This window comes from Schistocerca nitens, chromosome 2 (genome assembly GCF_023898315.1).
Source record: "Schistocerca nitens isolate TAMUIC-IGC-003100 chromosome 2, iqSchNite1.1, whole genome shotgun sequence".
Lineage (NCBI taxonomy): Eukaryota > Metazoa > Arthropoda > Insecta > Orthoptera > Acrididae > Schistocerca > Schistocerca nitens.
The window spans coordinates 737774491-737918669 of NC_064615.1; the positions used below are offsets into that span (position 1 = coordinate 737774491).

Here is a 144179-nt window from a genome sequence, read left to right on the forward strand (position 1 = left end):
CTCTCTCCCCCTATTTCTGTCTCTATCTCTCTCTCGCCACGTTATTTTTGTAACATCCAGCAGAGAACTAGAAATCTTTGCTAATGTCACCTGGTAGAGAACTCGATAAGCTATTACTTCATCCTTCTTTCCCGATGCATCGAAAACAAATACAGTCTGCTCATTGACACTGAGCATATATGGTGAGCCTATTAAATATACATGTATTGTTTCACAGGTGGCCAGCGATAAAAGTCATTTGCACAGACTTGTGTACGTTCTGTCGCTCTTACTGTAGGAGGACCATATCCCACAGAATGTCAATAATCACAAGAGAGGGTTTCTGTGTTGTTCTTTTGTAAGCAGCTTGATACATTGTTTTTCTGCTGTAACACATCGAAGCAGTGTATGACTACAGCTTTGTACATCGCCATACATTTTTTTTTTCCATCATGACTTTGAGGTGCCCTTAGCTAAAGACCACTGTATTGCCAGCTTGGGGACTGCAATATACAACTACAGAATGGATCGTATGTTTGACCCAGTGCAAGACCGTTGACATGTTTTGAACTCTAACAAACAGTACTTACAATGTGCTTCCCTGTATTCTCTACCAATCACAACCACGCCATTGCAGCTAACAAATACCTTACAGAACGGTTGCTACATGGTTTTGACAACATTCTGTTTTATGTCTATTGAGGTAATAGGAATACATAAAAGCTGACCGCTGTCTTTGGTGCTTTCCTCGAAAAGAGAACCATCAGCCTCTAAATTGACGTGGATCTGAGTTAAAGGATGATAGAAAATAGATGTAGTGATCGGTTGAGGGGGTTTGTAACGAGGTATGATTTAATGGTAGACTGATGATGCATTCTAGAGAGAGGGAGATGTTACTGCAGGTTATTTATCATGGATTTAACCATTTTTTGCTGTTGTTCTCTCGGGATGTATCCTTTGTTTGGTATAATCTGCATTCGACTCATATACAATTGCATCTTCTGTGTGTGATTTAGAGCACTATCTACCTGCTATCGTTAACAGCAAACCTCTCCATACCACAATCAGCAGAGAACTTCCAGCACATTTGTGGTGAATCATATCCACCAAACCGATGGGAAACCTATTTTGACACCCTCCTCTAGACAAATGAAGATGTACAAGAAGTACTCCACTCCCCTACCACATCTTGCACATAGCTCTAGTCTTGAGTTTCATAACTGTAATGATTCTAAGTTAGTAACCTGGGTTTGTGAGGTACTGCAGTCATTTGCTCGGCATACATTGTGTGTGTGTGTGTGTGTGTGTGTGTGTGTGTGTGTGTGTGTGGAAGAGCCTGTTCTTTTCATGGGATTAATGCAGCATGACGTGTAATTTCACATGTTAAACACTGCTGCTATGCGTTTGTCTATTTCGTCATAATATGTCATAGTTTCATGCATTTTCTGTCGCTGACAATTATTTTATACGACTGGTGCGAGCGTATCATAATTTCTGAACCATAACGGTGAGAGCTACACACCTCCGGAAAGCTACAAAGTGTCATATATCACAAAGAATCTAGGTTTTTTTCCCCTTTGGTGTAGAAGGCCGTAGTTTTATCATCTAAAAGTTTCTCGCCCTGGTGATTCCGATAGAAAAATTGCAAGGTGAATGCATGTGAGGTGGTGGAAATACATTTCCTGCGTAGGGATATTAACAGCGTTGCATTCAACGCGACTAATATATCGAAAACCACACGGCTTTGACATTATATCATGTTTAAATGCAGAACGATGTATCCTTGGGAGTGTATGTTTATGTCCTACAATCATTCCTTTCTTTACAACATCTTTCTAGTTGGAATATAAACACTACAATACTACTGAATTAACAGCACAAGTGATTTACATAAAATGTTTTAAAATCCTTCCATCTGGAGCTTCATTATGCATAAACCATGAGTTTCTAGTTCTTCTTCACACCACAACACTCTCCAATGTATTGGGCTTATATCTGCTATACACCAGTAAAGGGTGCTAACCGCCTCAGCACGCATGCATCTAGAGAGACCGTGAGTAATTGGATGAGTGATGTGAGTAAGATTGGTATAGAACAGTCTTTCCAGGACGGTAGTTATAGTGTTGAAATGAGAATACCAGTCTATATCACTGGCGTCGATTGGTTGTGCAAGTCTGGAACACTTGTTATGCTCCTCCCGAATGCCAAATATTGAGGTGTGATTACATGGAACTTAGCTTAATCTGTTCCTTAACAGGACGTCGAATTTAGTGGGTATAGTGCACTCATATTTTTGGTCAGTTCCAAATTAAACTGGAGACAATGTCGCAGGGAGTGGTGGTTAAAGGAAGAGGAACAGTTACAAGATGCATAGAGTGACCATTTAGAGTTTCGTCAGTATCCACAAATGCCAGAATTCTTTGTGACTCCCATCCACATAGCTAGAAACAGCCAATCGTAATAAAATCTTGTCGAATTTAAATGTGTTTCAGCTAAGGAAAGTAGTTTTTGCACCTCCTCTCTGTTGATGGCTATTTCCTACACAAACAACAACAAGAAACAATATTTTCGTTATGTGGTGTATGTAGTATAACAGGGTTCCCATTGTGTCTACATGTATATAGCCCTGGCAGTGTAATGGAAAGGGGTGGTTTAGCAATGATACAGAAATTAAGAATCGTGCTGCAATGTCATTGGCTGATAGCATAACAAGATTGGTGCGATGGGATGTTTTGTTGACGTGACCAGTCGTCGAGAGTGGTGATAGCTGACGTAAAGTAACCTTCATTTCGTACCTGTATGACCAGGAATTTTCGCCCCAAAGAAGCAATATTTTGCAGAAAATTCTAAAATTTCAGCACTTTTGATCAAATTGGTACAATCCGAGGGGTCACATACTTTTGGCTTCCAAGTTTCGTCTACCTTTCCAGGTCACCTTACTACCACCTTCTGCTGCTTTGCACTACGTTTTCTCCTGTTCCCCAGAGCTTGGGCAATGTACAGCCATTCCCTTTGAGCGTGGCTTGCTAACATCGATTGGGGATGGTCATATGCCAACGCTCTTTAGCTCAACAAAACAACATAATAATGTTAATACCGAAGCCTTATATTAGCTGTGAGACATTAGCGAATAATTTAATAAAAGATGTACTGAGAATGGATTTGTTGCTCCCCCGAAGGATAATAACATTGCTCGAAACAGATTGATTTTGAGTTTTATATAAATCCGTTTTAATCATTTTTTACAGAAACACAGTGTATGCGAGTAAAGTTTTAAACTTCAGACACTTATTTTGAAGATTATTGGTGTTATTATTTGTTGTAAAAGTAACTTATTAGTGGATTTTCATTCATCTCAATCTTTCTTTTGTGGTATTGATTCAAGTGGTCTGTTATTCGTGAGTGTGATTACGTCTCAGCAGTATGTTTACGGGTGCGGCGTGCTATTGCAGCCGTAACGATTCTTAAGTTCTGACAAAGTGGTTCGTGCGCTGTTATTAGTTATTAAATTTACTATTTTCAACGGTATCTCGTGCTGTTTCTGGTGAAATAACGGCTTAATAAACTTTCTCCCACTGTGTTTTATAGAGTTGTTTTTCCATTGAAGTAATTTATTGAATATAGCACGGTAGTTTTCAGTTGACGTCTCTTATTGTGTGTAGTGAAATATTTCAGTAAAACTTCCGTTCACGGTATTTAATTTCGATGAGTGTGTCAATGGTCGCTTGAATTTTTGGTTTTAGATAAGAAATTATGTGAAGTTTTTGTGGTATTGGTATTACCTGTGGTTTAGTACTATTAATAAAAGTAGTTGCTTTCTTAGTTGAGAGCGAAATTCTAGATCACTACTGTTAGTTCTCTAAACAGTTCTGCTGTTGTAATTGAATTTAGGTAACGTAGACGTTTGGTTTTTTTCAGTAACTGTTAACATTTTACCATCAATAAGAAGTGTAGGTTTTGTCGTAGGTTTGTGAGTGGTGGGTTATGGTGTGAGATTTGTTCAAATTATTTTTACTGGGGGGGAATGCACTGGGGAAGCCAGTGATCATTCTAGCGAGATTCTCTCCTGGAAATTCAGAATTTGTAGCAGAAACAAATTGATAGATGAGCAGGAGCGTAAGATCTGTGCTCTTCAGGTGCAGTTACAAAAGGCAAAGGATGAACTAGACAGGTTGGGAGGGTGAAGGGAACTGGGGAACGGGAATAGGCAGTTGGTAAGAAGACAACTAGAAGAAGGAGATATTCAGACGGTTGTACTTTGAATATAACTAACTGATTTGACCAACTGTCAGTGTGTAGTGGAGAGGAGCCTCTTGTAGCAGTAGGTGTAGGGAACATGCAACAGTTCTCAGCAGTTATGGAGCCTAAGTCAGTTGCAAATTCTGCTGCTAGTTAGTTTGCATGGCACAGGAGAGGGCCAGCAGTTGGAGGAAGTGTTATAGAGTGAGCACCAGGTCACCAACATTGTGAAGCCTAGTGCAGGGTTGGCTCAAGGGAGTGTTAATATAGGAGAGTTATGTAAAATTTTACAGAAGAGGATCTGGTAGTGATTGTGGGTGTAGCTGGGAATAATCATGATAGGGATGGGGAATATGATGTAGGAGGTGATCTGGTAAAGATAGCTGCCTGGACTGATGACACTAATGTGCACGTCGTGAAACTGTTGCAACGCCACGATCGGTCTCATCTTCTTGATGCTGTTAGGCATGTTAACATGGGGTTGGAGAAGGCGCTGATGGCGGTGGGTATGACGCACATTCCAGTGGTGTCAGTTGAGTCTATCAACAGTGTAGATTTCTCTAGGCATGGCCTGCACCTCAATAGGTATGAGAAGGGGAGGCTGGCAAAGCTTTTAGGTGACAGTATAGTGGGTGGTGGTGGGATCACTCATGGGAAAATTCCTGCAGAAGTTCGTGTTAGAGCTGCACCTTTTTTAGATTGAAGGCAGCAAATATGTATTCCTGCTTAAAGGAGGTCCCTCTAACAAAGGAATCAAGTTCAAGGGAGGTCAGGTATCCAAATAGTCAAGGAATTAACGTATTTCATCAAAATATAAGAGGTATCATATACAAAGTTAGTGAACTGCTTATAGATGTTGACTCTGACATTATTCGTATATCGAAGCACCACTTAAATAATTTGAAAATTCAGAGGCTTCCTTTACCAGAATACAGGTAAGTTGGTTGTTTTTCAAGGAGTTCTTTGCAGAGAAGGGGAGTGGCCATCTACATAAAGAGCAGTATTCCATTTGAGTACATAGACATATCATGGCACTGCACTGAACAGGTATCTGAATGCTGTGCAGGCTCTGTTGAATTTAGTGAAACTAAACTTCTAATTGTTATTTATAGGTCCCTTGACTGTGATTTCAGAGAATTTCTGTTCAGGCTAGACAGGATTATTGGTTCACTTTATAGGAAGTACCAAAAAGTAGTGATATGTGGGCACTTAAATATTAATTTTGCATGTGATTGTGCAATAAAAAGAATAATGGGTGATCTCCTACATTCATATGATCTGATGCAGACTATTTTGTCGAACCAGGGTGCAGGGGCACAATAGAACATCCATAGACAATATTTTTATTCATTCTTCATTACTAGGTGGGCGTTCTGTTAATAAAAGTGTGAATGGTCTTTCAGACCACACTGCACAAATGTTAACACTAAAAGGTTTTTGTACTCAAACAAATGTTATATATAATTACAGATCATGTAGAAAAGAGAATCCAATGGCAATAGAGCGTTTTTTAAAACCTCCTTAAGGCACAAGAATGGCAGGATGTGTACAATGCCGATAACATAGATGACAAATATAAGGCTTTCCTTAACACATTTCTCATGCTCTTTGAAAGTTGCTTTCCATTAGAGCGTTCTAAACAGGGTACTAGCAGCAAAAGGCAGTCTGGCTCGCTGCCTAGTGGGATAAGGATATCATATAGAATAAATTGGGAATTATATCAAAATGTTAGAAGGAGCCACAATTGAGCTAGAGCAGCCCATTACAAACAGTATTGATGGTACTTAAAAATGTTATTAGGAAGGCAAAGAGTATATGGTATGCAAATAGAATAGCTTATTCATGATATGAAATTAAAACCATACAGACCATACAGTCAGTCATGTTAGAACTGTCTGGTCAGCGGATATGATATCAGTTCACTGGAAAAACATTCCTTTTACTGATAAGTCAAATATATGTATGGTATTTAACAATCACTCTCTTAGCATTGCTGGTGAATTAAATAAAAACTTAGTTTCTATATGGAACCATATAACACTTTTGGAAAACGCCTTTCCAAGACTAATGTCTGAAATACTCGTCTGTGATACTGACAAGGTGGAGACTGACTCAGTAATTAAATCACTGAAGACTACGGACTTAACCAATATGATGGAGCATCTAGAGGAATATTGAAGTACTGTGCTCCACATGTTAGACCTGTTCTTAGCCATATTTGTAATTTTTCCTTTACGAATGATCAGTTTCCTGAACGATTAAAGTACTCAGTAGTAAGGCTGCTTTATAAGAGGGGATAAAGGGGTAATGTAAACAATTTTAGACCTATTTCTATGCCATTGGTGTTTGTTAAAGTTATTGAAAAGGCTGTGAACTTAAGGATAATTGATCAAATGTATAGTTCGGTTTTAGTAGTGGTTTAACAACTGAAAATGCTATATTCTCTTTTTTCTATGAGGTACTGGATAGATTAAACAAATGGCTTCGAATGGTAGGTATCTTTTTTGATTTAACTAAGGTGTTTGATTGTGTTGATCACAAAATATTGCTCCAGAAGTCTGACCATTATGGAATTTGGGAGTAGCTCTCAACTGGTTCACCTCTTACATTACCAACAGACAGCAAAAGGTCAATGCCCATAGTGTTGAAAATGACTATGATGTGGGGTCTGAGTGTGGCATGGTTAAATGGGTGGGGGGGGGGGGTGCCCCCAGGGATCAGTGCTGGGCCATTCCTGTTCCTTATTGATATAAATGGTGTGTCCTCTAGTACTGCATGTGATTCTAAAATATTTCTGTTTGCTAATGATACTAGCTTGGTAATAAAGTATATTCTGCATAATGTTGACATTTTTCAAATAGTGCAGTTCATGATGTAAGTTCATGGCTTGTAGAAAATAAACTAAAGCCAAACAACAGTAAGACTCAGTTTTTACAGTTTCGAACACACAATTCAGCTAAATCCACAGTTTTAATTTCATTGATGGGCAAATGATTAGTGAAATTGATAAGTCCAAATTTCTAAGTGTTGAGATATACGGTTAACTGTCGTGGAAAGCCCATGTTCAGGATCTTGTTCAAAGGCTTCATGCTGCCATTTTTACTATTCGAATGGTGTCTGAAGTAAATTACTGTTGGGCATGAAAAGGAGTCTACTTTACTTATTTTCATTCCCTTATGTCGTTATGGTATTATATTTTCAGGTAACTCTTCCCATTCTCAAAGGATACTTTTGGCTCAGACAGGTGCGGTTTGGGCAATGAGTGGTGTAAGTTCCAAAACGTCTTGTCGACCCCTGTTCATTCCCAAGAATTAGCAGCTTTCACTCAGTTAATACTAGGCAGAAATCCAATCTGCATTTGGATCACACTTTCTTGACTCTTGTACAGATACATGTGCAGTATACTGCTACATCCGTTTTCAATTAGCTACAACAAGATTCAAAGATCTTAGTAGTAATCCAGGCGCTTTCAAATCTAAACTGAAAAGTTTCCTCGTGAGTCACTCCTACTGTTCTGTTGAGAAGTTCCTTAAAAATTTAAGCTGATTCCTGTGTTAGTATATTGATGGTTGTTTTTACACAAATGTACGGCTTGTCTTTTTTTGGGTTCAAAAATATTTTATTTTGTCTGTTATTACTTTTATGTTGTAATTTCATGTACTGACATGCTCCATTTACTTCTCAATTTGGTCCTATGGGGCTAGATGCGTAAAATATAAAAAAATAAAAAAGTGTAAAACAGTCACAAATTTTGGTATTACTTTGTGCAGACAGAGCGTTTATACCCACCAGCATGTGCTAAATAAGTATGTACAAGTCCCAATACATGCAAATAACATTCACATCCTACACACTGCCCACAGCATTACTGACACCAGACGAAATACTTCACCAACACTCGAAACGCAAGATGACAGGCGGAAGACCCTGAAATCTGCCCCACACGCTTATTTAAAGCTTCAGTCACATGATCACTCCTCGTTTCAGTGCAGATACTGTGATCCTGACCACCATTCGTAATTTTCGTAACAATTTCAGATCATTACTTATGATAAAACAAATGAATATCCTTACAGTCATTTTCCAATCTCTTGATAAACTCATTTATACATTATTTTAACAATTTTAAAACAATCTCAAACACATAAATCGTCAGGGAATTTCAAATATGTCAGGGAAATCGGAAAAACCCCGGAAAAGTCTCGTTTTTGCCTCAGTAGACGAAATGGTTTGTTTACTGAGATGTCATCCACCATCGCTGGCTAGCCGTAACTGAGTACATCTGCCGCTTCCCTACTCCATCATCCTTACTGCTTCTCCCCTTCCTACCATTCCCTCAGCTTGCAGCCAGTGCTGCCTTCACTTCTTGCCACTAACCTGGCAGCTGCCAACGAGAGGCCGGGAGGCATGAGGAGTGGTTTGTTAGGATCTGATTCTTAAAGATGGTTTGTACAGCGGCCAGGGACGGCGGTCATGTGTGCACAAGTTGTGTGTGATGTATGCTCTTGATTTCTGACAAAGGCTATGGCCGAAAATTTAGTTGTGAGAGTGTTATTATCTTTTCTATGAGCCTGTCTCCAGCTCAGCAATCATCTTTACAGTGAGTTGCTACCTACCCTCATTATTATTGATTCTCAGACTATTTTTCCAAGTTATCTGTTGCATGGATTGATCACTATGGTCTCTTTTCATCAACATATTGTCTATGAATAATTGGTCACACGAGTGGACTTCCACAACAGGCCAAAACTGCAGGCCATTTCTGCAGGTATCTCTTATGAATCGGCCCTGTCGATCTGAAGCCCACCGATTCCCACTAATGTGCAAGCCCTGCCCATCCTATCTCATCGAACTGCCTCCAGGCTGGGTCTGTTTTTTTGTGGCATGACGCGGTGGATTTTCGTGGTTTATCCAAGAATCCAGGACTGTGGTGCTCCTCGGCAGGCCAGAGGCCATGGGAGATGGATTTATGGCATTGTGACTGTTTCACTGCAAGTAAATTGCACAGTGTAGCGTTTTATAGACATTTTATTTATTGTAGTACAGTTTGGCACTTCGAAAATAATTGATATATTAGAGAGTATGGACGATAAGAAAATTGTGGCAGTCGCTGGCGGTTTATGCACTATGTATTCACATACTTCTCAAAAGAAAAATCACACATACCTGTAAAATAATAGACATAACACAGTGACTAATAACTGACAATACCGAACATAGTAGAACAAACATTTTTTTGGTGGTCACCTATAGTGTTGGTTTACGCAACTGTTCCCCACCTTATTCACTTTTATGAAGAAGCCTACTGTTTTCTGAGGCTGTTTCTGAAATCAGTGAAGGTATTTTAAATCTGTCTCGTGACTCCAAGGAAATGTGTATTTTTGTCATCAAATGTGTTTTGTTTTATTGAAGTAAAATAACAGCTGTGGTCTTAATGAAACATGCATAAGATATGGCTTGCTTTCTCTGTCTAAAAACAATTCATTACAAAAGATGTTGATGTTAGTATTTAAAATTTTAGCTCATATGGGGGAGAAATACGAAAATCCTTACATTTTTTGTCGACTTATGACTTAACTTACCGTTGATATCTCAAAATTTCTCAGGAAAAAATTCTGAAACTTGTCAGGAAATCAGAGAAATTTCAGGGAATGTCACTAGGGGAAACTCGTGGCAACCCTGATTAAGGAACGAAACTCATGTTGATAACCTCATTTGTGTGTCTGTGGAGGAGTTCATAGTTATGACATTATTTATGTAAATAAACTAAATTGTTTATAAATTTTATAGTTGTTTAATTAGAAAGATAATCTGTTCATTGTACTCCTCTTTCATCTGGTGTACTACGAGAGTGACTTTTGAATTGTATTCTGTTGTTACAACTTACTATAAACTATAATGGTAATAAAGTCAATAGCTTTCTAACTATTAAAGCCTCAAGCACGGATTTATGTTCAACGAGTTTGTCCCACAGCCACAGATCAAAAACTGTCATTCGTTTTTTCTCTGGCCTGCTTGTAACGAGGTTTACTGTATTCTCATTAAAATCATATTAGTGACCACATTTCAAGTCACAGGTCCCTCCATATTAGCTAGTCCCATGACCGTGTCACTGGAGCATACCCCTCTTCCTGCCTAGAAAAATCCCAATGACCACTAAGTCTTGTGGCTTGCTAGCTGCCATCACTTCAGCTCTGCTCGCCTGTTGCAGTCGTGTGACAGCTGACCTCCCCAACAAACATTCACACCAGCCCCCAGCCTACCTGTCAGATTTAGTCCGTCCTGTGGCACTAAGACCAGCTGTTTGTGACGTCATACCAAGAGCATCCCGGCCTGCCAAAAGTCCATAAATAGTATCCTGTTTATGGTAATCCATATGGGTCTTTTGCATCATTATAGTGGAAAGTAGCAGGAAGTGGGTAGTTGGATGACATGGAAAAGTGGTCAAAACTAGGTAGCTGAAAGTGTAGTAACCCTTGTTTCGCACCTACTTGATAGAGAAGTACTGACATTTTTGAATGTTCTACAGAGTATTGCCTCTTTGTGGCGAAAATTCCTAAACTTTAATCACTTGTTCAGTCCTACATGTACCAAACGAGGGTTACTATTCTTTCCTGCACCTAGTTTTGGCTACTTTTCCAGGCCACGCAGCTATCCACTTTCTGCTGCTTGGAACTATAACCATGCAAAAGACGCATATGGATTATCGTAAATTGGACACTATGTACTGATTTTGGGCTGGGTAAGATGATCTTCTAAGGAAGCAGAATGTGGGTAGTTGGGTGAGTTGGAACAGTAGCTGAAAGTACAGCAACCCTATATGACTGAAAAAGTGTTTAGAGTTTAGGAATTTTCACCACAAAGAAGCAATATTCTGTAGAAAATTCCAAAATTATAGCAGTTTACTATCGAATAGGTACGAAACAAAGGTTGTTATACTTTTGGTTACATAGTTTTGCCTGTTTTTACAGGTCGCCCAACTGCTCATTACACACATGCAAAATAAATGCATCTAGAACTTCATAAACAGGGAAACTCTTGGGATTTTTATTATGTTGGGAAATAAGGCAAGCAAATATTCACATAAAAAACTTTATTAATTACTACATATACATTTACACAAAGAATTGTTTGGTGTAGTTTTAATAACATTCAGCTTAATTTTTATCTTATAATTTAAATCTACTTTGGAATCTTCAATTGCTTTCTCCAGCCAGTAGTTTGAAGGTACAAAGAAGGTACTTTCCTAAATTCCAGTACATTCTGAGCTTTATCTTGTAAACTATCTCTTTTATGGCTTTAACAATTAACTCTGTTTGTTCCAACAGTTGTTCTATATGAGGGTATCTGATAACTTTTTTTGGCTCTTATTTCTTGCACAATACTGGTGTGCGTTACTAGCTCTTCTGCCATACATTCTTGTCGAATTTCCTAATAAAACTTTATGTTTAAAACTTTCGCAAACAAATGGCCATGAAATGTTGTTATGGCGGTGGTTTTAAGGTCTGCAAACCGTCACTCTGTTACACAGATGCAATGTATCCATCCTTTTTAGGGAGATTCAAGTGAGAATGGAGCTTTATAAAGAGGTTTTATGTGTATCTTTTAATGTAACAAACGTGCTCCAATCCATCCTTTTCGGCCAGGAGTCCAACATATGACCACTTACCAGTGCTGTCAACAGTAAATGCAAATATTTTATATTCCCCAGTGTTAGCCCGATTTCACCACTCACTGTGTTTAAAGCAATTTGTAAGCTTTGCCTGCACGTTTACAATAGTTTTTCTTTTTATGATTGTAGTTTATAATCTTCCTTTATGGCACTCATCTTTGCCATATGCACTACTTTTCGTTTTATAACTTCGATCTCTTCCATTTCAATTTTCTTTTTCATACACAGACAGTAATGACACTTAAAGCCATAGTTTGTTTCGTATGTTTCATGGGGAATGGTCTAAGTCTGTGTGCAACATTTAATCCTTTTCTTAGGACTTGCAGAATAACATTGTTTGTGGGAACCAGTCCTAATTCAGCCATATGAATACCAGACATTAATGAGGAGAACAATGTCCTCGATTGAGAGAAATATGTTTCTCATACTGTAATATAGCCCTTCTGATTAATATGTATATTGCTTACAGGAAAAAGCTCAGCTATGTACTGGAATTTGAGAACATGCCTTCTTTGTTCCTGTCAGTTTACTGGCTGGAGAAAGAAATAGAAGATTCCAATCTAATTTTAAATTATAAGATAAAAGTTAGGCTTGGTGTTATTAAAACTATACCAAACAAACATAAAGAAAGAATTATATTCTGTGTGTAAATTTATGAGTAGATATTAATAAAGTTTTTTATGAGAATATTTGCTTGTCGTATTGGCTAACATAATTAAAATCCCAATAATTTGTCTATTTACTATGTTGTAAACAAATGCATTTCAGATACATGTGGTAGGTAGTTGGATGACCTTGAAATATAAATGAATGCAAGGCAACCCTTTTATCATATCTATATGAGTATACTATAATTATTAATTATTGTGATTATTATTATTATTATTATTGTTATGTCCTCTGCATGCAATGTGATTATTTTAATTTACTGCAAAAATTCGAATTTGAAATGAAAATTTCCTGCTGATTTTGATTTTCCAGCTATGTTTCCAGATGAGGGATTTTAGTTAATTGGCCATATTAATTAATTGAGCAATTACTTTGATATAAAAAGAGTGGTCATCAGTGCAACACTGCCACATCTACGCCAGGGGTAGGGGTAGGGGTGGAGGGACAATCTGCCATCTTAAATAAAGTAACAATGCAGACTGCTTTAACATGCTACTGCTGTCATTCTGTAGCCTTATTATTAACTCTTCTACCCTTCAGTCCAGTGCAGTTTTTCTTTGCCATGCCTCTTCGAAGATATGGAACATATATTTGACAATATTGTCCATTTTGATAGAGTAATACTGCTAGATGTTTCATGCACCAAAATTCTGACGCCTTTCAATTTGACATCTCTATCTCAGTCTCAAGCATATGATTTCACCTAACCCCACACAAGTTTTATTGCATTCAAATGGCAGTGATGTAGTGGAGGACACAATATTCTGTGACCATATTCTTCAGTAATTTTATCAGTTTCATTAAGGGTATTACATGTTTTATACTATTTTGCGATTTTCAGCATCTCTGTCTCTTTCATTTTCTTATCAAATAACTCTTTGCCATACTTCTCTAGCCAATCCACTATGTCACTCTTCCTGCTGCTGCATGTAGGGTCTTTGTCTAATTGAACAGAGTGATATGGCGCATAATCGAATATTATAGAGGTATTATTATCTATGTCTGGAAGCAAAGAGTGTATGAACCACTCTTTAAATTTCGTTGCCGCTGTTTCCTCATTGTAGGCCTCAGATTTCTTTGATGTAGACTGCCAAAAAATCATTTAGAATAAACCTACCAATTGTCCCAAACTATATGCCTTTTCTAACTGGAGCTTTCATTGATCATATTGTGTCGTTAGTCCACACAGTCAGTATGGAACGACCTACATTTAACCACGTTTCATCCAACCAAACTATTTTGTGTGGTTTGTAACTCAAAAAACGGTATCTCTGAGCAACAATATCCTCCTGCTCAAGCAGAACTCTTCTTCCAGAAAACTTTTTCCATCGAAACCCTGTTCCTTTTAGCATCACTGAAAGGCTGGCTCTTCCTCTAAAAAATAATTCTGTACCTCGTTATGAGAGAGGGAGATTCTTACATTTGTGATATTCTTTCTGGATGTAATAGCCATACATATGTTGCCAAACTGTACCCTCTTGAAAATTACCCAGTTCAGTCTTTTAGCAACATGCACTCTGATTTCTCCTGGACTGAAAAGATCAGCAGTTGATTTCTGTATGTCTCCAGCACACTTCTCCCTTTTTTTCCACAGACGTCGTTCCAATTTTCAGAGCCCCAGCTACTCGTTCGACGACTTTTGACAAAAGTATAAGAAACCCACTGTTGTCCATTTCTTCCTCAAATAGAATTTTACGTTATATATTAGCTCACGAGATAGGCTGTTTAAGGTAGCGCCCCTGTCTACCCTCCTGTGGCCTGAAAAGAGGCCATATTACATGCGTGTGAAATTAACGAAACTTTACACCAAACTGTTAACAGGGTACTGAATTGTTAACTCACAGTCCATGACAAACGATAAGCATAGGAGAAACACTACGCAGGTACTGAAGAAGTATATCACAATGTGCGAGTTTGAGCTGTAGCAGTGGTTAGCAACTTAACATAGGATCATCACCATGCAACGTTTATGAATTCCAGGGTTCATACTGGTGTTAGAGTGTTGCCTCTACAGTAAGCATTCCCAATGCCAATACTATCATGGACATTCCTTGAGCTGGCTGACAGTTGAAAAATAAAAACATGGCGCCCCACAAGGCTCCAGTTTAGAACCTAAACTCTTTTTGATTTTTTACAAATGATCCAGATGAATTAGCTCATACCATAAATACATTAAAGCTGCAGATCTCATGAGTGTAATGATCATAGGAAGGTCTACTGAACATTTCTCTAGCAATATTGAGAAGTGTGCCTCAGACATTGATAAGTGGTTTTCTGCAAAAAATCTTGTAATAAATATACAAAGAACTGTCATAATGCACTTGCACACAATACAGAATAACTACCCAGTACTGTGAACTACAGATAAGTTTAGTAAAATCAGTGATCTCTGTCTAAACATGATGTCAAACACCAGCTGTCTAATCGTGTCCACCAAATACCCTCACATTCCCAACTACAACAAGGCATCTAATAAAATGCCACTAAATGCAAAAGAATATAGTTTATGATACTGCACCCACACGAGCCTATTACATCACACATTCAAAATTTTTGGAGAAGAAGAGGAACTCTTCCAAGACTAGCACAAACAACGCAGACAGTTTTGTTGTATAATTTCAAAACTATCAAATGATTCAGATGTTCATGAGCAGATCAGAATAGTAGTAGTAGTAGTAGTAGTAGTAGTAGTAGTAGTAGTAGTTGCTGTTGTTGTTGTTGTTTTACTGATCCAGAAATCACTTTCACAAGGATATTGTTTATGTCATAACATTAAAATTAAAAAAAACAAGAAAAATAACTTAATTAATGTATAAATGCATTTACATAATTGCAGTTCTAAATTGACAGGGATGAGACAAGTAGTTGGTCATGGCCGCAGCCTTAAAGTAGCAACCATCTTGTCATTTGCTTGAAGTAATTTAAGGAAACTGTAGAAAACCTAAATCACAATGGCTAAGTGAAGATTGAACCTCCACCCTCCCAAACACAAGGTCAATCTGTTTAAAGCAGCGCAGCCAAATTCAGTTTATCCTTAGTGTAGAATACTGTATTGCAAATAATGTCTCACTGCATACAGTGCACACCCAGTAAACACATAATTTTTTTTCATAATGTAATAATCCACACACCATCAGCTGACGTCAGGACCGTAGTCAAAACGTGTGGTTTCCACTTTATGTACCAGAACTTCCCATTTACTAACATGATTTTGAATTACCAGCATGTCACCTATGCTTTACTCATAAATCCGTTATACAAAAGAACAACATGAGATGCAGCAGATACCAAAAAATTAAGTGCTATATTAGCCAAAACTTTAAATATGTGTAAATTGTTGTGAACAAGCAGACTTTCTTGACTGTAGTTGACATGGGTTACTCAGATATTCCTCTACTGAAAAAGATGAAACATAAACAAAGCAAGAATTATTACATATAAACTGACATTAAAATGTGCGAGGGTACTTACATCTCAGTGTAAAAATACTTCATATCTGAAGTGGTGCATTGTTCACTAGTATTTATATTGCCACTTAATGCCTTGCAGACAATAATGCAAAAGCAATGTTATATTTCTTTCAACAAAACATTAAATATCGAGTTTCTAGGAAAATTATTTGCGTACATGTATGCTAGATGTGATTTATTTCGACAGCACAGACATGTGTGCAGAGTACTAGATAATAGATTTTAAGACTTGTGTTTCAAATGCTTCTCAGTTTCCTGCAGGATGTACACAATAAAAGTACAAAGTGCTCAAAATATACCTGCAGCAATTTACTTTCTGTTACCTTTTGCAGAAATAATAGCAGAAGAGCGTCTGTAAGTTTTTAGGTTACAGGAAGGAAGCAAGCTCTTCTAATGAGGTAATGCAGTCTCATACTGATCTGATAATTCCCTGCTTCTGTAACTGTTATAGTCCATGGTACGTTATTTATAATCTGAAAAAGTTAAATAACCCTTACATGCTTTGATCAGCCAAAATGTTTTGTAAACTTCAAAATGGCAAACGATGCAGAAAGCCAGATTAGAAGGTATAGGAATGTTGTAGGTAGCTGACTACAATCAAATCTCCAGGATGGAAACCAGAAAGTAGTTTTAAATGGTTCAAGTGGGGTATGGGATACATCTCCTCAATTTCAAAGAACTCCTGTCAGTTGTAATGCATCTCAATGCTCAGTTCTATGGCCATTGATGTTTTTGGTCTTTGTAAATAATCGACCATGTTGTGCAAGGCTCCCCTGTAAATTTACTTTATCTGTTGCCACTACCACCATTTCCATGAGTGGACCATCAGTAGATAGTTTTGAGGAAAGTATAATCAACACACTCTCTGAAGTGAATAATTAGTTCAATGCAAATGATCTTTCACTGTATTCAAATAAAATCAATATTTATCAGTTGAGCAAAAAGTAAAAATGAGAAATAAATAAATGTGACTTTGGGAAATCAACTAACAGAAAGATCCAATGTGTTAAATTCCTTGGAGTGCATATTAACAGTAAACTGAATTGGTCCACTCATATCCAACAGAACCTAAAAAGACTGAGCTCAGCTACATATGCTATCAGAATGTTCTGTTCCATTGAAGACTTAACTACTACGAAATCCACATACTTTAGTTATTCTCTCCCCATTATATGTTATGGAATTATCTTATGGGAGAATTCAGCGTTGGCAAAGAAAATTTTTGTGGACCAGAAAAGGCTATAGCAATTATGTTTAGAGTAGACCCCCACCCCCATCCTCTAGGATTTCTGGCCATAATCTTTTCAGAAAACTACAAATAATAACCGCTGCATCCCAGTACATATATTCACTTACTATATGTGTTACATAATCAAGAAAACTACTCATGACAGTAATAGAAACTGTCATAGATATATAGGAAAACGGAAATAAAATCTGTGTTATCAACTTAAGGACCTGACAATGGTGCTGTAAAGTATCAGAATGGGGTAACTCTCAACGAAAACCGAAATTCTGACTATAATGAAGTACCCAATACTATCTTGCAATTTTCACACAAAAAAGAACAAACATATGATATGCATTCTAACACTATAAATTCAATAAATTGATGTAATTATAATAGCTGGAAAGTAATAATGGTGAAATGTAATAAAAATGTGACGAAATTAGCAACTATTCAAAAACCTGCAATAAATGTAACAAAAGTTGAAACACGTACTTACAAAATTCATATACAGAAACCTGACTGTAATTATTGCTCATCTAAGTGAGAAGATGCAGGAATCATGTTAGTATCAAAATCAAATTTATACTTAAAAAGTTATCAGGGTTTTGAAGTCAAACATTATTGCAGAAAGGTATTCCATGTATTTTGGATTATGATAACACTATTATTTTGGCATGTTACCCAACTTAGAAAGATTGTGACAATTTATAAATCTATATTCTGTTACTTGTTTTAGAAAATCAATCAACTTTTAATTGTAAACTCAAAATTACTGTATAAAAAATTATTGCTCTCGTATTCAATTTATAAAACATATACAACAACCATTGGCAACAGTTTGGGGTGGCTAGTGTCGTCTCAGATTGTGTAGGGTCAATGTTATGTCATCTCTGTGGTGCAAAGAAAGAAGTTATTAAGTATATTTCTGTTTTGCCCACATTATTTACCAGTTTTGATTAACTTGACATACCAATAGCCCAATTTTTTTTAGGTGGAAACAATTTGTAGTGAAGAGATACAGTCTGAAATTATGAACTTCAAGAAACAACAAATTAAGTAACCAGTTTGATGGCCACCAATGGCGGTCGTTCAATTTAATGGACTGAGCTCGGATATGTTGAAAATTGTCAGGACAGTCTTGTTAATCATTTCGAAGTTTAGTGTATCAACACATCACAAATAGGAAATGCAAAATGAAATGGGCACCAAACTGAACATATGAATAATACTGGCAACTATAAGAACCAAAAGTGAAAAGCAAAATAATGGTCGAAGATGTAACAAACAGGGTGAATGCAAACTAATTACGTGAGACATCAAAATCGGAAACATCAAAACGATAAGTTCTTACAATTTTTTCCTTCTTCTGTGAAGTAGTGACAGACAGTGTATTAAGGCCATATGAACTGTGAGTCAATATTTTTCGTGTATTAGGCAAAATTGTTCTTGATGGCAAATTAGAAAGAGGAGGCTACTCAGTTTTTACACAATTATTACACCAAAATTTACTTCAATAGTTAACAAAATTTTTGGGAGGAGAAGTTGAGGAAATAAAATAAAGTCGATGCAATGACAAGAGATCAAAGTAAGAATTTAGGTAGTAGAACAGAGGAATCAAGAAACAAAATTCGCTTGTAAAATCGAATCAAGGGGGGGGGGCAGTGAGGAGGTATACTACGAACAATGAAGCGAAAAATATGAGGTTCCAGATTACAGACCTCAATAACTCGACCTGGAACTAAGAAAGGAACTTACAGCAGAACCAGAAAACAAAGGATCAGATGCACAGTTTAGTTTTATAGGTAATAATGTTTTAAACACAGAATTGGATCTTATAATTAATGTTAAAAGTACTTCTACTGGTGAAAATGTAGTTTTGTCAAAAGAGAACGAAAATGTTTATTTTGATGCAGATCGATCCGCTGCACAGCATGTTTGTCAACAAACTGTTAAATATCTAATGAACGAAATTGCAAATTGTAACGATGCTGCATCCAATAGCCTAATAGTAATGCAAATATTAATAAAAATAGTAGTACAAGTGTTGAAATAAATTGGAAATATCCCAAAATAAAAGTAAAATGAAAATCTCTAAGTAAACATAAAGTAGTTGAAATTTGTAGATAAACAGTCTTCGACAGAGGACACTGGGGAACCCATAGGGTTAACTCACACTGTAAAACGCAATTTAAAGATCTGTTGTCAACAATTCAGTATAACTGTTACAATTAGATCATTTATAAAAATTTGTTATGACAAGTGAATGCTAAGTTGACACATAACTATTGATTAAGCTACATTTTACTGTGAGTGATGATTAGAGTGAGGGGATTGAATGTCAGAATGCATACATAATATCTGAATGCTGTAACTGCTGGGAATTGTGTTTTATGTGAGTAACTTTATGTCTGGACTGGACTAATGTTTGAAATATGTTAAAGACGTTTTGTCATTTTTGAAAGTATTGAACCTGTGTTGTATGATAATGATTTGAGAATTGATTTACTATGGTCACATTGTTTTATACTATGGACATAGTAGTGGTGATTTATGAGCATTAGGATGATTTGATATTGTAGGATTATGTATATGCTGTCATGACATTATGTAGGGATTTCTCCACGATTTGAAGACATATTAATGAGATATATGGTATATTGCACTATTTTGGAGATGATAATTACAATTAGCTTGCTATGTGTTAGGGAATAATATTCTGTGTTGTGGTGGGTGGTAATCAGTTATATCATGGAGTCTACATTCATACCTGGAAATAAGATGAAGGTTTTTACTATGTTTATTGTTAGTCTGATAGAAATGTGAATGAACATATAAACAGCATTTAATGAGTTCATAATAGAACAAAACTTGAAGTGATGAAAGAAGTAGAACAGCTATTTTCCGAAAATGTCTGGGGTAAAATAATGTTGCTGACTAGTATTTCACACCAACTGACTAGTTCTTGTAACAAGTGGATTATTTAAAGAGAGTATTGCTGAATGGGATAATGGGGGGGAGGTGTTCTGTCTGTAATGAAACCAGTAAACTATTTTTGATATAGAAAAGATTTGAGGGATTGTGTTATCTGATAGTGTACCAAACAATTTTGTTGCCTTATAGTATTTTCTGAAGAAGTAATATATCAATGCTGTCTACAAGTATATTTCTGTAATGAGAATTTGGAACTGCTGATGGTTTATACTTACATTTTTTGTGATGTTGTTGCAAGTGATGTAACTTTGTTTGAGAAGATAATTTAGCAGTACAGGTTTTGGCATTTTATCTTGTTGTCAAGGTTACTGTTTACCATACACAAGATGTATGCATACACTTGAGGTCTCTACATATTCTGAAGTACTTTGAAATCTTAGTACTTGTTCCTGATTGCACAGAAACTTTATTTTGCAGCTGCCTACATTCAACAGATTATAGTTTACTTTATACAGGGTGTTACAAAAAGGTACGGCCAAACTTCCAGGAAACATTCCTCACACACAAATAAAGAAAATATGTTATGTGGACATGTATCTGGAAACACTTAATTTCCATGTTAGAGCTCATTTTAGTTTCATCAGTATGTACTGTACTTCCTCGATTCACCGCCAGTTGGCCCAATTGAAGGAAGGTAATGTTGACTTCGGTGCTTGTGTCGACATGCGACTCATTGCTCTACAGTACTAGCATCAAGCACATCAGTACGTAGCACCAACAGGTTAGTGTTCATCACGAACGTGGTTTTGTAGTCAGTACAATGTTTACAAATGCGGAGTTGGCAGATGTCCATTTGCTGTATGGATTAGCACGGGACAATAGCCGTGGCGCGGTACGTTTGTATCGAGACAGATTTCCAGAATGAAGATGTCCCAACAGGAAGACTTTTGAAGCAATTGATTGGCGTCTTAGGGAGCACGGAACATTCCAGCCTATGACTCGCGACTGGGGAAGACCTAGAACGACGATGACACCTGCAATGGACAAGGCAATTCTTCGTGCAGTTGACGATAACCCTAATGTCAGCGTCAGAGAAGTTGCAGCTGTACAAGGTAACGTTGACCACGTCACTGTATGGAGAGTGCTACGGGACAACCAGTTGTTTCCGTAGCATGTACAGTCTGTGCAGGCACTATCAGTAGCTGATTGGCCTCCACGGGTACACTTCTGCGAATGGTTCATCTAACAATGTGTCAATCCTCATTTCAGTGTGAATGTTCTCGTTACGGATGAGGCTTCATTCCAACATGATCAAATTGTAAATTTTCACAATCAACATGTGTGGGCTGACGAGAATCCGCACGTAATTGTGCAATCACGTCATCAACACAGATGTTCTGTGAACGTTTGGGCAGGCATTGTTGGTGATGTCTTGATTGGGCCCCATCTTCTTCCACCTACGTTCAATGGAGCACGTTATCATGATTTCATGTGGGATACTCTACCTGTGCTGCTAGAACATGTGCCTTTAAAAGTACGACACAACATGTGGTTCATGCGCGATGGAGCTCCTGCACATTTCAGTCAAAGTGTTCGTACACTTCTCAACAACAGATTCGGTGACCGATGGATTGGTAGAGGTGGACCTATTCCATGGCCTCCACGTTCTCCTGACCTCAACCCTCTTGAATTTCATTTATGGGGGCATTTGAAAGCTTTTGTCTAGGCAACCCCGGTACCAAATGTAGAGAGACTTCGTGCTCGTATTGTGGATGGCTGTGATACCATACGCCATTCTCCAGGGCTGCATCAGCGCATCAGGGATACCATGCCACAGAGGGTGGATGCATGTATCTTCGCTAACGGAGGACATTTTGAACATTTCCTGTAACGAAGTGTTTGAAGTCACGCTGGTACGTTCCGTTGCTGTGTGTTCCCATTCCATGATTAATGTGATTTGAAGAGAAGTAATAAAATGAGCTCTAACATGGAAAGTAAGCGTTTCCGGACAAATGTCCACATAACATATTTTCTTTCTTTGTGTGAGGAATGTTTCCTGAAAGTTTGGCCATACCTTTTTGTAACACCCTGTATATGCTGCTGGATTAATGAAAACATATAGGATGTTGTTATTTGTAATGAAAGTTCCATACACAGTATATTTATGCAGTGTATATACAAAACGACCTGAAGAATCTAATATACACTTTTTCAGCCAATATATTTGTTACCTGTAACCACATCTGCTGAGAAATCATAAGTAATTTTACCACCTTGATACTTAATATCGTACACCTATACTAGTTAATCATGAATTGAATGCTTTGATGAAATGAACGATACAGTTTTTCTTATTGTCACTACAGCTGCTGCTCAGATCATAGACATTATGCTACGAATACTACGAAAGCATAAAGCTAATTATGTACTGAGAAAATACACTTCTATCACATTTGATTTAAATTTGTGTGAAAAGATGTCTATGCTGAATGAAGAAGGATTGTAAAGTTATGCACCAAACAGAGTAACAAAAACATATATTATGGTACATGAACTTGAGTGATTGGTTTGGAAGGGGACAAGCGTTGTTATTTTTGGCCTTCCTGACTTTTTCCCATCTCAGTGCAAATAATGATCAACACATTTTACGAAACACACTGACTATATAGTCATAAAGCTAAAAAATATTTTACTCATTCTCAAACTTATTAGATGAAACGAAAAATATCCATGCTGAAACGAAATGCATATATCTGCAAATGAATAATTAACACATTCATATGAATCAAAGAGATTCTGTGAAAATTTCCCTTAGCAGTTCTCACCATTCCCACTAATTACAATATGAACAAATGACAGAAATTTGAAGCACTTTAAATTTGACTTGAAGAGATATATTGCTACATTCTTTGATCAATATCTCATGAAAGCAACACTTACATAGTTTAACCCAGATGAAAAGCACTTGATTCATACTTCAGTGCACATGTACACGCATTTAACTGTATACCCAAAAGGATTTATATCTGAAATGTTGATGAATTCGTTATAACACTATGAAAGATTGTACAAGAGAATTCCTGAATAAGCTGTAGAACTTACAAATATTTGAAGTTATTCACTGGCACTTACATGATATGAAGTACCACTTTTGAAGAATAATTGTAAGAATGAAACTGATTACATTTTGCCAAGAGAAATACAACTTATACATTTTTAGATTACAAAATGATAATTATAATTATAAATACTCGATTTTCGATATGATGGATTACGAGTGGAAGGTGTTACCACATAATGTACATACTAACTATGTATCTAAGTGAATTGTCAATAGATTTAGTTACCAGTTTATCTTGTGAGTTTGGGCACCACATGACCTGTATGAATTCCCATTGTTACAAAAAATACTCTGGGTATATATAATGTAGTTTTGTCATACAATTGTAGTAGTTGATAGCACAATTTACCTGACACTTCTAATTTTTGATTTATAAGATGCTCGAATTGTAAGATATACTATACCCTATACTCTAAAAACTTTCTGTAATTGTCATCTGAATGAGCAATTGGTGACAGAGACTGTGTAGTTTTAGAGATAAATATTAGACAAGATTTGAGAAGACTCCCTTCTGATGACAAGTTGAATATGAGTTCCCATTGTACTAATGAGTGCACGGAGAAGAGAAAGGACTTGGAGAAAAAGTATTTGTAAAATGAAGTAACCTTTAATAATTTATGTAACGATATTGCATATATACTTGTTAAAATAGTTTTTCGCTGATATGATTATGTGATATGCTTAGTTGATAGTACTTACCACTAACGTCCAACACAAACAGATGCAGACATCAAAATTATTTTATAACATACCCCTTGTTCTGGTAAGTGCATACTACAACAAAGTCTCACACATAATTTTTATGTGCATTACTTTGGGATGGTGTGTAAACCAGCAGAATACGACTCTTAAGAAAATTGCGATTCTGACCAAATACCACACGGAAATACCCAATATGTTGCGATATTTATGTGAAGTAATACATTCATATGTCAATGCATTGTAGCACTATAAATTCGGTATATTTGTATAATTAGAATAACTGGAACATAACATACTGAAATGGCTGCTGTCCAGAAAATGTAAACAAATCTTATAGCATGTACTTACAAAATTCATATACAGAAGCCTGTTATTTTCAACTTAATGTAAAAATTTAGGATTCATGTTAGTATCAAAATCAAATTTGTACTTAAAAAGTTCTTACAATTCCTAAATCAAGCATTGCCTTTGCATGATATTCATGTGTATTGGTGATGATAACTGTATTATTTCAGCATTTTATAGAAGTTGTAACTTGTTTTAAGAAACCTATCAACTTATAGTTGTAAACATCAAATAATAAATAAATTCATCAAATAATAAATGAGTTCATATTTCGATGGTTGAAACACATATAAGTACCATCAGAAACATCTGTGGGATGACTAGTACCATCCCAGATGACACTGTCTATGTGGTGGAAAGAAACAAGTTATTAAAGTTGTTAAGTACATTTCTGTTTTGACCACATCATTTACTAATTTTGATTAGCTTTAAGTGTCGCTCCTGACATACAAAGAGCCCAGACGTCCTTTCAGGTGGAGAAAATATACAATGAATCTCTATTTAAAGCTAAATTAAAGAATTATTTGTTAGATATGTCTATCTACACATTAGAAGAATTTTATGCATAAAACGGGAACTTATATTGAGAAATAGCTAAGTAAATGCCTATTTACATCTATGTGATTACTTTGCAATTATGAATTAAGTGCCTGGCAGAGGTCAAGCTATTTCTCTACCATTCCATTCGCTAACTTAAATCTTCCTGTGTCAGCTCTGATTTCTCTTATTTTATTATTATGATTATTTCTCCCTATTAAGGTGGGCGCTAACAACATATTTTAGCAATCAGAGGAGAAAGATAATGTTTGAAATTTCATGAGAAGATCCTGCCTGCAACGAAAAAGCCTTGTTTAAATGATTGCCACACCATTTCACATATCATATCTATGACGCTCTCTTCCCTACTTTGTGATAATACAAAACGAGCTGCCCTTCTTTGAACTTTTTCAGTGACCTCTGTCAGTCCCATTTCAGGCAGATCCCTCATACCATAGCAACACTCTGAAAGAAGGCAGACAAGTGTCATATCGCAATCTCTTCAGTAGGCCTGTTGCACCTTCTAAGTGTTTTGCACACACTGCACAATCTTTGGTTTACTTTCTTCACAGCATTATCTAAGATCGTTCCAGTTTAAGTTATTTGTAATTGTGATCCCTAAGTACTTAGTTGAATTTACAGCCTTCAGATTAGCGTGATTTATTCTTTAACTGAAATTTAGCAGATTCCTTTTAGTACTCATGTGGATGAGTTCACACTTTCCATTATTTAGAGTTAATTGCTACTTTTTGCACTATACAGATATCTTGTCTAAATCGTGTTGCAATTGGTTTTGATCATTTGATGACTTTACAAGATGGTAAATGATGGCATAATCTGCAGAGATCTAAGAGGGCTGCTAAGATTGTCTGCTTTATTGCATATGCAGATCAGGAATAGCAGATGGTATATAACACTTCCCTGTAGCATTCCACTTGCTGCTTCTGTTTTACTCGATGACTTTCCATCTGTTAGTGTGAACTGTGATCCTTCTGGCAGGAACCCACAAATCAAGTCTTACAACTGACATGATGATCCACAGACACACAATTTGATTAGACATCACTTATGAGGAATGGTACTAAAAGCCTTCTGTAAATCTAAAAATATGGAATCAATCTGATATACTCTGACGATTGCACTCATTACTTTGTGAGAATAGAGAGTTAGTTTTCTTGCACAAGAATGACATTTTCTGAATCCGTTTTGGCTGTCTGTCAGTAAACAGTTGTCTTTGTGGTCATTCATAGTGTCTGAGCAGTGTATACACTCCTGGAAATTGAAATAAGAACACCGTGAATTCATTGTCCCAGGAAGGGGAAACTTTATTGACACATTCCTGGGGTCAGATACATCACATGATCACACTGACAGAACCACAGGCACATGGACACAGGCAACAGAGCATGCACAATGTCGGCACTAGTACAGTGTATATCCACCTTTCGCAGCAATGCAGGCTGCTATTCTCCCATGGAGACGATCGTAGAGATGCTGGATGTAGTCCTGTGGAACGGCTTGCCATGCCATTTCCACCTGGCGCCTCAGTTGGACCAGCGTTCGTGCTGGACGTGCAGACCGCGTGAGACGACGCTTCATCCAGTCCCAAACATGCTCAATGGGGGACAGATCCGGAGATCTTGCTGGCCAGGGTAGTTGACTTACACCTTCTAGAGCACGTTGGGTGGCACGGGATACATGCGGACGTGCATTGTCCTGTTGGAACAGCAAGTTCCCTTGCCGGTCTAGGAATGGTAGAACGATGGGTTCGATGACGGTTTGGATGTACCGTGCACTATTCAGTGTCCCCTCGACGATCACCAGTGGTGTACGGCCAGTGTAGGAGATCGCTCCCCACACCATGATGCCGGGTGTTGGCCCTGTGTGCCTCGGTCGTATTCAGTCCTGATTGTGGCGCTCACCTGCACGGCGCCAAACACGCATACGACCATCATTGGCACCAAGGCAGAAGCGACTCTCATCGCTGAAGACGACACGTCTCCATTCGTCCCTCCATTCACGCCTGTCGCGACACCACTGGAGGCGGGCTGCACGATGTTGGGGCGTGAGCGGAAGACGGCCTAACGGTGTGCGGGACCGTAGCCCAGCTTCATGGAGACGGTTGCGAATGGTCCTCGCCGATACCCCAGGAGCAACAGTGTCCCTAATTTGCTGGGAAGTGGCGGTGCGGTCCCCTACGGCACTGCGTAGGATCCTACGGTCTTGGCGTGCATCCGTGCGTCGCTGCGGTCCGGTCCCAGGTCGACGGGCACGTGCACCTTCCGCCGACCACTGGCGACAACATCGATGTACTGTGGAGACCTCACGCCCCACGTGTTGAGCAATTCGGCGGTACGTCCACCCGGCCTCCCACATGCCCACTATACGCCCTCGCTCAAAGTCCGTCAGCTGCACATGCGGTTCACGTCCACGCTGTCGCGGCATGCTACCAGTGTTAAAGACTGCGATGGAGCTCCGTATGCCACGGCAAACTGGCTGACACTGACGGCAGCGGTGCACAAATGCTGCGCAGCTAGCGCCATTCGACGGCCAACACCGCGGTTCCTGGTGTGTCCGTTGTGCCGTGCGTGTGATCATTGCTTGTACAGCCCTCTCGCAGTGTCCGGAGCAAGTATGGTGGGTCTGACACACCGGTGTCAATATGTTCTTTTTTCCATTTCCAGGAGTGTATATTCCAAAATCCTGTTGCAAATTCACGTTAGTGGTATAGATCTGTAATCCACTGGATTATTCCTATTTCCTGTCTTGGGAGTTGGTGTGACTTTTGCAACTTTCCAGTTTTTAAGTATGGATATTCCAATGAGTGAGGAGGTGTGCATGATTGCCAAGTATGGAGCTATTATATCAGCATATTCTGAAAGGAATCCGACTGGAGTACAGTGTGGACCAGAGGCCTTGCCTTTATTAGGTGATTTAAGCTGCTTTACTACACTGAGGATATCTAGTTATAAGAAGAGTATGATAAATTATACAACTTTAATGGGTGAATTACTTTATCTCTTGTCAGATAATTGTCTGTTGTAGATGTACATCTTATTTTTTATGATGGACTAATTCAAACACTTATCGCTGCATATGGATTTACAGTAACTCTTTGTGGATATCTATTTTTGTTCTTTTTCCACATAACAACATAAAATTATAGTACTGTTATCTGCTTTTGTAAATAATAAAAGAAATCTGCCATTATGTGTACATCATCTAGCTGTTTTAAATTTCATATCAATAAAATGCTGTAAGGTAGAACATTTCTATATTTTTTTGTAAATACTTAACGACGTCTGAAGGTACTGTAATTTGTCTATAGTTCCTCATTTTTTTTTAAAAATACTGAGACTGGTATTGTAAAACATGACTGTTCCATAATTTTTTTACTTGTTCCACTCTCACATGACGTGTTCCTCGTTTGAGATCAATGGAACATGAAATAAATAAACAGGGATTTACGCACTGCAGCTATACACTCAGTGATTAGGGGCAAAACCCTTGAAAACGAATAAGCCTCATAATTCCTTCGAATATGGACTGAGGTGGTGTAATATGGAAGATGCGTACACATAAGTAGAAAGATAAATTCCATCTGCTACTAAAATACATCGAAATTCTTTTTAATTGTACATCCATATAGCTGAAAAAACTGTTTGCTTTTCATAATCATAGTCACTGCTGTGGTATGGTGTTTCCTATCTCAAAAGGACTTTGTAAGAGGCCATTCTAAAAGCTATGAAATATGTAACAAGCAGAACTTTATTTTGAAAACCAAAAATCCTTTTGTCTCATTTGTATCTTTTGTAAGTAATATTCTTCAGTAATGAAAGCTTAGATGGAGGTAGCTAACTTCTGTTTATGGATGAACACATACATTCATATAAGGACAGAAAACATAGGAACTCACATACAGCAAACTCGCACAGCATTGGGACAAAATGAACCTCAGGGAAATTGGAAAAGACTGTAGAATAAATTGCTGCAAATACTGTGTAATAAATTACTGCAGAGTATAAATTCAATAAATTACCCTTCTACATAGCCTAACCATAATATACCTAGATCTCAAAAAAAAATCTTTTTCCCAGTAGCTGGAAGAAAGCAGAGATCACACTCATCTATAAGAAGCTATCGGTAGGTGTAGTCATCCAAAAATCTATTGTCAAGTTTCATTGCTAACCATTGACTCCAATCCATTCAGCATGGGTGGCAGAAATGTCAATCTTGCAAAACCTAATTTACACTTTGCTTGCATGACATCGTGAGAAGTACAATCAGTTTGTTGCAGTATTTTTTAACATACAAAACACATTTGACTCTGTACCACACAACACTTATTAATGAAAGTACAACCGTATACAATATCAAACGAATTTTGTGACTGGCTAGAGGATTTGTGGATAGTAAGGGTGCAGCATGTTATCTCGGATGGAAAGTCACCTACTGGTGTAGAAATAATTTCAACTGAGACACCAGGGAATTGTGTTTTGACCCTTGCTTTCATATTGTGTAGTAATTATATGGAAAAAAAGCAGTAATATATGAAAAAGTTGTACAAATATTCAATCAGCTTTGAAAGCGATGCAAAGACTGGCAATTAGCTTTAACTCTTCAGAAATGTTAAGTTGTTCACTTAAAAATAATAATAATAATAAAATAAAAAAATAAATTCTAAGATTGCAATATCATTATGTCACAATTGTAAACAATTCACTAGTACAAATACCTAGGTCTATTAAATTGAAAGGATATAAAATGGAATGGTCAGATAGGATCAGCTGTAGGTCATTGGTAGGAATGGGTTGTAGGTTATTGGCAGGATTCTGGGAAAATGTAATCGGTCCATAAAAAAGATTGCTTCCAAAACTCACCCTAAAATATTTTTCAAGTGCATAGGTCCCATACCAAATACATATAACACAAGATATTAACTATGAATATACACAAAGATCAGCAGCATGTACTGTCACAGGTTTGTTTGACCAGATATTCTTCAGTGTAAACGATTAACTCAGGTTATTTTTTTGCTTTATCCATACTGAGACCTAGCATTCGTGTATTCATTTTATTTAGTCCTCAGTGTTGGCCCTGAATGAAGAGATTCATTGCTACCTGTATAACATGAGAGCTGGCTAACAAAAACTGAGACTGACTTTTTCCCATAGGTGTTTACTATTTCATTTTGTTGATTACATGATATTTTTCAGAGTACTCCCCTCCTACTTGAACGCACTTTTATAACGTCTCTCCCAGTCCTTGAACACTTGGTGCAGGCCATTCTTTGTCAGGTCCTTGCGAGTCATCTCACTTTTCTTGATCAGTGGTTTGGAGTTCTCAAATTGAACACCCTGAAGCTTTGCGTTTAGTGATAAAAATCACTGGGTGCAACATTGTGGCAGTACACAGGCTATGTTGAACTGAGCCAGACTTGATTAACGAGGTGAGGCCGCAACTTGAAGGCAGCACACAGTCAAGAAAGTTCCAGTCTTTTCCTTGCAATGTGCTTCCACAGTTTAACCAGTACTGACATGTGTTATGCTGCTGTAACAGTAGTGTGATGGGGAACTAAATACTAGTAAATCATTCCATGACAGTCAAAATATATGAGCACCATCACTTTCCCTGCAGGCTGAACAACTTTCGCCTTCATTTGTGTTAGAGAACATGACGATTTCCATATGGCGCTGGCTCGTTTTCCTTCAGAATCATACCGAAACAGACATGAGTCATCTCCATTGATAATCGAATCCAGAAACACATCCCCTCCTCAGCATAGGAATGCAGCACCTCATGGCCTATCTCCATTTGCACAGCATTTAGTTGGGAAATCAACGGACATGGCACCCAATGGGCATAAACACAGGTCATAGGGAGAGGATCATCCATAATCGTACAAACACTGCCGTACGACTTTGCGTAATATTACCCGCCGATCCTCAAGGGCAATCACAGGCAGTTGATGTTGATTTCAGTCACAGAAGAGACCGAAACACCAGGCCCATCTTGATTAACACAGACAAGTTGGCCTTCTTTGAAGTCCTTGACTCACCTAAACACTGTTGCTCGAGATAGTGCGTCCTCACTGCATGCCTGCTGCAGCTTGTCGTAGCAATGTGGTTGAAATGCACACAGAATTTTAATGTGCCATACTACACCTCTCACGTCACCTCCATTGTTTGGTATGTGAAATACACACATCAAAAAAGTTTTGCATCACTCAGGTTCCCAGAACACCCGAAGACAGACATTGACTGTGGGTATTGTATCACAGACACAGTCCCTTTGACTGTTCAGAGATGTCACTTAACCCACCCAAAGATATAAACAACCATGCATGAGCAGTGCCTATTAGACAGAGGGGATCCTACTGCCGATCAGTTCTAATCGTTCCACCAGGAATGAGGTATATGGCTCATGTTGTCTGAGTCCAACCATGCCCAGACGGTGAATACTGCAGTTCGATCGCGCCCCCATTGTTACTTGGTGCCAGGAAGAGCTCTCAACAAGAGAAGCGTACAGATGTCTCGGAGTGAACCAAAGTGATGTTGTTCGGACATGGAGGAGATACAGAGAGACAGGAACTATCGATGACATGCCTCGCTCAGGTCGCCCAAGGCCTACTACTGCAGTGGATGACCGCTACCTACGGACTATGACTCGAGGGAATCTTGACAGCAACGCCACCATGTTGAATAACGCTTTTCATGCAGCCACAGGACGTGGTGTTAAGACTCAAACAGTGTGCAATACACTGCACGATGTGCAACTTCACTCCCGACGTCCATGACGAGGTCCATCTTTGCAACCATGACACCATGCAGAGCGGTACAGATGGGCCCAACAACATGCCGAATGGACCGCACAGGATTGGCATCACGCTCTCTTCACCAACGAGTGTCGCATTCGCCTTCAACCAGATATCCGTCGGAGACGTGTTTGGAGGCAACCCAGTCAGGCTGAACGTCTTAGACGCACTGTCCAGCGAGTGCAGCATGGTGGAGGTTCCCTGCTGTTTAGGGCTGGCATCGTGAGCGACCGACGTACGCCGCTGGTGGTCATGGAAGGCGCCGTAATGGCTGTACGATACATGAATACCATCCTCCAACCGATAGTGCAACCACATCGGCAGCATATTGGCGAGACATTCGTCTTCGTGAACGACGATTCGCGTCCAAATCGTGCAGATCTTGTGAATGACTTCCTTCAGGATAACGACTTCTCTCGACTAGTGCGCCCAGAATGTTCTCCAAACATGAACCCTACCGACAATGCCTGGGATAGATTGAAAAGGGCTGTTTATGAACGACATGACCCACGAACCACTCTGAGGGATCTACGCCGAATCGCCGTTGAGGAGCGGAACAATCTGGACCAACAGTGCCTTGATGAACTTGTGAATAGTATGCCACAACGAATACAGACATGCATCAATGCAAGAGGACGTGCTACTGGGTTTTAGAGGTACCAGTGCGTACAGCCTACCTACCTCTGAAGGTCTCGCTGTATGGTGGTACAACATGCAATGTGTGGACATCATGAGGAATAAAAAGGGCAGAAATGATGTTTATGTTGATCTCTATTCCAGTTTTCTGTACAGGTTCCGGAACTCTCGGAACCGAGGTGATGCAAAACTTTTTTTGATATGTGTACTATGAGCGTCCATAAACTAGAGCATAACTACGAATCTACCGACACGAGAGTGCCGTTGCCTATGGGCATTATACACAAAAATCCACTCTTTTCTAATAGTCATAGTATGGATAGGAAACCGTCATGGAAGCTACAGCAAAAAATCAGTCTCGCTCTTTGTTGATCATCCCTCATACAGGGTGTTTCAAAAATGACCGGTATATTTGAAACGGCAATAAAAACTAAACGAGCAGCGATAGAAATACACCGTTTGTTGCAATATGCTTGGGACAGCAGTACATTTTCAGGCAGACAAACTTTCGAAATTACAGTAGTTACAATTTTCAACAACAGATGGCGCTGCGGTCTGGGAAACTCTATAGTACGATATTTTCCACATATCCACCATGCGTAGCAGTAATATGGCGTAGTCTCTGAATGAAATTACCCGAAACCTTTGACAACGTGTCTGGCGGAATGGCTTCACATGCAGATGAGATGTACTGCTTCAGCTGTTCAATTGTTTCTGGATTCTGGCGGTACACCTGGTCTTTCAAGTGTCCCCACAGAAAGAAGTCACAGGGGTTCATGTCTGACGAATAGGGAGGCCAATCCACGCTGCCTCCTGTATGTTTCGGATAGCCCAAAGCAATCACACGATCATCGAAATATTCATTCAGGAAATTAAAGACGTCGGCCGTGCGATGTGGCCGGGCACCATCTTGCATAAACCACGAGGTGTTCGCAGTGTCGTCCAAGGCAGTTTGTACCGCCACAAATTCACGAAGAATGTCCAGATAGCGTGATGCAGTAATCGTTTCGGATCTGAAAAATGGGCCAATGATTCCTTTGGACGAAATGGCGGCCCAGACCAGTACTTTTTGAGGATGCAGGGACGATGGGACTGCAACATGGGGCTTTTCGGTTCCCCATATGCGCCAGTTCTGTTTATTGACGAAGCCGTCCAGGTAAAAATAAGCTTCGTCAGTAAACCAAATGCTGCCCACATGCATATCGCAGTCATCAATCCTGTGCACTATATCGTTAGCGAATGTCTCTCGTGCAGCAATGGTAGCGGCCCTGAGGGGTTGCCGCGTTTGAATTTTGTATGGATAGAGGTGTAAACTCTGGCGCATGAGACGATACGTGGACGTTGGCGTCATTTGGACCGCAGCTGCAACACGGCGAACGGAAACATGAGGCCACTGTTGGATCACCTGCTGCACTAGCTGCGCGTTGCCCTCTGTGGTTGCCGTACGCGGTCGCCCTACCTTTCCAGCACGTTCATCCGTCACGTTCCCAGTCCGTTGAAATTTTTCAAACAGATCCTTTATTGTATCGCTTTTCGGTCCTTTGGTTACATTAAACCTCCGTTGAAAACTTCGTCTTGTTGCAACAACACTGTGTTCTAGGCGGTGGAATTCCAACACCAGAAAAATCCTCTGTTCTAAGGAATAAACCATGTTGTCTACAGCACACTTGCTTGTTGTGAACAACACACGCTTACAGCAGAAAGACGACGTACAGAATGGCACACCCACAGACTGCATTGTCTTCTATATCTTTCACATCACTTGCAGCGCCATCTGTTGTTGAAAATTGTAACTACTGTAATTTCGAAAGTTTGTCCGCTTGAAAATGTACTGTTGTCCCAAGCATATTGCAACAAACGGTGTATTTCTATCGCTGCTCGTTTAGTTTTTATTGCCGTTTCAAATATACCGGTCATTTTTGAAACACCCTGTACCTGCTGACGCTGCACTGAAAATTGTGCAACTAGAATGTTCATTGCAGCAAGTGAAAACTGTAGTTCATAGCGCCACTGCAGTTCAAATGTCATGTGAATAGTTTTAGAGGAAACTTAATTTTTCTCTGGAAAGCTATACAGACTACTAGCATTCAATTCAATACTTTTTTCCACACAGTACCTTTGATTTTCCAGAAATGACTTCATGACATAAGTTGCATGACTTTTCATTTCACGTCAGCTACCTTATTGTTACTCAATGAAGTGGAATGTCAGGAAAAGAGCAAGAAATTTTCGTTATACATGTGATATGTTCTCAGTTTTACACTCTTGTTCTGGTGGTAGGGTGAGAGTGTTTAATATTTCAGGAAAAACAACCACTTTTTTTTTACAATAGTGGATAACATTAGTTGAAATAATCTATGACTGAAGCTATGAACCTTCTTCAAAAAGCAGTGCTGGACAAAATTACTCAGATGCATAAACCTTATATTACAATTGGTGAGACTGAGAAGGTAATAAGCAAAATGAAAAATAAGAATTCGATTGGTGTGGATATGAAAAGTTATTCTTGAAGTTCCTCTCGCATATTTAATGACTCTATAAATAAAGATACTGTCCCTAATGGACTCAAAATGTAACTGTTAATCCACTGTTCAAAAAGGATGATAAAGCTGAGGTTTCCAAGTACTCATCAGTTTCATTGCTAGCAAGTCGTTCTAAAATCCTAGAGAAATTTATGTTCAAGAGAATCATGATCATCTTAATAAACATAATACCCTTAATGAAAAACTCTTGGATATCTGAAGTGTATTTCAATTGAACACTTCATTTTCTTGTCTACCAACTCCTCAAATCAACAAACAAAAAATGTCACCAGTTGGAATCTTTTGTGATCTGTCTAAAGCATTCGACTGTGTGGATCACAAAATTCTATTTACACAGCCTGAGCGCTATGACTTCTATGGTAAAGTAGGGATGTGGCGTGACACATATCTGGATGGCAGAAGGTAGTACTGAATAATTCTGAATGGCAACTGCTTGCTCTGGTTGGGGCACAATGAAATGTCAAGTACCACGGGGCTCAGTGCTCTTTATCAATGATATTCCGTGTGGTACGACACAAAAAGCACACTTCACCCTATTTTTAGACAACACAACCGTTATAGCAGAGAAGATACCAAACTGGATTCTAGAGAAGTCTGTGAGCATTAAATTCAAAGAAGCCCTAGACTGGTTCCCTTCAAATGATCGGTCCCTCAGTGTTAACAAGACTCAATTCAGTCAGTTTGAAACAGCAAGCAAAACTGAAAAATGTTGAAATAAATATGTGGTGACAAATAAATGTTGAGAGTTGAGTCCTACAAATTCCTGGACTTACACATTAAAAACACTATAAACTGGACAGTTGACATCATCGATCTATTTAAGGCCTGAATTCGCCACGATTTGTCATCAGCTCAGTTTCTTCTGTTTGTGACCTGGAACCAATCAGAGCCGCATACTTTGGATATTTCCACTCACTTATGACATATGGCATCATGCGCGGGAAATTAGTCATGGGCAGATAATGACTTTATTGCATGGAAGAGAGTCATCATAATTATGAGTTGAGTGCAACCTAGATGCTCTTGCAGTAATTTATTCAAACAACTGCGGATGCCATATCAATACATTTATTTAACTAACATGCTTTGTGAAGAATAACCATACAGTTTACAGAAAAGAGAATGAATATCATGATATGAAACAGGAAATAAATATGATCTTCACAAAGATATAAAAAAATCCAGTATGGTACAGAAAGGAGTATATTATTCAAGCATAAAAGTATACAGTAGACTCCCAGTTCATGTTAAATCAGTTATTGGAGATAAGACTAAATTAAAAAAAAAGAGCTAAGACTCATCTTTTTAATAGTTCTTTCTACTCTTTACAGAAATGTTTCGAAAACGTGTAAAAATTATTGAAATGTATTTAACTTTAAGCATTCCTATATAGGAACTGACAATGTGGTACTGGTACATCAATTGTTGACAGAATGCTTTTCATATGAATTAGAATGAAATCCTTATAGTTTATTTGTATAACCATCATTGCTACTATAATCTGTATTATTATTTGAACACTTGAACATCATGTATCTGTTTGCATATGATGTGGATTGTAGGCTTCATGACCATTTACATATGGATATTACTGTTATAATCTGACAGGTTCTATATCCAAGCGACACACTCGCATCAAAGATCCGTGGAACTCGAAAGTAAAGAAATAAAATACCGCTTGTATATACGCTGGAAATCTCGTTCTATAAGAAGTATTTTAGGTACTCTGCCCTCATTTATGGTTAAATTTTCCAGAAACCCAATGGATACACCAGCCAGTGAGAAGAACTTATAACTTGTCAATACAGATATACAAACTAAGTGGTGTTTTCAGTATGTATTATTTTTATACTTGTGATTCACACTGAAAGAACAGACATTTCTTTAGGGTGGGGTCGCAATATATACTGTATGTACCGGTGCTTATGTTTCGAAGAGTTATCTATTGTTGAAATCGTATAAAACTATGAAAAGTCATACAAAATATTTTTTCTATTAAAACAATAGATGAATATTAAACTGAACGATGAATTAAAATAGTTTCATAATATACTACATGATTACTTGAAGACCATTAATCCATGGATTTTAAAGTGAACTGTGCAGGCACTGATTAAGATGCTGTTGCCATGGCAACAGCAAAGATATACTGTCCGTGACCAAACAGCTGTGAACATTGTTTTGACATCTGGGAGAGAGGTAGAGAGGCGGCTGGAAATTAATTGGCGCCGTGTGCGTAGGAAGCAACCTATAATGATTGTGAGCCTTACACAGAGACCAGTAATACACAATCCGCGGTGAAACTCAGTTTGAATTCTCGGGGAACTAATAGACGAGATGGCCATTGTTTGTAATTTGTAACAAGCAGACAGTATAAAGATATCCAAAAATTAAGTTGTACATCTCTCTTCCGGAGTGATACAATGAAGAGTATTAACGATTGAGACTGTACAATAACCATACGCACGTAGAATGGTCAAACGAAGATTACAAGCGCAGAAACAGGCGACGCCATTGCCTGTGCAACCCACAAGACAGTTAAGAAAGGATTCATTAAGGGAACAGAACCATAACTTATCGTCGTTCGAGAAATACGTTGGTTTCTCTATTTCAGAACTGAAAACATGGGAACGTTTTGTAAAACTGTTGTTCAAACCCACAGACCCTTCGTCGCTTGGAGTTGTACGAGCACTCTTTGGTACATTTGCGATTTACAAATTGGTTCTTAGAATAATTTAAACATTACAGGCTCCTGCTCAGCATCATTTTACAGGGCTGCTGATGGTCTTAGATATACCAGAGGAAAGAGGTCTCGCAGATGCAGACATCCGTTGGGGGAATCCAGATGAGTGTCGTTTTCCCTTATTCAGCAACCTTCATCCTTTGCCACTGGAGTGGATGTGCATCGTTTACCTCATTATGTGGATTGGTAATCTGATTAAATTAAGTTTTTTTTCCTACTTATATGCTGTGTGTGTGAGTATTCCGAAGTCTCGTGTAAGGAAAGTGAACTGCTTAGGTAATTATTTTGCTTTGTACAGAGCAGACTTCTCAGGAAAATGAAACTAATGGCTAATTATTAACATTTTTTTGGTGGGGGGCACATCTAGTTGACCGGTCTGTAACCAGCGTTTTTCTCCCCGAAGGTTTCGTCTTAGGTTTCCTGTTGGTGTAGGCTTATTAGTCTGCAGTTTCTATTTCCACTCGGCTACCAAGAGAAATGGATTTTTTGTAACTACACTCCAGATTTTCAACGTTATATTGAAAGACAGTGCTGTAGCCGTTTTTTTTTTTTTTTTTTTTTTTTTTTACATTAGGTTAGAGCCTTGCACTGTAACGTGATGTATTTGTATACACAACCAGAAATGTTTTATTTTATATTTTTCTTATTTATTTCGTGTTTTGTCTGAATTTATGTATTATGTTGTGATTCATTTCATGACTTTGTAGCTTTGGCACACATTGTCTCATGAAATCTCAGAATAAACAAAAGAGAGTAAGGATGTTGATTACAGAATATTTGTTGGTAAAATCATACAGGTGGGTTATGAAAACCTCACAAATGGCAGCTTTCGGGCATTCCATTGCACAGGAGATATCATACTACACCGAAAAATATTGGTGGTTGTTTGGGAGTATTTTCTGAGCATTTCTATATAAGGAAGCCATGGTCTCCAGTGGCTTTTTGCACAATAATAATGTAACTATGATGTATTCATGTTGCTACCTCAGTCACCATTGTTTCTGCAAAAATACCATCAAAATAGTGAAAAAGCCCGTAACAGTTACAAAAGCATAAAACAGAGGTTAATGCAATAAACCTCAGATAAAACACAAACACTTTTATTACAGTGCATTGTGCTGCTCCTCCATTGTATGTAATGAATCCATAAAAAAGTTGCATACTAGCTCAATTTTCATTAAACGTATCCATACTACTATGTACCACTGTTAATGGACAACTAACATTGTTGAAAAAACTAACCAGATACAGGGAAAGACAGTAATAAATGCAACTTTGTGGGCAAAGAGTAAAGTGTACATTACTATTGTCATTATTGTGATTTAATGGCATAGATTTATTTCTAAATGAGACACACAGCTCACAGTTGTGAACCTGGCTGTCTTTCAGCAACTGTATACAGGGTGTTACAAAAAGGTACGGCCAAACTTTCAGGAAACATTCCTCACACACAAAGAAAGAAAATATGTTATGTGGACATGTGTCCGGAAATGCTTACTTTCCATGTTAGAGCTCATTTTATTACTTCTCTTCAAATCACATTAATCATGGAATGGAAACAACCAGCAACAGAACGTACCAGCGTGACTTCAAACACTTTGTTACAGGAAATGTTCAAAATGTCCTCCGTTAGTGCAGATACATGCATCCATCCTCTGTGGCATGGAATCCCTGCTGTGCTGATGCAGCCCTGGAGAATGGCGTATTGTATCACAGCCGTCCACAATACGAGCACGAAGAGTCTCTACATTTGGTACCGGGGTTGCGTAGACAAGAGCTTTCAAATGCCGCCATAAATGAAAGTCAAGAGGGTTGAGGTCAGGAGAGCGTGGAGGCCATGGACTTGGTCCGCCTCTACCAATCCATCGGTCACCGAATCTGTTGTTGAGAAGTGTACGAACACTTTGACTGAAATGTGCAGGAGCTCCATCGTGCATTAACCACATGTTGTATCGTACTTTTAAAGGCACATGTTCTAGCAGCACAGGTAGAGTATCCCGTATGAAATCATGATAACGTGCTCCATTGAGCGTAGGTGGAAAAGAACATGGGGCCCAATCCAGACATCACCAACAATCCCTGCCCAAACAATGAGTCGCATGTCAACACAAGCACCGAAGTGAACATTGCCTTCCTTCAATTGGGCCAACTGGCGGTGAATTGAGGAAGTACAGTACATACTGACGAAACTAAAATGAGCTCTAACATGGAAATGAAGCGTTTCCGGACACATGTCCACATAACATCTTTTCTTTATTTGTGTGTGAGGAATGTTTCCTGAAAGTTTGGCCGTACCTTTTTGTAACACCCTGTATAAGTTTCAATGGATAAACAACACAGCCAATTGGTTGTAAATCATTGTTTAATAGATTGACCTAGGTTTAGACTCCTCTAAGGATGTCTCCATGAAAATGAAATGTTAAAAGCTGTAAAGTTACACTGCGAGAAGGCAACGGTCAAAGTTTAGAGCAGACATGTTCAAGTCAGAAATTAAAAATGTTCTAGCCTTGGGCATGTATACTTTGCAAGGAACTACATCTGATGGACATCATTTAATGAAGACATTAGATGTGTCGAAACCTAGGTCAATGTGTTGAACAATTACTTGCAGATGGTTGGTGTGTTATTTGTCCATTGAAACACACAGCTCATACCGTCTATATTTGCACTGTTGCACAGATGTTTTCAGTTCATTACAAAGACAAATGGGGTCAAGAAATCAGATGAAACACAATTACTGTGAAATGAGCCTCTGAAGGCCATAGCTCCCACACATCCCTAAAAGTTTCTTGATGGAGTTCGAGTACAGCCTGTTTACTAATTATCATGATGCCTGGTTTAACGTGGTTGTAAAGTTATGTATATTAAAAACAAGGTGCTGGAAATGAACTGATATTGTTCTAAACACGGATTCCTTGTCCAGTGTTTAACGGTAAACCATACCATGATCCACAATGCCTCTATCACGCTGGAGTTGATTGAGCATCTTTGTGACACTTTTGTGCCTACTAAATCCAGCTTTAATAAAATTAGCTTTTCTTTGGATCTTACCTATCTGTACCAATCCTGTGTGGTATGAATCTTAGACTGGCGAGCAAGTACTGCACTAAAAGCATCTCCCCTTGGCAGATTTTTTATGTCATAGCACTGTTGTCATTAGCTGTGTATTTGTATCCTTTTTTTGCCACTAAATTAGGATCCTGTTATTTTTGTGGCCAATTCACAATGGCGGATCAAGCCAGTAAGACCTATTACTTATTCAGTAATGTAATAAAATATACAGGAAAGAATTGTGATTTCTGTAGGACATATAGAAGTTGGATAAGGATGCACTGAGTGCTTAAAACAAAAGTTCGTTTAGACATCTCATACAAGTCACTTCCAAAAGTAAGGGGGTTATGAGCAATGTAGTGTAGTGCGTGGCAGAATGCGGCAGGAAACAGGAGGAAGACAAATGTAAAAATTGGTAAGATGCTAACTTTGATAGTCATAGTGACTGTTTTCATCATATATATGTTCTAGCTTTTGGACATGTACAAAATATAAACTGTTTTCTATTATTTCCAGTACCTTTTGCAGCATAATGGATATGTGTGCATGCATTTTCATTGTGTCAACAAAGCTAAGTCTGCTAGTATATTAATTCTCAATCTGCTTGCTTACTGTCTCTGTGCATGTATAGTTGGGAATGTACAGCTGCTGCCAGTACAGAGTTCTGTATTCAACAATACAGGCTTGATGTCCATATGTAATAACTGCACAGTTTGCACAACAGTTTGTAGTGAGTAGTGCTAGAACACTGTAACAGTATTGATTAATGACACTGGTTCAACTATGCTGCTATGGGCTGCCTACCAGATTTCAGCCTACCTTACTTTCAGGAGTCTAGCAAAGTTGCTCCTAAACCCCCAGATTCCAACAGGTGTAGACAACATTGGATATATATGTTGTTGACCATATAATAAATGACCACATCACTGATAACTATGACAATAATAACAATAACATGGATGTGCAATGAATATCCAGATGGAAGAATGTAATCTGCAAACTTCTGATCTGGTGACTGGCTTATTTTATCTGTTGTGCTGTAATTTCACTGTCCATCACAATAACTGTAATTGATAGTTTATTGAGTATGGTAATTCGTATCCATTTCTTGGACACATACATGTTTAGCCTTCAGTGAAAGATGTAAATGTAAGACCAGTGCTTTGTAAGATCCCTGTTCTGTGGAAATCCAGTTTTCTTTCTCCAGGATCTTTGCACTTAGTTACGTAACCTAATCTGTAATGAATAAACAAAAGTACTCAATTTTTTCATCCAGTACAGTCCCCAGCAATCAGTTTATCCTTCTCAACCAAGCTCTACTGATTTTCCTAAACCTCATCACTCCTCTTCCTTCCCCTTCAACCCGTCTGCCGCAAGAAGGAGACACTGGCTCCGAAAGCCTGCACATTTTAATACCTTCTATATGCGTGTTATTCTGCCATCACTTGATGAGTAGATTTTCATGTTAACTGAATCTTCCATTGGTTCTTGGTAAAAGAGTAGATTTCCTATAAAGAGTAAATGTGAATTTGATTTTAAACAAATTTTTTTTATTGATATCAAGTTTTGTGTGCCTTATGGAGGAAACTCACTGATATGTTTCATGCTGCAGGTGTCCATTCTTCATTTCAGCTATAAACTGTTCTGTGAATTTACGGTTTAAACTAGCAAACTGAAAGACCCATTTTAATTTGTTGGTTGTTTATTGTGAATGTTAGCTCATGGGGGTAACACTGCTGCTTGTCCCCAAGTTAATTGCTACAAATTACAAAATGTGAAGTATTCTTCATTATTTGTATTTTACTGTAGGTATAGAAGAATTTGGAAGCTACCAGTGTGGTTGAAGAAAACTTGGCCTTGATAACTTGCACGGATTTTGATGTCACCTGGGATGAGTGGGTTGTAGATATCTATCTCTAATGTCACTCTTAAACATTATTTTCACTTTAATGTGTACTCCAGTCACTGCACAATAAAAACAGATTTTGCATCAAAACTCAACTGACCACTATGTTTTCATCCTAGGAGTGACAGTACTGTTTGTTAGTTCATTGTCAAGCACACAATTGTAGCAACCATTATGTAGTGTTACTGGCTTGTCCTACCCAGCCATTGAATGTTTTTTTTTTTTTTTTTTTTTTTTTTTAATAGACTTCAATTTGCAGAGGTTTAATTTCTTTGATTTTTTAAATCAATGTTATTGGTTAAATCCCAGAACATAATTGCAGAGGGAGGCTATATTACACTGATTCATCTGTGAACCGCACATGTTAAACAACTGTGCAACATAGTTCCTCCAAGTTTAGATTTTACATTAACATCAGATGTCATTCTCTTTCTGAATTTTGTTCATATCTTAAAAGATACCCTCATCACATACACTTAAAGAACAGTAAAATATAATCTAGAGGCTGAAACAACTTAATTTGGGTGATAAAACGGAATCTTCCACCATGAATTGGCAGAACCCATAACACTTCCAGGTGATAAAAGAAGTATTCAATACAGAAAGAGATCATCAGCTTACAAGTTACTGGATCAGTGAAGGTGGAGCAAGGCTGACTTGCACAAATTATAATCAAGTCAGTAAGTTATGGGATATTAGCATTCCACAAACCAACACAAGGCATAGCAATTATGTGTAACTAGAAGGTTTCCTAGTGATACTGTGAACAGTGATGTGAATACAGGGTGTACCAGGCAGACAGGGTGAATGAAGGTGCCATATGTAATGGTTCTTAACCAATGGCATTCTGAACATCAGCATGAGGTGTGATGCTCATACATCACTGTAAAAGTTCCACTAAAGCTCTCCATATTGTGGATCAGGACAGAAAGCATGGCTTGTGGTAATCCTTCCTATTACTGGGCAAGTGTCCTCTGAAGATTAGCAGTGATCTGTGGTGGCAGAACTAGGGCTCTGGCCCTACAAATTAGAGTACCACATACTAGTGTAATTGAATTTAAGTCTGATGTCCTCATGTTGCAGGAACAGAAAATCAGATGTTGTAATCCATCCAATGGAACACATGTCGATGCACAGCATGAGAAAGCTGCACATTCTGTTGCAGAATTTCATTCCTGTTATTCATCACAGTATTTTAAGGAAACATAAGTAGTGGCATTTATGCTGACATAATTTTATCCCAGGCAAGAAAACCATATTGGTCCGTTTCTGCAATCTTATACATATTGTAATGGGTTCTAGATGTGTCTAGACAAACATATGCAAAAATCACTCTTCAGGTCCAAATGTAACTCATATGTGAATTTGACTTTACCCCACAAACAATGATGAAGATACCACATTTCCCAAGTCATGCATTACTTTCGTGTGAGAGGAATGTATATAATAATCTTTTAAGTGAAGCTGAACATTACACGACCTACTATAAGGTGTCTTTGCAGGGCAGGTGATCGGCTGGTAGGACATTGTCAAGCACTAAAGGCAAATTAATAACTCTCATTTTGGATAGTAGTACAGAGTCAGCATTGTCTGTATTGCTGTTGAATGGGTCCTTCACCCTAAAACTTTCTCTACTGTGTCTCAAATACACGCAAAATTCATTGGCAGAATCATTATATCCAAGACCACTACCCACATGGATTTTTACAGGCACACTAAGCTCTGATATTGGCATGCCACTTACATTGTATGTTTCTGTGTCAACCTGCAGTGGTTTAATCCATGCACTGTTGCCACAAACAGGTTTTTGTGCCTCTAAAATATCCCTAAATGTACTGAGAAAAGTGTACACAACAGTAGAACCTCAAAATTTTATAACTTTTTAGTAGTACCTTTATTAATATGGACCAATTGGTGTGAAAAGGGAGATGTTTTATGTATAGGTGTTTGAAATGGGAAAAAAATTCACCCCATGGATCAGGAGAAATGCGAGGTGAAAGAGACCTGGGACATAATACTGATCTAATACCTGTGAGTCCAGCTACAAGGTCATTTTGCATATGATTCTACTGAATATAGTGATGAGTTGATAAAAAATTTTGTGTTGTCTACATAATTTCAAGTATCACATAAAACTTCATGATAGTATATGTTAAACAGAATTATGAGGTGTTCTCTGGAACAATGACATAGCTGAAATACATTGAGATAGGGGTATTGTGTCAAACATTTTAAATAGTTTTTTTTAAAATTTATTTCAAACTCTTGTACAGGGACTAAGTTACAGTCATGCAAAAGAACTATTGTGGTTTCAGAATATATGATATGATAGTGTAATTTGTAAGATTTGCTGACAGTTTTGGGTTTCAGTTGACATCCTATACAGAATGCCTGTTATTAGCATCCAGAAAGCAGAAACAAAATCTGGAGTTCAGATTGCAAATTTGGAAAGATTGAAGCCTTTGTACAGGGACTAAGTTACAGTCATGCAAAAGAACTATTGTGGTTTCAGAATATGTGATATGATAGTGTAATTTGTAAGATTTGCTGACAGTTTTGGGTTTCAGTTGACATCCTATACAGAATGCCTGTTATTAGCATCCAGAAAGCAGAAACAAAATCTGGAGTTCAGATTGCAAATTTGGAAAGATTGAAGCCTGAAGATTTTGAAACAAGAAGGAAGGAGGATTTTTTAATTATTACCCACAAATATAAAAATGAAGAAGGAATACTGTAGAAAGCTGTTGATAAAGAAACAAAGGAGGAAAGCAGAATATAAATAGAAGATGGAGTAAGAAATAATTTGAAAAAGAAAGAGTAAGCAAAAGGGGAGTTAACTGATGTAAATTGAGACACTAGTAGGTACGAAGAGCCAATTAAATATTAAAAGTTCAGTCTTTGTCTTTGGGGTTTAGAAGCACTGAGGCTGGAAAGAAGTTTCAAGGGGCCCACACATTGAAGTAAATATCTGTGCACTTTGTGTTACATGGTTTTCTGATATACACAATGTACAATGGTCATTCATTACAGGTTTACCCAATATTTTTTATTGTAGATTATTTATTTATATTCACAACATCTGAATATGCAAAAAAAGTGAAAGTCAATTAAAAATTTTAGTTAAAACTTACAGATTGGCTAGTTCTTTTTTGTTCTCACTAGCTCCCCTGTTTTCATAGCATTTGTTTTACTTTTTGCAGATTGGAATACCTTATACTGGAAGGGTGTGTGGAGCATGTTTTATAAGGGAGTGGCCTTTCACAAGTAAGAACCATGGGGTAAGAGAGCATGATTAAGTGTGTTATAGGCATAAGGATATTGCAGTGGTTTTCATAGAGGGTGGTAGGGGGCTGTGGGTACAATTGGCAGGGCTGATTTCATTCCAGACCATTATTTGAGGAAGTCCTCCAATTGTCATCCTGGTTTCTTAACCAGTTACAGTCCAGGGTGGTATTGTACACAATATTTTTGTGGAACATTATTTAACTAAGATGGAGCTGCTACAGACTTAGGTATTTGCTTGCACAGAAGTTCTTCTCAACAGTTTTGAGATTTGAAAGCACCCATGAGATTTATCTCTTCACCATCAATTTTTCTCTTGGGTTTGATAGTAACAAGGTCACATTATCTTCTTACCCAGAGTGAGTGCCTATTTAGTTTGATTGATTGACATGTTTGTTGATACATAATTATTCATTACCCAGATTCAGAAATTGGATGTGCTACTTCTGTACAACTCTGTGTATGGTATTAAACTGAGTGGCTAAAAATCATGGATAGATTGTCTCTTTTACAGTTATGGCTTCTATGATCCCTTAATGTCGTGGCTAGATGCAGCTTATAGCATGACACATCTGAGGGATCTGTTGTAGGCACTCCATCACAAATTTGTTGATTTTTAATGTGGGATGGAAGATGGTACAAGGTGGAGGGTCGTAGTATACTGTAGGCTATTTGGGATTACACAATAATTTGGGTTTCTGAGCTCAACAGAATATAATGGATTTTCAGTAGGCTATGGCAGAGATAATCTTTTCACGCACATAAGCCACAGCAAAGGACAACCTCAGATGTCTGAGAAACAGATATAGTGTCTCCTCCTCAGGGCCATACAGGGTGATCAATAATGGATGTACTGTTAGTCAGACTACCACTGATTTAAATGTGGCCATGAACCTATTTCACCTAAGACTGTATGGAGACAAAAATGTACTTTGAGGGTATCGGCAGCTGATGACAGACCTCTTTCTCTTTGCTGACACTTATCACAGAGTTCGGCAACTGGCATCGACCTGTGAACATCACCACGGTATCATGGGAGTGTGTTTGTGGGGTGTGTGATATGGCCCGTTGAATCTTGGCTTCAATTATATTGAGCTGAGGGACATGCGAGAGTATGGTGTGTGCCCCACAGAGCTATGGATCCTGTGTCAACAAGTTTGTTTCCATATAGGAGATGGCTGAATTATGACTGTGTTGTATTCACACATTTGTAATTAGGCATTATAGCTCAGCTGCAGGGAATTACTTCTGGTGGCCCACGTTAACTTCTCGCAATCCAACAAAAGTATGTCTGGTAGAGAAGTGTTGGTTGACTGTCTCTTATTTAATGTCTCTTAGATGTCGGGAAATACCTCCAGTGTTCTTTGTACAGTGGATGACGTTTTCTTTTGCTGTTGCCACTGGTAAAAAAAATCACATTTTTTTTAAAAAATTCCAGATTGATAAAATGTTTGCTGACCTAGTATGGATCTCACCAATTTTCAAAATATATCTTTTTTGAGTAGTTATTCATAGTTTGCTGTTTTATTGTTAGATCCCAAGCACATAGACTCATTATTGTGAGTACTGTATCTCTAGGAGATGTTCCAAAGGCACATATACTTCCTGGTACAATACTTGGCTGCACTTTTCCACAGCCATGACAGGTTTTTCAATTTTGGCTCTATGAGACCACGTACTACTAAGACAAGTAAACTCTTATGATATAATTTTATATGGTCGTAGAATCTTTACTCAACCCTAATAAGTTTGCTAAATATATCACCCTCCTCCTTGTTTGCACAATAAGTAATTTGAACCTTATATTCAGTCTAATTGAATATCCAGATAACTCACATTACTTTCTCTGCTTATATTTGATTATTTGATTTCTTTATTATGATCAAAGGACTGATTTCTAATTGACTCTTAGGTAAGAAAAGACAGATCACTGCTTACAGTAAAGCAGACACCTCAGGTTGCAGACAGGCACAATTAAAAGACATTTACATTTTGGGCCGAGATGCTGGAGTTGGTGGTCATGTGTACATGAATGTGCTTGCTTGTGTGTGTGAATGGTGTGTCTCTCTCTTTTACTGTTGGAGGCTGTGGCTGAAGGCTTTATGTAAGTGTGTTTGAATTGTGCCGGTCTGCAACTTGACATCCATTGTTTGACTTTTAGGTAAGTGATTTGGCTTCAGTGGAGCAAATGAAAATTTTGTTTATTCACATTGACCTGTAAACTTGTCCAAAACAGTTCTGATCGTATCTTCCAATTTCATACTTTCTGCTAGTGGGAGTAGATAATCAGCTTAAGCTATTGCACCAAGATCTTTGCCATCATGCTGGTTATGTAAGGACCAACAGGGTAGCATTGTGATTAACACACTGGACATGCATTCGGGAGGACAGTGGTTGAAACCCGCATCTGGCCATCCTGATTTAGGTTTTCTGTTATTTCCCTTTATCATTTAAGGCAAATGCCAGGATGGTTCCTTCTCTATCCTTTCCTAATTCGTGTTTGTGCTCTGCCTCTAATGACATCATTGTCAACAGGATGTTAAATACTAATCTCCTCCTCCCTCCTCCTTTAATGGAAGGATATAACCAATAATTCCATATTTTGTACCTAAAATATGTGCCTACATGCTGGCCCTCAAGGACAACCTAAAGTTGAAGTTTTCAAAACTGATACACCTGTGGTTATAATAGCCTTGACAACTATCATACAGCAACCATGGACTAGCCTGTAAATGTGAGGGCAGTGGAGATTATCAGAGATTGTCACAGACTCCTGGAAGATCATATCAGCCACAATTCAAAACATGTTTTTATAGGCTGCATACAAACAGTTCTGCTCCACATTTTGAACTTCTGTACGTTTATCAAATACAATGTGAGATTATGTGGGAGTCTGTCACTGAGAAGTTTTCTGGTATTTTACCCATTATTCCAAATAAGCAGAATGGTCCTAGTCTGGTTCTTTCCTTGATATAATGATTTCTGTGCAGTTTTACAAATATTAAGCAATGTGCCTCTCTGAAGACCAGTGTGAAGCTCGTTTAGCATGAGAGCTAACTTATTTCATAGTCCCTATTTAATGCGTAACATATTCTACTTTCTCCACTGCAAAAGATTTAACTGATAGGTGATACTTGTAATAATAGACTAAACTCTCCTTTATGTGATTTTACACATTAGTGTCCTCTTGACTGTAATCTTTCAGGAGAAAACACATTTAAATAACTCAGCAATGCCTCACTAGATTCTAATTATTGTCCCTTTTCACTGTAGAATGAACTGTTGGAGATTTTTTTCCAGTGATAATTTTGTGATGAATTCCCAACAGTATTTAGTTGACCCTTTACAGAAAAATTTACTTTTAATTAATGTTACCCTCCACAGACCCTCTTTGTATCTTATGTTTCAAGTCTCTATATAGTTAAAATCTGCAGCCTCTTTCTTCAGATGCAAAAACTTCAGTGACATTCAAAAACTTGTTGTAGAGAGTAATAGCAGTGAGCAGAGTGCAGCACCAGTCCTTCCAAACACTATACTTAGCAAAGTGACCAAATCATTAGGGTCCAACATTTATGGAGGGGGCTTCAAATCATCACCTGACAATCCAGCTATACATCATTACGGATCTCTCTAAATCACATAAGGCAAAAGCTGAAGTAATTCTATGGAAAAAGAGATGAATGATTTCCTCATCCACGTGCAATCCAAATTTGTGCCTAATATCTAGTGATATCATCACTGGCAAAATGTTGAATTCTTATCTTCCTTTCAAATGTCAAGGATGAAGGTGACTCAACAGATAGTTGGCTCTCATAATCCTCTTTATTTTAATTTGTAGTATGATGGTTACTCTGAAAATTTTGCTCTCTCTTTATTCATTTTGTATATTGTTAAGTCTATGATCTGTTCTCAGACAGTGAAGTGCTTCATAAATTTCAGCACTATTGTGTTCTCTTGAGGACTCATATTCTTCCACCTTTGCACTAATAAGTGGCTTCAAATCCTCAACAGCTCTTGTGTGGTCATGGTTGCTCAAGACTCTTCAAAGAATTCGGTATGCTGTTTGATTTGCTTAAGAACTATGTTTTTTCACATAACTAGTCAAGGTGAACTTCTGAAGATTCCATTTGTTTTGGTTTGAATCTATGAAGTCCATGTTGGTTATGTGGAATATTTACTTATTTTTGTCTAGATGGTACACTGAAAGAACCAAATACTTGAGTGAGTTTTTGAAATTCTTTAAGGATGGTATTCTCCAGACCATAAAAATTACCCCATACATATTACCATGGGTTGTAATTCACAGTATATCTGTAGCATTCCTATGCTGTTTGTGCTCCTTTAGTTGTACTAAATAGTCAACAACTTTGAGAGTTCACTTAGAAATAAGTGGGTATTGATTTGTTGAAGCTTGGAACTGGTTAGTGCCAGCAGTGTTTTGATACTGTAAGATGTGAGCAAGCTTCAGTAAAATATTGTGAGTGTCTGATTAAGGGAATTTGGTTTAAATTGCCTGCATCATTACAGTGGTAGAGCCCTCAGCCTTCTGGATAGTTATATACTGAGAAATATTAAAGTAAAATGGTTGATAGTGGACAGGCTTCCAAACTTCGTTTAGGCTTGCAGGGATCTGGCTGGGTGGACAGCATAGATCCATTACTCTTGATGATGTTATGGATATTCATAATAAAAAGAAGTAATAATAAAACTTCCAAAGGTTTGATTGGTGCATTGGTGAGTAAAAGCTCCCAGTCTCCCAAACAAGCAACTCTTGTAAACAAAAAAAAGCAATAGGACACACATGGGCTAAAATATATTTATTGTTGTGAGAAAAGAGGTCATTTGGAAAGGTATCCTATTCTACGGGCTTAGAGGTGACCACTGAAGCCATTAAACTGATGAAAAAGCTTCAGAATATATCTATTTCTAAATGCATAGGGGACTAGAGGAGATCACTGAAATCATTAAATTAACGAAAAAAAGCTTCAGAATTCAACCCTTTTAACCCATATGGGTTTAGCAAACCAGACAAGTACAGTCCTTAATTGTTATAACAAGTAATAAAGAAACATATAATAGCTGAGCTTATTACTAATTTAAAGTCCCCCACTGCATTTTTCTGTCTGGATTGAAGGCTACTCTCAGGAACTACTTTACAGATTTTGATATAGTTCATGGATAGATATACTGCGTAGTGGCACTACCCAGTATTCATGAAAAAGGTTTGTGTATATAACTTATCACCATGCCAGACAAATCGTCCAACTATAGATGCTTAGTGTTACCCACACAAACCCAGGGCAGGTCACTAGTGATTCCTGACCTTCTAAAATAGTGAGAGGATGGGGGCGCAGTGTCTGTAAGTACCTCCACAATTGACATAGTGCTGGACTAGCAGTCTGGAGTATATATTTGTCCCTGACTTTACTTTTAGAAACATGCTGTGACCAAAACATTGCAACAAACAGTCCAGTTCTGTTGATAATGTATCAACAGGAACCTGAATTCCACTCATTTTTTCAAACAGAGGTAATTCAGGGAGTGCATCAAAATGATGCCGTTCATTATGAAGGGCAGGCTGTTGAAATGAATGACAAACCTGACTAATAGAAACTTGTGTATTAGCTTCTTCATACTCACTATCATCGTTTCTATCAGCAGTACAGATTTCACTCTGCAGCTCACGTGAGTCATCGTCGTCTTCTGAAAAATCGCCAATGTTGTCTGAAAGATCATCAAGTTCTGAGCTATTGTTCAAGAGTTCTTCAATTTCTAAGTTAGACAAGCAATGTCTGTTAGCCACATTCACTATTTATATGTTTTTACGCATGGGAAGGACTCACACAATAGCACAGCACGGCAGCCAGCATAGAACAAAACAATCTTCAGCAATACTCTGAGCACACACACGCAGTTCACGTAACATTGGTACCATTCACGAGAGACTGGTGCACACTAGCCATCAACAATGCCCTTACGACAAGCCAAACAATTAGTCTCACCACTTACAAACATAAAACATGTGTTTAAATCACAAATAAATAAGTCGAAAGTGAAGAATGTATGACATACGTCCGACAGATTTTATGACTAAAACATAGTGAACATATCTAGTATGCTGCTGGCTCCAATGTGTTAAGGTGTGGTTATCCACTGTGTGCCGAAGGAGAGAAATGTAACAAAGCTAAAGGTGACAAAACATACATAGTCCTGAAGTCAGAAAGGTATACAAACTCCTGCAATCAACATTCATTTCATCAGCTCTAAAACTGCTGTTCCCAAAAGCATATGTATTTCCATAGAGGCAGTCCACATGTACAAGTTTTACCTTCTATGTGTGCAAGTGCACCTGTAAGATAGCTTCTCTCAAAGCACTTTTGGTTTATTAAATGAGCCTAGTAAACTCTGGCTGATTCACACAAATAATTATAGCAATATGTTAACACATAGTCAGTAGTTGGGGCAGCACACATTCCTCTCTGAAAAGGAATATCATAAGAAGAAACAAATATAGACAGAATAAAGCACTGACAAGAAAACTATCGGCAGACTCTTTAGCCTTTCCTGTCCAACATAAATTTTGTACCAAGACACAGAGATTTTAAAGATCATCCTCATAAACAAAGGATCCTGGAATCCAAAGGCATGTTAATGGATTCAGAATACAAACTGGGGAACTGAGCAATATAATGCAAGATGAAACTGGATATGGCTTAAACACTCATATTCCAATGCCTGCAACAACTGTACACCACCTGTGCAGACTCGTGTCTTTACAGACAGCATCCAAGGCACCCACTAAGAAGTTACTTTTGATATTTTAAGTTTTTCATCACACAGGATGTACCACACAGATCACATGAAAATGTCTACTTTGGAGATGATATATCTCATTCATAATTGACAGGCCTCAGTAATAATTTACTTCACGTGCACAATCATATTGATAATCTAGCTGGTTTGTGGATTTGGTTCACTGTTATATCAAATTCGTCTAGTTTGGACTGTTGGGCCATGTGTGGACATTCTGCACAACCAACACACCACCACTACATGTCAAAATGGATGGTGAATGTGAGTGGTTGTTTCATGCCTTGCAGATGAAGAAAATGAATGAGTGCACACTGTCATTGTAAACTAAATGTCACTATTTTCAGTACAAGAAACGCAGTGCAGTTTGGCAGGTGCAACAAGAGCCCTGTGTGCGAGATAGTGGTGTCGCCTTGCTTGTGCATAAATAAGGAATGCCTGTATTTTTTTAAGTCAAGCTCATACTTCCAGATGCATTCAACTGTCAGAAAAAAATTAGAATGTGCTAGAACTTTAACACACTTTGCAAATCACATTTTAACTACTTGCATATTTTTTGCTAATACGGGGGTATCTGCCTGGTTGTCTCCTGACCTGCTCTCCAGTTTTAGCTAACAATGAAACATGTGTAAAATGTATTCTAAGCTTCATGTACATGTGAAACAAGTTGTTGTCTCTGAATTGTGTGCATGCTATGGTCTCACTGTCAAACATACAGTACAAGAATGTGAGTGCAAGAGGACAGGTATTTTCACTTGTCATATGACAGTGTATATGATGATGTAATCTTTGCATCTCAGTGTTATGTTATTGTAGATAAAGTTGATTTTATTGCATGTAATTGACTTGAAGTAATAACTGCATGTATTTAACTGTGCTGTATTTTTAAATACCATGTATGCCATATGCTGAATAAACTTATCATTAGTAAACTAAAATTTGAGTCTCATCTTTTTAGTCCACAATTGTTACTTTTCGCCGCTTTTCTGAAAGTTGCGCCTGTCCCAACCTGTATTCAGAGTCACTTCCACTCCCCACCAGCTACATATCCTCTTTCTTTTTCCTATTTCCCATCTGTCATTTGTGTCGTTGAAGAACTTCCACGAGGTATGACAAAGGTATAGGTTCAACCATATGATGTATTTTGTACCTATGTCAGCCCTGTTCCAGTTTTTATTATTTCATCAACTGGTAAGTGGAACAAAGGAACCCTACTGGTTTTTGATGCTTCATTTATGACAGGAGAGAGGGTCATAAGATTATTAATACTACAAAAGACTGGGGACTGTGAAGACATAACTGGTGGAAGCATTGGAAGGTGGCTCACAGACTGGATATTTGGGGTGAGTTACACAAAATTTTACAGCGAGTATCCTTAGCTTATTTCCTGGTGAAATCAGCACATTCTCTCACTTTTAATCTGCTTGGAAATTTTCTTATTGAAGCATATCTGCAGGAAGTGGGCACAGTCTGATGAAGTCCTTCTTGGAATTATGCACTGCAAGAGCATTTTGTAGCATGGTTCATCATATATATTATCACTCCAGCATGTTGATGTTTCTTGTTTGACATGGTTTGCATGAAAGTGTGTGATTTGTTGCTAACATTGCTGATTTTTTACACATCAAATAAAGGTATGGAAACTTTGTAGAGTTCAGCAGTGCATTGGATGTCAGAATGACATAACAGTTTGTGCTCATAGTTAAATTATTACTATTTTAGTGTTTGATAAGGTGCTCATCTTAGATTTATTCCAAACAGTCTGTTAATATGGGGAAGTGACTGTGTGTGTTATATGCTTTATAGCACAATTTCAGACTTGTTTGTTACTACAGAAAGTGTTGAAGACCACCTTGAGTGACAACTGATACTGACAAGAGGGCAATGAAAATAGTGGCTTGTGGAAGTTTGGAGGGTGTGGTTGTGGAATTACAGGAATTATGGTGGTGAAGGACAGTGTTCATCTGCAGCATCATAAACCATGCAGAGGTGACCAGATTATATTTCAGTTACTCAGTTCCAATACACATGTAACATGCATTTTGTTAGAAATAACAGCAAATTCTTCGAAGCCAAATGAGGAAGTGCAGTGATGAGGTACTGGACTTGAGATGGGGATCATCTCAGCCTTTTTGATTTATTCACATAACTCTGTATGGACTTAATAAGTCTGAAGGATTCCATGGAGCAGTGTCGAAACTGAACCACTAGCTCTACCCCTAATTACTTCATTAACGCCGTCACTGGGGTTAAAAACTTTCACACATCAGGAGTGACCCAGTAACTATGAGGGCCATCGTAATGTGTCAGTCTTCAAGCTTTCTAGCCAGTATCTGTCTTACTAATGTTTTGTTTACCACCATAGACTCCCATATTATGCAATTGTCTATTTTGTTCCCTGGATCAATCAGATAGACACAAGATGCAGATAATAATCAGATCCTCAAAGGGCAGCTTATCATAACAATACTTTAAAGACAGAAATTGCTATATACAACTTGGTCTGAATAATTCAGGAAGGAAAGAATAGCTGTAGAAGGAAAAAAAAGAATATGCTTGTAGAGGTTTTTTTCTCCACTAGGATGGCAGTTTTCAACTTTTGGTGAGTTGGATACAGTCTACTTTTGACCTGCCGGGAGGCTCACCACTATTTGGTGTGTGTGTGTGTGTGTGTGTGTGTGTGTGTGTGCGCGCGCACGCACTTGGCTGCCACGGGGCCCAGCCTTTGTAGTGCTACTTCCTCATGCTATCCATTTCCCCTCTCTTGGGATTGAGTCATGTGCCTTCTTCAGAAAACCAAAGTTCTTGGTAAAACTGTGTATGGATTTGCCCTGTCCACACATCTTTCATTCTCTGTCCTTCCTTTTCTTACACTTCCTCCCATTTGGTGTTTGAGGTCTCTCTTTTTCCTTTTCTTCTTCTTCCTCCCTGTGCATTCCTGAAGGACAACTCATGTGTTTTAGATGCATGAAAAGTGACTGGGAAATCCCATACAAGTAGGGCTCGCACATACACACTGGTAAAGGCCAGACCCAGAGGGGGGTGACTGACTGAGCTGGTACCTTCCTCTATGTCGATTGGTCCCTCTGGTGTATGGGAGGTGTGACCTGAGGTGTGGACAGTCACCTAACGCAGGTGAGCCCCACCTGAGGTGGGTCCCCAGCAAGAAGGAGTGGGCCGTCAGAGATGCTAGCAATCATGGGAGATTTCTCCGTGATGAGTTCCCTGTCTCTAGAACATAAATGGGTTGAGATGAAAGAACCACTGGCTCTCGTAGCTGCACCTGGATACATCATGGTGTTACACACAGAAGATGGTCACAGTTTCATGACAGTTAAATCATTGGTTATTCAGAAGGGTGTAGATGCCATTGCTGGTCCTGTGAAGTCCTGCTCTCAGTTGCATCATGGGACCTTGCTTTTGGAGATGGATAGCGTTTTATAGACACAGAAACTGCTCAATGCAACACTTTTCCACACCTATTCTGACAAAGTAGAGACCCACCACACTCTTGAGTTCCGTGATTGATGGCCTGGCTGAGGTGGAAATAATAGCCCATCTCACTGACAAGGGAGTGACTGCAGTTTGCCATGTAATGAATTAGTGCCAAACCACATTTTATTCCTCACATTTGACCATGTGGTACTTCTACCAAAAACTAAGGCTGGCTATGAAGCTATTATTGTCAGATCATATATCTCGAATCCCAGACATTGCTATAAATGTCAGCACTACAACCATACCTGTGAATCTCATGAAAATGGAGACAAATGCATAACCTGTGGCAGGGACGCTCATGAGGGTGAGTTTCCATCTCCATCCCCTCACTGTATGAACTGCAAGGATGATTATGCTGCTTCCTCTTGTGACTGTCCAACCTACCCAGTGAGAGAGCCATTCTGGAGATCTGGGTGAAGGGGAAAAGGTTCCTATTCACATTGCTCGGAAAATGTTGGCACATGAAAAATTGCATTTTCGCGCATGGCTTTTGGGAGGACCAACATGTGAATGATAAGAGACACAGGAAGTGACAACAATATTACACATCTGAGAACCCGATGGTTGAGTTATAGGTGAGATAAAAATGAACTGATCATAAATAAGTAAATGAACCCAAAGCATCAAACCAGTTCAAAGAAAGGTGGTTTTATTTAACCTTAGAATAAAACTACCTTCTGTTGCAATTGATTGGCTGCTTTGGATTCATTTCCTGGTCTCTGACCATTGCTGTAGTGCAGCCATGTACAAAAATACTGACCATAAATATTTTTAATGGACTGAAGAATGAAAAGAAGGGAAGTTGGAAAGTTACCTGTATTTTTACTTCTGTATTAGGATTATACAGAGTGTCACTATTGTGATGGGGCACATTCTTTCAGTGTATATAGAAAAATCACAAGGCTAGAATGTAAAATTCATAATCGAAACATAGGCACACCCCAGTGAAATATAGCAAACCAAAATTGTTGCTAACAGCACAAAGTAACATCCCGTGTCAACCAATCACTAGCAGAGTTGGCAGGTCTGTTAAAAATATATTGAGGCACACAATTAAAGAGTGCTGATGAAGATAATGACTACAAGTATTTATCAATGTTTCAAACAGAAATCAAGTCAATGTTTACTGAAATAGTTTGTATTGAACCTAACATAGGATAGATTGAGAATTCTGGTAAAAAACATAACAATAAAATTTTTTATAGCAGCAGAAAACTGTAACATAATCTTTATTCATCTTAATATATTTGACCTGACAAGTTTAAAATATTTTTGTTCCTCAAGAAAATAAATTTGTTTCATCTCAAGCAGATAACATCTTTATTCTTCTTTCAAAGGTATATTTTAAAGCTAGAAAACAGTACTTAATATGAGTCAGATGTTGGGTATTAGGTCTACAGAGAACTATTTCAAAAACAATTTAGTCATCTCAGTGGCTGACATGCACACAGATGTATTATATCAGAGAAAGAGCCATTTTTTGTGTACACTAATTTATTTTATTCCTGCTTTTTAAGTGCAGTTTCACCTTCAAAAATCCTTTGTTTTTGAATGTGTGGGGTGATGCTGACTATGTGTTTTGTTTTATTTTCCTAACAATGCCAGAAACCGTTCAAATTATTCTTTAGATTTTCCAAGCTCAATTTTGAAATATTCTTCCTCAAATAATTTTAGCTCAAACAAAAGAAACGCAAGATCTGTTCAAACACAGTTTCTTCATACCAAGAACTTAATTCTAGACATTATGAGTCTTTTCATAAAAGGTGCTTAATTTATCTTTTCATTTGTTCAGAAGAAACTTCATTTGGTTGTCAGGAATGTGCTAAATTAGCCCTGTTCTTATGACAACATTTATATACATTTACCTATTAATAAACTGTCTTGAATGCTAGTGCAGATTAACTATGAACTGCCTTCAATGTATTTTGTACCTGCCTGCCATCTACTTTCTTGGAATAAAAGTGTCACATCACTGCAAAATTACTGTCTTTCTGCTAAGTAACTGGCACCAATCATATATAACAGCTGCCGATAAAGAACTGTACATCACATTCAATCAAAATTTTGAGGGAAAAAAACCTGTTTTAAGTATCACGCTTAACAACAGTCATGCTGTATGACTAAATTTCCCAGCCACGTATGGTTATTCTAGTGTGTACTATTTACCTCTTTTACTAAAGATGGTGTACTAACAGCTGAAATAGCCATATTGTCATATAGAAATGGCACACAAGTCCAAATCCAAAGCAGGGTCATCAATCAAGTGCTGAACTGAAAGTATGTTTATTATGAATACCAGCGTACAGCCAAACAGAAATGACATCCTGATGCAGAGTGCAGCTGTTTATACAAACACTGAATATTCCAGAAAATGCAAGCATTACAAATATATTTCAAGCACCTTGGAAAAATTCTAAATAGCAAATAATTGCTGGTGGCTGGGTTTGAACTGGTGACCCACAGCACACCAGCCAGTGATGGTAACCTTTATGCCACACTGTAGCATCACAGCACATGGCATTGCTCCAGCCTGGGTCCAGATCTTTTCAATGGTTCTGGCAGTGTTGGCAGATCCTTGTGTTCTGGTCCTGTCATTACATCCTTTTTAGTATGATGAGTATTAAAGCTTCACAGTCTCAAGTGGGTCTTCTAAACTCCGATCATCACTCTGCGCCTCTAGACTGTCTTCATATGGAGGATATGGATGATGTCTCTGTGCTTTCGTCTTTTTATGACGGGTCATAATCCTCGACTTCATATGTGGTGGTTAACAGGCAATGAAGTACATGGCTCAAAGTAGCACTCCAGTGACATTTTTGGTAGTCCCACTTTCCCCACAGCATAAAAATCCATACTAAGTCTTCTAGGCTCTATCTCCCTGACCAATGCTTGGTGTTATAGTGCTCTCAGTCTTTCTCCAGGGTGTGCAACGCTCCTATGCAAGCCAGCTGTCTTGCTTCTTTGGTCTTGGTGATGAGCTGTTTAGTCAGTCATCTGGACTGTTGTCTGATTAAAAAGGGAGCAGTGTATCCATTGTTGTTATGGCATCATGACCATAGAACAGAGATAATGGTGTGTAGCGGTTAATGTCTTGCTTTGCTGTGTTGGATGCAAATGTCATGATGGGTATATTGTATCAAAATTCTGTGTTTGACATCAATGCACATCGAGTGAATATCTGCCAATGTTTTATTAAAGCATTGTGTGAGGCAATTTGTCTATGAATTGTAGGCAGTTGTCATCCTGTGGGTGATGTTGCAATGTGAAATTACCTGTGATATTAGTTTTGACTGGAAAACTTTTTCATGATCACTGATCATTACATGAGGTGCTCTGTTCTTCGCCATGACATCTTCTACAAGGAACTTTCAATTTTCAGAGCTCCAGCAGTAAGTGCAGCATTGATGTCAGCATAGGTGAGAGACAGTCAGCACAGACTACTACCCATCAATTATCATTTGTCAACTTCAGAAATATCCCTGAGAGGTCAATTCCAGTTCAGTGGGATGATGCTGCTGCAGGCAGGGTAGGAGATAATCATGGCATGTGCTTTCATTATCGGCATTCCTTACAGTGGCTCATATAGTATGTAATGGACTGGTAGAGACCTGGCCAGTGATATCTGCATATGATTTCGTCTAGAGTCTTCACAAATTCCTGGTGACTAGATGTTGGAGCATCATGGAAATACTAAGCCAAAAATGAGCTAGGGTCATGAACAGCTATTTCCACACCATCAAGTCATAGTCTCACAATGTTCCGTTTATCATCTGGAATCCTCTTTTGGTGAGTTCCTCATTCTCCAGGATTCTGTGGTTTTCAGAAATGCTGGATCTTCCCTCTGTTCAGCAGCAATGTGATTTCATGTGGTGATGATTGAGATTTTGTCCATGCTGCTGTGTTCTGCCAATGGATTTCTTGAAAGGCAGTCAGTGCCCTCAGTGTTTGCATTCATTTTTGTATGCTATTGTGATGTTGTACTCCTGAAACATCATTGCCATCTCACCAGCTGACCCGACAGATCTTTCAGACTAGCCAGTCAGCATACAGAATGGTCATCCAACACAACAGTGAATGGTTTGCCAAATAAATTCTGCTAGAACTTGTTGATGACCCAAACAACTGCAAAGCACTTCTTCTCAGCTGTAAAGCAGTTATTCTCAGACTTAAAAAGTACTCTTGAAAAATAAGCTATCACCTTTTCAGCACCTTCCCAGATCTACTAGAACTGCCGCTGCTCCAAAACCACTATTGTCTTTGGGAAGTTCTGTATCGGCATTCTCGTCATACAATGCCAGAACTGTAAAAGATGTTAGCGCCTCCTTAAGGATAAGGAAGGATCTTTCTTGTGCCTCATTCCAGGAAAACCTCTGTAGATGTCTGTTATACTGCAAAGCCAACTAAAGTAAGGTTTGGAAGTCTATTTACTGTTACCTTAATGTTCCAGTCAAATATGACCCCAGTTATACCACTTTTAATTACTTTTCCAGGATTTGTACTTTGAGTTTGCTGAATATATTCTAAGTGGCCAAAATAGTTAAATCTCAGTTCCTCTAGTGCATTTTAGTAAACATTAAGTTTGTTTTTCATATTATGTTAATGTAAGAAGTGCATGTCTGAAAGAGAAGCTTTTCTTTCATACTAAGCTGTCTTCGTACTATGTTGCATACCAGTATAATGTGGTTTTTAATATCCACTGAGCCGTATTTCTTTCCTATTTCATTTAATGTTTGCCTTGAATTTAGAATGTCTCAAGTCCTTAGCACACATTTCCACACATCATCAGCCACTAAGTCTTTGTCCTCTTTCAAAATTTTTCTGGAGTGTGTAAACTGCTGGTCAAATTTACAGAAATGTTGTAACACACTCGAGGTTTCCAAATGAATGTTTAGTAACTTTTTACACAATCTGCACTGTGAGACACTTACTAATTTATTTGAAGTTGCTTTATAAACACATGACAACATTTCCCCTGCTGGACTTGGGCTCCATTTCCTGACTGGTACGTATTTCCTAGTTCGTAATTTCTCCTCAGTTGCCTTTAAGTTTGGTTTGTTTGTTTTGGTGCTCCCATTATTATGATAAATGAACTGCAGTGAAACTACCTGTGCAAACATATACCTGGCTAGTCTTGTCGCATATATAGCACAACTTGTTATTAGGTGCAGCAGGCTGAACTGGTCCCATGAAGCTTTCAAAGGCTTGTGGAAACTCAAGTTGATCTGCTTTAACCACTGTGCTTCAGTACACCAGTACTCTTGTGTCTCCATGGCGACAGTTTAAGTTTCTTTAAAGGTTGCAATTGAGATGGGCAGGCAGGCTTGAAGGAGAATTTTTCCACCTGTGCATCAAAGCATGATGGCCATAGATGGACATCTTTCTTTGTGATTTTGTCACATGATTGGTAGTTGATAAAGAAATACCATATGCCATCCTTCTTCACAACGACTGCCGGAGAGGATCAAGGACTTTGTGAAGGTTAAATGATGTCATCTAGCAGCATCTTCTCCACATCTTCCAGTATTACCCATCATTCAGCTGACAAAACTTTATATGATCACTGGATAATTGGTGGATGATCCCCAGTGTTGGTATTGTGTTTTATTATGGGCTGTCTTTTCTCCACTATGGACTTGAACGCATCCAAAAATTGACGTGTCATTGCTATTGCTCACCTCTGTTGTTCCTTGGTCAGGCCAGATCATATTGGCAGTTTGATAGTAGCTTCATCACCTGTGTTTCCTGTTGTGGTAATGGAGTATGAGTTTTCATCAGTGACACTAAGCTTTCTTTCTTGGATCGGTTCGGCGGCCCCTCTGCAGATACTTTTAGAGGTGAGTCGTGGCTGCTAGTGACAGTTAATGATTCAAAGTTCTACTTGCCCACCCACAATGCTTTCCCACCCACTGACATATAGATTTCTTGAGTGAACCTGTGTAGCCTTGTGTAATCAACCAATCAAAAAAAGGTTCACAGTTTAACGGTGTGTTCCAATTGATAACTGGAAATCATCTCAATGATGGTAGCAGGATATCAGTGTCTTCATCAGCAAACAACCACATGTTGTTACATGTGTTTGTTGGAATAGCTTCATCACTCTAGTGCTCTGATCTTTGTGATGCCTGCAAGAAGTTACATCCAAGAATAACCACAACTACTTTCTGTTAAAACAACAAATTCGAAGGGTCGTGTTGTGTCATTGATAGTTTTTCTTACAATGCATGTTCATGTCACCTGGACTTTTCCCATTTGAAACCTTCTACACAATTCCTTTTGCATCATGGACCAATGCCTTCTTTAGATGACAGTGATAAGTGCTTGACATTACAGAAAAAGAAGCCCCTGAGTCAACTGGCGCCCAGACTGCTTGGCCTTCATTGAGCATTCCTGTCATCCACAGAGGATTTTGAAGTGGCTACACTTCCATAGATGTGATCTTGCTTAGTTTTCCTGAGCTTGGCGGCTAGTTGAGCAGCAGGTACTCTTAACAGCTATGGCATATACGTGAGTAACCTCATTCATGGTGTAGTGATGAGTGTAGGCCCACAGGTTGACTATAATCATCTGCAGTGGACTGGTGTGAATAGAACTTATGTAATAGTTGATATCTTACAGCATAATAGTTGTCGAACATTAGTTAGTTGTGCACAACAGCTGGGTTGTCATTTGACCACACTTGGTAGAGTCCATTCATCACCATGCATTCGACTGGAGGTGGAGTTTAATACCAAAAGATCAATAACTCAATAACACTTCTCATCATTCTCTATTATTTCCATCATATTCTTTCATCCATCTCTCTCCCATTGCATTTCCTTGATGCACTGGCACCACATGATGAATTCTTCTGTGTTGTGATATTCTTTATCAGATGAGCTTGGTATATGAATGTTGCAACTCCTTTCATCAAAGGTAAGGTTTTGTTCACTTGTCATATTTGGATTCATAATGTTGCCAAGGGCCAAAACATTCTGTATGTATGACTCTGTCATTTTGCTATGACATTGAGCCCTGTTCTTCAGTTATTTTCTGCTAAGCGAAATTGCTATTGATTATTGCCAAATGCTTTCTTCAGTTTGGTCTGGACTTTATCTCAGATCTCTTCATCGTTCTCAAACCACTACTGGACTGTGTCCTCCAAGTGAAAGTACACATTTGCCAAACATATCATGTCATCCCATCTGTTTTACTTGGTGATTTGGTCAAATCTTTTCAGCCATTTCATCAGATTTTGACCAGCACCTACAGACAACACTGATGGATGCCTAATGTGCAGCTGACTTACTGCTGGCTAGGAATCCATTGGTTTTCTGAATATATGGTCCATGGGAATGATGTATTTGCTTGTACTCTGGTTCCTGTCCATGTATGTGACAGCTTTTACATTTCTTAATTGGAGTCACTGTGATGTAGATGTTTTAAAGTGCCCAGTGCCTCCACCAAACGTTGAAACCAGACTCAAGTTCAGTTCCAAAGTAAGGTCATTAATGAAGTACAATACTTAGCTCTGAAAGCATGTTTATTATGAACACTAGCATACAGCTGCAACAGAAATTACTTCCTGATGGAGAGTGCAGCTATTAAGCAAACATAAAATATTCTGGAATATACAAACATTATACACATAAGATATTTCAAGAACATTCCAGAAATTATAACTTCTATATAACAAATAATTGTTGGTATTCAGTTTTGAGCTGACAACCTGCAGCATGCGAACCAGTAACACTAACCACCACACCATATTGCTAGCACCACAACTTGCAGCAACATATAGTCTAAAGTTAATCCGTTGCCACAGTTGTGAGAAACCAACAATAAATATTAAACAATTGCATTCTCTTAATTAGTGTTGCCTGTAATCTGCATGTAGTATTTCAGGTTTGTCAGACTCAATATAGGAGAACTTACTGTAATACTTACATGTGTACTTCAGAGCTGGTAAGATACTAATTATGACAGTTGTCGTGCAGCCTCGTACTGGTTGTCCAAAAAGTAGAACCACCTTCTCCAGGCTGTTGGCAGCTACTTTTATAATGAATGTCTGTAGTATTTCAAGATAGAGTCCTCAGTGTATTGTTTTACTTTCATGCATCTATATCACCACAGAAATATCCTGTTTTCTCAACCCATTTTTACTCATGCTAATGAAAAACACAAATTTACTTTTTCAGGAGCCTTTGGGATTATGCTTGGATTTCATTTTAAGAAGAGTTGTGTTGCATTTATTCTTCCATATTTTTACATATTTCTGTTGGACAAAGCAACTTGGAACAACCACACATACCTGTATGGGCTCATTGCTTTATTACTCTTAGGGTCAAACGCAAACCATTATTGGTAAGGAAAAGTTTATTTCCACGTTCATTGTATTACAAAAATATATTGTGCATACATGTTTAATTATTTGCTAAGGTTAGTTATAACTGTATGTAATTATTTTTTTAACAAAAATAGTTTTCAAAACTGGAAATATGAGTTTGGCCATCATATTACAGCGCATGCAAGTCATCTGAAGCTTTATAGCAAAATTTGCTCAACGTATACAGTTTCTGGTAAAATGTCAGAAACATGGAAAAAACCTATTAAATTTTATATTTAAATTCATTGTTGTTATAATAGAGGCAGAATTATAGTATTGTTGAACTTAAGTGGCAGAATAAAAAGTTGTGTACTGCCAGTCAAATAGCAGTTGAACAATAACAGAACATATTTAGCTTCTGAATATGGTGAAATCTTCAGGTAATGATATTCAAGTAAATATTTCATTTTTTCAAGGCATCTTGCCATAAAAACTTCTATATTGTCTTTTCACGTAGAGTAACAAATTGTAGAATGTATGTGTTTCAATTTGCAACTTTTATTCGTTTTTTTAGTCTTCTATTAACATTAAATTTATTGTGCATACACATTAATTTGACCTGGACTCGGTATCAGTGTTGGGCATAAACTTAGAACTGAGTCCTGCTATCAACCACCGGACTCACTCTCAGATGTAACCAAAAACTGAGAGAAAACCTTAGCTTGCTAGTACACATTATTCCCCAATTACACAGTCACCATTGGAGCAGATTTAAATCATCTAACAATTGATAGTTTTTTGAGTGGTCTTCATGACAAGACACCATGAGAAACAATGCTGAAAGATTTCTTTTGAAAGCTACTTAAAATAGAGATAATTAAGATAAAATTCATGACAAATATATTACATCAAATGAGTAGAAATAGATCTGATCTCATTCATGATATCCAAAACAAAAATGGTACCAGCAAGCATGATGCATTTGTAGCAATAATCATTATCAAATTACAAAGGTCAGAGAAATAAAAAGATTTACATGTTCAGTGAAGCAGTGTTGTGTTTCAGGCAGGCACATTCAACTCTGGCTAGGGACTTTAAAGGAATTGTGGATGAATTTTAAAAGAATAGCTGACCAAGCGCTGAATAGATGTATACCTCATAGAACATGTTATAATGGGGAGACCTTCCATGATACACAGTCTCTAAAGAAACTTTCCCTAGACACTCTTTGTAAAAGAAAGCAGAGGGCTATATTTAGAGGAATTCTAAATGAAAAACATTTTACTGTGAAACAGCTATACGTGAAGCCTTCGATGACTACTGTGGAGTAATGTTTTTGACAACCTCTCAAAAAACCCAAAGAAATTCTTGATAGTGACACAGTTAATGTACAGACACCCATGCGTGACACAGGAACTGAGATTGATGCTAGCAAATGAGAAGCAGAAATGCTAAACTCTTGTTTCAGCTGTTCCTTTTGTAAAGAAAGATCCAGAAATACTACTACTGCCTAATTCTCACACTACTGAAAAATTTAGTGATGTAGCTATTAAGTGTCATTGGGCTCAAGGAACAGCTGAAGTCTCTAAAACTGAACAAGGCCCCAGGGCCTAATTGAATCCCTATCGGATTCTATAGAGAATTTGAAGCTGAGTTGGCCCCTCTCGTAACCATAATGTGCCATATATTTCTCAAACAAAAAACTGTGCTTAGTGGTTGGAAAAAAGCATAATTCAGACCCACTTACAACTAAGGCAGCAGAAGTGATCCAGATAGCTACCATCCAGTGTCACTGACCTCCATTATTTGTAGACTCTTAGATCAAATTCTGAGCTCAAACATAATGATGTATTTCAAACAGAAGACCTTCGTGTCAACCAGTTTGGATTTTGAAAAAAACAGTTATCCGAAACCAACCTCATGCTTTACTGGCATGAAATCCCCAAAGCCAAGGAACAAAGAAATCAGGTAGATGCAGTACTTCTTGACATCTGAAAATCATTTGACTCAGTTTCACACCAGTGCTTATTGACAGAAGAGCAATTATACGGCATATCAATTGTCATAAGGATTTCTTGATAGGGAAGACACAGCATAGAACCTGTACCAAATTGGTCTAAGATGAGTATTCGCAGTATAGAAAGAAGGGCAACACAAATGGTTTGTTCAACACAGAGTAGAGTGTCACAGAAATTCTGAAAAATCTGAATGGCAGGTGCTTGAAGATTGACATCAGCTAACTCATGTTTCAGAAATGATTATTAAGTGAGGGATCTTCAAATGCCGAAAAATTATTATTGCACCGATACTGTACTCTATCAATGGGCTGTGCTATTTTATTTTTACTCCAGTGGTGACATGCCGAAGTATTATGTATGAACTATACAATCCTGGCCGCCCAGCACTAAATCTGTTTGGTGTCTTCTGTCATGCTTCCTTGTCAAGGATCAAAACCATTGTAGTAATACCCTAAAATTGGTCACACTAGCATCTTGTATGCCCTATCTTATACTGTATAAGTACTGAGTTCTGCCAATTAAAAAAATCTTCAATATAAATCAGATATTTGTGAAGATACTGATGTCTTGGTTATAAGTTGACAATGCGGCAATCTAACATCAAATGAAATTGTTCTCTCAGTCTGTGCATATGATGTTTACCCCACAATATTCCTTCAAGTAAGCTCTTCTACATCCTCAGGAGGAAAATAGCTACAGGTAGTAACTGCTATTGTCTGATCACATGATTCATATTTATAACTGTACTTTGCATGAGCAGTCATATTACAGCTGTGCACTTTGACATATGCTTAGACTGCCAGACACATAGTTCAAATGATGACCTCCTTAATGCTGACACACTGCATTATTAGAGTTGTACACAATGAAATCTATTCAATTATCAAATTCTTAGGAATTGAGAGCTGTGAAATGCATTATCCACAAATGACAAAAAAACTTTGAATGTAAGCTTTCCTGGTGTACACTGCTGATGAAATCTTCTCGGGCTTCCATCTGGGTAGCTGCGTCGAAAATCCGCGACGTTTCGATGAGTGTCATTCTCATCATCTTCTGGCGAAGTGTCGATGGACTGCGGCTGTCCTCTGTATATAGCTGGTCAGCAGCGCACGGCGGCCATCCTTCCCCACCCCTCCTACCTGCGCTGGGCTGATGGTGGGGGGGAGGGGAAGCTGCGCGAGGCCGGCCGCCTGCCACATTAGTCTAGCTGAGAATCGCACGACCGTGCTGGGCTCTCCGCGATTCTAAGCTAGACTAATGCGGCAGGCGGCCGGCGTCACCTGCCCCCACATGGCTGCCCCCCCCCTCCCCCCCCTCGGTCCAGCGACGGTAGGAGGCGTGGGGAGGGATGGCTGCCATGCTCCACTGACCAGATATATATAGAAGACGGCTGCGGTCCATTGACACTTCACCAGAAGATGATGAGAATGACACTCATTGAAACATCAGGGATTTTCGACGCACCTACCTGGGTGGAAGCCCGAGAAGATTTCATCGACAAAAAAACTCCCTGTGAAGGTTATAGAAACATTGTACTTACTGTGATTGTGCTTCTAAGTGATTATTGTATATAACTGCTTCCTGTCTTTATTGTAAACTTTGACGTAGCTATTTGTATGGAAGTACTGAAATGCCAATAAATGTTCTATTCTGTCTTCAGGGTGAAGAAAAAATGCCATGCTTGGAAGTCAGCATGTGATTCCTCATCCAGATTCAAGACAAAAGTTTATCTAGCAAAATCAGAATGTGGTGCATTTTAAAAACACATGTATGAAAGTAGGGAGCTAGCACACTGACACATCATGCAGTGCATCGGAATGTATGGAGGAATGCGTATCATGCCGCACCACCATACCAGCCAGTGTAGCTCACTGAGTAGACTGCTGGGACATCAAAGCCACATCCACCATGGAGCTATGGCTCAAATCCTCATAAGGTTTCTTTTTCATTTTTAGACATCTGTTCCCTAGTTCTCACTGTGTTTAAGCAGGATGTCACTTTGTCATATGACAATAGTCTCTCACATGGCAGTGGGATCCATGCATGCATGTGTCTACTAGCTGTGCAGTGCACAAACATAACTAGTCCTGCCAAGTTCATGTAGGGTGGCTTCCCGATGTAGTACTCAAGCGATGAATATGTTGATATGCGTTTGGTGCTGGATGCATTTAATAACCAAGGTGCTGCTCCTGCACATTAGTATGCTGCATGGTACCCTCGAAGGTACCATTCCAATAAAAATGTTTTTCATAGCCTGGAGTTATGCCTTGGGAAATGGGCAATCTTCGTCAACGAGTAATGGACAGAGGTCATCCAAGGACTAGATGTACCTCAAATACAGAGGATGCGATTCTTGAAACCATTCACCAGCCATGTTGCTAAAGTATCTGTGATATTCGAAGGAATTTCCAGATCTCTCAAAGATTGGTTGTTGATGTGTTCCACGATGAAGAACTGCCCCCAGATCATTACACATTAACTCAACACCAGTGACTAGGAGACCACCTTTGACATGAACAGTTTTCCAAATGGCTTTTGCACCAATGGAAGACAAAGAACATTGTATAAATAAAGTGATATGGACTGTCAGATCTAGCTTCAACTTCCACAACAGCCATTATTGGTTGGAACACAACCCGCATGTCACCCACGTAAATGGTTTTCAGGCACACTGTGGCCCGCAAATGTGGGAGGAGTCCTTCTGGACTTTTGCCTATTGCCAGACAAATTGAATGTGCCCCTGTATCATACATTTCCTTGCAGTACTTTGCCTGATTGATTAGAAAATGTTTCACTTGGTGTACAGTGACAGTTATGGTTTCAGCATGATGATGGTGCACCACCACACTTTGGATTGAATGTGCATAACTATTTAAATGAAGTGTTTCCAGGGAAACAGATTAGTCATGGAAATCAAATGTTCTGGCCTCCACATTCACCAGACCTTAATCCACTAGATTGTTCTCTACCCATGAATATCCACATGCATACCGCTTCGACAATGATGGATGGAGGTGTGTTGCACAGGGTCCAGCAATGTACGATCCAGGGGGTGGAAAAGTGCTTGCAAATGCAAGGTGGTCATTTTGAACATCTTCTCTAAAGTGAACGTTGCTCTGTGAAGACAAGCCTGGTCATCAAACGGTACAGAATGGAATTGTTGTGGGTAGCACAATATGCAATCTAGTGTAGCCTACCTATCGTGTTTTTGTACCTTATTGGATATATGATGATACTGTATCCACTAGTATTTCCTATTGGCATTACTTGTGTCATGGACAAAACAAAGTGGTCATTTATGTCTGTAAGAAATTCATGTTACTTCTTAATGTTTAAATAAACGTAATAATTACAGAAAGAAAAACACAAGATACCACACTGTGGAGATGTAAATTGAATACAAATAGAGGCTTTAATTGAAGAGTGAGTGAGGAATATATGTTTGGCATGAACATGAATCAAACATCGGCAAGTCTGCATATCATTCCTCACAGCTACCTTTTCTCACTGAGCTAATGGGGCAGCTCTGGCACAGAGCAGATTTCATGCTACCTGTTCTTGGCTATGCTGCACACAGTTACAGTGTTGCTAGAGCCTCTCCTTTGAAGTACATTTCTATTAAATCTATTTGTAGGACTAGGTTTCGTTAGATACACTTTTGTTTTGAATTGGGATGAGGAATTGCATGCTGACAGCCAAGTGCAGTTGGACAGTCAAATCTAGCGCCACACTCAAAACCAAATTTTTCAGCACAAAGCACAAAAGCCTGAAATATATGTATTTTTGCCAATAGAAGTGTCATATGATGAGTAGCTTTTATAACTATTTTTAATAAAATTTTATACATAGGAAAAATTATGCTGTTAACCCAGAGATTTGTTTAAACTATAAGCATAGTCATAATGGAATTCCTCTTGACTTCACAAAAGTCTTTATCAGTTTAGTCAGAATGCTATGGCGACCAGTTTTGTGAGAGGTTATGAACCATAGTTTGACAAAACAATTTTTATGATACGGGAGCTTACTAGTAGTGTTAGTAAAATGGAGAGAAAAAAATCAAGTAACTATGTTTCAGACTTTACAATTTACAGTTTTGGTTTTGGCATCTCGACCAACTGCCTAATCATGTTTAATGTAATGTCATTTTCTCTACTGTTCTGCACTTGCTGCTTCATGTGAACTACTAACAATGTCAGTTGTTTATGTTTGCATATACTTCCAGGTCATTAGATGCAGTTTTTTGTAAAGTGAAGTATGATTCACCAGTCCCATTGTGGAACTATGCCATTCTCAGAGTACAGTTATTTATTGTCTACTTTATTGCTGGACTGAAGAAAATGGACCAGGACTGGATTGAAGGTTATTCTATGACTAACCTGAACAACCATTGGGTATTTGATCCTTTCAAGTGAGTAAAATTTTATGTATGGTAGATCAAGCCAGAAACTGTACATTATTTGCTAATACTGTGTATTGGTTACAGGCTGTTACTAACACCAGAGCAAGTGGATTATTGGATAGTACATGTCAGTGGCTTTCTCCTTGATCTAACAATAGGGTTTTGGCTCTTCTTTGACAAAACAAGACCTTATGCTATATTCTTCTGTACAACATTCCACCTTATGAATTCAACAATCTTTAGTATTGGTAAATATTGCAGTTAATATTAATAATGTTTGAGGCATTATGGAATTAATGTAATAACAAATAATCTCATTTTATCTAAAATTTTATTGTCCTTTGTATACATTGATGAGCCAAAACATTAAAGGCATTGCCATCTCTAGACTGAATGCTGCCTGTTGGCATTGTAGGCAATGTAAGAGAAGTACACAAGCAGAGCAGATAGGAGTGAGCTATCATTCTAGTGATTATATGGGCTCCAGATTGAGAAATCCACTAATGTGTGTGACTTTGACAAAGGCCAGATTGTTATTGTTGTGGCGTAACAAGCTCGCTACGCCACACTGAGAAGGAAGCCGAAAGGCACGCGCTAAGCTACAGCAGGATGGCTTGAAGTCTGGAACAGGATACGTATTGAATACTATAAAGAAAATACGTAGCTTTGGAATATACTTAACTTTTAATCAATCCTTGTGATACATCTCTCTTGACTATACAAATGAGACTCGTAAGATACATGTACTGTGACAATTGGCGCCTTGCTAAGTCGTAGCCATTAACTTAGCTGAAGGCTATTCTAACTGTCTCTCGGCAAATGAGAGCAAAGGCTTCGTCAGTATAGTCGCTAGCAACGTCGTCGTACAACTGGGGCGAGTTTTCGTACGTCTCTCGAGACCTGCCGTGTGGTGGCGCTCGGTCTACGATCACACAGTGGTGACACGCGGGTCCGACATGTAATAATGGACCGCGGCCGATTTAAGCTACCACCTAGCAAGTGTGGTGTCTGGCGGTGACACCACATTCCTCCCCCGCAAATCGGCGAACAGTCGTGTGATAAGGCTTCCGCCCGCCGTGGGGAGGACCCCATGTTGACGTATGCGATGGGGTGGGGAGCCTAACAACAGGCGAGGCCGTGCCACCCGCACCCTGCCATTCGGTCCGAGGGGAGCTAGGAAACGCCTGAAAACCTAGTCCAGGGTGCACGTCAACATGCGGTGTATGCGCCCGTAACGAAACAGGAGGGGCCGAAGGGTCGACCTCCATTGCGTCGGGGGATCCGACGCGCGATGACGACATGTGGTCCGGAGTGGGCAAGAGTTCCATGGCGGAGGACAGCTGGTCACGGGAAGCGATCGGCGGTGCGTGACCCAGGGAGGCGCTTGGCGGCTGCCGCGAAGCGTCTACTGTGGGCGGCGCCGGCGGCGGCTGCTGCGGTGGCGCGACGCCATGGGGCAAAATGGAAGGCATCGTCGGTAACACCTGGGGATGAGGCGACCCAGTAGATGGGTCCCCAGGGCGCTGACCGGACGGCACCGTCGCTGAAAGCAGACGGGGAGCGGCAGAACCCAGGCGACGACAGAGGCGCAGCTGATTGAGATGCCGACGCACCTCACCAGAGGCCCCCAAAACCAAATACATCGCGCGGCCGAGGCAGCGAAGAATGCGCCCTGCGAGCCAACGCCGTGAACCTCGATAGTTGCGATAGAAGACAACGTCGCCAGGAGCAAAAGCAGGAGTCTGCCGCTGCACAGGAACCTGATGCGGCGGATGCATCAAAGACATCAAGGTTCGATGAGGACGACCATGGAGCAACCCAGCTGGCGAGCGACCATCGCGGGGCTGAGAGCGATACGAAGACAAAAAGAGCAATAACGCGTCCTCCCGAGAATGCGACTCTTTCAATGTCAACATCTGTGACTTGAAAGTCCGGACCAATCGTTCAGCGGCACCGTGTGACTGAGGCGAAAACGGCGCGGACGTCAGATGTTGAATACCATTGGCCTTGTAGAATGACTGAAATTCTGCGGACATGAATTGTGGGCCATTGTCGGAAACAATAGTCTGCGGAAGACCTTCAATGCAAAAAATAGCGGATAACGCTTGTATGGTGGCAGATGACGTCGTGGAAGACATCCGGACAACAAAAGGAAAATTACTGAAAGAATCGACCACAACCAACCATCGAGCATTCCAGAATGACCGGCAAAATCTATGTGCAAGCGTTGCCTAGGGGAAGTGGCTTTCGGCCATGCAAAGAATTTCCGTGGTGGTGCGGAATGTTGTTCGGCACACGCCATGCAAGAAGAGCACATATTCGTAATCGCAGCATCGATTCCGAACCAAGTACAGTGCCGACGAGCAAGTTGTTTCGTACGCACTATACCCCAATGTCCTTGGTGAAGAAGCCGTAAGACAGAGGACTGTAACGAACGTGGGACCACGACCCTGGACTGATCATTATCAGAACGCAACAACAAAACACCACGCCGTACAAAAAGTCTCTCCTTGTGAGCAAAAAATCGGCAAACCAATGGATCCTCGATCCGTGACTTTGACAAGGGCCATTGCGTAGCAACAAAACGCAAAACAGTAGCAAGGACAGGGTCAGCAGCTGTGGCTGTAGCTACACAACGAAAATCAATCGGAAACGATGCGACCACGTCATCGGTTTCCGCATCAATGAACATGCAAGCAAGTTCGGAAGAATCGAATGCTTTATCCTCAGCAACAGGCAAACGGGACAACGCATCAGCATTTCCGTGCTTAGCAGTGGACCGATACAAGATATCGTAACGATTGGCGACCTCATAACGCAATGCGTGGGGAACATTGCGCGCTCTGAAAAATTTCGGTTGCGCGTTTACTTTCAGTTCCAAATGAGCTTCATAGTTCTTAGCGCAACCAAGGCCCGGTGCAAAAATGTCTGCAAATTCGTCACATAGACTAGAAACACTGGCTGAAGGCACAGTCTGATTCACTGATAGGACCTGACTGACTATAGACATGTTAAACAACTGAAATAAATCTAAACCAAACAAGTTCACTGCAGAAGAAGAACGAAGAACGTAAAAAGACACAAGTTTTGTTTGTCCCTTGTATGTTGCAAGAAGGCTGCACTGTCCTAACACAGGGATAGCTTGTCCGGAATAACTATTTAACTTAACATTTGCGGCATGCAAAGGAGGGGCGCCCAGTTGTTTGTACGTGGCGTGATTGAGCAATGAAACTGCAGCTCCGGTATCGAGCTGGAACGGGATCACTTGTCCGGCAAAGTCCAAATCTACAAAAAGTTTATTGTCCTGCTGACGACATGAGCGACTGTTTTGTGCAGCGTGAACAGACACCGGTACAGAATCACGCGCGACGTGACGGGACTTCCGTCGACGTCGACGCACACTTTTTGTGGGACGAACACAGTCACTGTTAGCGAGAGGAACACTGGACGGGGTGGAATTAACTACATGAAGGTCCATGGGCGAAGGTTCACGAGCCCGATTGTCCTTGGTTTTATTCCGGCGCGAAGCAAAGGGCCTGGAATGGTTGTGAGTGTCTGATCTGAGCTTTCTCTGGCAAACACTTTGAACATGTCCTTTCTTATTACAGAAAAAACAAATAGCTTGGCGTGACGGGCAATTGTCACGCGAATGTCTAGTTGCACACCGCGGGCATGATTTTAGAACTGCATTTGCATGCTTACGCGGCACACGTGTTTGCGAGCTAGGCTGCAGCTGCGCGGACGTGCGCGAGGGCCGTTTAGCGTCCCGTGCTGCGCGCCCGGCGGGCCGGTCAATGCGACACACTGCTGGCGAAGTTTCAAATGATTCCTGAGCAAAGTCAAGTGTGTCTTGCCTATCCAATATGTCTATCACTTGTTGAAGGGAGGGATTAACTAGTTTCAAAATCTGTTCCCGTATGCGAACATCAGAAACGTTCTGTGCTATTGCATCACGCACCATAGTATCTGAATAAGGAAGTCCACATTCACATGCAAAATCACAATCCCTAGTAAGTCCTTGCAATGTTGCAACCCACTCCCTATTAGTCTGACCGGCCGTACGTTTTGTACGAAAGAACGTATACCGTTTCGCAATGACATTGACTGTTTCCTTGAAATAGGCATCTAAAGCAGACAAAATTTCTTCGTAGGACAGAGTTGCTACGTCGCGCCGGGGAAACAATTTCACTATCACACGGTAGGTGGACACACCAACACAAGAAAGCAAAAACGGCTGCCGCTCATTACCGTGAATTCTGTATGCGGCTAGATGGAATCCAAATTGTCGGGACCATTCAGTCCATGACTCTTGGGTGGTATCAAAACTACGGAAGGACGGTGCAACTGCTTGTTGTGGCTGCGGTAGTGATGAAGCGGCGGCGGCCGCATCGGGGTGCAGCGCATGTTGACCCTGGATGAGCTGTCCAAGGGCATCCAATAACGCCTGCGTCTGCTGATTCTGCAAGCGATAAAATTCGGACAGTACATCTGGAGAATGTGGCGAAGCCATGACACAAATAATTCAGAGCAAAGCAAGTAGAAAGAACCCGATCCTTTAATCCTCGTCGTCAATCTGTTGTGGTATAACAAGCTCGCTACGCCACACTGAGAAGGAAGCCGAAAGGCACGCGCTAAGCTACAGCAGGATGGCTTGAAGTCTGGAACAGGATACGTATTGAATACTATAAAGAAAATACGTAGCTTTGGAATATACTTAACTTTTAATCAATCCTTGTGATACATCTCTCTTGACTATACAAATGAGACTCGTAAGATACATGTACTGTGACAATTGGCGCCTTGCTAAGTCGTAGCCATTAACTTAGCTGAAGGCTATTCTAACTGTCTCTTGGCAAATGAGAGCAAAGGCTTCGTCAGTATAGTTGCTAGCAACGTCGTCGTACAACTGGGGCGAGTTCTCGTACGTCTCTCGAGACCTGCCGTGTGGTGGCGCTCGGTCTACGATCACACAGTGGCGACACGCGGGTCCGACATGTAATAATGGACCGCGGCCGATTTAAGCTACCACCTAGCAAGTGTGGTGTCTGGCGGTGACACCACAGTTATGGTCCAGTGCTTGAGATCAGGCCTTCAAAAATGGTGAAACTGATTGGCTGTTTGCATGCTACTGTTGGAAAGTGCTTAAAGGAACGTGAAACTATGAGTAGAAGAGAAGGTGTTAGACCTCACACCTCATCTTGGACTGTGGAAGCGACAGGTGGCGAACTGTGACAGATCTGACAACAAAGTGAAATACCAGGACAGGCACAAGTATATCAGAGTTACTGTTCAGCACACTTTGTTAAACATGGGGCTCGACAGCAGACAACTCCTATATGTTCCCATACTGACCTGATGACATCATCAGTTAAGATTGCAATGGGCATCACATCTTTGAGATTGGACCACTGATCAACAGAAATGTTTCTTGTAACAGCAGGCCTTTAGTTAACTAGGTGAAAGAATGATTGAAACATGCACCACACCACAAAGGCAGGTCAGTGGGGCAGTATCATGCTATAAGGGGACATTCAACTGGTCTTCTATGGGTCTTGTGGTAGTTATTGATGGCATCATGATATCTGTGGAGCACGTGAATGTAATTGCAGACCACTTGCTTTCCTTCATGCTTGACGTCTTCTTGATGGGAATGAAAACTTACAGCTACATAAGGCCAAAATCATTCTACAATGGTTTGAGGAGCACAATAATAAACTAATGCTGATGTCTTGGCCACCAACTTCGCGTGAACCCAGTGGTGACACTGTCAAGTCCCAGCTCCACTCTCACAGACCATCTGCCCATAATTTATGGAAATCAATGTGAGCTGTGCATGTTCTCACATACCTAAAGGTGATGCCAAATCCAGGCCACATAGAATCATGAGTGTACTGTGTTCCAAAGACAGACCAATATGCTATTAACCAGATGGTTATAATGTTTTGGCTCATCATTGTAAATAACAATAGAAAATATAGTTATTTCTAGTTTTACTTGATTAACTTATGTGTAATGGATTCTTAAAAAGGATGTTCATATAAATTGTTTGCATAATATGGGTTGTTCTTCAAATTCTGCTCTCCCTAGCAATAAATGTTGTTGAACTGATAATCATACTATTAACTGCATTTTCTGTCAGTGCTTGGCAGAACATAACAACATTAAATAGAAAACACTTCCTAATGTTCTGCAAAATTATATTTATTTTGTCAAGAACTGACTTTCGGCTTATTAGGCATTTTCGGATGACAACTGAATTTAATTTTGCAGAAAATTAGGAAGTGTTCCCTGTTTAATTTACTGAGTGAGGTGGAGCTGTGGTTAAAACACTGGACTCACATTTGGGAGGATGACGGCTCTAACCCATGTCTGGCCATCCTGATTTTGGTTTTCCGTGATTTCCCTAAAATCGCTTCAGGTAAATCCTGGGATGGTTCCTTTAAGAGGACACAGCCGACTTCCCTTCCTAATCCGATGGGACTGATAACCTCACTGTTTGGTCCCTTCCTCGAAATCAACCAACCTCTTTTGGGCATACTAGCAAACAGGCGTGTAAAATTACACTTCAGTTATCACTGACAAGAAAAACTATAGTTTAAATTGACAATGAATCTGATGAGCTGTCTTTGTTTGGATTGACTCCACTCAGTACTAAATCAAAATGCTGAATACCCTCAAGAAAGGCAGATAAAAAATGACTCTTCAAAAGGAACTACATTATATACATATTCTCTGAGAGATCAATATACTGTTCATCTATTCAGATGACATTGTATGTTTAAATTAAGGAGTTTAAAATGGCTGAATGCTATTTTGTATGTCATGAAGTTCTAATCCATTTAGACTGTCATAGCACTACAATTATTCATGTTTGGAAGGCACATATTGGAAAGAACTGCACTGGGCCACAAAATTTTATACTTGGATGGGATGAGATGCACTTCACCCAGTTGCTGTAGTGGACTGTGCAGATTTCTCCCAAGTGTTGGCGCAATATTGGAGCATTGTAAAAGATGTGTCATTATGAGATTCAAGCCAAAGATATTTTTATTATAGTTGTCTCATTAGTACAGACTGTGATGTGCAGACTTGGCAATAAATTCTCTTCTCCTATTAGTCTCACTTCAGCAGTGCCAGCAGTGATGCTATAAAGTACTATTAGATATATGAGAGTGAGTCATAAATGTTTGTTTATCACCTAAAAAATGAAGTAATACAATTTTTGCAGGTACATGTCTGCAGTCCTGGTAAAAATTGAAATCCCTGCACCACAATACTGTTGCATGCTGCTAGAGGGGCTGAAACAAAATTGTGCTGCCCATTTATAAAGAGTAGAGTATTGTACAGTGCTGACTAAACACTTTACATAGCAAATCAGTTTCTGAGGAAACTCATCAAAATCATGAAACACTTTCAAGAAGTGAAAGAGAGCTCTAAGAAAAATAACTGGCAAAAAAGTAGAGAATCTCATATGCCTATTTTAGATAACTAAAAATACTACCATTACCCCTTGCTCCAATGTAGCTGAAACATTGAAATTTCTTAAGAGAGGTATTTAAGGTGGTGATGGGAAAAAATCTGAATCTACAAACATATGAAGGACATTTCAAAAGTTCTGCACACTGTAAGATAGGATTGAAGAAAATATTTTATTTTACAAAATATCTTTACAGACTTTCAATATAATCTCCGTTCTTGCTTATGACAGCTTCTCAACATTTTGGCAACATCTATATTCCAGATACCATGCCTTTGTTGTTGAACTGTTTGATTACTCGTGTCACCTAACTGGTTGCATCGTCAGTTGTGTCAAAACGTTATCTGTAGAGTTGCTCCTTCAATTTGGGAAACAAATCAATGTCTGGGGTCTCATATCAGGACTGTGTGGTGGGTGAGGAAGTATTTGCCATCCCCTTTTGTCAAATTTTTCTCTCACTAGTAGTGCAATGTGCAGTTTCGCATTATCATGCAAAATGAGGACACCATCTGTGAGCATGTTAGGCCTTCTTTGACCAATTTTCAGGCACAAAACATTTTGCAGAAACAGCTTGTACCATCTGCCTACTATAGACATTCCTTGGGGCACTCTATTTGTAGCTATGACTCCACTCATGTCGTACAACAAGATCATCATCAGTTTCATCTTTGACTGTTGGCAGAGGAATTTTTTTGGGTGTGAAGATAGTGGGAACTTTCCCATTGTGGCAATGGAGACTTCAGGTCTTGCTCAGAATCTTATATCCAGATTTCATCAAGTGCAACAGTACTTTTAAGAAACTGTTGTCCTTTCATTCGATAAGGCTGAAGCAATCCTTCTGCAATTCTTTTGTGACTTGCTTTCTGCTCTTCACTCAGCTCATGTGGAGCCCATCTGGCAGCAGATTTTCCCATCTTCAACTTTTCAGTTATGATTCTGTAATGTGAAGTGACAAACATTCTGGCACCATATACTATTTCCTCACGTTTTTTGTCAATCCTGTCTCAAAATGTCATTAACAATAACCTGAGAGCTGTAGTCTGTTGCGGTTGATGGCCCTCCATTTCTTGGGTTGCCTTCAGTGCTTTCCCAACCTTCACAGAAACAAGCACACCACTGTGATAATGTGTTACTAGCCGCTACATTATTCCCACACACCTATCTCAAAGCTTTATCGGTTTGTGTTAGGTTCTTCAATTTTAATATAGGAATGCTAGTCATTATGTGTAATCCAAGCTGACTCAGTTCCAGCTTCCATTTTGAAACTAAATTACCGACAACAAAGCCCTGTAAACCAGCAAACACAATCATCATGCCTAAAGTCTCACTAACAACTGACATGAATTTCAACTTATTCATGCCACCATCATGCATGTGCAGTGTGCAAGACTGTTGAAATGACACTTATAATGTAAGAATACAAAAGAACCTGCGTTTAGCACATGCAAACTCAAGTCTACATTTAGTACATGCAAACTCAAGTCCATACCAGAAAGGAAGTACACACTTGGGAATGAAGCTGTTTAGTAACACATACTAAAAACACTGGTGATAGAAAATAACTTCAGGTGGCAATTATGGAGTATCAGCTGCATCACTGATTCTATTATATTAAAGAGTATACAGCTTCTGTACTTAGCTTGATAAATATTTTTATTAAGAGGTAAAACATTAGCTTGATTATTATTTCTTGATTCTTATTTCTTAAGAGGTAATTCCACCCTCCAATGAACCACAGACATAGCCATTGGTGGGGTGGCTTGCGTGTCTCAGCTATACAGATAGCCGTACCGTAGGTGCAACCACAACTGAGGGAATCTCTTAAGAGCCCAAACAAACTTGTGGTTCCTGAAGAGGGGCAGCAGTCTTTTCACTAGTTGCATGTGCAACATTGTGGATAATTGACTGACCTGGCCTTGTAACATCAACTAAACTGGCCTTGCTCTGCTGGTACTGCAAACAGCTGAAAGCAACAAGAAACTACAGCCATAATATTTCCGAAGGGCATGCAGCTCTACTTCATGGTTACATGATAATGGCATCCTCTTCAATAAAATATTCCAGGAGTAAAATAGTCCCCCATTTGGATCTCCAGGTGGGGACTACTCAGGAGGATATGCTCATCAGGAGAAACAAAACTGGCATTCTGCAGATTGGAGCGTGGAATGTTAGATCCCTTGGCTTAGAATCATAAAAGAAGGTTGTATGCATGGAAGATACCAGGAGACACTGGAAGGTTTTCAATTGATTATATATTGGCTAGACAGAGATTTAGGAACCAGATTTTAAATTCTAAGACGTTACCACAGGCAGATGTGGTCTCTAACCATGAACTGTAGATTGAAACTAAAGAAATTGGAAAAAGGTAGGAAATTAAGGAGATGGATCTCGATAATTTGAAAGAATCAGAGGTTGTTGAGAGTTTCATAGAGAGCATTAGGGAATGGTTGACTAGAACAGGGGGAAGGAATACAGTAGAAGATGAATGGGTAGCTTTGAGAGATGAAACAGTGAAGGCAGCAGAGGATCAAATGGTAAAAAGACAAGGCCTAGTAGAAATCTTTGTATAACACAATACATATTAATATATGTAAAAACAAAGATGATGTGACTTACTGAACGAAAGCGCTGGCAGGTCGATAGACACACAAACAAACACAAACACACACACAAAATTCAAGCTTTCGCAACAAACTGATGCCTCATCAGGAAAGAGGGAAAGGAGAGGGAAAGACGAAAGGATGTGGGTTTTAAGGGAGAGGGTAAGGAGTCATTCCAATCCCGGGAGCGGAAAGACTTACCTTAGGGGGAAAAAAGGACAGGTATACACTCGCGCACACACACACATATCCATCCACACATATACATACACAATTAATCGATGAATGGAGAAAATTTAAAAATGCAGCAAATGAAGCATGCAAAAGGGAATACAAACATTCAAAAAAACAGGAACTGCAAAATGGCTATGGAGGAATGGCTAGAGGACTGACGTAAAGATTTAGAAGTGAATTTGACTAGGGGAAAGGTGCATATTGCCTACAGGAAAATTAAAGTGGTCTTTGGGGAAAAGTGATGCAGCTCTATGAATACCAATGGCTCAGATGGAAAACCAGTCCTAAGCAAAGAAGGGAAAGCTCAAAGGATGGAAGGAGTTATATAGAAGGTCTATAAAAGGGAGATGAACTTGAAGGCAACATTATAGAAAGGGAGGTGGATGTTGATGAAGAGAAGATGGAAGATACGATACTACAAGAAGAATTTAACAGAGCTCTGAAAGATCTAAGTTGGAACAAGGCGCCAGGGATAGACAATATTCCATTAGAACTACTGATAGCTTTGGGAGAGCCAGCATGACAAAACTCTTCCATCTGGTGTGTGAGATTTATGTGACAGGACTTCAAGAAGAAGGTAGTAATTCCAATTCCATAGAAAGCAGTTGCTGAAATTTTAAAATTACTGAACTATCAGTTTACTAAGTCAAGGTTGCAAAATACTAACATGAATTCTTTACAGAAGAATAAAAAAATTGGTAGAAGCTGGCCTTGGCGAAGATCAGTTTGGATTCTGGAGAAATGTAGGAACACGTAAGGCAATACTGACTCTACGACTTATAAGATTTGTTAAGGAAAGATAAACTTACTCTTATAGCTTTTGTAGACTTAGATAAAGCTTTCGAAAATATTGACTGGAATACTCTCTTTGACATTCTGAAGGTAGCAGGGGTAAAATACAGGGAGCGAAGCCAGACAGCATTTATAAGAGCTGAGGGACATGATACGGAAGCAATGGTTTAGAAGAGAGTGAGGCAAGGTTGTAGCCCATCTCCAGTGTTATTCAGTCTGTACATTGAACAACTAGTAAAAGAAACCAAAGAAAAATTGAGAGTAGGGATTGAAATTCACAGAGAAGAAATAAAAACTTTGAGGTTTGCTGATGACATTGTAACTCTGTCAGAGAGAGCAAAGGACTTGGAAGAGCAGTTGAACGGAATGGATAGTGTCTTGAAAGGAGGGTATCAGATGAATATAAACAACAGCAAAACAAGGCTAATGGCAAATTAAATCAGAGGATGCCAAACGAATTACATTAGGAAAGGAGACACTGAAAGTAGTAGGTGAGTTTTGCTGTTTGGGCAGCAAAATAACTGATGATGGCCAAAGTGGGAGGGTAGCATGGAGAGCTGCATCAAACCAGTCTTTGGACTGAAGACAACAGCAACAACAACAACAAGAGGTAGTACCATCTTTCCATTGTATTGTATTGTATTGTATTGGATATCAAATTTCAACTCTAATTGTATTCCATTGAAAACCATTCATATATTTAAAATGTGTATTGTGGTACTGACAAGAAGTCCACAGCACTGATGTTTATTGCTGAGTATTGCAGATTTGAAAATGTTACTGGAAAGTAACAATCTGACTAGATAATTTGAAATAATAATCAGTCTTGATTGCAAATTTTTACTAAAAATTGAAAATTGTATGTCAGTGGCAACCGGTTTCAGTCATATCTATATCAGCATCAGACCACGTCTCTGGCATGAAAGAAAAAAGAAAAGAATTTATAAAGTTCTCCTTACAGGATAGCAGGTACCAAAATTATACGATCCATTTTATTGTGTAAATAAAATATGGATACATGATCATAATAAAATAGAAAGGTGTTTATACCATTAGGCAGTTAGCAGATATGATGAGCGAATCACTAAGAAGTGTCAGAAGAAATCTCTTACAACTGCTAAGTAGTGTGAAAATGCTATAAAGGGAAAGCTCTGACCCTCTCTTGCTGCACAACCTCATCACGAGCCAATAGGGCTTGATGTATAATAATAATGTATGTGATGACTGTAAATATCAATCTAGATATGAATAAAATACAATATGAAACATTAAACAATGGAAACTGCAGTTAGGAATATCAACACTGTAGGAAAAGATAGAGTGCTGCTTGCCATAAGGATTACATTTTAAGTTGCAGGACAGCCACAATTAATAGACACTTACACATAAAGCTTTTGGCTGCAGGTTTCATCAGAAGAAGAGGAAAACAGAAACACACACAATTCATTCACACACACACACACACACACACACACACATAACTGCCAATTCTGGCAGCTCAGGCTCAGTCTTGGCATTCTGGCCAGAGCTTCTGGAGTTGACGGTCATGTGTGTGTGAGGTGTGCGGGCTTGTGTGAATGAATTTTGTGTGTTTTTGTTTTTCCCATTTTCTGCCAAGGGTTGCAGCCGAAAGTTGTGCCTGTCTGCAATTTAGCATGTAGTCTTTACAGTAAGTAGCAACCTATCTTTTCCTACATTGATGGTATGAAATATTACATTAATATAAGTTGGCCATAGTAAGATTACTTGATATCTACAAAAGTTAATTACAAATGTGCATGAACAACCAATAAAGTTAGTTGTAAGAACACTAAACTACCATTTACGGACACTGGGTGAAAGTTCAAACTGCACTGTTGAAGTAAAGATAAGTGTAGAGATGCCAGCCATTGCTGTGGAGCAGGTAATGTGAAACCTCGCGATGAGTAGTGTCAGTGGCAAGGAATATGGCATGCCAGAGATGTAACAGCACCCTGTCTCTGTAGTGAGTGATGGCATGCTTCTGCCATTACATTTCTGGCGTGCAATATTCCACGCCACTGACACTGTTCATCGAGAGGTTCCACATTGCCTTCTCCACGGCAATGGCTGGTATCTCAGTGCTTATCTTTGCTTCAACACCTCAGTCTGAACTTTTGCGCAGTGCCCATAGATGGCAGTTTAGCCTTCTTACAATGAATTTTATAGATTGTTCATGCACATTTGTAATTATCTTCTGCAAATGTAAAGTAATTACTACTACAGCCTACTTAATTTGTGTAATGTTTCATATCATATTTTATTTGTATCTATACTGATATTTTAAGTTGTTGCATACGTTAACATTGTATATGAAGTTATATTGGTTCCTGTTGAGATCATGCAGCAGGTGATGGGTTGAGCTTACCCTTTGTAATTCTGGAGCATTTTGATGCTATTTAGCAGTTGCCAGAGGAGTCTTCTGACAGTTGCCAGTGCTCCAATCATTGTCTCTGCTCACCACCTAATTATATAAAAACTTTTCAATTTAATTGTGATTATGTATCCATTTATGCAGGTGGATTGTATAATTTTGCACCTGTTACTCTCTAAGTAGAATTATTTTTTTTTTTTCATTCCAAAGACATGGTGTAATGATGATCTGGATATGATTGAAACTGGTTACTGCTGACATGTGAGTTTTAATTTTTAGTAAAAATTTGCAGTCAAGACTGATTATTATTTCATATTGTAAATTTATTCTTAATCTTGTATTGTTGTGTATTGTATTGTCCAATATCTCATTATATATTTTCATTGCTGGTGTGATCAAATGGCTGATACAAAGAAACAAATTTCTGTGAGATTCTCCACTTTATCTATGAGCTGTGCCAGTTTGTTTTGGCACCTCCAGACACATGCTGTGATACTGTGGCATGGGAATTTAAGTGGAAACCAGGATTACAGACAAGTGCCTTCAAACAAACGAAAATTAATTATGTAACTTTATTTATTTATTTGCTCAAAGTGATCAATGTTTATATTTACATTGGGTAGATGATGGCCTACAGTAAACTGCAACAGATTTGTATAAGATTTGTTTCACTGAGTTGCTTATATGTTGCACTTGATCATAACCAGCACAATTACTATCCCAGGTCATCTTTTATAGACCAAAAACCGTGATGCAGCACGTAACAGTTCATGGCTTTACTCTGTCGCTGTCGCTATATTGATGGGCCTGCCTTGGCCCGAGGTGTAGGAATTTAAGCTTGACTAAGCTATTCCTCCTCAATTCCTCGCTGTTAGGGTTTCGGATTGGCCTCTGGTTTCTGTAAAAGAAAGAATTATCTGCCAGATGCCTCCAGCGGCTTCTTATTCTTCTTCTTCTTGTTACTTCTGGGCTGCCTACACTCGATCTTCTTCAGGCGGGAGATGTCCACAGGCGGCGTCTGTTGCTCGATGTACAGGACGGCTTGGTCCGTCATGTACCGCCAGTCCTCGTCGGTGAAGATCGGATGCCCGTTTATCAGCTCCAGATCTGCACGCCGGACGAGTTCCCTCACATTGATTTTCTGGTTTAAGGGTTCGCACCCCCAGTGGAATGGATGTGGTTTATGGGGTAGGGGAGGGATGTTGGTTACCGTGAAAGGATAGGGATTGCCATGATGGGGGTAGCTGCTGTCGCGCAGGGAATCTGTGATCTTGGTGAGCACCTTTCTCACACAGTTCTTGTTGGGGAGGGGGAGGCACTCGAACGGCTCATCTTCTTCTTCTCCCTCGGTTTCCATGGGCGTCTCCTCTGTCGTCTGTGTTTCCGCAGAGACAGGAGTGATGGCTGCTTCCGAGGGGGCCGTCTCCTTGTTGTCGGTGGTTGTCCCAGACTCCATGACCACCTCCCTAGCAACCTGCATTGCCGCGTCAGCCAGAGAGGTGGTCATTTGTGTTGCCGTGACTACCCTGTACTAGTGGGGGTCAGCGCCACATCCAGTGTCGTGCGAGACGCGAGGTATAGGGCAACCCTTAGTTGTGTCATCTCCCAACACGTCTCGTCTAGTTCCGCTCTCAGGGCCACACTCTCCTCCGCCATGGTGGATTTGGGCGCTGTGATTGCGTCCTCATTGGCTTCCTGCAGTGCTTGGCGGAAAGCGTCCACATCGTCTTTGTGGTGCAGCCCGCTTCCCCTACTAGAGTAGGAGGGTGGGGTGTCCACCTTTTCTTCTTCACTGTGTGTGGTGGCCCCTTTCCGCTGCTTCTATGTCTTCAGATAGCCGCAGCTGCACGCATTTGTGGCGTGCGAGCCGCCGCAATTTACGCACGTTGTCGCGGTACCTCTTGGTTTGTTGCAGTTTCATGTGTCGTGTGGTTTCCCGCACTTAACACACGCAACCGCGCCGTCGCATTCCCTGTCTATGTGTCCCAACTTTTGACACTTATAGCACTGTAATTGTGCCACAGGCTTCCGCTTCTTCTTGCCGCAACCATTGCTCCTGACTGCCTTTAGCAGGAGCTCAACAGCAGCAGCAATCTTGCCTCTTCCTCCATTCCTACGTCTGGACAAGGCGTTGGGCTAGTGGCATTGGAACACGCAAGCAACAGTAACGAAGTGAACCTCAGCGAGTTGAGCAGCGGAATGCGTGTCGTGGCTTTACTAAATTGCATACTGTCTTCAGTAGGCTTTATACTCATGGGGAACTTACTGAACAGCTAAAAGCCCATGTGGAAAACTCTCCTTTTACCAAGATGTATATTAGCATGTAGCAAATGCTGGTTTGAAGTTATTTTAGTGCAGTGATTGCGAATTTTACTGCTTTTCTTTAGTCTGCATTCATTTGGGACTATGTGGTTTTTTAAGAATGTTATAGTCTCAAGAATATGTAAACAAGGCAGTGGGTGCTAATTCAAGCCTTATGGCTACATCATGTAGTGAGGGATCCCTGCCTAAATTTTGTGTATTGTGAATGTTAAATATTGCACAAGGGAATTTTCACAGCCCACAGGTATATACTTTTCTTCATATGTTTTTGGAACTGTATTTTGACAGGGCAGTCCTTGTCTGAACCTTATAAGGAAACAAGGACTGTTGAGGACCTTAACTGTGCACAATAAATACTAGTTATTCTTAGACCTATCTATTAATTTCAAAAGTTGCTCACTGTGTGTGGGGTTTGAATAGATACAGTTGGGAATGCCATTTTTCAGCCACATGTCACAAATGTGTTCCTCTATATTACACAGCACCTGGTAGATTGCTACAGATTACATACATAAAGAGAACATCAAATACAAACTTTTGGATATGGATTTATTTAATTTATTCATTGGCACTATGCAAGTAGTTTGGGGCCATTTGATAATTACATGGGATGTGTAAAACTTCTTAAATGAAATAAAATGGAAACAACAGCAAAAACACTGATGATGATGATCATACACATATAGTTTTTTACGTCTGTTAGTAACAGGAAAGAGGACAGGGAAGATGTCAGTCACAACACATTTACAGGTGCCATTGCAGCATTTGCTTGGAATAATTTGGGAAAACTGAGGCAAAATCTAGTTAAAAATGGTTACTCTATGAGAAATCTAAATAAACATTTTGTTTCAGTGCTCTGTACATTTAATCACGCTCTGGTATTATGTTGTTGAGTCATAAGCTAAATTTAATTCGCTTCCTGTAATTCCTCCATTGTGTTGCAAGTTTCCTCAGCTGCAATGACATTTGTGATCCTGCACTCCACTCGGGTCAACTTCTGCCAGTTATTGTTATGAGTTTCAATGCTCTTTCATATCACACTACTTCAACATGTTAGTGAAAGATTCTACTGCTCTAATCTTCTGCTACGTGATTTTACCTTGTTTCCACAAGTGATTGTTCAGTTTTAAGGATTCTACTGCTCTAATCTTCTGCTACATGATTTTACCTTGTTTCCACAAGTGATTATTCAGTTTTAAGGATTTTTGCAAAATGAAAAGTACTGTCAGGTTTCAGATGTTGAAAATGCTCAGCTGTCAGGGAAATTCTTTTGGTGTAATGAGCTGAATGCAATGGAAATTATTTCATGAAGTTTAAAAAAAAGTAGAATGATGAAAAATTTTCCTAGTATCTCATATTTACTAAAAGGGTAAACAACATCCTCTATACTATGTATTGTTATGTCACATGGAGGCACTACTTTTTGGCTCCAGTATTGCTCTAGGCTCAAGAAATTGTTAAGTTGTTAACTAGAAAATCTTTGATCCAGTATCAAAGTAGGATTTGGCATGTGTATATGACTGGACTTTTAATGCTATGTGACTTTAGTGTACCTTTTTATTACAGTGCTTACATCCAGTATATTTTCCTTTCCCAGGAATGTTTCCATATGTATGCTTGGCAACTATGCCAATATTCTGCTATCCTGATTGGCCAAAAACTTGTAATTTGAATATCAAAAAGTTACTGTGGAGCCGCTCATTATCAAAGACTAAATTGGAGGAGAAGAAGCTAAAGAATTGTAAGTTTTGATTTTAACTTGTGAAATTCCTAATGAAATAAAAATAATTTAATACTTTTGAAGCCAATAACATTAGTTTATTACTAATATATTCATAAGGAAACCTAGATTGAGGACAGATTCAAAGTACATTTTGAATGAATATTTGTGAATACTATTGAGTACACAAACTCTGAATTTTATTATATTCTTACACTGTATACAGGAAAATGCATCCTAAAACTGTGTTGTCATTGGTATTTATTAAAGTATGTTTTTCTTCTTTTTTCAGTTAAGTCTCATCAGCAGTCAGCTGTCCCAGCACAAACACTTTCACTTACTTGGAAACACAGTTTTGTTGCCACATTGCTCATTTCATACACTGGCCTGCAGGTTTTCTTACCCTATTCTCATTTTATAACAAAGGTGACTGAAGTGAATTTCAGAATACAATGGTTCATATTACACTAATAATAATAATGAAAATAATAATAAGTTGTTTGACATCAAATGATTTTGCATGTTTTCAAAAGCTGCATATCAACATTACAAATTCATTTTTCTAACTGCATCATGAGCTTATGATTGCTTTTCAGTGTACATAAATATTATCTCCCTGTTCATTTATTCTATAGAGGTGCAATATATTCCAATAGTATGACATAGTAATTACTTAATATTCTGTGGGACATAGTACAAACAAAAAAGAGGCATCTTACTTAGTATTCACCAGAACATATTTTTACTTACATGAGTGTTTTATTCTGTGTCAAATAATGGTACTTTTCCAAAGAACAAAATAGTTACTGGTAAGTAGCTTTCTAAGGTAAACTTTCAACTTTGGGACTGGAAGGCTTACAACTGCACAAGGCAATAAATTTCCTACTTTGATTGCTGCATCCACACAGTCCTGTCCTGTTATTATGGTATTTCTTTCTGGTTATTGTATTATGTTGCTGTAGATTAAAGTTCATTTACTTCTGGTGCCACATATGCTGTGCAACATCAGTACCCTGTATTTTAATGAAAGCCATCTTAGTTTATGCGCCAACAAAGTGTCAGTCATTGAATGTGAGAGGAAGAGGCAAAATGACTCTGGGGTAGGATTTTACTTATGCAACAAAATAGTAAGAAAAGGAACTGACTGGGTACTGGGTAAGGTAACTTACCTTGGGTCATTGTACCTAGTCTGTTCCTTTTCTTACTATTTTGTCGCGTAATTAAACTTCTACCACAGTGTCATTTTGCCTCTTCCTGTCAAATTCCATGACTAACATTTTGTTGGTGCATAAACTAAGAGGGCCTTCAATAAAATACTCCACTATTTCATTCATAACACTGCTGCAGCAGTTCTCTAAGTCATAATAAACTTTATATTTGCAAACAACAAACATATCATCTGCATATGTAACTATTTCAGGAGTAAGAGAACAATCTGAAACAAACTAGTATTCTTCTTTTGGGTACCTTCTAGTTACCAGCTACTACAAACATTTCACATGCTCTCAGTTTATATTAAAAGCAATCTTGATTAACATTACTCAGTCATAGACCTTAGTAGAATACATCTCGAAGATATGTTTGAAGCAGCTGGTGTGGTAATGCACAAACAGAAATTCATTATTGTCTCACATTATTGAACTCCTAACTGATGAGATAGTATTTATAGAAAAAAATTAATTCTTTAATACTGCAGTTGTCCAAACATAAACAGCATAAAATTATAATTGTAGATGACATTAACACATAAAAAAAATGGCAAAGGAACAGTGTGAGTCACATGGTTAATTCCCTGAAACCAGTGAACTACTACTGTCTGAATAAAAAGCCCTTAGACTAAATGCATGTTGTGATAACATAATTAGTAATGTATACAGAGACACTCTTGAATGTGGTGCTACAGAATTATAGTTGGAGTCACGAACAATAGCGGTTGAGTTTAGGCTAGTTTTGCGCACCTACTTCATGCATACTCCGACAGCCAATGAGCGATCAGTAATATTCAGAGTGCTCTGCTGTGAATGCCATAGCTAATGCAAGCATTAAACGTTATCCTAGTGAGCTGTTTGCTGAATTTTTATTCCATTTGTTTGAGCTGTCATGGCTGATGTTAGTGGTAAGTGATACATTCCAGAAGCAAGTGAGAGACATAATTTGCAGGATATATGCTTTCTTCAAGCGGAAAGCATGCGAATGCACATACTGCAGCTGTCACTTGGAATGGTCAACAACACTATCCTTATCGTGCCCCAACATGTGCGAACCGCCATCATTCGTGGATCTGACTGTAGTAGTATCAGATCATGCAGGACTATGGCTTAAAATGGAAAATTCAGCTCCTTATATCACAGAAAAGACAAGCCATATACAGAATTCTGTGCGAAGCTAGTGACAGACATGCACCCCCCCCCCCCCCCCCCCCCCCACACACACACACACAAACACACACACACGCACATGCACAAACTTCCCTCAAGTACTAAATTGCTGATACCTTGATGTCTCAGAATGAGTCCTATGAACTGATTCCTTCTTTAGTCAAGTTATGCCAAAAATTCCTTTTCTCCCCAATGATGATCACTACCTCCTCATTGGCTACATGATCTACCCATCTAATCTTCTGCAGCACCACATTACAGCAGTTTCTATTCTCTTCATGTCTGAACTGTTTATTGTCCTTGTTTTACTTCCATTTAAAGATACACTCCAGACAAATACCTTCAGAAAAGATTTCGTATCACTTAAATCTATATTGAACATTAACAAATTTCTTTTCTTTAGAAAAATTTTTCTTTCCATTGTCAGTCTACATTTTATATCCTCTCTACTTCAGCCACCATCACTTATTTTACTGCCTAAATAGCAAAACTCATCTACTGCTTTTAGTGTCCCATTTCCTAAAGTAATTCTGTCAGCATTGCCTGATTTAATTGGACAGAATTTCATTACTCATGTTTTGCTTTTGTTGTTCTTTGCCTTTTATCTTCCTTTCAAGACGCTGTCCATTCTGTTCAACTGTTCTTCCAACTCCTTTGCTGTCGCTGACAGAATTACAATGTCATCAGCAATCCTCAAAGTTTTTATTTCTGCTCCTGCATCCCTTCTCTACCAGTGCTTCCCTTTCATGCCCATTGACTCTCTACGGGAAGTGGTAAAGGGCAGTGAAACTATCACCAGGTGCTAAGTTGTTGGACGTCCACGACTCTTCGCTGAACGTGGGGTTCGGAGACATCTCTGGCAAAAGAGCACAAGGATAACTACTCACTTGTTTCTGTACAAGTTGTATAGAACCTTTTGCTCCCTATATTTTACCCATGCTACCTTCAGAATTTCAAAGAATGTATTCCATTTGGCAGTCAGAAGCTTTCTCCAAGTCTGCAAAAGCTGTAAATGTAGATTTACCTTTCCATAACAGATCATCTAAGATAACTTATATGGTCAGTATTACCTTGGATGTTCCTACATTTCTCCAGAATCCAAACTACTCATCCCTGAGGTCAGCTTGTAATGGTTTTCCATTGTTTTGTAAATTATTCATGTTAGTATTTTGCAACCATGATTTATTAAACTGATAGTTCCGTATTGTTCACACCTGCCAGCTCCTGCTTTCTTTGGAACTGGAATTATTACATTCTTCTCGAAGTTGAAGGGCATTTCAGCTGTCTCATACATCTTGGATACCAGTGGAATAGTTTCGTTATGGCTGGCTCTCCCAAGGATATCAGTAGTTCTGAGGGAATATTGTCTACTCCAGGGGCCTTGTCTCAACTTAGGTCTTTCAGTGCACTGTGAAATTCTTCATGCAGTATCATATCTGCTATCTCACCTTCATCTACATCCCCTTCTCTTTCTATAATATTGCCTTCAAGTACATTTTGCTTGTATAGCCCTTCTGTATACTCCTTCCACTTTTCAGCTTTCCCTTCTTTGCCTAGCACTGGCTTCCCAGATGAGCTCTTGATATTCATACAGCTGCTTTTCAATTCTCCATCATCTCTTTGATTTTCCTGTAGGTGGTATCTGTCCCCCAGTTATTTTTGTTTTTGTATCCTTAAATTTATCCTCTAGCCATTCCTGCTTAGCCATTTTGCATTTGCTGTCAATCTCATTTTTTAAACTTTTTTGCCCCATTTTGTCTCCTTCATTTGCAGCATTTGTATATTTTCTCCTTTCATCAGTTAAATTAAATATCTCCTGTTTTCTACTAGGCCTCGAATTTTTATTTATTTGTTCCTCTACTGCCTTCACTATTTCCTCTATCAACTACCCATTCATCTCTACTATATTACTTCACCCTGTTTCAGTCTGTCATTGTGTGATGCTCTCTTTGAAAGCTCTCAACAACCTCTAGTTTTTTCAGCTTATCCAGGTCTCATCTCTTTAATTTTCTACATTTATGCAATTTATTTAGTTTTAATCTATAGTTCATAACCAACAAATTGTGGTCAGAGTCCACGTATGTGGACACTTAGTGTTGGCCCAGCCATTTGCAGAAGGGTTGCACTTCTGTCACGTTGAACAATTCTTTTCAGTCATCGTTGGTCCTGTTCTTGCAGGATCTTTTTCTGGCCACAGTGATGCCAGGGATTTGATTTTTACCAGATTCCTGATATTCATGGTACACTCATGAAATGGTCGTACAGCAAAATCCCCACTTCATTGCTACCTTGGAGGTGCTGTGTCCTATCACTCATGTGCTGACTGTAACACCACATTCAAACTCACTTAAATCTTGATAACCTGCTATTGTAGCAGCAGTAACAAATCTAACAATTGCGCCAGACACTTGTTGTCTTATATAGGCACTGCCGACCGCAGCACTGCATTCTGCCTGTTTACACATTTCTGTATTTGAATATGCATGCCTATACTGGTTTCTTTGGTGCTTTAGTGTATTATGCTCTGTGCAGAATTATACCAGGCAGCAGCTTTCATTCCATATTCACCTACTATTTTTTCCTTTTCTTCCTTTTTCTATTATTGAGTTCCAGTCCCCCATCACAATTAAAATTTCCCTATCAGAATAATTTCTTTTATCTCTCATACTTTTTTCAGTCTCTTCATCACCTGCAGAGCTCATTGGTATAAACCTGCACTGCTACTGCTGGCTTCATGTCTATGTTTGCTATGATAATGGGTTCACTATACTGTTCATAGTAGGTTACCCGCCTTCCAGTTTCTTATACATTGTTAGATCTATTCCAGCATTACTCCTATTTGATTTTGTATTTATAATGTTGTATTCACCTGACCAGAAGTCTTGTTCGTCCACCCGCAGAACTTCACTAATCCCCACAATACCTAACTTCAATCTACACATTTCCCTTTTGAAATTTTCTAACATACCTGCCCTCTTGAGGGATCAAACATTTCACCCTCCAACCCATAGATTCCCAAAAAGAAATTTCACTCCGCAGTGGAGTCTGCACTAATATGAAACTTCTTAGCAAATTAAAACTGTGTGCTGGACCGAGACTCAAACTCGGGACCTTTACCTTTTGCAGGCAAATGCTTTTCTGACAGAGCCACCCCAGCACGACTCACGCCCTGTCCTCACAGCTTTACTTCCACCAGTATCTCATCTCTTACCTTCCAAACGTCACAGAAGCTCTCCTGCAAACCTTGAAAGACTAGCACTCCTGGAAGAAAGGATACTGTGGAGACATGGCTTAGCGACAGCCTGGAGATGTTTCCAGAATTGCAGTGTGTACGCTGATATGAAACTTCCTGGCAGATTAAAACTATGTGCTGGACCAACTGTGGCTAAGCTGTGCCATCACAATATCCTTTCTTCCAGGATTGCTAGTCTTGCAAGGTTCACAGGAGAGAGTCTGTATCCGTTATTTCAGGAGTCCTAGTTCTGCATGTTTTGCAGGAGAGCTCCTGAGAAGTCTGGAAGGTAGGAGATGAGATACTGGCAGAAGTAAAGCTGTGAGGACAGGTTGTGGGTTGTGCTGGGGTAGATCAGTCGGTAAAGCACTTGCTCGTGAATGGCAAAGATTGCGAGTTTGAGTCTCGGTCCAGCATGTAGATTTCCTAATGAAAACTTTCTCTTGAGTAGTCCCTGCCCAGAGACCAGAATGGAGGATTGTTTTACCACCCAAGAGATGCCATGATCAATTAACTACAAAATAGAGATGCAGGTGCTTGAGAAAAATAATGGCTGTAGTTTTCCCTTGCTTTCAGCCGTTCAAAATACCAGCACAGCAAGGCCATGTTGTTTAACATTATAAAACCAGTTCAGTCAATCATACAGACTGTTACCTGTGCAACTACTGAAAAGGCTGTTGCCCCTCCTTAGGAATAACACTTTTGTCTGGCCTCTCAACAGTTACACTCCATTGTGGTTGCACCTACTGTATGACTAATTGTACCATTGGGGCGCACAAGCCACCCCACCATGGCAAGGTCCGGGGTTGATGATAAACCAGTTGGTTTCATTAGATGGATAATAATAAAGCAATTGATAAAATGCTTTTCCATGTTCCTCACACATATTAAGCAAATGATAGAAAAGATGTGGCCCATTTTAACCATATGATAATGTAGTAATGTTACACAGAAGCAGCAGTGTACCAACTAGTGGTACATTCTGCAACTTAATAAACTCAGGATAATATGAGAGTGGTTTGAAAAGTTCTTGGAATGGAATAGAAAAAAGTGCTTACATCACTGAAACTTTTTTTTATTTTTCAATGTAGTCTCCTTGTAGATTAGTGCGCTTGGTCCAGTGATGTCCCAGCGCCTTGATCCCATCTCGAATATGAGTTTCCTCCAGGCCTGCAAAATATTTGTCAACTACGGTTATTAATTCTTTGTTTGAAGTGAATATTCATCCACCAAGAAAAATTTTCATATTTGGGAAGAGATGGAAGTCTGACAGAGCCATATCAGCTGAATAAGGTGGCTATGGCAACAATTCATACCTTATTTTGTGTAATTTTGCTATGGCAATGGCACATGTTTATGGGTGTGCATTGTCTTGATGGAAGATGACTTTCTCCCTTGCTAAACCTAACCTTTTTTCACATAGCTTTAGTTGCAATTTGTCCTGGAGGTTAGCACAGTATTCTCCAGTAATTGTTTGCCCAGTGGGGAGATAATCTACAAACAGAATCCCCTTCACATCCCAGAACACTGATGCCATGACCTTTCCCGCCGAAGGAACTGTCTTTGCTTTCTTCAGTGGCGGAGAATCAGCATATTTCCACTGCTTCAACTGTTGTTTTGTGTCTGGGGTATAGCAGTGCACCCAGGTTTCATCTGTGTTCACAAACCGGCACAAAAAATCTTGTTTGTTTTTCCTAAAACGGGCCAAACATTGTTCCAATATGTCCATTCTCACGTGTTTTTGATCCAGCGTCAAGAGCCATGGCACCCATCTTGAAGATAATGTTTTCATTTCTAATTCTTCAGATAAAATGTGATATACTCTTTCAGATGACATATGGAAAGCATGAGTAATTTCACACACTTTCAATCGGCAATCCTCCATGATCATTTTGTGCACTTTTGCAATTATTTCTGGAGTAGTGACACATCTTGGCCGACCACTGCACAAATCATCATCTAAGCTCTCCCAATCAAATTTAAATTCATTTGTCCACTTGGCAACAGTTGAATATGAACGAGTAGAGTCCCCCAATGTATTCTGGAAATCGGCATGATGAATGTCCTTTGTTTTCATACCTTTCTTTACGAAATACTTTATCACTGCTCAAATCTTGATTTTTTCTATCTTTGCAAATCACTACATGGGAACAACAACAGAGCCATGTCACCACTACAGCTCTCTTCCAAGAGCACTGATGTGGCAACAGCCCAATGAGTATGATGTGAAAAACTCATTGTGGTAGTGCTCACCTCTCATGGTGATTCCAAGAACTTTTCAAACCACCCTTGTACTAAACATTCTGAAAGATAAACCTCATAGAAGTGACAGGGACAAGGAAAATTATATAAATATGAGAAACTCTACAGATCCCAAATCATAATTGCGTAGTGCAGTGCAATTGATAAGTGTATTTTAAATTTTAAACATAAATGTAAAGCAGCTTAGAATGTTTTTAAAAGAGAAATTAATAATTTCAATAAAGAAAACAGTATCCCTATTAACTGTTTTGTAAATAGTGCCAGCAGCACCACCCCACTCTGTGATTCTACCGTAGATGCAAAATCCCTGCTCACTCTTGCAAAACAGATAGGAAGTTAGGAATTTACTTAGACCCTAATCACTTTAAATAACATTTACAAATGGATAAACAAACCAAAAAATCCCAAAACAGAATACAATTTTTCCATCATAAAGTGTATAACAAAGGAAATCAAAATACCACTCCTCTCACTGTCAAACAGAGTACTAGATAAAGGAAATTTTCCAAAATGTCTTAAGCTCATAGTTATGTTTCCTATGTATGAAAAAAGGTGATAAAAAACTCCCAAATGACTATAGACCCGTTTGAATGGTACCACTCATATCAAACATATAGCAAACGGCATGTATAAACATATATATAACTGTTCCATAAAATTTTGGGTGAACTGCCACATGTCAGTAACTTGCTGCCACAATATTTTGGTACAGAGTCTTCTTGGCCATCTTCAGGTGTATACTGGCAACAATACACTGACCTCCACTGTCATAAACTCTGCTAGAGCCTGTGTGATGTCCCCAGTTGTTCATGAACATGTGTAGCTTGAATGCTTGCACTTTTGCTGGAAGTCTATGCACTGTGATGAAAACTCACCTCATCAATGACAGAATTCCATGCTGAATCCACCTGCAAACCACCACAACCATCAACTGGTTTCAACCTAGCACATGGAAGAAACTCATGGGAAAGAGATAGATAGACAGATAGATAGATAGATAGATAGATAGAGAGAGAGACAGAGACAGAGATGTTCACTTTGTGTTCTGCCCAGGACACATTTTTGGATATTCACCACTTCTGTTGTTCGCATTTTTCCCATTTGGCTTTTTGTATAATTCAGCTGATTTATGCTAAGTTCAAGTGATTAAGACTTTTAAACTTTTTTAAATGAACAAAAAAAATGGTGCCTTAATTTTTATAGTGTCACAGAAACATCTCATGCCTATGTGGTCAATTATCAAAAGTATTTTAGGACTAATACATAAAAGTGCATAATTCTTGTTCACTATGGACATATTGCAATAGTGCAACTGTTGAAACTGAAAGCATTTTATAATGATTTAGCTGCATCCAGATGCTTTTATAGGCATTTATTTGTCCATTATCACATTTCAAGATGTCTGAGAATCCCATCTTCAGATATTTATATTCATTTAAGTGTGAACAACATTGTTTCTTTACTAACGGTGTTGCAGGATTTTGCAATGGAAGTTTTTAAGACAACTATTGTAAAAAATTGTAAGTAAAGAAACAGTGCCTCTGACATTTAAATAAATGTAAATATATCTAAAGGAGGGAGTGAATGTAAAATGAATGTACTCTCAAAAATACATGCTTTGAGGTAGAATTTGTTGATGTGGCAGGTGGGGAAAGGGCTGCCATTTATATCGGAGCATTACCACGTAAACTATAATGTCACGGGTGATGTTGGTACAAGCTAGGTAGACTGTCGATCAACCATTGGAACCTGAGTGAACTTAATACGACTAAACCACACCGCATGAAATCTCCCTCGAACAATATTATTGTTAACTTTATTGATCACAGCTACAGGAGTTCTGAGCTTGCAATTGAAAATAACGTAACATGCAGGGAATAAAACATCAGAATTAACTATGCACAATCTCATTCCAGCATGGAGGATACAAAAAGAATAGAAAGCATAATAAAAGAATAACAAAACATAAACACACACCACACACATATAAAACACAGTGCCTCTGGTGGCTGGCACGAAATGTTTGATGGCGCTATTGTTTCTAAACACACACACATGACACACGTGATACAACACAGTGTAACAGTGCAATGTTGCCACCTCAGCTTCCATGGTGGAAGTGGAGCATTATTCTGAATAGCAGGCTGGACAGTGGACACAGGAACCAGATCTTGAAGTATGTGTTGGTAGGTCCGCTGCTGTTGTAATCTGCACTGGCAGCTGTGAAGGTAGTGATGAGGCAGCTGTTGGGTGAGGCCATAGTCCTGGAATCTTTGGTATTGTTGCTTTGTGGAGGCTGTAAGCCGGTTTAACATCACCTACAGAAACGGTGGTCGCCTTTCCACTAATTGAAATATAATTTGTTTTGTCTCCCCTTGCAACTGCATGGTGGGATCCTAAGTATGGTGGCTGCAATGATGGTTTGGTGACTTCTGCATGTAACATGACATGTGAATAGGTTTTCAAGTCTTGATGCACACATGTGGTTGCTGTATCGTGCCTGTGAGGCTGGTGTCTGCGGATTTGGGCCACATGCTCTTGCAGTTGGTGTAGGGATTATGGCTGATCATCCCTTGGTTGTGGCAGAGCGTTTGTTTCCATGAATTATCCTGGAAACCTCAACATGTCACACTGCACCAAGTTCTGCCAAAGAAGCATCTAGATCTGGTTTGAAAGTGTTTCTGAGGTTAAGTAGTAACATGAGAAGGGCCTTGGTCCACTCAGTGTTGTGGCACATTAGTGCTGCCTTAAGTGAGCGATGCCATCTCTTAGCCATCCTGTTACTGGCTGGGTGATAGCTCATCGTTTTGTGGTGAGTTGGGCCACAAAACTTCTCGTTGTTTTGTGGTGAGTTGGGCCACAAAACTTTTGAGTTGTCTGAACTGGTTGTATTCAAATTGTTATCCTCTGTCTGTCGTGACAGACCAAAGTGTGACACTCAATACAACATGAATGCAAAAGCCACAGTGTCCACTGGTGCAGCTACTGGCCAGCGGGTGTAAAGATCTATCATTTTAAGTATGTTGGCTGTCGGACAATGGCAATGGATCAGTGATGTCGATGTGGACATGACTGAAAAGGGCCGTTGTGACCAGAAAGTTCCCTATTGGTTACTGGCATGTGGCGGTGTCTTGCTACATTGGCATTTAAGGCAACACCTCCCCCATTCATGGAGTAGAGATTCGTCACTAGACTTTTGTCGATCAAATACCAGATTGGCACACGTTTTGTAGCATATTGAAGGCATCCCTTCTGAAGGAAATTGATAGGAATGACCATGGTTTTGACATGGTCATGTCACAGTACATCCTGACATCACTCCCTGGAATGTATAAATTGCGGATCCAATGCTAATATTCCTGCTAATAAAAGTCCTTGTTGTTCTTGACCTGATTGTTGAGCAACGGCAAGTGTGGCATAACTGATTGTGCTAGAAATTCTTCTGACCCGAGGCGAACAACTGGCCACCAAGTTGTCAATGTTGAAGATGTGCCAGATGTCTGTGCTGAATTGTGAGATGTGTTGCCAAGGTGAACAGTTTGCATTGTTCTGGCAAAAGTCATAAGTTAGCAATATGTGATCGGTGTAGGTAATAAAGCTTTTAGTTTCCAGGTGAGGGCTGAGGTATTTAATGGACTCATAAATGGCCAGAAGTTCTCTGTCATAGGCACTCCACAGCTTTTCTGAGGGCGATAGTTTGCGCAAGAAAAACATGAGTGGTTGCCGTGTGTCACTACATCATTGTTGCGATGTTGCACTGATCACCATCTGGCTAGCGTCAACCAATAGTGCCAAAGGTGCAGTGGGCTCAGAGTGTGCCAGTAGTGCGGCATCTGCGATGCTATTTCTGGTTGCTTCAAATGCCACACAAATGCTATCAGTCCACATTATAGGTGAGTTATCCTTGTTCTTGGGGCTGGAGAGTACTGCAATTAATCGTTCCTGTAACTCAGTAGAGTGTGGCAAGTGGCAACAATAAAAATTTAACATACTAAGGAGTTGATGCAACTCCTTGACCATAATTGGGGTGAAATCCGTAAGATGGCTTCCACCTTCTCTGGCAGTGGTAGCAATCCTGCTGCTGTTATCCTATACCCTAGGAAATCCACTTGGGGCTTCTGAAGACACATTTGATGGTGTTCAGGATGATGCTGTAGTGTTCCAACCACTTAAACAATTCCATTAAATGCTACCAATGTTGCTCTGCCAATGACAAAGAAACTAAAATTTCGTCCAGGTAAGCGAAAGCAGAAGTTGGGTCCTGTAGCACTGAGTCAGTGAAACATTGCCACGTTTGAGCAGTATTCCTGAGTCCAAAGTCATAAACAGGCCGAAAGGAGTGATGATCAGTGTCTTGGAAATGTCTCGTTCAGCTACACGGGTATGTATGTATGCTTTTGCACAGTTCAGGGTGCAAAAAATAACTGCACCACTCAGCGCATAGTTATAGTCACGTAACATTGACACTGGGTATCTGTCCAGCATAGTTCTGGCATTCAGGGTTCTGTAGTCACCACAAGGCCACCATGCACCACAGTTTTTCAGGACCAAATGTAGTGATGAGGACCAGGGGCTGTTGGAAGGCCACATTACACCTTTACAAATCATACTGTCTAGCTCTGCTTTCGCAGTTTTAAGACGATCTGGAGCCAAACGTCATGATCTTCAGGATGTGGGGGACCATTGATTGGCTGTGTTAGTGTACAGTGTCATGCCCTACCTTCTTAGGCACTCGGGGTGTCATGTCAAGAGCCAGAAATCCATTCAGCAGCTCCACATATTCACCATCCACCACCTGCATTACTTTGGCATTATGGATGGATGCATTCCATCAAAAACCAGATGCTGTTGAGCCTGTGGTGTTGTCAACTAGGCATGAGTACTTCATGTCCAGCAGTAATTATAATGGGTAAGGAAGTCTTCCCTGATGATAGGTTCAGCGGCATCAGCAATGGTAAAATCCTGTGCAAAGTCTCATCATAAAATGAGGTCTTGTTCCAAGCACAGAGTGCTGTACATTGTTATGACTGAATTGTTTACAGTGGTCAGACAGAATAACGTGGGTGGCCACTTCCTGTGCAACATAGCCCATGGGTAAATGGACAAATAAGATCCAGTGTCTATTAAATTTTTCCAGATGGACCGCCGATTACTAACAGTCAGGCATGGAACTCTTATCGGCAATCAGAGGAGGTGCCACAGGGTTGTGCATGTGCACACTTGCTCCCTGAATTTCTCGTGACAGCAGCAGATACCGTGCTGCCCAGGTTCAGTTGTGGAAGAGGTCATTAATGAACCTGCTGCACAAGCACCAGCACTATTGATTCTGGCTTCTGTCACTGCTCAGATTGCATTGAGATAGCAGTTCACCAATCTGCTGCATCAGTAGACATACCTTGGCCACCAAGGCCTCATAATCTGCTTGTGAAACACTTGGCATCATGCTAGTGCACTGCGCAGTGATTGCGCTCACAGGAGCCAGTGTCATTGTGTCTTGGGTTTGTCTGCCATCTCTGTTAATATGGCCAAGGGTGTGTCAGACTGTGACACTATAATTGCCTTGACAGGTGCTGGCAAATGGCTGCTTCATATTGTGAGCATTAAGCTGTCCAGAACGGTTGGCATGTCTACTTTGCTTCTTAGGTGCCACAAGTACTGTGAAGGCTTTCAGTCTCCAGTATCTTCTTGAGTGATAACCTGACAGTTTCATTCTTCGACAGATTCATTCTTCCTGCACTGCTGACGCTTGTCAGATCAATTCTGCTTTAAGCTGGTCATAGGAGTTAGCCTCTGTTGGTGAGGTAATTATATCTTGCGCTTCCCTGTCATACTAGTGATCTAATTGGCTTTCTACCAGCGCAAACTTGGTAGCATGTACCGAAATTCCAGAATAGAAAAAACTGTCCTCCATCTGTGCAAATCACAAAACTGGATTGTGTGGCCAGAAAGGTGCTATCCTTACAGCCATTCTTGACACAGTGGGGTTTGTTCAGTCATTTTGAAAATCTCTTCTGTAAGCGCTCGTTAATCCAATGATACTATGCAGGTAAATCATATCGGTGTCACCACTTTGTCGGTACAAGCTGGGCAGACTGTCATTCAGCCATTAGAACCTCTGTGTACTTAATACAGCTGAACTACACTACACAAAAACTCCCTCGAACAGTATTAACATTAGCGTTATTGATCACAGCCCCAGAAGATGTCGGTAAATACACATCCTGTTTGATCATTCTGAGCCTGCAATTGAAAATAATGTAACATGCAGGGAACAAAACATCAGAGTTATCTCATAACTATGCACAAACTCATTCCAGCATGGAGGATACAAAAAAAAATATAGAAAGCATAATCAAAGAATAACAAAACCAAAACACACCTATATAAAACACAGTGTCTCTGGTGGCATGCATGAAATGTTTGATGGTGCGATTGTTTCTAAACATGTGCACACATGACACATGATACAACACTACGTAACTGCATGATTTTGGCACAGGTGATATAGCTTTCACTTTAAGAGGTAGGGGTGTTGCTGTCATGTCATATGATGCAACAAGCCGCCACATGCTTCACTAAGTATGTGAATGAGGCCTGCTGGTCACCAGAGGTGACTGGTCTACATTAATGGCTTTTTGAATTATATATCATATAAAAATGTACTACATTACATGCTGATGAATAACCACAGGAGAGAACTTACAAAGTGTACGAGAAAACAACAAAGAAATGATACAAATGACTAAGTCACTGGTGTCAAGCCAACCAGCTGTGCATTAACCAGGCAGAAACTGAAGAAATAATTTTTACTCTCATGGTAACTAAAAATGAAAATAAAACAATGAAATCACTTGGACTGATCCTGGATTAAGGATTCACATTGGATGGTCACATCATTTCTCTGTGCAGCAAACTAGCTTGTGTACTCTTTGTACTGTATTAATTATGGAACAGTGTAAGGAAATGCTTCTTACTCCACTCATACTTTTCTTTGTTCCATTTCCGTCTGCAGTATGGAATACTGCATTTTACTCACCCAAGGAAGAGGAGTGCCCCCAGTACAGAACCTTGAGGCATGCTATACCTAATGTTATTGGTTTTGCGCCATATATGATACTTGTTGTTTGTCGAAGTGCAAACTCTTTCCTATTAATTAGGTAAAACTTTACCAAGTCAATAGTAGATACCTGTAATTCCATGTTCTTAAATTTATCTAATAAATGTAGGGCACAGGCACGTGGGTGCCTACATGTATGCGTTTGTACTCGAGAAAGGATTCATTCTGAAAGCTAATAAATTCTCGTTATGTTTTGTGTTTGCCTGTAGATGACTCGATGTTTCTGCTGTTTGGTGAGTGGTCTCCTTTACTCTTAAATTATTTACATTCTACCAGAACTTTCATGCTATATTTATAGCTTTTCTATTATCATAAAGAGAGATCAAACTGGAATTTTTATTTGCTGTCCTTTTCCTTAAATCACTATTTTTAATCATTTCAGAAAGACATTATTTTTGATTATATTATTGACTGTTGCATGTAGAAGTTCACAAATACATTTTACACATTTTTGAGGTGTTGATGCTTAGCTCATCTTGTCTCATGGAGACATAATATTTTAGTGTATGAATAAATTTGCTTATCAGTATTAAAAAAATTAAAGAACTACCAGGAAACTTCTTGTCACAGATTGAGAGAGAATCTCAAAACCAGAGTCAGCATTAATTGTTATAAGCTCATGAAGGATGGAAAGAAAAAGTAGCAGAAAATGCAAAGGGCAATAGGAATTCTTTGGAACTTCAGGATAGAGAGACTCTGATATGACTGAAGTGTGGGGTATAGGAGAGTCAGTTAATTCCTTTATCTCTGTTCAGATTAATTTGTGCTCATGTCCTTCACACAGTAACACTGCAGAAAATTCTTTCCACTGTGTAATCTATTATCTGTTGACATGTTTTCTCTTCCCAGATTTCTCTCTCTTATCTAATGAGAAAATATGACGGTAACCATGTAGGTTGAAGTTATTTTTTTACTTTTTTTAACAATTTATTTCTGATCTTCATATTTAATTCAGAAATATTTTATTTATTATACACAGTACACTGACATTAAATCTATAAGTCATTAATAAAGAAAACGTTTTGACAGCTTCAGGGGAAATGAGCAAGAGCATACTTTAACAAAAGAAAAGCAACTTGGTAGATCAGATGGGGTCCCTGTCATTCTGGTGTCTGACTGAACTACCCTCCTTTTCAAACTTCTCACACCTAGTCAGTCCTCTTTCCTCCCTGATGAAAAAACTGACAGTTCCAAAAACAAGATATAGATTTTCTCTACTTAAATGTTTCTATCAGCAGTACTGGAATTTTGCATTTGAAGGTAACTACTATTTTTTTTTATTATTATTGTTTTGGTTTTCTTACATGTACAGAAATAATAGTGGGTTCATGAAGATCCTGTCAGGACTGATATGTCAGTCAATGACTTATTGGCTTGAAAAATACCATATTCAGTTATTAATACTCATTGTTCCCTACAAGATGTAATTGAACAGTAAAAGATATCGCCAAGGGTGTGATTCAACACTTGAAAAGTTATAGGATGACAATATTCTATTGGAAAAACTAAAGAAAACTCCCCTTCTACTTTAGTTCATTTATGCCTTCTTTTGGGAAGCAAATAAGATTTCACAGTGAAATAACTTTTAGGATTGTTCAACTGAACCCATGCTGCAATGAATCCAAGTTGTAGTAACCCTTGCTTTAGCAGTGAATGATTTAATATTGCGGGAAGTCATTTTCTTACTTTCAATGCTATATACAATTTTTGTAGGTAACTGGAATTAAATTTTTCTATAAACGTTTTAGTATGCATCAATAATGATACTACTTAATAGATAAAACTAACGGTCTATAGATGACATGATGTAATTACATAAGATTACTTGACATTCAACTCTACTGCTGCTTTATTTTCTGGCACTTCCTCAGATTTTATTATTCCTCAGATTTTAGTATTTTCAGCGAAAATATTGTTGAGAATTGTCAGTCTGCCAACATATCTCTTATTACAAATTCTGTGCTTTAAGATTAGTTCTTTTGTGAAGACCAAGCACCTTACTGTTTTTAGGGGTACAATAACTGGACAAATGGACTGTATGGTTATTCATGGGACATGATGGTTCATTCATGGGATACTATCATGATAGCTCTCAGAATAGTGGACAATACATCAGGAAAAGAGCATTTCTTAGACCCTGAGGTACAGTTCATAAGCTTTGTTCTTTATCGTAATAACACTGGAGTTATGCTTTATTCTTTTTTGCATTGAATATCAAATTGTTGCAGGCTTGGGTTCAGACCGACCGCTGGGCTAAACATGCTGATATGGTGGTACAGTATGCTCACTGTCTTAAACGGAATATTCTAAGCTACAAAAACAGTCATGTTCCAGGCACTGAGATTGACAAGTATATAACAGGAGACAACATATCAATATATGTGGATGTGTGGTGCTCTCTAAATGGCCGCTTCCAGCAACGCATGTTTGATCCCAACGTAGACATACTGAAAGTGGAATGGTCTCCATTTGAGAAACCATCATGGTTAATGCCTCTCCTAACTGAATTCAGCTCATGGAGGCAAAGAATAATGGAAATGGAAAAAGAAGTGTATTCATGGTCTGATTATAGTGATGCATTGTTTGTTGCAGATTTCCCAGGTAAAGAAAAATTTAATTGAATTGAATTTAAGAAAGATCATACTGTTTGAGGGAAATAACTGTGTGCCACTTTCGTAATGGGGATGGTATTATTAATAACTGGAATGTATTTGTATTCTGATCAGAATTTCCAACTGTGATACAATCAAATTAAACATTTAAAAAAAATCTGCTTAACAAATCAGATACAGGCTCACAAACAGAAAATGACATAGACACTAGAGCTTTCAGAAAAAGATTTCCTTCACCTGCTGAAAGAAAGGAAAGAACTGAAGGAATGACATGAATCAGGTTTTGATTAGGAATGTTGGGTGGACCCTGAATGAATGGAGTCAACACAATATAGGACCAGAGGGGAATTGGTAATGAAATGCTAGCAATAGATGTGATTTGTTGAAAGATAAGCAAAACAATAACATGTTAAAGAATATAAAGGCACACAAGCACAAGCCACTGACAAAACGATACCATATAGCAGGCAGTTATGACTAGCAGATTCACAAGAGTCATAAATAAGGCATTATATGGCTTAAAAGCTAAACATCTGCTGGAAAAAAATAATGATAACACATGCAGTATGTACTAGTGTCACATTTCCCAAAACAATTCCATTGTTGCCATACATTCATCTCTATCTTGTCATAAAAGAGCAAACGTAGAGTTTCATTGAAATGATTAACCCTTTAGACCTGAATTTTTTCTGGAGGAAGGAAAATTTTTCCTTACGTGATAATGCTCTTAGGTGATTTTGTAATGATTTTAGGTGCAAGATTTATGCAAAAATATGTACCCATTTTCAAAACATACTTTGTTCTCTTGGCTTCATTTGAAGGACTAAAATAACTAATTACAAAATATTCTGTATTGTAATAAACAGTAAAATGATCATTGAGTATTTACCATGAAAAATAACAATATTCAATTACACCTTGGAATATAGTGAAGCAACCACATCTGTGTATTCTGGTTGTCATGAGCTGCTGTGCATTGCTACAGTGACTTGCTGATACTCAGGTTTCAGTTGGAAAAAATACTTCTTTTGCAGGTAAGACACAGTAAATGTTAATGTACACAAATGTAGCCAGAGGGTCTGAAAAGGTTAAAACACAGTGAAACAGAACTGTATCCACAGCTGACATAGTGGACATCATTTCTGCTGTGTTTGCACAGCAGTACTCTAAATGTCAAAGCCTCAATGATCACATTATTCAGATTTTGGCATGGGCTGTTCGATCCTGCTGTGTTCTAATTGGTTCGTTGACACTCAACATATATTCGTACTTTCAGAAGGAGAGAACATTGACAACACAATAACTTCTCTTTTGGTAAATATGGTTGCACATGAATGCAGAGTTTTACAGACAAATGACCTTGGTAGAAAGGGGTAGGTGGGGGAGGGGGGATAAAACAAATACCTCTATATTTTAAAATCAATATTAGCTGTGATACTTCCTTTGTGAGATGAAATTTCAGTGCAAGTGTGAATGAAAACCTCATCATTTTCCCATTGTTTTTGTGGATATTCTGTTGCATCCTTGGAGATTTTCTTGTCCTCCGTACATCTAATTCAAATAACATGAAATCCAGGATGAAATACTGATGATATTACGAAAAGGATGGATTGCTACTCACCATAGGGTGGAGGTATTGAGTTGCAGACAGGCGCAACAGAAAGACTGCTAAACAAGTAAGCTTTTGGCCAAAAGTTCTTCTTCTACAGTAGTCAACTCGCACACATATTCAAGCAAACACAACTCACACAAACACGACCATTGTCTCAAGCTTTTGGCCAAAATATCTTATGCAGTAGACAATGTGCTCACACATTCGTGCAAACAGAACTCACACACACATGACCAGTCTCTAGCTGCTGAGGCCAGATTGTGAGCTACTGTGCATGATGAGGGAAGTAGTCTGCATGGTGGTGTTAAGGAGTAGGCTGGGGTGGGGAGAGGAAAGGATAGCAGGTTAGGGGTAACAGACGGTAATGTGCTGCTTGTGGGAGCATACAAGGATGATGTGGGGATAGGCTAGATCAGCTACATGCAGTAGGGAGGGTTAGATGGAGAGCAGAGGGGGGATGGCGGAGGGGGAGCAGAAAAGGAGAGAAGTGAAAAGTCAATGGGTGTGTAGGTGGAATTAGGAGGATGTGTAGTGCTGGAATGAGAACTGGGAAGGAGATGAATGACAGTGACTAACAAAGGTTGAGGCCAGGGGGTTACAGGAATGTAGGATATATTGCAGGGATAGTTCCCACCTGTACAATTCCAAAAAGCTGGTGTTGGTAGGAAAGATCCAGATGGCACAGGCTGTGAAGCAGTCATTGAAGTGAAGAATGTTGTATTGTGCAGCTTACTCAGCAACTTGGTGGTCCAGCTGTTTCTTGACCACAGTTTGTCAGTGCCGATTCATGTGGACAGACAGCTTGTTGGTTGTCATGCCCTGTAGAATGCAGTGTAGTGGTTGCAACTTAGCTTGTAGATCACATGACTGCTTTTACAGGAAGCTCTGCCTTTCGTGGGATAGGTGATGCTTGTGACCAGACTGGAGTAGCTGGTGGTGGGAGGATGTATGGGGCAGTTCTTTCATCTGTATCTATTACAAGTATGTCCACTATATGGTGAGCAGCAATCTATCCTTTTATAATATTGTCATACATCTAATTCACATTTTTATGAACAAATTTGATATCATCTACAATGTTTATAGCGCAACATAGTACAAATAGAACATATTATTGTTATTATTATATGTTTCCTAAGCTAGTATCAATATGTGCAAGGTTTCTGATGGCTGTTTCTGCAGCAACACACAGACTAACAGCGATGGCCATTGAAATTACAGCACCAACGAGTATAGTGAATAAGAGTATAGCGAATAACGTAATTTTATTTTGGGTGCATAAACAGTATAGAAGGAAGAGTACATTATTAAATTTGTAGGTGATTTAGCATTATATAGGGTGCTAAATCTAGTACACAGAGATGCCACTTACAGCAACAATGATGGCTCTAACACACCTGGGCAATGAATCAAAATGAGCTTGGGTTGATATATGATTATGTCATTCCATGCTGCTTCAGCTTGATACGAGAATTTATAAATCATAGTGGTGTGCAAATGGTTGAATGTTTTCCCTCAGATGTTTATGGTGGTCATCTGGTTAGAGTAGTCAACACCCTCTGTATCATAGTAGGTCAGGACAGTGCAGGGATCTTGTGTTCTTGCATTATCTTGTTGAAAGACCTCAAAGATAGCCACTGGTCTTTAAACATCAGAAATATTAATCCTGCATTCCGAATTAATGGAAAGGCAAACTGGAGGTATTCATGTTGTGTACCCTTGGCACCCCAAACCATCAAACCAGGTGCTGGTCCTGATGACAAATGTGGCAATGTGCATTTTTGTCCAGAGCCTACACACACAGACACACACACACACACACACACACACACACACACACACACACACACACCTCTCATGATGATGTATGCAGAACTGGGATTTGTCTGAAAAGATGTCACAGAGCCAATCCTCTGTCTGGTGTGGCCACTGGGAACACTACTGTTGGCACACTTCTTTCTGCTGCCACATCAGTGGAAGCCATGACAATGGTTCCCATGCTGACAGTCTGAGATGATCCATACATTGCTGCACTGTCCCTATAATGGGATCCTGACAGATGCAAGCAGCAATATCAGGGAACAATAAACTACAATCTCATTAGGCCACAGTCCTGCTGCTGTTACAATCACATATGTGCTAGTAGATGTTTCTCCTTGCTACTCAAGGCATATCTTTATCTTCTCACAAACAGCCAACATTCAAATGTGATTTATAAATGAGAAAATGCTGCATAAACTTTCCTTTTGTACAGAATATAGAAGATGTTACTCCCACCTACTCTTAAGTGGTTGTGCTGAAATGCTGATTGTTTGGATATCCAAGCATGTATTGCCATCATGCCAGATTGACATTTGTTGCATACCATTTTCATTATGTTTGGATTTTAATTTAATTTGATGAATGCATATTGTCCAGAATATGACACTGTAAAGCCAAATGATGTGCAAACAACTGTGACACCAGTTATGTGGCTGATGGCAACTGTATAATATTCCCTACCATTTGTGTCACTTCTCTGTGAGCATTACTAACCCAAGAAATACTAATTCCCAATGGTGATGATTTGTTCATCATATATACCTGAGTTATGGGGACCTTTTGGTTCTGTTACATAATGAAATGTTCAGTTATGCTATAGAAAGTGTTCTAGTGTTTTTGTCATTTGTCTTGAACTTATGTTCACTAAGCATGCTTTTATGGTGTAAGTACACAGCAGACTGTTTTATATTTACAGGTCTTTACCTTGAAAATTTTATAGCAAAGGATTTATCAAATGTGACACTTACAATATTAGAGGGAGAAGTCTTTGTGAATGTCACCACGGAACGGAAAAACATCTCAACAAGCCACTTCCTAACTCGGGGGGAAGCAATTCGGATTCCAGTTGGTGTTTTCCATAAGGTGCTTGTGGTATCTTCTACACCTGCTTGCTACATGTACACTTATACGAATTACACAAAACAATTGCTTGAAGAAGCTGACCAATCAGAAAATGTAGAGATGCCAAACCCAAATAATGATTTCTTTTCAGACTTAAAATCCCAGATAAAAACTTTTTTGACAGCCTTAGGTACGATTTTTAATGCTATTCTGAGTTTACTGTTCTCTGTCCCAATGCCTAGACGTGTTAAAGTAGCATAAAATTTATTGTGGACAAGATACATCTTTCAGTTTTTCCTAATATGTGACTACATTATTTTGGAATTGACTTATTTACAGAAAACTAGAAAAGTGCCAGAAAATTATGATTCAGGTACTAATTAGAAATAATGATAACTTCAGATATAAGTAAGAAAAAGAAAAATCATTTACCCATAGAAATTATCAGAGATTCCATGTTAGTCAATAACTGTAGTGTACGTCTCATACTCTGCAGAATTCTCTAGTTTTCGCTTCAGAAAAAAAGTATGCTCTGTGTTAGCTATTTTTCATTCCCCAATTTTTGGTTTTATATGAATATAATTTCACCCCTGTTTATCTTTTATGGTGTTTTCAGTTTGTTTCTGATCATCATAGTTTATTTTCAATCTGAGCTCATAAATAAGGATGTGGTAAACATTATCTAGTTAGTGTAGTAGGCATATGTGAGAAAATAATTGGGAGATAGTGACATATAAATTACATATTTGATTTATCATTTCAATGTCATCTGATGAAAATGGTAAAATCTGTAATGGAAGGGTGTAACAAAAATTAAGAAACGTAATTCTTATCCATCATACTGTAAAAATAGCAAGAAAATATCTGTGTTAATTCAGTATTGTAAGGTACAGTTCAGCTGGGCAGGTTGTGTGCCATGCCTAAAAACAAAGATGATGTGACTTACCGAACGAAAGTGCTGGCAGGTCGATAGACACACAAACAAACACAAACACACACACAAAATTCAAGCTTTCACAACAAACTGTTGCCTCATCAGGAAAGAGGGGAAGGAGAGGGAAAGACGAAAGGATGTGGGTTTTAAGGGAGAGGATAAGGAGTCATTCCAATCCCGGGAGCGGAAAGACTTATCTTAGGGGGAAAAAAGGACAGGTATACACTCGCGCACACACACACACACACACACACACACACACACACACACACACACACACACACATTCATACATATACAGACACAAGCAGTCTGTATAAGTATGGATGGATATGTGTGTGTGTGTGTGTGTGTGTGTGTGTGTGTGTGTGTGTGTGTGTGTGTGTGCGAGTGTATACCTGTCCTTTTTTCCCCCTAAGGTAAGTCTTTCCGCTCCCGGGATTGGAATGACTCCTTATCCTCTCCCTTAAAACCCACATCCTTTTGTCTTTCCCTCTCCTTCCCCTCTTTCCTGATGAGGCAACAGTTTGTTGCAAAAGCTTGAATTTTGTGTGTGTGTTTGTGTTTGTTTGTGTGTCTATCGACCTGCCAGCACTTTCGTTCGGTAAGTCACATCATCTTTGTTTTTAGATATATTCTTCCCACGTGGAATGTTTCCCTCTATTATATATAATCACACACACGCAAGGTGTAATGGGTATAAGAGCAGATATTTCTATTGGTGATTGATATGGTGTTTTGAACAACATTACATCATTGTTTATGTCCCTTGTAGAACAATAATTATAGCTACTATAAGTCATTTGATTTTTTAGGTTTGTAAAACCTAAAATTGGGTAGAAATTCCAAGTACCTGTGGCAAGAGCAACCCATTATGCTTATTTTCCCCTTGGCAGAAGATCAGGTGTTGAAGTGCGGATGTGTGGATGCAAAATAGTTAGTTAATATGGACAGGAGTAGTCCATTTAGTGATGCAGTTACAATTGTGCAGAAAACATCAGGTCACCAAATTTGTGATGTGTTTTTGGGAAGACTGTTTGATGCAGGGGAAAAACAACCAATACAGTGATGTGTGTACATATTAAAGTACCACGTATACAATATATGCACCTATACCCATTACACCCTGTATATAAATTTCACTCTGCAAATTACCACATGCATGTGTATGTGTGTAAAAATACATATAAAGGGTGACTGAAAACTGCATGTTGGTGATGATTTCTAAAAACAAAGAATATTTGTAACTGGACAGAGAACCTTGACAGTGGCCTAGCCACCAAATATGCTTGTCATAATAGTACTATGACCAAAGTCTAGATGTTTTCTACAGAAGTAAGCTAACCTAGTCATTTATACACTGTAACTTGGAATCCAAACTGTGAGGAACTCCTGACAAACTACTTGCAAAATAAGTGTGGCTACTGATGAAAGGCACACAAAAACTTCTTAGCATCAGAATTTCAACAAGAAACCTAATCTCTGTCCATGTGTTACATGAAAAATACTGTGTTGTTACAGTTCGGGACTATTTGGTGCTAACATCACTTTCAAAATTCAATTGTTTATCTCTTGTGTGTAGTTTAATACAAAGCAAAGAATGCTGAAACTAAAGCTCATCTTCCAGATGATTCTCGTATTTTATATTTGAAGTGCAAACAGTACAAAGGAAGACTTTAAAAATGCGCAATTAATGACAAGCAAGGAACATGTCAGGTGTTTTCACTTACGGATATTCCTTTAATTCTGGTAACAGAAGGCTGGCATACTCTAATAGCACTTTGTGTAAATCATTTTGTGATTTGCTGTTATTGTTCAGAAAGTGGTTGGCAATACCCCACAACATAGGAGTGCTGGTTGGCATTCAAGAAGAATTTTGAATATGAGTCTGAAGACAAAAAATGTGTAAGATAGGTATCACAATAAATGTGAAGTATGGCATATAAGATGGGCTTTCAAACCAAGTTTCAAATGTGTTTAATTTAATATCACATCATGACACAGAGTGTAATTTTATGGATTTACTATTGCCTTTGTATTAAATCTTAGGCACGCAGATGAAAAGAGGCACATCTTCAAATGTATGTACTGCTATTTTGCAGAATCCACATTTGTATCATGTTGGAAGACTTTGAGTTATCCCTGTGGGCTCTCACAAGCAGCATTTTACTGTCTCTCACCCCTACTCTACTATTCCTTCCCCTCCCTGCCCCAGCCTCCCCCTTGCCCCCACCACCCAGATTGCTTCCCCCATAACATGCTGCCACTCACAATCTGGCCTCGGCAGCCAGAGACTGAGGTCGTGCATATGTGAGTGAGTGTGTGTGGGTGTTGTGTGTTGTCTAATTCTGATGAGACTCTTTTTGGTCAAAAGCTTATTTGTTTGACTGTCTTTTTGTTGTGTGCCTGTACAAATCGGCATCTCTGCTGTATGTTAAGTAGTAGTTGATCCTTTTCAAAATACCATCCTGTTTTTTTCCCTTTTGTGTGTCTGGCAGCCCTGTTCTGGTTGCTGTTTCCTCAGAAATTAACACATAAGCATTTCATTGTTTTTATTTTATATATTTCTAAGATATGCTATCAACTTGCATGTTCTGAATTTAAAATGTATGCATGGTTAATGAAATTTCCACGTTGTTGCACTCAGAAGATATTTTTGACTTACATTATTCAAAAACTGTGCGTTAACCCTCTGTTACACAGTGTGAATATAATTTATTTTAGATCTCGGAGTCATCCAAACATTGATGTTTGTAAAGAAGTCAGGATTTTTTATTTTTTTTTATTTTGAAAGCTATTTAACTATGCGTACATTTATATCTTTTCTCAGTTAAAAGAAACAAAGTTGATACAGATTGTCATGCGGCTAACATATTGCATTCACAGTTAAATGTTCTATTGAGTACCCCAATATTAAAAATCATGGTAACTTGATTTAAGTTAATATGGTATGCAATACACAGTTAAATTGCACATCATCACAGTTAAATTACCATCCAAAACCAATCGATAGAAATTTTAATGTGCATCTGAAATTGTGTAATATATACTACACTGTGACCTCGTGCTGTTGCTATGTGTCACCATCGTAAATATTACTATGCTTAATCTAAGTTTCATTTTAAGGATATGGAATCATTTTGTCACATACATGTGTAGCAATTTTTACTTTCATAGCTGCATGTGGTTTTATTATGGACAAATGCCCATATCATGGAATCTGTCATCTGTCAAATTTTCATTTCATTCCTTTGGTGGTAATGACTGTTATCTATGACAGCTCAGCTCTGTATGTGAAGCCCAGGATTAAAATGAAGTGATGTGTCCCACATCCATGAGGCTCTCGTCAGTACAGATCCATGTAATGAAGAGTTCATATAATTTAATGAAAACTTCCTAGTTATGTGCCAAATGATGCTTATAAAGTCATACTGTGTATGTATTTTACTTTTACTTTTATAACTACTATTTTGTATTAGGTAATTATTACTTTGACAATGAGCTGCATTGTTTAAACATTGTAATTATGTTCCAGCTGTGTTATTAGCATATTGGTTCATACGTTTCATTGTTATTTTTATAAATACTATTTTTTGTAAATTATTTCTAATAATGGTATCTATATTTGTAAATCTTTTTAACTATTTACACAAAAATATTATTTTTATTACTATATTTTTCTGAAAATTTTAACTCTGGAATGTACTGTACTGTTGTGTCTTCAGAGTTATGGCATTACTGCAGAATATACACTTTTTTAATATAAATCACTTTGTAAGTTTGGTGCTGATTTTTGTGATTATACAATACACAAAATATTTCTTTGTTCTTTAATCATCTGCCTCCACTGACTGTCATGATCACTTCTTAACAACATTTACTTCTTTATCTGATGTGATAAGAAAAGCGATGGTTTGGTATAATATTTGTGTGTTACATTAGGGTTTTTTTGCCACACTACATCTAAATCTGCTTTTTATTTTTAATTAGAAATATTAAAGTTTAAATTTGGGTACAAGTGAGAATACGAGATTTTAAATGTCCTTGAAGAGATCTGTGCAAAATACTTTGTTGTCAGAAATACTTTGTTGTCAGCAGTACAGTACTCTTACCTATGCAGTTTGCCTAGTGTGAGGGGTTGTGCTAGGTGGACTGAGAGAAGGAGAAAGGAAGTGGAAAGTGGGATGGAGTGTTCGGGAATGGTGGCTGACACCTTGAAGGGAGGCAGCAGGCAACAGATACACAGGATGGGAATGAGTCAGGGACACATGTAAAAGTGAATTATTGCATTCATACATGATGACACCGATGTGGAAGAGGGGATTGGGGTAACATGCTCCCTCCCACTCTAAGAATGATTAATGCAATGTGAGACAATGTAGTTCAAGAATAGATATGTCAAAGAATAGGTTTCACTTCTTTGCACAGTCTTAAAGAAATAAAAACTTATTTCATATGTAATAATTTTGACATGCTGAGCCAGGTTATGGCTATACATCGTCCATTTATTTATATTTGTCAGGATAGGGAGGAATGACATATGTAATTGTACCTAAAGGATTTTGTAGAATGTGATCTTCAAACCCTCCATGAATCCTTGACTTTGCAGAGGTGGGGTGGTTTGCATGCCTCAACAATACAGGTAATGGTACTACAAGTGCTACCACAACAGAGTATTATTTGTGGAGATGATGTGTGTTTCCTGAAGAGGGTCAGCATCCATTTCAGTAGTTGCAGGGGTAACAGTCTGGATGATTGACTGATCTGGCCTTGTGACATTAGCCAACATGGCCTTATTGTGCAGCTGAAAGCAGGGGAAACTACAGCCACGAGTCCCCACAGGTCATTAGGCTAGAGAACTTAGAAAGGAAAGTGTATAGGCTGACATTAGATATAGTGAGAATTAGTGAAGAGCAATGGCAGGAATCAGAGGACATCTGATCAGTTGACTACAGAGGTATGAGAACAAATTCAAATAGGAATAATGCAGGAATATGTTGGATAATGAGTAAGAAAAGAGGGATGCAGGTAAGCTACTATGAACAGCATAGTGAATTCACCATTCTAACCAAAATAACAGGAGAAATTTGGAAAGAGAATTAAAGTTCAGGGAGAAGAAATAAAAACTTTGAATTTTGTCAAAAATATTGTAATTACGTCAAGAGACAGCAAAGGACTTGGAATAGTGATTGAATGGAATGAATGTTTTGAGAAGAGATTATAAGATGAACATCAACAAAAATAAAACAAAGACAATGGAATGTAGTCAATTTAAATCAGGCAGGGTCTAACAGTTTTGGCGACAAGAGAAGCAGTGCAAAGCTGGATTGCGAACCTCACACTTCTCTTACTGCAGTTGACTTACTTGAAACGTTTAGCCAATCCTCTTCTCTGGATATGCAGCTGCATCTATCTCCATAACTTCTTCTCTGAACAAATAATGCAGGTTACAGGAATCAAAAAATTACTATCTCTCTCACTTGAAATAACTTGGTACTCTCATACTTTCAGTTCAGCCCAGGTATATTTTCAAGCTCAGGTATATTTTCACTTTCACAATTTTCATATAAGCATACTAACTCTTGCAAGTCAACTATGCTGATAACCATCAGGTACTATTAATTATAATTACAATGTGCTGGTTTAATAACCACCAGAAATTCAAAAACAGGTCTTGCTTCTAGCAAGTCTAACACCAAGATTAAGTAAGAGTCTCTAGGCACATCATGTTTCAATTGTCTATAACAATTACAGTTATTTGACCACCAAGGAATGATACATAGTTACTCCTTGCATCCTCCATACAGGTTCTATGGTGCGATTGGCAGACACTTGCCGGGGTTGCTCGTCTGGCACAACTCTGTCTTCCCACGATAAACGTCCATCCTGCACACACCGACATGTGTTGCGCAGTAAATAGGCTCTCTCTCTCTCACACACACACACTTATCTTTAAAACATCACATGTTCGAGGTGGCAGAAGGTCGAGTGGTTCCAGGATTTACATGGAAATTGTCGAACCACTACATATCCCCCTCCTTAGATCAAACATGCAATATTTTATACATAATTAGCATGTACATTAATATCACATAGGATAACACTTCATTTTTCAACAATACATCTTTTTCTATAAATAATCATAAATACTCTTGTTCTTATTGCATCGTCATTACTTTTTCCCATTCTACTACAATTATAAAATGTGAACCTGTCAATTCATGTTGGAATTAGCTCTTTCAATATCCAAAAATTGAGAGGACCCAAATTTTTGTTTTCTCTTTTTCCAATCATAAATTCCAGGTGTCATGGACCCTTGAATATTTCTTCCTTTATTCTTATTCTCTGTACTACCTCTTTAGTACATAATGGCCTTATTACTTATAGTAGTCTGTAGTCTGGAGTAACTCTGGGCAAAATAAAAGTGTTCCTATTGACACCCAGAAAACATAATAATGCTAGTGAAATATAGAATTCAAATTTATCAGAATAATTCCTAGAAAATGTGTGAATTCTTTCACGATACTGTCCTTTTCCCCTCAGATCAGCATCTATATGTTACATGTGGGTTGACCCTATGAGTGCCCTTCCTCCTTCCGTTTCAGTAGGTATGCCTCTTTAAATTCCTATTCTCCTATGGTACAGGTCAATCCACTTCTTGGTGCCCCTGTCCACACAGTATAGGTCAGCCTTTCTCAGGTCTGCCTATCTGCCCTTTATATCCAATAAATGCTGGGTGCGCCCTCCTTATCCTTTATGAGTAGTCCTCTAGGTTCATAACGCGAGTATACATCTTTATGTACACTATAATTAAATATCCTCTGGTTGCACTTGCTTTTTAATACTTCATTTAGTACCCTAGAGTCCTCCTCTACTTTTCAACTTTTAATCATGACTATATACTCTGTTCAGTATATTCTACTCAAGCTATAAGAGTCCCACTATCATCCTACAATTCAAATTCATCAGAATATTTGTCAGACTGACTCCTCTTAACAATTATCACAAACCCTTCGTCTCTGGCTTATGCTATTCTTAATTACTCACACTTCCTACTTAGGTATACTCAATGTAAAATTAGCATAGTTCTTCTGTACTTATGCACATAGGTGATATGAAATGATTATAGGCACACACTCATGTATGTGCAATGTAGAACTGTCACTGTAAATGATAATGTGTGCATCCTTTCCCAATGTACACATTCCTTTCCCCCTAAAACACTTGATGGTTCTCCTCTTTCGATGTGTAAGATCATTGTTTGTGTAATCGTATTTTTTGTGTGTTTGCGTAAGTGTGTTTGTGTAACCTGATTCTTCAGCGTACTAATATAAAAGAAGTTGTAGGTTATTGGAAACCACGGAAAATGAGAAGGACTTCTGCGATAGAAATAGTTGAATATGGGAAGAGAGAAAGATAGGTAGGTACTCAAATGAGAAGTAAGAAAGGGAAAAGCAGAAATGGTTGCTAAGATCGAAGAAGTGAAGTAAGATAGCCCCAAAGACAGGAAACCCTTCCCACCCCCCTACACAAGATCCCTACTTTGCCGGTACTTGAGTGAGAAGCCGGAGGAGGCATGGTGTTAAATGTCTCCTACAGAACGGACATTCTAATCTTCGCCTTTGAAGTCCTCGAAGAAAATCTTAGCAACCCCTATGGAATGGTAAATGATGAAGATTCAGTCACACTTGTTTACGAGGGTTTTGAAAGGTGTGGCATGTGTTCTGTGTTAGCCATGATTTATTTGTTAGTGTAAATCATGCTTCAATATATAATACCCACCCCATCCAAAACCAATACAAACCCTCCCATCTACATCACATTTCATAAAAGGTATAAAATGTTCTATACTAAATAGAAAATTATACACTACAATACAAAAGTCGTTTAGTCATTAAGCTTATACTATAGTTTTATACACACATAAAAGATTATGTTCAGTTCATGCCTATATATCATTCTGTTTGAACAGTACCATCATATTATGTTTTCCACTAATACTATATACTATTCATTGCATTTCATGTTTAGAGATCACTGTTTATCCATGATTCTCTTAAGTCTATTACCTTTTAGTCATACTTAGGTACTAACATTATAGGATAGTTTAAGAATTCAAGAATAGATTACAGAATAGTTTTTAAGATTTGAAGGGAATTCGGTGCAGGAAAAATAGTACAGAGGAAATACCGAAAACAACTAGGGGTCGGACAGTTGTCACTCTGCCCGTTAACACAGAACGTTAACCCTGTCCTTGGGACAACAGATGTGGCTCTGCCAGGATCCCATGGATCTGACATTAACCTCACTCGATTACTTACGGACCAATACTTCTCATTAAATTTTGTGTGAAAGCCTCCCCTCAACAAAACAATTACCACTTTACTCTGTAACACAACATTAGGTAAAGTTATTCTACACTCCTGGAAATTGAAATAAGAACACCGTGAATTCATTGTCCCAGGAAGGGGAAACTTTATTGACACATTCCTGGGGTCAGATACATCACATGATCACACTGACAGAACCACAGGCACATAGACACAGGCAACAGAGCATGCACAATGTCGGCACTAGTACAGTGTATATCCACCTTTCGCAGCAATGCAGGCTGCTATTCTCCCATGGAGACGATCGTAGAGATGCTGGATGTAGTCCTGTGGAACGGCTTGCCATGCCATTTCCACCTGGCGCCTCAGTTGGACCAGCGTTCGTGCTGGACGTGCAGACCGCGTGAGACAACGCTTCATCCAGTCCCAAACATGCTCAATGGGGGACAGATCCGGAGATCTTGCTGGCCAGGGTAGTTGACTTACACCTTCTAGAGCACGTTGGGTGGCACGGGATACATGCGGACGTGCATTGTCCTGTTGGAACAGCAAGTTCCCTTGCCGGTCTAGGAATGGTAGAACGATGGGTTCGATGACGGTTTGGATGTACCGTGCACTATTCAGTGTCCCCTCGACGATCACCAGTGGTGTACGGCCAGTGTAGGAGATCGCTCCCCACACCATGATGCCGGGTGTTGGCCCTGTGTGCCTCGGTCGTATGCAGTCCTGATTGTGGCGCTCACCTGCGCGGCGCCAAACACGCATACGACCATCATTGGCACCAAGGCAGAAGCGACTCTCATCGCTGAAGACGACACGTCTCCATTCGTCCCTCCATTCACGCCTGTCGCGACACCACTGGAGGCGGGCTGCATGATGTTGGGGCGTGAGCGGAAGACGGCCTAACGGTGTGCGAGACCGTAGCCCAGCTTCATGGAGACGGTTGCGAATGGTCCTCGCCGATACCCCAGGAGCAACAGTGTCCCTAATTTGCTGGTAAGTGGCGGTGCGGTCCCCTACGGCACTGCGTAGGATCCTACGGTCTTGGCGTGCATCCGTGCGTCGCTGCGGTCCGGTCCCAGGTCGACGGGCACGTGCACCTTCCGCCGACCACTGGCGACAACATCGATGTACTGTGGAGACCTCACGCCCCACGTGTTGAGCAATTCGGCGGTACGTCCACCCGGCCTCCCGCATGCCCACTATACGCCCTCGCTCGAAGTCCGTCAACTGCACATACGGTTCACGTCCACGCTGTCGCGGCATGCTACCAGTGTTAAAGACTGCGATGGAGCTCCGTATGCCACGGCAAACTGGCTGACACTGACGGCGGCGGTGCACAAATGCTGCGCAGCTAGCGCCATTCGACGGCCAACACCGCGGTTCCTGGTGTGTCCGCTGTGCCGTGCGCGTGATCATTGCTTGTACAGCCCTCTCGCAGTGTCCGGAGCAAGTATGGTGGGTCTGACACACCGGTGTCAATGTGTTCTTTTTTCCATTTCCAGAGTGTATTTTCTACTCTATCATGGACAAGTTTGAATTCTTCGCATAAGTCATCTATAACATTGCTATCATCATTAAGTTTGGAAAAAGTGACAGTCATAACATTTCCAGAGATTATCCTCACGGCAACTTTTAGATTGATTATTTCCTACACCTGTTCCTCCAGATTACTTATATTTACTACGTCTGAAGTGGCTAGTTTCTCTTTAACATTTTGTTCCACATCATCTACTTGATTGCTGATGCCTGCAATTTGTGATTGGACCATAGGTATTTATTTATCCTGTTTGTCCAAGATCCTAATTTTTCACTAAATTCAGATTCTGAATTATTAAATTTGTCTTCAATATCAAATTCTAACTTCTTGGTCAAATCCTGGAATCGGTTACTCTGTGTCTGACTAAAGTCAGTGAACAGTTAGTCTACATGAATGTTCAGAGAATTCATTAATTCTTTCTCTAAATCTACTTTCAAATTTTCTACTTTATGGTTTAGAGTGTCAAATTCATTCCTTAGTAAACCTATATTTGTAGCTTGCTCATTTAGGACTTTATTTTGATTATTTAAACTAGAAAATACCACACTTATTTCTTTTCTTAGGGTCTCATTTAGTTCCTTACTTAAAGAAGCCCTCTGGTCATCTATTTTATTATTTACTTGAGTATTCACTGCGTCTAATTTAAGACTTTGAGCCTTTAGAGTTGTATTTAGTTCCTTTCTTAAAGAAGTACTTTGAGCAGTAAATTCTTTCTTTGTGCATCTAATCTAGAATTTAATTGTAAACACTGAGCTTTTAAATTTTTACTTAAAGTAGTGATTTGGACGTTTTGAGCTTTGATTAAATTCACTACTTCAGACCAGTCTGGCATTTCCCTACCCACTTTCATGGCCATGGCTGGTTCTGATATTTCCCCAGTTTTTTGAGTATTATCCATATTCCCCTTACTTTTAGATCGAGTTATCACTAAAAAAATTCAGCTCTGAGTATAATAACTATACTAACAGTCTATTATTGAACAGTGTCCTTACCCTCACATTCAAATAATTGCCTTTCGCTCACCCAGTGTAGAGTTTTAGGCTGCATCAGTGAGCAGGTTTGGAATCAGCACCGGTGAACAGCACAGGCGCTGGCAGCATCAAAGGTTGGTTTCAGCTTCGGTGTCGGTGAACAGATTTGTAGTCAGTACCGGTGAGCAGCAGCTGGCGTCACTGGTGTCAGTTGCTGGTTACAGGGTCCATGCCCCCGTGATGTGTGTGAGGGCTGCTTAATCTCCACACTGGATCTTCGTTGTCGAATAGATCTCATCGTAACTCTTCTTAGTTTAAACAGTTGAGATTTTCCTTGCGTCTTTTCTTGTATGGTATTTGTTAATTTTCACCCCTTTTTACTGTTTATGCAGAATCCAACTCTGCGAAACAATTTCCCTGTCTTGTTACCATTGGTTGCTATGGCAACTCGGAATATCTTTTTATCTTGATTTCATTTGAAAATTCCTCTTTCTTCGAGTCCTGATCATGTCGGTCACCACGTTCTAACGTAACGGTTTGGGCGACAGAATTTGTAAAGTCAGATTGCCATCCTTGTTAAATAAGTAGGTAATTCACGATGTATTTATACACCATAAAATTCTTTTCTTAGACATAAATGTCTCCATCTTGTTGTATTTCACTCATACTTTGAGCTTTAGAAACACTCTTAATTAACATTTACAAACGAGTTTGGTTTTAGAACCACTCAGAAATTCAAAAACAGGTCTTACTTCTAGCAAGTCTAACACCAAGATTAAGTAAGAGTCTCTAGACACATCGTGTTTCAATTGTCTATAAGAATTACAGTTATTCGACCACCAAGGAATAGTACATAGTTACTCCTTGCATCCTCCATACAGGTTCTATGGCGTGAGCAGCAAACACTTGTCGGCATCACTCATCTGACGCAACTGTTGTCTTCCCACAATAAACGTCCATCCTGCACACACAGACTTGTGTTCTACAGTAAATAGGATCTCTCTCTCTCACACTTATTTTTAAAACATCACATGTTCGAGGCGGCAGAAGGTCGAGCGGTTCCAGAATTTATGTGGAAATTCTCGAATCACTACAAGTGCTTAGGAAATTAGATTAGGAAGAGAGGCACTAAAAATTGGCTGTTTGGGCAGCAAAATAACAAATAATGTCTGAAGTAGAGAAGATGTAAAATGCAGCCTGGCTAGAGCAAGAAAAGTATTTCTGACTAAAAGGAATTTGTTAACATCTAATATAAATTAGGAAGTGTTTTCTGAACCTATTCATATGGAATGTAGCCTTCTATGGATGTGAACGTAAACAATAAGCAATTATGACAAGAAAAGAATAAAAGCTTTTGAAATGTAGTGCTACAGAACAGTTCTGAAAATTAGATTGGTTGATCATGTAACTAATGAAAAGTTACTGGAAAGAACTTGAGAGAAAGGAGATTTGGTGCACAATGTGACTAAAAGTAGGTATTAGCTGCTAGAACATGTTCTGAGACCTCAAAGGATCACCAATTTAGTACTGGAGGCAAGTGTGGGAGGTAAAAGTTTCCTGGGAGACCAAGAGATGACTGTGGTAATTAGGTTCAAAAGAATGTAGGTTGCAGTAGTTATCAAAGATGAGGAGGGTTGCTCAGGACAGAGTAGCATGGAGGGCTGCATCAAAACAGTACTTGGACTAAAGACCACAACAACTACCCCATAATCTTCGAAATTCATATTGTTGTCCATGCCAGTGTCTGTTTTTGTAACATAGAAGTAGTGATAAATGAGGATGATGGTGAACTAATGTTTATATGAGATTAGAGATGTGAGTGGTGTCTGTTCTGTCGAACATGGCTGAGAGAGCAAACACCTTTCATAATGAAACAACTGGGACATATGCATGAACAAGTGGGGTGAAAGGAAACAGGATGGGAAAGAGATAGGAAAGAAGTAATGAATTCCAACCACACAAGGCACTGCAACAGTGAGAGTTGAAAATTTGTGCAAGACCAGGACTGCGACAGAACAGACATCACTCATGTCTATAACTCTATGGACACAACCGCTGTATGATGAAAAATTTTTAGTGTGAATGCACAACCAACGACGAACTCCTATGAGAATCAGAAATCTGTGAGTAGGGGATTAATGGGCAGGGGTGGTTGTCGTGTGGTGAGTGGGAAAGTGGGAATTTGGGCCTGACAAGAATCCTGATCTGGCACAAATTTTCAACTCTCACCATTGCATTGCCAAAATGCCCTGTGCGGCTATAAGTCATTATTTCCTTCCCATTTCCTTTCAATTCCTTTCATCCCAATTATTCGTGTGTATGAGAATGAGTTGAACTCCATATTGCTTTACAAGGAATGGTTCTATTGAATGATGTGGTTTTCCCTTCCTCCAATCTTTGAGGTTACTTACCCAGTCAGCTATAAGAGGACCTACAGATTAGCACTGATTTCAAACTAGGGCGTAATTTGCGTTTTTTCACTAATAATTGCCAGAGGTGAAAGAAGCGATAAGTGACAGGAAGAACTGGGATCCACTGGGTATTGAACACTGAGCCTTTGGATATGTAGTCTGGTACTTCATTGAGACACTGAGCCATGCAAACAAAATTCTTGCAGAGAAAATAAATGAAACTACTGAACTACTAGAAGCTTTGTGCAACATTTTTTTTAGAGAGAGAGAAAGAAAGGGAGGGGGATTGTATATGTGAAGAGGAAAACTACACTTTTTCCAGGGTGAAAATACACTTTCGCATGTTAAGTAACACTGTACTTTCCTTTTGAGCTATAAAACTTACAAATCCTTTGAATAGTAAAGTTTCTATACAAATGTGTAGAACTTCCCGGCACTTTAGGAAACAAACCACAGCAAAAAAATGACGTGTATTGGAAATATTTTTGATGCTCAGCAACATTTACTCTGTAATGTAATTGGATAGATAAAAAATCTACTCACCAAGTGGCGGCAGGAGAACACACATACATAAAGAAGGTTTTACGTAGTTCGCATCTCGTCCAGTAAGTGTCCCCTGGCCTGACATTCTGGGTGACTTTTCTGAACTCTGCCCCTTTTCCTAAACCTCTCCTGTCCTCTTCCTTCACCCCTCTTCCTTCCCCTTCAACCTTTCCGCCAGAGGAAGAAGCCACTGGCTTCAAAAGCTTATATACATGAAACCTTTTTTTATATGTGTGTTCTTCTGCTACCGCTTAGTGAGTAGATTTTTTTCTATCCAATTACATTATATTGTCAAAAATTGATTATTTTCAGTGTTAAGACATTTACACTGTGTATGTTCTTATTATGAAAGTATATATACGAATTCCTCCAAATATAGCACATTAGTTTCTAAAGCAGTGAAATCTAGCTAGCGATGCACTTTTGTCAGCCTGTCATAGCACGTCGCGTGATCTTGCCAGCCACTAGCAGCAGATATTCAGAACATTGGACAAGTGATATACTCAGGCCACAGCAAAATCACTGTAAAGTAGTGCAAACACACAAATAGGAAAACTAATAGATATATAGTACACTAACAAGCAAAGCTAAGATTTGACATATAATATCAGTCCTTTTTTACATGTGTTACCATTTAAGATGTAGGAAACACAAATGTACCAGTAAAATTTTAAATAATGACATAAATGGCTAGTCTTCTGGGCCCAAAATTTTTCTAAGTAGGTAGTCTTCAAAGTGTTTAAGTTTTGTATGAGAGTCAAATGCTTTGTGATTTAAGAAATTCATCTCACATTCTCATACATAACATAATTCATCTTTGTAAAAGGAAATTTATTTTGAAAGTAATGCTTCTTAAACCACCATTCGCATCGTTTTCCCATGACCTATTAGAAATAGGTTGACATGAGCAGTTGCCAGAGAACGCCAGAAAACAGGCAGTTTTGCTCATGTGCAGCTACGATGACATAGGAAGCCCATGTTTGGTGTTTGGTCTGCTCATATGCCTTTTCTCGCACTTCTGTTTGGAATTTCATTCTTAGTAGGCATCACATGACCATGTGCAGCACTGCAGAACATTGTTTGTAGAGGACATAAGGACTTTTTGTACTTAGGGCAATTGTTTATGATATCCTATCCAAACAAGGAATACAAAACTAGACTCTACAACTCAAAGTACCCAAATATTTTTCTACATGATGGCCTTAACATAATTTTTTTATTTGTACTCTGCAGTACTATTATCTAGCATTTCCAATCAAGTTTATATCCACACAGCACTGCAAAAACTAGTAAAATGGAATACAAATTTCTTGCAAAAATAAAAATAAAAAAATGTTTGTATATGTCAGAACTAAGGACAATAACTTCTTCATGACATTTTCAAATGGTATAAAAAATTAACAAGGTTATCTGTGAACCAAGAAACTGTGTAACTGACAGTTTATGTTGTACTCCAGGAGTAAATGTAAAGTCTTTGGGGAGTTATGGTGATAAAACACAGTGTGCTACCAGTCTATAATTTACTGAAGAATGGCATTCTGTAAATTTAAGACATAAACAACACAAACTGAAATAACATCAAGCCTAGAGAAGGTACCAGACAAGTGTTGAAACATGTCTTGTGATCAAAAAACATTGTGTTTCACAAAGGTCACATTTGTAAAATTATGTTAAAGCCGTCAATATATTCGAAACAAAACATGTTATTGAATACTACTTAGCAAATTTGCCTGCTTAGTAATCTTCAAGTGAACATTTACTTATGTTGGTAAGTATATAGCTTTAACAGATCGTACATTATGTCATAAAAGAAACATGACATCAGAATACTCCACGAGCTTCAGAATTTCATAAACCATACTAAAATACACAAATCAGCTTGAAGTGCACATTCGTATGCCCAGATTCACACTGACGTAGGCACCTACCCGGTGTTAAGCTTATCAGTGTGGTTTTTGGGATACCAGTTTTTCTTGGAGTACCAGTCCTGTATTATCTCATGTTTGGATCTTTATTATGGCATTATGCCATATGGGCCAGAAGGTGAAAATATGCACTTGAAATTCAGTGAAGAGTTGAAACTAACCAACAGTGTGGAATGAAACACTTTGTTTCAAATAAATTGGTTGCCTTTGCAGAAAACATCAATGGAAGCCAATCTTCTTAAGCAAACCAAATAAAAATAACTTCATTGTCCTGCAAGATGATTAATGCTTGTACACTTTTGACATCATCAACATGGGGGCAATCTGTAGTATTATGAACACAAAATAAATTCTCAACTGCCAATACTTCTAAAATCATCTATTCATATAGATGATCGGTTTTGGGAATTCTCTGTTGTCATTTTTGGATCTATGTTGACATAATTATATAATCTTCTCCATCAGTATAGTAAGTGGTGCCGTACAGTGTATGTCTATATTTTAAAATTGACATGCTGACTTATAATGTAGCCCATCTTACCAACATGGACATACATCAATGAGCCAAAACATTATGACTATCTGTTTAGTAGTGCGTTGTCCCACTTTTCAAACACTGTACAACAAGGATTCTTGATGCCATGGATTCCACAAGTCCTTGACAGGATTCCAGAAGTGCGTGGCACCAGATGTTTATGCACTAGTCAACCAATTCCTGCTAATTACCGGAAGATGATTTACTGGCATGCAGCTGGTGCCCGATATATGTTCCAATGGGTACAGAGCAGGCACATTTGCTGGCCAAGACAACAATGTGAGTTCGCCATAATACCCCTCAAACCACTGTCACATATTTCTGATCTCACAACATGAACAAGTATCCTGTTGGTAGATGTCATCGCTACAGGGCGAGACTTCAAGCATGAAGCGATGAAGGTAGCCTGCAGTAATGTTCACGTAGTTTACTGCTGTCATGGTGCCTTTGATTATCATCACAGATCCCAACTCAGTGTACCCCAGAGCATAATTCTGCCCTCACCAGCCTACATCTGTGATGCAATGCATGTTTTATTCAGCCATTCACCTGAATGACGGCGTGTAAGGATCCAACCATCAACCTGGTGTAACAAGAAATGCGATTCATTCAACAGGCAACACGTTACTATTGATCCACAGTCAAAACTGGTTGATTTTGTGCCCACTGCAATTATATTTGATGATGTTGTTGGGTCAACATAGGAACATGTAGGGATCATGTGATATGGAACTCCGTGGCCTTTGAACGGTGCACTCCGAAATGCCTGTGCCTGCACCAGCATTGTACTCTGTCCTCAGATCTGCCACAGATCACTGCCTAATCTGGATTATACAGCAGGGATCCTCTCTGCATTTTGGCAGACAGGGTGGGCAGTGATCTGCGGTTGTTTGCTGATGATGCCTTGGTGTATGGTAAGGTGTCGAAGTTGAGTGACTGTAGGAAGAAACAAGACAACTTAGACAAAATTTCCACTTGGCGTGATTGTAATTTTTTTTAATTGGTACTGTTGTCTACATAGCAGCTTATGCATAAGACATTGGACAAGTCAAGTTATAAATATACAGGCTGAAAGTCATTTCAAGGCATACATATTTAAGCTTACAATAATACACTCTACACGTAAGTATTTATATAACACATTTCATAAATTTAAATATTCTTCAATGGAGTAAAAGCAGTGATGCTGTAAATATGAGTTTAGAGATTTTCCAAATGTATTGACCTCAGTGATAGCTTTTATGTTTTCAGGAAGTTTGTTATAAAGCTTAACTCCCATGTGAAAAGTACCTTTTTGGCACAATGCTGTGCTGATTTGAGTCTTATGTAAGTTTCTGTTTTGTCTGGTAAAGTGCTCATGTATATCACTGTTTTTTGCAGTCTCCGGTCCTTGCCTATTACATTTAATTAAAGAACAAAAGGGTTTCCATAGTGTATACACATGGTAATGGAGGAATACCAGATTTCTTAAACAGGGGTTTACAAGAGTCTCTAGGCTTGCACCCAAACAAGATCCTAATGACCCTTTTTTGTAGTTTAAAAGTGCTATTAGCTGTTTTAGAGTTTCCCCAGAAGGTGACCCCATATCTAAGACGAGAATGAAAGTACGCATGATATGCATTCAATACTGTTTTCTCACTACAGCATGATTTTAATGAACAAAGAGGTAACATGTTTTGCTCAGTTCTGCATTGAGATATTCAATATGCTTATTCCATCTGATGTTACTCTGCAGCCAAAGTCCTAAGAATTTGGTTTCAGTACTGTTACCAATTGGTTCGTCATTGATAGAGATTGAAGGGATAAACATGTCCTTGTTAAGAAAATTGTGGAATTTTAGAGCAATGGTTTTCTTACTGTTTATTACAAGCTGATTACTCTGTGCCCAGCTGCTAAGTTGTTTCGTGACCGTGTTTACTGTCTGCTGTAACTGTTCAACGTCATCTCCTTTTAGTAGAATCATGGTGTCATCTGCAAATATGATTGTTTTGTGTGCATCAACATTTAAGCTTAGATCATTTATGTACAGAAGAAACAGAAGAGGTCCCAATACTGATCTTTGGGGTACACCACATTTAATTTGTTTATAGTCAGATAAGTGATTAGATACAGTTTTTAGTTCAATATTTGTGTGCTTGACGCACACTGCCTGCATACGATTAGTCAGGAAGGAACTGATCCACTTGTTGGACAGACCTCGAATACCATATCTTTCTAGCTTTGATAGCAGAATTTTATGGTCCACCATGTCAAAAACTTTTGACAAGTCAATAAAGACTCCTATTGTTTCCTGTTTTTTGTCCATCAGGTTTAGGATGGAATTGATGCACTCATAGACAGCAGTTGTCGTTGACCTCTTATTTCTGAGTCCATGTTGTTCATTACATAGGATGCTGTTTTTATTTATAAATTTCATAAGTTTCTCATACATAACTTTTTCCGGTACTTTAGAGATGCAGGAGGAAATTGTGATGGGTCTGTAGTTCTTTACATTGTCTTTATCCCCTTTTTTATATACAGGAATAACTTTTGATGTTTTCAACAAGTCAGGGAAAGTGCCTGCCTGAAGTGAGCAGTCGCATAAGTGTGTGAGTACTTCAATTAGGTTTGATGCGCTCTTCTTTAACATTGTTGCAGGCACACCATCAATACCTGCTGATTTGGAATTTTTTGGTCCTTTTATTGCTTTAGTTACTTCATCTTGTGAAATAGAACTGATGTACATTGATCCTCTACATGCACTTATTTTATATTCATTTGCCTGGGTGCTCTTAAAGTTTGATTGTAACATTTTTTCAGCAACACCTGTGTAAAAGTTGTTAAATGTGTTGGCTACTTCTAAGGGGTTTGTTACTTTTTTATTTTTATGTGATAGTGTTATATTTTTGAAAGGTTGTCTGTATTCTCCACATTCTTTTTTTATAACACTCCATATAGCCTTTGATTTATTAGCTGAATTATAAATGATTTCATCATTATGCATTATTTTTGCTGCTTTTATTACTTTTCTTAATATTTTGGAGTATTTTTTTATAGTATACGTGTACTACAGGTGAGGAATTTTTTGAGTTACATATTTCATGAAGTAGTCTTTTCTTCTGGCATGAAACCCTTATTCCCTTTGTGATCCAGCTGTTTGTTCTAGAGTTCCCCCGTATGGTTAATGTTTTCAGTGGGAATGCAAGTTCAAAGAAATGGGTTAATGTATCAATGAAAGTGTTGAATTTTTCATTTATATCGTTCATTTTGTACACTCCTAGCCATTTTTCTTTCTTCACATTATACTCATTATAACTCTGATATGCTGTTCTGAAAGACATGTTGTTAATAATACTGCCTTGTACTTTTATGCTTAATATTTGAGCAAGATGATCACTAAAACCTGCATTGAAAATTTTTAGTGAGGTGTTGTGTAAACTCTTCTTGACTAGAAACTGATCAAGAGCTGTTTTTCAAGTTTCTGATACTCGGGTAGCTGCTTTTACTTCAGCCTTTAAATTGTAGGATGTTGCAAGGTTCAAAATGGTCTCCCTATTTCCACTATTCCTGAGGAAGTCAATATTGAAGTCACCACAGATTATCAATTCACAATCCATTTTATTTACTTTATTTAGCAATGACAAGTTCAAAGTTCCTGGATGGTGATCGGTAAACTGTAGCAATAACCAGGTTGAACTGAGTAATTTTTATAGCTGCAATTTCATAATCCTTTCCGACATTTGCCCTAGTTAAGTCAGGTAGTGTAATAAAATCTACATTATCCTTTGTGTAAATTGCTACCCCACCCTGCTTGCTGTTTTTTCCTGCAGTAGTAAGCAGCCAAGGCAAATTTGTTTATTTTCGTATTCTGGATTAATTCTGGGTTAAACCAGTGCTCAGAAATGCATAACACTGAGATATCATTAAGTTCATGTGTTAATAGTACGTTAATTTCATCAATCTTATTATGCAGGGATTGCACATTATGGTGATAAATTTTTAGTTCGGGCGTATTCACGATTTGGTAATTGGGAATCATATTTACAGCATCACATACCTCTAGTTTAAATTAGGAACGTCAGCAGTGTTGTATTTTTGTTCTTCTTCATGTTTATTTTGTTTTCCTCGCTGTTGTTGGAAGGATGTTCAGGAAGCTGATAGATTGTTCTATCCCTTACAAGTCTTTCTTTAATTATTTCACTAACACGATCACAACCACATCTTTTCCCTTCATAGTTCAAATGCATTCCATGCTTCGTGTGCAGATTTCGATGCAGCTTGCTTATATCCAGTACATCGCACTTAGCGTATTGAGAACACAGTTAGCTTATTTTAATGTTTGTTTTCTGAATTTCTTTGTTTACACTCGAACTATAAATCAGATCATGCCTATGAGGAAGTGTGGCAACTACTGTGTTTCTGCATTTATTAGCTTGTAAAAAATTCTGCAGCGTTTTCACGCAAACCTCTGCTTCATTTTTTGCCACATCGTTTGAACCCATTATACAGACGATTAAGTCATTTTCTTCCATTAATTTCATCTGAGAGTTAATGTCTACAACATTTTTACATCCCGCTCCCAGTTTCACTACACTAGTCACTGCTATGTCGCGATTTTTCTCACGGAGCATGCTGGATAGATTTCTGCCATGACTGTCTGTTAGTAATAGTACATTACTCTTTTCCCCCCGATGATCTGTGTTTGTTATTGACATTATTTGAAAAAACGCTATTCATTTTCAGTTCACTGACTTCTTCAAGTTCACGATCATTTGGAGAGTCGTTATCACAGTCACTTGTTTGCAAAACATGATATTTGTTTTTTTCTGAAAATGTGACAGTTTTAGCAGACTTTGTTGTTCTTTTTGTAGTTGGAACACTATTTTTGTACGACGCTTTTACCCGCTCGGACGATATATTACTTTTGTCTTGCATCACTTCACTTAGTGTTGGCTTCGATCGCAGATCCCGATTTTCTTTCTTGAGTGAGTCAATATCGCTTCTTAAGGAACTGACTATGAATTGTAAGCTAGCAATTCGTTCTTTTAGTGTTGTTATTTCAGTGTTACAATTCTTACAAACTCCCTTTTTAACAGCGTAACTATAACTATTTCTCAAGTAAGAATCACACCCTTCTACACTCGCAGCCATCTTTGATCTACTGAGTGTAAACTGATGAATGGCAGCTATCCCTAAATGTGAGAACTGTGGTTGGGAAGTTGAATGGTCAACTGCAGTTTATTGGGAATTAGGAAAGAGTGGTTCACCTGTAAAGGAGATCACATATGGAATGCTGGTAAAGCCTGTTCTTGAGTACTGCTTGAGTGTTTGGGATCTGTACCATGTCAGATTTAAGGAAGACAGTGAAGCAATTCATAGGCAGGCTGCTGTATTTGTTACTGGCAGGTTCAAACAACATGTAATTTCTCATGGAGATGCTTCAGGAACTCAAATGGGAATCCCTGGAGGGAAGGCAATGTTCTTTTGGAGAAACACTATTGAGAAACTTTAGAGAGCTGGCATTTGAAGCTGACTGCAGAACGATTCTGATGCCACCAATAATATTGCACATAAGGACCACGAAGATAAGATACAAGAGATTAGGGCTTGTACAGAGGCATGTAGACAGTTGTTTTACCCTCACTCTATTTGCAAGTTGAACAGGAAAGGAAATGATAAGTAGTTGTACAGGGAAACCTCCATCATGCACTATATGGTGGCTTGCAGAGTATCTATGTAGATGTAGATGTTTTGTGGTGGGACATGGTCATCCAAGATCATGTGGCCTACTTGTTATTCCAGCATCCTTCAACCACTTTCCCTAGGTGCTCACAACAGCAGTATGCCAACAGGCAACCAGCTTTGTCACTTCAGAGATTCTCATTTCCAGCTACCATACCAAAACAATGTGCTCTTTGTCGAAACTGCTTATATCATTGGATTTCGAGATATCTTCACTATAATTACCACCCATTCATTTGCCTTCCACTTACATTCTTTCCATATTGCGTCACGTGCACACAACACCACCAGGAGGCATTCAGTCTCGCAGTGGGCAGTGGTCATAGTGCTTTGGCTCATCAATGTGCATTGTACAGCACCACTTATGATGTAAACATAGATCCAAAGATGACGACATAGAATTGCTGAAACTGGTTATCTATATGAATAAATTGTTTTAGTGGCCTTAAATGATTTTAGCGGCCTTGGCAGTTGAGAATGTATTCTATGTTCACAGAGTAATGCCTGATTGCCAGTAACATGGAAATCAAATCAAATCAGAGGACTGAAAATAATAATATATTTTAGTCATCATAATTATGTGAATGTACTGTAATTCACCTGATTGCTCCCAGCCACAGAAATCCCTTTTATTTTCATTCGACATGAGAGCTGTAAACAAAGAGAAAACACCAAAATCATGAAATGTAAACACACATCATATGGAGACTGCTGCAACTACAACTCAAGACCACTCTGTGAATGTGTGAATCTTGCTGTGTGGGTGTGTCAGAAAAAGTTTACCCACTAACATATGGCTGCTTGTTGCTACTGCTTACAGAGCTAACGCCACATTTCAAGTAGCCTGAAGTGGGAGAAGGCACTGCTCATATGTAACTCTGCATGCGCGTGGGTCCACTGGTAATGGATCAAATGAAATTACTGTTAACAGTTGTGATGTCATCTGCTCATTGAAAGCAGTTGGTTATTATGAAGTATTGCATAGTTTCTGTGCTAAAACCTTTGACACACTTTGTTGTCAGCAAATGCTTGTGTGTGCTTTTTCTTAAATGCTGCATTTTCTTTGCAGTTTAAGTTTCAATTTGGTGTTTTTCTTTTGTTTATGTTTTATTGCTGCAGCATTATTCTGTAGTAGTGGGCTAAAGTAGAATTGTTAGAGTATCAGTTCTTATTAGTCAGAATTACAAAAATTTAACTGTAAACTAAAACAATGAAAAATCCCTGGAATTTCAGAAAAATTCTTGGGTTTTTCCTGGTTTTCTCCCAGGTGAAATTATTTCTTATTTTTTCCTGTTGTCCTGGAGAGTATACACCCTGGAGAGAGAGAGAGAGAGAGAGAGAGAGAGAGAGAGAGAGAAGATTGAAGATTTACATGGAACCAACAACAGAATTTATATTACTCATTCTTCTAGATATACCAAAAGCATTAAGCACTATTTTCACATAATACAGCCAATGCTAATCATTTACATGCCTAAATCGGTGCTGATAAAGATTGCTCTCAGTTCGCAGAGCGAAAATTTTCATGTGATCAATAGAAATGTTCTTGGCAGTATAATTCAAAATATGAATGATAAGCTTCTAATAAGAATGAACAAGAAAGCAAGTGAAGGTGCAAAGTCTTGTTGTAGGTCACTAGCAACTGAGAACACTTTAAGTGGAATCAATTTATACAATTTTTATGGTAAGAAGAATTCCACACTAGGAATCCAGAAATTATTCTCTTCTTTCATAGCTTCTTTTTAAGGAAACTTCTCATATTAAAAAAAATAAAATAAAGGCTTCCTACAAACATAAACCTTTTCCTTCTCCTTGACAGTGTTTTTGCACCGATGGGTCATGCATTTGCTGAGCAGTGCTTTGATTTATACAAAGATGTGAAAAAATGGCTTGGTGAATGATTTGCAGCAAAAGGGAAAAAATTTTACTCACATGGTCTTCACAAACTGGCCAAAAGATGGGAAAAATATATAAAAAAAACTATAGAGGATACTTTGAATAAAGCACTACTTATCATTCTTCTGAATTTAACATGTATTTTTAGACAAAAAATCTGAGACATCCTCATTTTTTAAGCTTTCCAGCTGTGAAGGGGGGATGTTAATGCTGATGTTCTATCATTTCAGTGCAGGGATAGGAAAGCTGGTAATTAGTTTCCACTAACACAGCATATGACATGTGAAATATTGAGGTATATAATTTTCCATTATGATTACAATTTCCATAAAATACAGTTGAATAAAACACTTACGTTGACAGTTTGCAATGAAAAATTATTTCAGTGGAATAAAACGTAACTGAAAAATCAACCTCCCCCCCCCCCCCCCCCCCCAATGTCACAAAATAGTAAGATATCAAACACTTTGAATCTCAAGTCTTGTGGCACATAAAAATAGAATTTCGTAACTAATTTTGCTGATGTATGTTGATGAAGATGGAAGTAAGAAGCAACACAGTTAACTACCAGGTGGTTACAGTTTAAGTGCTGTTATTCACAGAGGCCCGTGTGGGCTGTAATTATCATATGGCAATGAAACTTGGTAAAGATGCTAACGAGTTAATACAGAATGGATTAGGAACAGGACATAGGCAAAAAGTTCAAACAAGTGAGAAAGGTATAATGCTGTTTTATTATTAACTGGCTCTAATACACTTTGTTCAATATGAGCATCAGAGATGTTAACAAGACGCTGAATCCTTAAAACTATGAGATCAACAGTTGCTTGCAGCAATTTGGTGGAATCCGAACAACATGTTCCTCTATATTGACCTTCAGATCAGGTAGAGACTGAATGTGCCCCTGGTAAATGCATTCTTTTAGATATCCCCAGAACCAAAAGTCACATGGATTCAGATCAGGTGATCTTGCAGGCCATGCATCTCGAAAACATCTAGAGATAATACATTTGCGGAAGGTTGCAGTAAGCAGATCTTTCACTGGGTGAGGGACATGAGATGTTGCCCTCTCTTGCAAAACAGGAATCTGTATAAGGAGGTCTCAATAACATGCCGATGTCACAACGCACCTGACAGGTCCTGGGTGTATTCTCTTTGAAGAAGACTGGACCAAGGATAAAATTGCTTGCGAATCCACAGAACAGCCACATAGGATGAGTGCAAAGACTTGGCTCTTCATGCACAACTTGTGGTTTAACAGTATCTTAAATTTTGCAGCTCTATGCATTCATTGCACCTATAAAGTAGAATGCGCCTTTTAACTCCACTGAATATTGCCTGTCCACATGTCATCAACTTTGACCCATGCCAGAAACTGATGAACAAAATCATAACACTGCTGTGGACCATGAGGTTTCATTTGTTGTACCATATGGATGTTTTGCAGGTAAAATAGACCGTAAAGCTTTCCATACTGTTGACTGTGGGATGGACAATTCTCGTAACAATGCAGGAATACTAACACTACCTGGGGAACATGCTGTATGGTCAATTACTGCAACAGTAACCTTGTCAATAACCTCCTCCATGATAGAACGCATTCCTATTCCAGGTGCCACACCAACAATCTCACCTTTCTTTGTGAATTTCATTATCATCATCTTCAAACCATTTAATGACATCAGGCCTGTCCTAAGGAGTTCTTTCAGTCCGCGATACTATCTCAGTGCACTGTAGCTGCTGCCATTCATATAAAATATTTTCACTAACAGCACACCATCTCTCCTCTTGACAGCTGTACTGTTCGCTCATGTTATGACTGTCACCATGGATGTCATACTGTCATACAGTGTACAGCAACAGATTTGCACCTGGTGGCCAAAATTGTAACTAATATTTTTCCAGCATAAAATGGTTCTGCATTAATGTGTTAGCATATATACGAAGTTTTGCTCCCATATGGTAATTACAGCCCCCACTGGACCTCCGTGAGCACCTACACTTTAATTATAACTAACCAGTAATTATTTGATGTGACACAGTAATCAATTCGCTTGAGGATTCAGAAGAGAAGAAACATAAAATTAGGTTCATTAACACAGAAACTAAAATCTAAATGTGGGCAATGTGCAATTCTGTGGTTCATAAGTTTTCCCCTGTGAGAACTCTACATATCATGCATACTAACTAGGCTGTTCATTGCTTTTGCAATGTTCCTTTCTTGTGTGGTCTCTAAATGATGAAAACAATCCAAATATGTGTCACTGATAGTTGCTTTGAATCTTTCCAGGAACTTTTTGTGTGTTGTTGCTTGGGACTGATAATGCAGACTGCTAGGCCTGTTCACACAGGGTACTGGATAGAGCTTGCCAGAAGGCTTACAAATGGTATTCGAAATCTAAAGTCACAAGTGAAACAATCACTTGGTTACCCAGAATTTCCATGCTAGTTTTTGTAGCTGTGTAAACAAAAGCAAGAAGAAATACTAATTTAACCATTAGTATAACTCATTCAAACAGCAGTGGAACAAAATCAGCAAAAATAATCTTCCATTTAGAGTTATAACACAATAAGCAGCAGCTGAACCAGTGGTGAATCATGGCCATGGTCACAAATTGATAGCAATCTGTATCAGTGGCAGAGTGTATACTACATATTTTATTGTCAAGTAATGTACTCTGAGACGAATTTATCAGTCATCATGGTGTTAAATCAACAAAAAATGTTGCAGAGTTGTGCCTACATCACCAGTCTCCTGTTGTCATCGTTTGTTATTGGGATTTTGCAGTTGCCATGGAGGTGGGACACTGAGGTAAATGTGTATATTCTACATGGTGAAATATCGAACATTCTATTCTTCCAGATTCACAGGTCATGTGCAATGGTATCAAATAGAGATATGAAATCTCTTGTGAGTGAACAAATAAAAATAATAATAGTGACAATAACAAACTGGAAATGAATGAAATTTATTGCATTACAGGATGAGGTTGACGATTAAAATTACATATAAAGAACAATAGGCTGACCATTCAGTTGGTGGAATCCAGAGTTTTATAAAGATTTTGTTACAAATCTATTCAGCCTACTTGCAGAGAAAACAGAAAAAACTGAAACAGTACACATTGGTAGTCAATGTGATCTGAACCAGCTACTAGCCTTGCAACTTATTCTGTCCAGCTTGTTGGGAAAGCTTATTTTAACTAAACTAAAATTTTGAGCAAAATGACCTTGTCCAAAATGCCAAGAAACAGTAAGATACTATGCACTGTTGATCTCAAATGGACTGTGTCTAGCATCTGGTCTTGTGTCATACACAATTAGAATACCAGGAATAGCACCAAAATGTGGAGATATTATGGGTAATAGGTGTATAGATTGATGCAATGGCATAATAAATCAAATTGTGGATTTACAAGGAAAAATTGAGGGTATAACTATTGAAGCAGAAACAAAACAAAAGAAATTGCAGTTGTGCACTTTCATACATTTTCACCTGCAGATCTATCATAAGTATTGTGTACTTAGCTTGTTCGTTACTTTTGTAACTTATCCAGTCTTTTTTTATATTGAGATGATCAACAGAATACAGACTCTTGTCACTGACAGTACGCACAAAGTAGATGACTATGGCTACTCCTGCAAGGTTGGCAGGAGACACATTATATGGAGTGTTAACATTCATCAGTTACTTGTGACAGCTAGTGGCTCAATGAAAGTAGTAGTGAAAGAAAGTTGTAATATATAGCTTTTACAGCAAAATTGGATCTGATTTTGAAAGCAGCTACCATTTTAGAAAGTAATCACTTTAAAACTATGCAGACAAGGCATTGCTACAGTAAACATTCTCTTTCCATGATTTTAGGTGAGATAGATAGCTCACAATGGGAAAGGTGAGAGTGGGTGGCAGCTCATACATGAAACAACTCTTTTGGAATAAAAAAGTTTACATTGCTAACACAATGTGATACTGTAAGAGAGAATCATTCAGAATATTTTATTGTATCTAAAAACAAAGATGATGAGACTTACCAAACAAAAGTGCTGGCAGGTCGATAGACACACAAACAAACGCAAACATGTTTGTGTTTCCAGAAAAAGTTTGGAAGGTAGGAGACGAGGTACTGGCAGAAGTAAAGCTGTGAGTACCAAGTGTGAGTCGTGCTTTGGTAGCTCAGTTGGTAGAGCACTTGCCCGCGAAAGGCAAAGGTTCCGAGTTCGAGTCTCGGTCGGGCACACAGTTTTAATCTGCCAAGAAGTTTCATGTTTGTGTTTGTTTGTGTGTCTATTGACCTGCCAGCGCTTTTGTTTGGTAAGTCTCATCATCTTTGTTTTTAGATATATTTTTCCCATGTGGAATGTTTCCCTCTATTATATTCAGAATATTTTATTGAGCTGACAAGAAAAAGTCAAGCAAATTTAGCAGGTCAATCAGTCAAGCATCCACAAACAACTGTTATGAAAACAGAGTTGCCAAAACAGTGCCTAGGGCATTGCAAAGTTTTGTCTACACTACTGGCAAGAAGAATACATTTTCGTATCTGGAATTGTGCATGATCAGATCCAAACATCCATAACATGAAGCAATGTGTTACAGTGAATGTTTGGATGCAATCACGCATTATTCCAGATACAAAAATGCATTCTTCTTGCCACTAGCATAATCAAGACTTTGCAACATTGTAGGCAATGCTTTTCCAACTCTGTTGTCACAACAGTTATTTGCAGGCGTGGGTCTTATTGATCCTGCTAAATTAGCTTGACTTTTTCTTGCCAATTTGATGAAGTATTCTAAATAATTCCCACTTAAGATATCACGTTGTGTTAGTAAACCTTTTTGATTCCAAAAAGGTCATTTCATGCATAAGGTTCCCCTGCTATCACCTTTAATGTTGTGAGCTATCTACCTCAGTTATTATTATTGCCAAGAGAGAGGGTTCATTGATGCAATGTCTTGTCCACATAGTTGTAGAGTGCTCACTACTTTAACTGAGCTGCAAACTGTCACAAGTAAATGACAAATCTTAACTCTCCATGTTATATTTCTTCTGGCAACCTTTCAGAACTTGTCATAATTTTCTGCTTCATGAATACCAACTTACAGCATCAATAATATAAGAGAAAGTCTCTGATCAGATTTCAAAAAACTGACAGTGGCATTATCAAACAAGACAGGATAAAACAGGAATGCAATAAACAACCCACAGAAGATCTTGAGGTAAAAAGATAAGAAAGTGTGCAACTTCATATTTGCCTATTTCTGCTGTTTTGTTTCTCGTTTAATAGTCATACATTTAGTTTTTAGGAAAAAAACTGAATGTATGACTTCATTTGATTTATTACTCTGTGGCATCAATGTAGTAGTCCATTCTCCATAATATCTCCACAGTTTATTCATGTGTCTGATATTCTAGTTATGTATGATACAAGTCTGGATGTCAATACAGTCCATTTGAGGTCAACATAGCGTAGCATCTTACTGTTTCCTGACATTTTGGGCTCGGTCATTTTGCACACGTTTTTAGTTTTGTTAAAACAAACTTTCACCACAAGTGCATCTCATTTGTAATTTTCATTTATGTAATCTGCTGTTGGTCTGATGCTGACTGGTAGTGCAGCTTCACTGAGGTCTAACTGGAATAGGCTGTGGATAGCAGTGAGGGCATTGTGAACTGTCCATGAGCTCCTTTATATTGCCAGTACAGTTGAGACTCGGCAGTACTGCTGACAATGCTTAGCATCTTATTCACTCAGTTTCAGAATTGGTGCTGAGTGATCCTGCTATATTCCCATCATATAATCTTTTTTTACTGATGAAGTAATCTAAATAATTATCACATATATGTGACACTGAGATCATAAAATTTAATTTTTTGACCCTAGGAATGTAATACTGTGCTTCATATTCAACCCGTTTTGTATTTCATTTTGTGAACTGTTGGCAATAACTACCACCAGAGCAATGGCAGAGATATAAATGGACCAGCAACATGTTTCCTCCCTAGCACGAAGCTCATCTCATGACCTGAGGCAAGGAGGGTAGTTGTTGGTTCAAATATCATTGGATTACCTGTGTGCATCACTTTGACTTTTTCACATAGCCAGAACAGAATTTAGTGACAAAATGCTTAGAAAGCCTTGCATTGTGCCAAATGAACGATCAGTCTTTTTCTTGTTTTTATTTTAAGTTATCAGCCTTTTTCTGTTTTGCAATAGACTTATTTCATTCCTAGTTTGTTATTGTTACTGTTAATCATTCACTCAAAATAGCTTTCCTATCCTTACACATTACCAATGCACATGGCCAGTGAATTTGGAAGAATGGAATGTTAGATATCTTTCCACACAGAACACACTCATCTACCATGGTATCTCATTTCTAGGGCAACAGGAAAAGCCTAACAACAAAAGATGAAAATGGGAGACAGGCACAGGCAGAACCTGTAACAATTTCTGTTGACTTAACACCATTATAACAGATAAATTCATGTCAGAGTATATTACTCAACAACAGAATACATAGTATGGACTCTGCACTGCTACAGACACCTATGAATTTTTGACCACGACCGTGGTTTACCATTGGCTCAGCTGCTGTTTGTAGTGTTACAAGTTTAAATGGAAGACTATGTTTGCTAATCCTGTTTTGTTACTAGAATGAGATTTTCACTCTGCAGTGGAGTGTGCACTGATATGAAACTTCCTGGCAGATTAAAGGTGTGTGCTGGACCGAGACTCGGACTTGGGACCTTTGCCTTTCGCAGGCAAGTGCTCTACCATCTGAGCTACCCAAGCACGACTCTCGCCCTGTCCTCACAGCTTTACTTCTGCCAGTACCTCATCTCCTACTTTCCAAACTTTACAGAAGCTCTCCTGCGAACCTTGCAGAACTAGCACTCCTGAAAGAAAGGAGAGGTGCTGGCAGAAGTAAAGTGAGTCGTGCTTGGGTAGCTAAGATGGTGGAGCACTTGCCCGCGAAAGGCAAAGGTCCTGAGTTCGAGTCTCGGTCCGGCACACAGTTTTAATCTGTCAGGAAGTTTCTGTTTTGCTACTGTTTAAATGAGCTATGACAATGGATAAATTAGGGTTTCTTCTTGCTTTTATTTACACAGCTACAGGAACTAACACAGAAATTACGGGTTCACAAGTGCATGTTTCACTTGCAACATCTGATTTCAAATACAATTCGTAAACCTTCTGGCAACCTTGATCTGGTATCTCATGGGAGCAGACTGCTTTACAAGTACCAAGTAACAACACAAAAGAGTCACAGGAAAGATCTGAAGGAACCATCAGTGACATGGATTTGGATTGTTTCCATCATTTAGGAACCAATGAAAATGGAACATTACAAAAGCAGTGAACAGGATAGTTAGTATGTATTATATGTAGAGATCTAAAGATGAAAGACATGTGACTGCACAGCATTGCACATTGCCCATATTTGTGGTTTAGTTTCTGAGTTAATAAATGAATTGATTTCTGCATGGCATTGACTAATTAGTTAATTGTGTTTCTTCTTGCTTCCATCCCTACTGACATACTTCTGAATCCTCATGATAGTTGTGAAATTATATGTATATGTGGGACAAGACTGCATGTAGACACACTCAGGTTTGAGATGTAGTGTGTTTTATATCTTACTGTTTTGTGACGTGCAGGAGAAGGTTGATTCCCATTTACTTTTTATTCCACCAAAATAAATTTTTGTTGCAAACTATCAGAGTAAGTGTTTTAATCATTTGTATTTTGGGGAAATTGTAATCGAAATGGAAAATTTTATACCCCAATATTTCATATGCTGTTTGCGGCATGACAGAAAACTTATGTCGCTAGCTTTCCTTCCCCGTGCTGAAATTATATAACACTGGCCAAAGCCATAAAGCTTCAAAGGTGAGGAATTCTACATTTCACTGAAGTGACAAAAGTCATGGGATAGTGATATGCACATATACAGATGGCAGTAGTATCATGTACACAAGGTATAAAAGGGTTGTGCCTTGACAGATCTGTCATTTATACTCAGGTGATTCATGTAAAAAGATTTCTGACACAATTATCGGTGCACAACTGGAATTAACAGACTCTGAATGTAGAATAGTAGTTGGAACTAGACGTATGGGACATTCCATTTTGTAGGTCAGTAGGGAATTCAATATTCCAAGATCAACAGTGTCAAGATTGTGCTGAGGACACCAAATTTTAGATGTTACCTCTCACTGTGAACATTGCAGTGGCAGATGGGCTTCACTTAACAACCAAGAGCAGTGGCATTTACATAGAATTGTGAGTACTAACAGACAAGCTACTCCTTGTTAAATAATGACAGAAATCAATGTGGGATGTATGACAAAATTACCTCTTAAGACAGTGCAGTGAAATTTGACATTACTGGGCTATGGCAGCAGGTAATCTATGCAAGTGCCTTTGCTAACAATGTGACATCACCTGCAGCAACTATCTGGGCCATTGACGATATCATTTGGACCCTAGACAACTGGAAAAATGGGGCCTTGTTAGATGAGTCCCAGTTTCAGCTGGTAAGAGCTGATGGTAGGATCTGAATGTAGAGCAGACCCCACAAAGCCATAGAACCAAGTTGTCAACAAGACACTATGCAAGATGGTGTTGGCTCCATAGTGGTGATAATGGTGTAGGCTTTGATTACATGGAAAGGACTGAGAACTCTGGCCCAACTGAACTGATCGTTGACTGGAAATGGTTATGCACGACTACTTGGAGATCACTGGCAGTCATTCATGGACTTCATGTTTCAAAACAACTATGGAATTTTTATGGATGAGTATGCACCATGCCACTGGGCCACAATTGTCTGCAGCTGG

General features: G+C 38.8%; 1 protein-coding gene across 2 annotated transcripts; it reads left to right on the forward strand.

The window, feature by feature from the left end:
* Positions 1–37028: 37028 nt before the first annotated feature.
* LOC126236953 (vitamin K-dependent gamma-carboxylase) lies at positions 37029–110879 on the forward strand. 2 transcript variants are annotated; one of them, XM_049946650.1, is made up of 10 exons: positions 37029–37587; positions 37663–37818; positions 64354–64519; positions 70722–70907; positions 70983–71146; positions 88313–88456; positions 88728–88861; positions 105435–105566; positions 105653–106025; positions 110386–110879. In XM_049946650.1, the coding sequence occupies exons 1-10, from the start codon at positions 37362–37364 to the stop codon at positions 110790–110792; spliced, it is 2088 nt and encodes a 695-aa protein (XP_049802607.1). In that variant the 5' UTR covers positions 37029–37361; the 3' UTR covers positions 110793–110879. The 2 variants fall into 2 exon arrangements, with proteins under 2 accessions (XP_049802607.1, XP_049802608.1); XM_049946651.1 differs by lacking the exons at positions 37029–37587; positions 37663–37818 and adding an exon at positions 53961–54024.
* Positions 110880–144179: the final 33300 nt, after the last annotated feature.

Bases quoted from the DNA above. Each gene is read 5' to 3' on its own strand.
- LOC126236953 (XM_049946650.1), top strand. From the start codon at position 37,362: ATGGTCAAACGAAGATTACAAGCGCAGAAACAGGCGACGCCATTGCCT. The intron at 88,862-105,434 runs GTGACTGAAGTG...TACTGTTTTTAG, and splicing joins ATTCTCATTTTATAACAAAG to GGGTACAATAACTGGACAAA. The intron at 105,567-105,652 runs GTACAGTTCATA...AAATTGTTGCAG, and splicing joins AGCATTTCTTAGACCCTGAG to GCTTGGGTTCAGACCGACCG.